The following is a 144,179-nucleotide window of genomic DNA, read 5'->3' on the forward strand; positions in this document are numbered from 1 at the left end:
CCAGCATTTAGTGAACAGGTGAGACGGGCGTACCTATATACAAGATCTTTTCATTGGATGACATTATCTATTGGCACTAACTGTATTATTTATCAGTCAGACAAGCAGAAAGGACGTAATCGAATTAGAAGCGGTGAATGTACAAAAAACGGTTCTGGGATGGAAGGAACCTTGAAAAACCGAGCTATGGAGAGGTACGGACGCACTCTTGAAATTCGCGTTGAAAGAAGACCCCCAGGCATCAGAAGCAGGGAACAAGTTCATAAGAATGAACGGTAAGCTTTGTTTTTGCTTTCTATTTGTTTATTTGCCTTTGCTTTGTTTTTGTAGCACCCGGAAGAGAAGTCAGTGCAGAGTAAACAACAGTGCTAAGCTTTTCGTTCCATCTGATACCGCGAGGAAAATTAAATACCTTCCGTGCTGCATTTCGAAACTGACCAATACTCTCAAACGTTTAGTGTTTCTGCGAGCCTGTGAGTGAGGAAAAGCGGGGTGAAGCCTAGAAATCTCATTGGAGCTCTAACAGGGTGAAAGGGTTTCTACATTTACATTGTGCTAGACCGCACAACGAGAACAACTTCACATCAAGTTTATTACAGTTCTGGGGTTTTACTTTAAGATTTTCGCCTAAATGTGCCGCCACGACGAGCACCGAATAATTTACTCTCGAGTTGTAAACTGCAATAGCCACTTCACTAGAAGAGCCACTGAAGAAACGACCTCAGAAAGAGAAATGGAGAGGGCTCGAACACTGAATGACAACAAAAGTGTTTCTTTCTACTGCCGCGAAGCTTCCGGCAATACTATATATCTGAGTTCCCAAGCACTGCGGTGGCATCGATGCTTACAACTGTTTTTTTTTCGTCGCAAAACAAGACAGCTATAAAAAGGGAGGCAAAGAAACAACAATATGCAGTTTCAGTGGCAGCACGGAGTGCGTGGGGTGCTGTGCGTGAATTCGAAAGAGGACCGCAAGCGACACTCCTAACAAGCGCTCCGGGGACACACAGCCATGTGCCTCTGACAACCGAGGACGTATTTTCTACATAGAAAGGGCGCGGTTTGGTCGACGCTCAAGGGAGAAATAGAAAATCCGGAATACGCCCGACACGAAACTTCTCCCAGGGACGGGGGAGGGGAGTTCCGGCACCATCAACGACAGAAACCAGCACCTAACAACGTTGGGGCGAAGGGAATGGGGTGAAACAGCGACGCCGGGTATTTTTACCGGCGGTAGGTTGTGGTAGGGCGTAGCCAGATGAGCAAGAGGAATGCATGCCAGGAGCAGCGCTTTCGGAGGAACATACGCTAGTCATTTCAAAACACACTCTGTGAGATCGGATGAACCAAGCTCCCTCAGGGTTAGTATTATCTTTATGTACTACGATGGTACGCATGTGCTGAAATGAACTGGGGAAGCCACCCATGTTTTTTGAACACGAAAGTGCTTTATGCAGGGGTACAAAAACCTCACCGACGTCATATCTGTCACGAAAATGAGGTCATCAGGAAAACGTTTGATTGGAGCGGCAACGCTAGGTTTCGAGCCCTCGATCACCCTAGTGCCAACCGGAGGTGTGAAATGCCATGGTGGAGAGAAAGCTTAGGAGAGGCCCCACGAAACACCGATGTATTGGGAGGACCGTTGAAGAAGTGACGCAATTTTTCCGCTGCCATTGTAGGCCGACGAAAACTGCTTCCTAGCAACGGCGCCAAATGGCTACCCCCCGAGGCCATATGTCACTGCGTGGCTAGGCCGGTAGCCAACGGTCTGGGGGCAAAGACGAAGCATACGACAGATGGAGCGAGCGAAGACGAAGGAGGTGGCACTTGTGCGCAACATAAAAGCAAAAAGGGCGGCCTTCAGAAAAGGCGTTTCCGGCTGCAGAAGTGATTTCAAGGCCTCTCGTAAGCTTTATTTCCTCCAAGTGATACGCTCTACCCACGGAGTGATGAAGTCATGCCCACAAAATTCTACGAACGGGCCTCATGTCCTTCCCTCTAACTTGTCTGTTGATATGGTGAAGTCGAAATTGTCTATTTAGATGGTGGTTCTGTCTCGTAGGTGTGAAGCGAAGTATTGCGTCATGACGCTAATGAACGCCGATAGTTGGCGTCTCGATAGGTAAGCGTGTAGCAGCGGAAGCTGCTGTGTTTATCCGTCGGCTGCCTATGTGGAACGCCACTCAGCTTTTGGAACGCCGCGGCGGCGCTTCACAAGCTTACCTCGTCGCAACGCAAGGGTCGGCCTGCATGCCACGGAGCAGGACCAATGTGGTCACAACTTTACCTAACGACCCGTCAGGAGGATGCCGGTCGCCAAGCATACCCGCAAGACTGCTGCTGACCCGCAAATTATGCTCCTCTCGCTGTAGCCTACCGTGACGTCACCAAACGATTCGCTGACAACCAGTGCGGCTTCGTTCACACCGTTTGCGAACGCGTGGGGTTTCAATTGGATGTACGCCATGCTCCGAGGCATGTAATCCAGTGTCTAATGTGGATGCGTCTAACGGTGCCATACCTACAAAATATAAATCGCGATGTGCAAGTTTATATTGATGCACAAAAAACATTTAAATGCTCCTGAAGAGGCACACTTCCCTTCAGTGTTTTACCGATTCCTATAAAACAAGGATCAACCACATTTTCCCCTTTCAGTACACAAAAAAGTTTTTCTCCTCCTACGGCAATGCAAAGGCGTCTCGTGTGATCTTCGAATAGCTCGATACCTTATCATGCAAATATATTCTTTTCCACGAGAGTTTCCCATCGCATCTCTCCATCAGGTATACTCCCTCCCTTTATTTCTCACATGGTCCCTTCCCGGTCATTCAATTCATCGGGACGTTGGCGTGTTGCCCGCTCTTCCCATTACAAGTACGGTGAATTCTCACATTCGTTCCCCATATATAATTTTCGACATGTTGAGAAGACTTACTGCTCTGATCACACAGAATATTTTTAAATGTCTAAGCTCTGCTACAGTACACTCCTTTTTTTTTTAAACGGGAAAGGCTTATTTGGTTCATTTTTGTGTCTGCCGTGTCCTCGCGCCATTCCCATTGGCCCTTACAGGAACTGCTGCCATCACAACAAAGCACGGCCGACGGCTGCAGCTTACATTTGCTAAGCTAAACATGAAGATATCGTAGTGACAAAAATGAAATTACAGACGAGGTATGTCAAAAAAGTGGCTGAACCGCTAATTTAGAAAAACGTCAGTCGACAGACAGCATTCGAGGTATTGGAAATGAGATCGAGATAGTGCCAAAAGAAAAAAAATTCTTGATCAACTTTATTTTTTGACTGCTTTGAGAGCGAAAACCTAGCGACTTCCCGAATTCCTTGCGGCTACATCGTGCCTGCGTCTCTATCTGGGCTTTCCTTCCGTCGTCTTTCCGTGCGAGTTACTTCCGCAGGCAGAGGGAGCGCACTTCACGCGTCAGCTTCCCTAGATTGGTGTCTGCGTTTAGAGCGGGCACTTGTTATGCACAAGTGGCGCCACGTGCAACAGTCAGGCGGCTCGTAACCAGGCTAACCCTTGTTCAATTCAAAGGGTGCCGAGTAAGAGTGGGGATAACGCACTAGCCTTCTGTAGTCGACAGTTTATTTGAAACACTGCACGACAAATTTCTTGTTCTTGTTGATCCAGCGTCGGACACTTTGGTAAAATCCATGTTGACCAAGGACAAGACTACGACGACGACGACGGTGGTGGCTTTTAGCGTGTGATAAGACATCCCGGGATGTCGTGCAGCTGTCATGCATCCCTAGCGTTGGCTTTTAAAATAAAAAAAATGGCGCAGGTTTAACATTTCTAAACATAACTATCACAAGCTTCTTGAAATTTTGCATTTTTTTTCGGATTTCGCAGACGGCAGTCTTGCAATATAAACTGAGTAATTAGGTTCTTTTTTAGCGTGAGCTGAGGCTCACGCCCAGACAGCCTAGTCTGCGCGTCATCAATGGCAAGACTACTTGATCAAGAGCCGGAGGAGGAGCTGATAAAGCCACGCCTAGTCAAGTGGTTCGCTTGCGCGGAGCCGCATGCACAGCGGGCTCATCCGGCGCTGGGTGATCAAGCGCAGTCGAAGCATTCGTTTACACCACCACTGAGTAACGCGGTACCACAGCAGCGAGGCTCGGAGCAAGCCAAGCCGTTTTAAAGATGCAGCTTTCCCGCCAGAGGCTTGAGGTGACTTGTGTTTCGAAGAATGAACTTGAAACACGTATCGTAGTGGAGCAACCGTTTTAAACGCATAAAACCGCCCGCCTTTACTTTCAACTTGAACCGTTTAAACACGTAACTGTGAACGTCGTTATGAGCTGCGCCACCTGGTTTCTGTACATGGCGCCAGCAGCACCATGGAGGGTAGATTGAACAGACAGAACAGAAACAGAAAAAACGGTAAATGTAGAACACTGCCGTTGCTATAGATTCTTCGTCGTACTAAGACAGCAGAATGGACGGAATGGAAGTGACACACTGAAGACCACGGACAACAAACAATTCAGAACAATAAATAGTGTAATGTTTAATCCACACTCCGAAACCCATGTTGCTGCGGCAATTTTTTCGCACTCCGATTTTAAGGCCCACAGGCGTAAATACTCTCGACAGTTTCGGCAAAACTGGACGCCACGTGCTCACCCTCACAGAAAAAAATATATATTTTTTCTTACGCACTCAGTCACGCTCACTTTTCGCCCTCACCACTTGCACCCACGTGCTCTACCTCACTACTCGCTGTGACCACTCGCACTACCACTCACGCTCCCGGAAAGAACACTTCAGTCCTTTGGCTGATAGGGACCTCGCACGTTGCAAGAGGTGGTCGATCCGCCTTAGCACATAGGCCATCGGATGCACTTCGGTTCTGGCATACCTTCCTTCAATACTCGCGTAAAAAAACATGGAGCTTGCAATTTTTTCGCAGAACCCTTATAGTGAGCACCCCATGTCCATAAAATGGACAGCGGGCCGCCTCCTCCACCACCATAAACTATCGCACTTTTGGCTCAATTGTTTAACTGGTTATGTGCCGAAATAAATATGTATAAAAAACTAACTTAATTTTCCCCTCGTACAGATCCTTAATCACAAAAATTAAAAAGAAAACAGACAAATGTTTTTTAAATATGGCAAACAACCCAATAAGGTGAATTCTACATAAATGATAAATGATACCTTCTTTGTTTGAAGCAAGTGCTATGAATTGAAAATGCGCCGCAGGTTGTCATATCTGTTAAATTTAGTTCCTGTGAGTTTTTACTGCTATTTTTAGTCGACTCTTTCCTGCAGCGCGCTCGCAAACAAAAACAATACAAAAAGCCACGCGTACGTGCTCCAAATGTGGCCTGATAGCTCTTCATTAGGTTATTTACTCGGGGAAATATAGTATTTCCCCGAAAACTACAAGGAAGGAAATGCAAAAAAATAGAAATAAAAAGAAATAAAACATTATTACGAGCCCTCGCGATAGCACCTGTCTGCTCCGATTCTGCCACTTTGTCCTTATTTCAGCGAGCGCCCGATTTCCGAGAAGGCATTCCGCCATCCGGCATCCATGGGCTTCTTCGTACTTTCTCCAGCGTCACCGATGACCTCACGGTTCATTGCGGGGCGCCATTGCGCAGTCTACCTTTCTTTCCGCGGAAAGAACTCGCAGCCTACCTTAGAACGTACGAGGGCACACAATGGTTAGGGCTCAAGGAGATGACATTGCCCCCCCCCCCCTATCTCCCCCACCAAAAAAACTGTCCAAGCAAACATAAAAATATTAAAAATATAAAAACATTCTGATGTGCCTTTTTTGTGTTTCCCGTTCTTCATCCTCATCACCACGGTGCCCGTCTTACCCCTGGTTTTATTGCACGAGCACCTTGACAAGTCCATCCCTTAGCCTTTTTTCTCCCCCATATCTTTTACGGTATTTTGTTGGCGTACCTTGCTCAGGTACTGCCCTTCGTTTCTTTTCTAGTCTAAGTTAAGTGGCCCCTCTTCCTTTGCAGCGGACAGCCAGGCCGCCTTTTGTTCTGTTAAGATTCCTTCACTTCTTTTTCTTTGCATCCCTGTTGCAATTCCTTCACTTACAATACTTTTCGCACCGCGCAAAAGGCTGCCCTGTCAGGGCTAATGAGAATGTGAGGCAGTTAATTGTGTCCCTGATGTCTCTAGCAATGCGGTCGGTTGTCGTCGGAGCATGGAGCCCCCGCTGCACGCCATCTATGGGCGATTAACTAAGCCGTTCTCAGATTCAGTACTTTGGGATAGGCGAGTGATGGAAAGAAAGAGAGCTGCGTCCTCGGAAGGATTAAGTTATCCCTGAAGAGCACGTGAGATCTCCGTTCTTTTGATAGATGGAGTTACGGGAATTGATTCGATAGCATTCCACACGGTTACTGCTTCATCAAGCGCGTGATCTTGCAGCTCCAAACGCTAGTGATTATTTCTGGACGGATTTATTTTGGACCCGTAGCTATACAGGGTCCAGTTTATATCTGGTAGTTTCATACTTCATGTAAAGATTTATTTGGTAAATTCACAATAAAGGTAAATATTATTAGGATACCTCCTTCAAATTGTGCAGAAAAAAATGCGATAATGCCTGACCCTGTCTTATGATGCAGTGATTGCGAAAGCAATTGTTTTGAAATTCCGAACTTGTTCGTTATTTATTTTCGTCGTCCTTTTTATTTTGAGTATGCTTTTTTGCACGTCGGCTACATGAACGAGCACCTTCCAGTGTTCCCAGCGCTACTTAAATACGACGTATTTCGGGAGCGGACACTTGTACTCTCCAAACGCTACTTCTGTAATAATTGAGCTCAAATTGCTCATGTAGGCTTCAGTACGCATGATGGACTTCCCTTTCTGACTCGAAGGCCACAACACTTGTGCTGGCTCCACCTTTAAGGAGCTACACGCTGCGAACGAGCTGCCAGGGTGTCGCTGATGTGCGTTCGTCTCGTGTTTCGGAGGCACCTGGTTCCAATGCCTGCCGGACTGCAGTGGGCCGCCGCTCCTCTTTGGAACTCGTGTATTTGATATGGAGGCACTCTTCTAAACGTTTTCATGCCATTTTGTGTGCTGTGCGCTTGCCAAGGAAGCTGCATGTTCGACCTAAAGAGTCAAGTGATGGCCTGAAAATAAATTACTTGGGGACATATTTGCCTGTTGTTATGTTCGCTTCAGTTCGGTTGAGGGCTGCCCCCTTGCAAGGGTGCGACGCGTAGCCGAGTGTACGATTTATTTGCCAGAGAAAAGTGGCTGGTGTTGCTACGACTGCCGCGTTAAAAGCAACGTTTGAGTGAGCGTTCGTGACATAGCATAAGCTATATTGCCTACACGGTAATGCGTCGAATATGTATGCACGCTGGCCTTAAGAAATGCGTGATGCGGAAGATGTAGGCACAATCTCTGCAGGGTGCACAAGGAAGGCCCTTCTGCAGAAATCAGCAAGGTATTGTTACGATGCCGATGCGGACTATTTCAACGCTGTGAATAAAAGCGATCTTTTCTCAAAGAATGAGGCGTATTGTCTAAAGCCGAGGACACCAGCGCAGCTAGAGCCACTCTGTCTCTGGGCAACCTCTTTGTTTTCGCTTAAGCTTGCCTTACGCGACACACTGATGCGGCACGTACACATAAAGGAAGCGTGCTATAGATTGACCACCAGGTGATCCAGTGAATTTCCACGTGAAATGTCAAGAGTGCCTTGACAAGAGCGCCGTAATGCAGCACAATGTTGGGAAACCTAGTGTGGTTGACTCCGCCTTCACCGCACGTCATCGGTAATAGCATCAGAGGTGAAACGCTTCGCCAAAATTGCATTCTAAACGCCCGCTGCCCAATATATCATTTTTCTCTCTGCGTTGTAGTCTATGAGAACCGCTGCAGATTGAGATTAAAAATTGCCCGCGTATCTGCTCCTTTCGTTGCAAATGTCGTCAAAAGACGATAGTCTTTGTCGACATTTGCCAAGCAAATGCCTCCCTTCGTTTTCCCGCTCACCTCATGTTGTTCCTCTTGCGTCGCGCTCCTCCCAAGGTAAAGACGCCAGAGGTTTGCTTAAATCCTTTTAAATTTACCGCGTTCCACTGCTCCAAGCCGGGTGTCTCAATGGCAATGCTGCGGTACGGCGAAGACGCGCGTGAATCGAGGCGCCATACTTCAACGTTTATAGAACCGCGTTTCCCTACTCCACGTGCGTTGCAAGCAGAACGTGGAACCTATCTAGTGGAACCTTTTGTAACTGTTGCGGTTGATTTTATAAAATGGCACCAGAAGCTATAATGGCGCGGGCGACAGCAGGCGACGGCAGAGTGAATTTTGTTTTCTGCAGTTGATGGATTATTTAATTTCGCAAAAGTCAAAGCATGTATGATTGCTTATAAACGAACACTGCAAATATCACTTCTGTATTAATTTGTTGTCTTATATTTGCGTATTATCTTGTTCTTCTTGAACAATGTTGACAACTATGAACATTACACCGGACATAAACACCGGACATAGACGCGTACATTTATCTGTGACTATATAGACTATATAAAACTATTGCGCAGGCATTGTTTTACTTTGCCCGGGTGGCTGAATCGAGTCACAGACAGACAGATGGACAGACAGACAGACAGACATACCGACAGACCAAAATTTCTGGGTTTAAGTAGCCCAAGAAAGTCTATCGTTTTTAATACTGTGTATTGTCTCTTCAGAGTTACCTGAGACTACGAAGACTGCAGAACAAGCGTTATTTTTCAACGTAACATTGAAATTCCTGCAACCCTTGGCCTAACTGAAGCAAATGAATGAAATACAGTATTCTCTATCCTACACATGTGGTCCCAAAAGCAATTTACGAATCTTCGAACTTTTTTCTAGCCGTTTACTAAATGCACCCCTCCACATTTGCACGCAGTCGCAGTTTATGCTTTTATTTTAACACCATCATCGGTGATGAATAGTACCTTTATTCGACCAGATTTAGGGGAAATCCCCAAGGTGGAGTAAGTTTCTGTGGAGGAAAGTTTGACATCCACCTAAATGCAGCCATAGGTGGATGTCAAACTTTCCTTCACAGTACCTTTATTTCTGAAACAAAAAAAAACGTTTAAATATGCATAGACAAGCAGCCTCCAGAAAATGATTGTAGCTAGCTAGCAGGTTTCTTAGGTGTTCTGATTAGTTTTATTTATTTCTTCAAAATTTGTTGAACTCTGAGTGCTGTTGCAGACGCTTACAAACCCATGCTACATGCAAGCCATGTGGCGCCTGAATCGGAATGGCTGCACATCAGGGTATTTACTTTTTGCCTCTATCTAAAAAAAAAGCAGCGGAGGCCTGTGTGGAACTTGCATGCTTGGGCTTACCAGCACAACGACTCAGCGCGGCGGATTCAGTAAAAAGTGTACATTGCTGTATTACTGTATTACCTTTGAAATGGGTGTATTCAAAGGTATATGGGTGTATTCAAGGGTATTACCCTTGAATTGCTGTATTACCCTTGAAATGGGGAAATCCATATAGGCGAGATAAATGACTTTATACGGGAATCGTTGTAGGTCAACGTTTTTCAAAGCGAAGCTTTTCTTGGTGGAGATTTTCATGGGACGGTCGGGGTAACGCAGCCTATGCGATGTGGCGAGGGCATAGCCTAGCGAGGGGCGAAGGAAACGCCGAGAACACGTGCAGAGTAGTTGACGGAGGGAGAGCGGGAGCCAGATACAGGAGGGCGGAGCCAAGGAGCTGTATAAGAGCAAGCGCCGAGCGCTGGTAGGCAGAGTCAAGGCGAGGAGGAAAGTGGTCATTTGGAGAGCGCGCTCGCAGTAAAGGGTTCGGAGGAGCGTGCATATGAAGACGAGTGTGCTGAGCGAATGTTCCTGAAACGCTCTGAAAATGGTTCAATTCGCGCGATCCCAGAAAGAAGATGCAGCCGCGCGGGAGCTCCCGCGAGCTTTGTCACGCGAACAGCCGCGGCGTTGTCGGTAGAATGCTGGATCCCGCCCGAGGGACACCGAAACTATGCGGAAGCGGATAGATCACCGCTTAGCCAGTGTTAACTCAAGAAATCATTATGTTGCATAATAGAAGTTCTATGAAATCTAGCCTTGGAACTAGGGAACGCCAGGGAGCTTTGCTCTTTAAATCAGCCTTTGCGACGTTAGTTCACTGATGCTGCGTTATTATTTTTCACACAAGACAAAAAGAAGCGTAGCAAATCTTAGTATTCGGTTATATGTCAGCATTTTCTGACACAACAGCGCGTGGGTGCCTTTTTTCCTCTCTACGTGTTTGTAAAAAACAAGACACATTAACAATGGCAAGACAGTGTAGACTCCACCCTCTTCCTCTGGAGTTCTTGTCTTGGATATTTTAATCGGATCTGGAATGCCTTTTTGGCATTCTCGTACATGTGAATATTTTATTTTTTATTCGTTTAATTCGCCATACTCTGAATCAGGAACAAAGACAGAAGTGTTGTGTGCGCCACTTTAATACGATAAACAGGAAATATTTTGAATTTTAACAGCGTTGTAAGGAATTGATGTCGGAATTGTAAATGTTTTACTGAAGGCGCGGTGGCTGCACGAGAGATAATGTCATGGTTTTTGTCGGGATTTACGGCAGAATGTGAGGCGAAAGCCCTAAATCTCTGTTTCATGGAGCGCGTTGTGAGGTGCAGAAAATCGGTGCTAATGAACATATGGCATGTTTTGTGTTGCGCGTACCGGGACAGATTGCGGGCAAACGCTTAAATTGACGAGTGGCCACGCTGCCCAGAACAGAGGGGACGGGTGTACCAATTCGAAAGCGGCGAAGACATCCCAGCCAGATTACGCTATCCATTGTGCGTAGTTCAACGCGCTGCGTCTGAACCCAATGAGTTTCCAGTAAGAACGTAAGGATACCAGGCGAGCAGCCGACTCGAGGATCATTGGAGGTACGGTGGTCCGCTCTGTACATAAGGGAAAGGTAGCTTGGCAATGGCAGCACGCTAAATGATTTTGTGTAAATTATTACAGTTTGGTCGAAGCAGGCACTTCATAATTTGCTCCAAGTTGCTCTGGCCCTTGCGAAACACATTTCTAGTTCATCTTCATTAAACTGGGCTACCATGATATGGAAAACCCGCATAACTTTACCAGCTATTTTGTGTAATGTATTTGTCATTCCCCAGTCAAAATATATTTCTGGCACGCCAGTTTACTCTCTCGGCCACCTAAGGTTAGGCGTCTTAGCACCAAAATGGGCCGTTACGACTGGATTTGATGCATTCAAAGCAAGTCGTTTGTTTCGGCTTATAAAATCCCGTGTAACGTTGATTGCGAAGACACCAAGGCCGTCATATGAAATAGTTTACTCACTTCATGAATGGGCACCCGAATCTACCTTGTCCGCGTTTCTAGTGGTGGTATTCAAAGGTTTAAGTTAGCATCATGCAAAGAATACTCTTTCGAGAGCGACATATCAGAATACCTCGTTATTTTCATAATGACGCGTGCCTCAATCAAGAATTTATCATTTGCAGATAGTTGCGGATCAATGTATTTTCGCCCCAAGAAGCCTAAACAGGTAATTGTATTCACGTTATTGCCACGTTTCACGGTTAACGAATGTTTGATGCACTATTGATAGAAGTTATGAAGCTAGAAAGCAATGTACAGGACACGCCGGTCAATAAATAAATGAGGCAGTTCCAATACAACACCCCACGAGGCTGTTGTAATGCAATTCCGTGTGGTATCATCAGATCTGGAGTCACCGTCAGCATACGCAGTCGCTTACAGGACTGAGGGCGAGAATAGTAGATAGCCAAATTTATTACCGAAGCCCGTCTCATGTAGTCATGATTTATCACAGTGGTGGTAAAAGGCTTTAATAACAGACTTCCCGTGCGCTCCGCTATCACGAATGAAGTATTACATGCAAGCGTTTGGGCTGCTGAGACATCTAGGAGTCTGTAGTGATAGGGATATCAGATATTTATTTGAATACCTCACAGCGGCTATACAAGCCTCACACTAGAGAGAGATCCGACTAGTTTCTGCTACGATGCATGTACGAACCGAATACAGAAAAAAGGCGTCTGTGTTTGGACGCTATGAATGTTGGAGCCGCCAATTCGGTCCTCACCTGCATCGTCTCCGCTCTAAGGGTTGTTAGTGTGTGGGCTTTAGTTCGACCTTCTTTAAAAGAGGTGCCGATGTTAAAAAATTGATGGCCAAGTTGTGGCACGCACGAATCGCACGGTTATAATTGAGCAGCAAATCACCTGTCACAAAGAAAAGGTTGAGAAGGGCGGCGGAACGCCTACTCAAAGGGAGTAGGCGGAGGCGGCGTGTGGTGTGACAAAGACAGAGCCGACATTGGGCCAAGGGTTAAGGTTCTTAGAACGGCAGACTGCAGTGCGGTCTTCTGTGGGCTGCGCTGTAGTAGGTAGGTTCACATAAAGTGTTGGGAGTCAACTGCGCTCCGCAATGAAGGCCATTGGTATTTGCATGTCTGAGGGAAATATTGAGATGAGTTCGGAGTGGGTTGTGCTTTCGAGAGAACTTCATTGCAGAGATAGGTAGGTTGGTGGATCAAGAAAACATAGAGAAGAATGTGAATTAGTGAGCCAAGGTTGTGGCTGCGAAAGTACAGACGGGGGTGCTAACTGCGGAAAGATTGGACGAGGTGGTGAGCATGGTGTTGTGGTGGAATTTCGCCTCAGCGACAATGTTTTAGGAAAGCGAGTGAAAAGCCCTGCTGTGACTGAACATCACAGGTGATTTCCGTAAGTGACAAGTATTGTATCCACGTTCCTACCCATTGAAACTGTATTTAAGACATTTTGCTACGATACTCATTAATCGAGAGAGCGTATGAAATGCAGTCTTTTTTTAAAAGCTACTCCTCATACCATCTGGTAAGGGCCTCTGTGTTCGTCTGTCAAATAATGTATTCGGTTTCAATTTAATTTTCTATGCAAGTTCTTCAAGCAAGATTTCTATTAAATTTTTCGTCTTGTTTTTCTCGCGGGAGTTAAGCAGTAACAATATATGTCCACGGCATATCAGTGCACTGTAATATGCTCGTGAATCTGGCAAGTGAATTTTTTGGAAATAGGTCGAACTGGCTGCAGCAATTGACTAAGCCATTTTATTCTAAACGAATGCGTGGTGTAGGCGGGCTGTTATGGGCTGTTTGTACTGCGGAAGAGCACAACAAGATAACGGTTGGGGGACGTGAGTTCGGCTTGCCCGTGGGGGTGAACGGAATCCGTGTTTTCTGTCTGTTTTACGGAAAGACATATCATAATTGCACAGCTAGAAAAGCATAAGTTAATCTAATCGTTTCAGACGCAAGGTTAAGTTGGCAATCTAAATATTGCTTTGATCAGGCAATCTTGAATAATTTCTTGTAAACTACCCAGACGCATTTATGGACAAACAGTTAATATCCTCTGCACTGAGTTCATGGGTGACATCAAGAATTTTCTTGAGAATGGGTCATCTCCCCAGACGATATAATAGATACAAGCCGGAACTATCGAGAGCTTCTTGTGTAATCCCGTGAATTTTCTAGGAATGACGCCATTAACAATTTTTAAGAGCAACATAAATAGCAATCTCTTGAAAACACAATGCGTAGCTATGCGCGTGTTCAAGTATGCTGTATTTAGTAGCATGGATTGGGCTAAGTGTAAGATTGGGTTGAACCCTTCTGGAGTGGCTGATCCGCTTACAACACAAAGGAAGCGTGGCGGCGGGAATCGATAATTTTGCTATAGGCGGCAGCAAAGGCCATGTGTAAATTGCCCAAACAACAAAGCATACATCGCGGTACCAAGAAGTCCTTGGTGGTGTCGTTATCACTGGCGACGGGTATTTAACGAAATTTCGACAATTTTACACAGCATATAGCTTATGAGATAAGAAAGCAATTTTTAACGAACAAGATTTTGGCATGAAGGCGACCGTAGGATGTAGCCACTAGTACGGCATGCCCAAAGAGTACAAGAGAGGAGTGTTTCCGTGAAAAGTTTATTTAAAACTCTTAAAATCTGCTTGACATATCTGCTTGAAAAACTGAACGTAAAGAAAGCGCTGAATGCTATCTTCGTGTCACTAGAAGAAAAATAAGAGCAAGTTTAAATTCCCAGCGCCGCATAAATCTAGTCAAAGGAGAGAGGAGAAGAAGAGAAGATGCATCCTCGGTACGTTAGTGGTATATGTAAAGTAGCTAAGGAAACACAGACCTATGTAAATACTTTCTCCTCTAACATTGATATAGCTAGCGGTTCCAAGCTGTGTGTGGAGCTTAAAGCCCCCCGCATATTACTCTAATACGGAGTTTCAGGTTCAGAATACTTCTCTGTAGGTGTTGTCGATTACAAAAATTAAAATAATGGCTTGAAGTTGGGGAACAAACTCGTGAAGATGATCTGTTTCCAATAAACAGAAGGTGCATTGTTGGCCACGTCTTGAACGGCGGGTAAAGGACTAAACGTTGACCGTCCGTTTAATCAGAAGGCTACCTCTAGAGCTTAAGGGAAAAAAACCGCAGACCAAGGGCCCGTTGGAGAAATGAACTAAAAAACTAGGGTGCGTAGAATGGACTGACGTGCTCACGACCGAAGGAGCTGGAAATCTCTGGAAGCAGTTGTTGTGAACAGGCTGATGATAATGTGTATGTTTGTATGCTTCGGTCTGTAGGCAACTGATGTGTCCATGATGATATTCGTAGAATAAAGCCAAATGGGGCGTCTTGCGACATCTTATGAACAGCATCAATCGCCTGCTTGAAGTATAGAGCATTTTTGTAAATGTGTGCATCGGCGAAGTACGGATATTTAGTTCAGAAATAAAAAGTTTTGATATATTCGAATACAGGGAATCTGCGCCAGATTGAGCACCAACATTTTGTCCGCCAAATTGGATTCGCATACACCTTTAAACTTTGTAGCTGCGTTATTTTTAGCATCCCCCATGGCTATCCAAATTTCCCAGTACCATTCGCAAGAGCTCCCCCGCAAACCAATTACCCAAGGGGATGGTTTGAAGAGCTTGAGCCATATGGTTCATGACGGGCCGACATTAACTTATAAATGCATCGGTAATTACAAGCGGTGCTCGGGTTCCTGACATGCATAGACTGATCCCTGCAAACCCCTCTCATCAAGTCTTAGTGTTAAGATGAATGGCACGTCTTTCTATCAAGGGTTGCAAAAAAACCGCGAACGTAGTTCTCAAGCCTCTTACGAGAAATTACATTTGAGGCATGAACAGTGGAGGCTGGCCCTGTGGTTACAAATTCACATTCATTGAATACATTACATTATGACTGAGAAACACCAGTGCATGTAAATCTGCAGTGTGATACTAAAGGGGGACCAAGGAGGTCGCGGCCCATCGCAAACATTTCGTTTTCGACGGATTGAGTACGGGTGGCAACCTGAGCACAGCATTTGCTCGTTATGCAATAAGAACAGCGAGCTATTTTTCGGAGGCAATGCACGCTGTAACTTTTCACGTATACTATGTCTGCGAATAACAAAATAGTCAGCAGTTTTGCAATACCACCTGCGAAAATCTAAAAGGCAAAACCAAATAGGCAATCGGAATATCTAATACAGAAGACCTTGGATATGTCAAACCTGGATATATCGAATTATTCCATATCTCAAACAGTAAGCTGGATTGTAAACTCTAGTCTACTGTTACATTACAATATGGAATGCCGCGCCGCAAGTGCCTCTCCAAGTGGGCTTTTCCCGGTGGAGTTGTGGGAATTATGAGTTCTCAGGCGTCGCGTCACATGGCGGGCCTTCACCACTGCTCGACTTCCTCGGTGCTCTAGCATGTGATGGCCTCATGAAAACGAGAACGCTGGGTGCGATTGGGGGCGAAGGGGGAAGGGGAAACTGACTGTAGGCCCTGTGACCAAGCGGCTGCTCTGCTGGCATCGACACCAGTCCAGCGTTCCACGTGTATGTTTTGCTCTCGGTGGCGTGCCTGCAGCAGGATCGTCGCAGAAAAAAAACAGAATTTGCATATAGCGTCGCAAGCGGACGCCATTACATGGGCGAAGGCCAGTGAAAAATCATCGTCGATTGAGTGGTACTTTCAATTCCAATTTTTTTCAGCCCGCTTGAGCCAGCAGCTGGTGAAGGCAGCCAAGACCGGCCCTTCTGGCGTGTGTCGTGTCCTTGTTCCCGAATCTGGGTAAGCAAAGCAGCTTCGATGCGGCTCCAGACGTGGGGTTTTTAATCACAAGACGACTTAGTTGAATGCCCCGAGAGTGAATTCGCGTTGTCAGCATTCCTATGCGCACTTCCGGGTGCCGCAACAGCCCTTTTGCAAGTGTTGACGACAACGCGCAGGGTGTGACGGATAGCAATATTTCGAAGATCGCGGCGGGGATCACCATTACCGAAGAAATAGACCTTATTAGCGACCCTGATGCCTTTTTGAAGCGGCAACGGCATGCGAGTGCCGTCTTCATAGAGCGTAATTCGTGGTCGTGGCGGAGCACTGGACGGCGCCCGGCTTCCTGATTTGAATGGTGTTAGTAAGCTTGAAGACAGTCTGGTGAATTTCAAGTTGGATAATACACAGCAAGCGAAGCTCATGAACGCTTTTGTTCTAAATAAAGTGCTGTGGTCGTTTCGCCATGTTTTTTTATTTTCCCGACTTTTGAGATCGAACCGGGAAGCTACCACTTGCCGAGAACTGGGAATACTCTCAGGGATGTAGGGAGTATTCTGGTAAGTTTCAGTTGGGCATATTTCATATATCAAGCTATCGGTACATCGAACTCTTGCGGTACATCGAACTCTTGCGCGATACTCTTGTAGCTTATTTATCCGTGATCGACTGCGGTGGAAAGCACCTGGTTGTTTTTTATTATTACTTTTTTTACGTTTCCGGAAAATTATCATTTTTCCAGGTGTCATTTACACTATATTATTTTTTTCTATTCCAGCTACCCCCGAAACTAAACCCTCCATAAGCAACTGGTGATCACTATCGGAGTCACAGTTTCAGTTTATTGGCGACGGATATTGGACTCTATATTGGAATTTAAGGGGTGCCCATTCGAGTCAGCACTGTAGTTCATTCAAATTAATTTTGTAGTCACCATTGTAGTCCACCGGTAAGGACAATTGCAGTCACCAGTAGATGAACGACATCTCACTACGAAGAAGGGGTTTGAAAAGACGTTCATCCGAGCCAAGGTGGGGCAGTATACAGCGATATGTTAAAAACTTCAAACATATAATTAAGTGGGGTAATATTCAAAGTTTGCAATAGTGAACCGTTATTTTGTTTATAACAGCAAACACGCACTGCCGTAATCTAATATATGCGTCCGGAGCTACAACTCATGTCACTAAAATACCTTCCGTGCAACCTGCTGAAAGAACTGAAGAGAAAATTGTTCTAGAATGCGCCGCTGCTAAGATCCCCATTTCACATAAGTTCCGAAAAAGCGCAACTTTGATCTGTCTTAATCACTGGGAGAAAAACTGCCGATCCTTCATATTCACTGGGTAGGGCTAGGTGTCGAAAGCTCCAAATTCCGGGGCCGTCTTTTGTCAAATGAGCACAAATGAAAACGCGATGATAAATCGCTTCTCTCTGGAGCAGGTCGAAAGAAAAGAACCAAAGAACGCGAAACCAAGAACATTTAACATATAGATGTTTCGTGAGGTGCTTACAGCGGTGACGAACGTATTCAAGAAATACATCAAACGTCTTGGAAGTGTCTATGGTACCTTAACGGAGCAGAAAAAATTTAAACGGGACTCGAACCTTTTGCTACGCTCGGTAAGTTGGGAGGCTGTTCTCGCTCTGGGAATTTTGACGGTGTAACGTGGTGACACATTTTGGGTGAGCTTTTTTTACTCGGGCGAAGTATTACGCGGACAACTGCCGTCAACATAACGTAACAAGAAATAACATGAAAGGTGCCTACACGAGATGCATCTTACATCTTGAAGCAGCGGAGCGTTTTTCGTCCACCATATATAGCAACCTCGGAACGCCCTTGAGGTGGAAAGGGAATACAATATTGTGTATCCCACGTAGAAATGAAGTAGACGAAGGACAAAACAATACAACGCAATTGGGAACGATATTTCTATAAAAGAGGCGTAGCCGAAATAGTAGAGACGTGCCGCATGAATTGTCGTTCGAATAGGGAGAAAGAGACGTGTTGTTGTTCTTGCCGCATCAGATACAGGACGCCGTAGTACAGCGGAATGTGAGTAGGTGGTCTTTTAGGACTGCTCTGCTGGAGCAGGCGTGAAGAATGGCGCCCAATGACCATCACTGAATGGCGGCACGCGCCCTGCGGGAAAATAGGGAGACTGACGCTTTTGGCCCGTAGGTCATGTCCCTATTTTTGTCCTTTTTTTTTCTGTACTACGGTCTCGATTCCCCGAGACCACTGGGACAACTGTCGACTACGCCGAGTTTGGAATCCCCTGGTGGAACTCGTTTTCCTTGCCTTCGTCGTGCAGTACGGGCTGGTGTACGTGTAAAGAGCGCAATCGTAGGAACGAAGCTTCCGTGAAAGGGAGTGTTTTTGGCAAAGTATGGTTGTCGTCGGTTCGATTGTGAAGATCCATATGCCATGGCAATGACTTTTACATATTTGTGGTTATATCCATGAGAGTATTTTTTGGGTAAAATAATGGTCTTTTACGTGCTCGGGGAAAACGATCCTGAGCTGTTTGCATCGTTTAAAAATCCGCCTGTGTGGAACGCCATAAAAAGGGTCACACGGGACAGCCAGTAAAAAAAAGAACAAATAAACGCAACGAACATGTCGATAGTTAAAAATCACGTCAAAATGTTAAAGTCTTGTGTTCCTTCCCGACGCCTGTACAGTTCGGTTTATATGGAACATAAACCTTTTTTTACGTTGAGGGGGGTATTTCAAAGTAAGTTTCCGTTGTTACCTGTTTTACCTTTTCAGTTCGGTTTATGCGACGCGCAAACCTTCATACGCATTGGAATGGTTTTTGTTGAAGGCAGCACACGTGTCATGACGGTTATTGCTTTTTTTGTTCCTTCGCTTGAACTTGAACTGCATGAAGAAGTTGGTCTATAGTATAGATAAAAAACGCTTGACGTCCATGAAAGCACATTTCTAAAAGAGCACGGATGGAAAGATGAACGGAATGAGGTAAGTTCGGAGGCCCTAACAAAAAGCCTACTGTACAGAGAAGCTAGACAGAAGTTTAACGTTGTGCACTTGCAGTCGAAACAGCTCCGTCTGTTTAGAGTAAAATGAGTTAGTCGCGTTACAGCAACAATTTGACGGCCTTTACACGTTCTTTAGAGCACGTTGCACTGCAGCGCTAAGATTGGCTATGTCTTGATTTTTTGTTAAAGATGGAAGGGGGATCAAAAAACAGTGATATTATCCTTTTCTCATTACTGAAAATCAATGGTTTCTTTAGCGATTCATGTTAGCTAACGTTAGTTGCGTGTTTCCTCTGATCTTCTTTTTGTATGCTCTTTGGATTTGTGTCTGGCAATAAATTCCACCCGTACCAATTCCAACGGCGCCGGGACATACTGAGAAATTGGGCACCGCATCTTAACGAAGGTGTGAGCGCAGCTTTGATGGCTGTGAATGCCACTGTATCAAGAATTGAAATAATAATGGTTATTTTCTACCTTCATTGAAGATAAAAGCAGTCTCCTCAATACCCCTGATTTTGGGCAGTAATCTTGCGGGCAGCATATCCAATGACGCTTTATAATGTATATGGAGTAATAAATGTGGAATACCGCTTTTTTGCGTCCTATCTAGGGGTAGTTATTCTTGATGTAATGATAATGCCGAGCAGCACCTTCAGAGGACCGTGAAAAAAATACCCCCCCCCCCCCCCCCCCAACCTCATCCGGCACGTCACCGTATCTGTAGTGTAAAGAGCAATAGTATGGCAGCGGCTCGAACTTGAATGGCAACATAAAATTTACATTCTTTCTCTGCGTCAACACCAAATAAGGCCCTGTATACTTCGTGTCACAAGTGCGTGGATTCGAGTCCGACACATTGCTAAAGAAGCGCATAACAGCATGGTTGGCGAAACAGTAGTTGATGATCCTACATCCGACTCCCATTCGAGATGCTACGAGCGTAACTATGTTTAGCTCTTCGTCATGATTAAAACACTTCGTTAACTTTAGCGCAGCAGCTAGGACAACCCCATGCGCCCTTGGGGGACGATCATTGTTAAATGTGTATAGGGGGTCAGCGGAAGAACATCATAACAACTACAACAAACCTGATCACCAAGAAAGTTAAATGACTGAGCGACCCCTGCTCGCGATGCAGGATAGAGTTGGAGCTTCCTTTGGTCATAGGTGACTGCATCGCATTACAGTTACTCTGGTTACCCCTGAGGTTCAATATACCAGTATTTCATTATTAGAATGTCATCGCCGTTATATAGGTATTAACACAATTTCTGGGCTTTGCGTAAGTACAGTCGTAGTACAAGTGAACAGTCGTAAGTAGTACAGTCGTAAGTACAAGTGAATTCTGACAAACAAGCCGAGAAAGGCAGTCACTGTGATTTGATTAGAGGAGGCACCGGGGGACTGCTTAATGCCTGTCATGGAAAACGTACCATAGCAAGCGGCGCCGGAATTTAAATGGGTGGCACAGATACGCCTCTTTTTGTTCAAACTCACGAAGGGCCTCCCTCGGCTTTGGCGAACGGATATGAGCGGGTAGGCTATAATAAAATGTGATTTTAAATGAGGTTCGTCCGAAATTTCTCCGTCACCATCACGGGCGCCGTCTTTTTTTTCACTCGGTAGCTTTTATCTGTTTGTATTCTCCGCTACCTTCACCGCGTTGTGGATAATGCCGCTAACTCCTCTTGTCCAAACTTTAGCCGCCAATCGAACTCCGCCTAGCCCGTCACTTACTTGTAAAGGTTTCCGCCCCAGGGAACAGATAATTGAAAGATGTACGAGTTTGTGACAGGTCCGCTTCTATGAGACAAAACAATCTATCGCCAGCTAAGTGTTGCGTGACAGCTGGAGAGCTCCACAATAACAACGCCAGCAGGGCATTCACAACTGGAGATTGCTAGGGGTCAATGATACAGCTTCAAAGCGCTCGGGATGTCGCTGGAACTGACATGCTGACAGTTCTTTTGCAAGAGACCGTTTATTGTAGCATTGAGAATAGCCCACCGAGGAAGAGGCACCCTTGATGACGTTGATGAGGGCAAGACACAAGGGAATTCTTTTGATGCCTAGGAAGGCCATGGATGAGATTGTAGCTTGATTGAATTGTCTGTGCCTCTGCACGAGCGAATAGTTAATTAAGCTTGGAGGTAGTGTCCTCCAAACAGAGGTAGGTATTGCTATGTAATTTTTTTCTGTAATTTTCAGTTGCTTCCAATTTAAATATAAATAGCAAACGGGAAAGACAGTGGTTATTCAATCCAGCGTTAAGCAGTATTTATTTATTGTAATCATTAAACCATTGCTTTCGGCCCATCTGAGAGATTAGGTGTCAGATGTTATGTGATATCTAGATTTCAACAGGACAAAAACAGTGACTTCACATGCAGTTTGTGGAAGTGACATCGCGACGACAATTTGGAGATCAAGCCTCCGGGTCTGTTCGAGGAGAAATGAATTAAAAGCGAGGTAAGAACACTACAACTGCCACAAAAACGTAGGGCAGGTATTTTTCGAGTCATTTCTGCTCGAAGATATTGTATACAAGAAACCTGCTTTTCTTTGTTGAGGTTTGTTTTGCTAAACAAAGCATAATCAACAATCGTCGTGTTTACATTACTAACGAGTCCATGATGAGTAAACAAGTCAATTTCTCCTAACCAAAAGGGACACGAGCATTCTGCACACTGAGGGAACACCCTCAGACCTCTGGCCGTGGTAACGTAAATACGGAAACTCAAGATGGGCACAAAAATTGGTGCACGCCGTTTGCCCGTCTTTCCAGCTTTACCTGCAAACAAAGGTGCTAGACATCTATGTTAGAAGATCAGATGTTGGATAAACACACCTAAACAATGTTACCCCGTTAAAGAATAGGCTAATTCGCTGTTGCTATTGGCAAATTGATGATTCAAGTTTTGAAGTTTAGATGGTAGTTTTTGTGTCAGTCAGTAGACTAAATCACTGAATGAAGTTTCTTGTGGATGAATCAACGCTTGTTTATAGCTCACAGAACTGAATTACTACTGTAACTCGCGCCGGTGGCTCATTGGGTAACGCTTTGTACTGTTGATCCCAATTACACTGATTCGATCTCGTCCGCCTGTGTTACTATTCGGATTGAAATGAAAAAAAAAATACAGGACCGCGTGTCGAGATTTCGGCGCACATTGCAGTTCCACAGATGGTCATCCCGTTCTGTTCACTACGGCGCTCTTCCTAGCCCATATATAGATTAGGTGGGGTAAACCCCACAAATAAATCGTTATAATTTCCTACTCCATGGCTTATAGGGGGTCATGATCAGTCATGGTAAGCTCGTTGGCGTAATAGCATATATGAAATGCACTCCCCGCCTTTATTACTGAAGGTTGTTTTTACGAAAGATGATACAGGCGCATCCGGTCGACACCTTTAAAATGTCCGAAAATTTCGTATATGCCTAATTTTTGGAGAGAACTTTTTCCCCACTCCTGAAAAAAATTCCGGCAGTCTGCTCGGCTCACATGGCGTTCACTCTAAACCTAAAACTGCTCGAGCTATCAGCCTAGTTCTTTTTATATGAAACTTCTTGTGCTCATAATATTGGAGTGCAGTGCGAGTTTTTTTTTAAAGAAATTCTCGAATTAAAAACAAGTTTTTCATATATTTCCAAGTGTGGGCCTTTTTCCTCTGATTCAAAACACGTTAGGTAGTTCACATTTTTGGATGTTATTCCTCTGTTTTTGTTTAATTTGCGCGCCAAAAAAAAAAGCACTCCCCGCCGGCTAGGAAACGCTATTTGGTATATTTTAGAAGCAAATTAAAAGTAAACCCCACCTTTTTTTTTGTTCAACCTTTCGCAAATTAAAGTCAAGGCTTCTCTGCTCCTCTATATCAAAAAAATGTGGTGCATGTTTTTGTTGTTCTGCATTAACAAAGTTCCAACTGACGCCTTGTTAGCAGTATTGGGCAGGGAAAATCAAGTGGTTTTTTAAGACGTTCATGACCGCAAACTAGGCAGAGAGATAGCAGTTACAGCGAGAAAATTTTACCTAAATATGTGGCTAGCATACTTGGTTGTAAGTATGCGTGACTATAGTACCAAGCATTTCGACAAATCATAGAGAAGCACCCCATGTGGATCGTTTCTGGTAGCGCACGCGATCTTATGAAGGCATTTCTTCATGCTGTGCTCACTGGATTTTTTGTGTGTGCGTTTTGTAGTCCGACTCGCGTTGTCAGAGATGGTTAGATGAGACCGAGAAATATCGGAAGCAAATAGGGAGCTAATACAACGCTGAGCTGAGGCTGGCATGCAGTGTCCGGGAAGCGTTCCGGCAGAAATAAATAAGTACCGACTGACAGCGGCTGAACTTCCTACCTAGTCTACCCTCCGCGGTGGCACAGTGGCTTAGGCGTTGTGCTGCTGAGCACGACGCGGGTTCAATTTCTGGGTGCGTCGAACGCTTTTCTGACGGAGGCGAAGGGTAAGAACGCCTGTGTGTACGAGATTTCGGCGCCTGTTATATAACCCCAAGTGGTAAAACTGAATCCGGAGCCATTCACAACGGCGGGCCTCATCACCAGCGTTGCGTCGGCGCGTGAAACCATGCAATCAATCAATCCTTAGATGTTTTCGGAAGTTATAAACTCAAGTATACAAGTAAAATTAGACGAATCAACCAAACATATAACTGACCTTAACCGCTGTTAGTGATAAAAGGAGGCGGCTTGAAGAAACCGCCCAAGCTAAGAACAGTTTCTGTGTGATCATCGCCTTCGGCGATTTACGGACATCTCCTAGCCCCTGTAGGCTCAATATCACAAGAGGTTTGACGAGCGTGTGTTAGTACTGATTGTGGAAGACATCAAAACTTCCCCGAAGAACTTCCGTCGCGTGTAAGATCTGGACACCAGAAAAAATGATCCTGTTCAGCCGAGTAATCAGCATGTGCATCCTGTCCTGTATTTATTATAAATAAATATACGGGTGCCGGCCTGGGGCTGTCAGTATCTGAAAGTATGGTTTCTACTAACCCCTCAATATGCCAATTGGATTGGCCTCAATGCACTCGGACGTCATGCTAAAAGGAACGGCTGTAAAGACGTACGGCCTCCTCGCTGCTTAGGGCTCTGCAGAAGCATTCGGTGCCACAGAGATTCCCGGGAAACAGTTAGTGTGGACTGAAATGTCCAGTAAACAGACATTTGCGTACAGTAGCTGACCCCGATGTTTGAAGAGAGCGCGAGTAATAGATAAAACAACTAGAACGCATATAGCTTCAACGAAAACATGATTGGCAATCTTTGTTCTGTACCCAAAATTTTGTATCACTCCGCGGCCTTATTGTGTTTCAAGGAAAATTTTAGGGCAATCATTTAAAGACGATACGTCTTCAAAAGGCCAGGTCTCGAAGTGCGCGGTGCAGACGCGACCATTAGATGATTATATACACGACCAAAGGTGCGCTGTTAAGCCGGAGCTTCAACACGAGATATAGGTTCAGTGTACTCTATGTACGGTAAATTTCAATGAAGCATGCTCACCGAAATGTTTATCTAACGATTTTGTGTTTGTAACTCCCATTTCGCACTCAACATTCTGGACATGAGATTCTTTCACACGAGTTCAGCATGAAACCACAATACTGCTAACAAAGCCATGTTTGGCGCTTTGTAGTTGCGAAACAACAAAAAAGGGCATCATGTTCTTAATGTAAGTGAGAGAGAGTTCCTTTGGATTTAATTTGTGAAAGCTAAAGGAAACCGCAGATGGACTTTTTTTTTTGGCCTTCAAAATTTACCAAAAGGCGTTACCTAGCTGTGGCAGAGTGCTAAGTTGACATTGAACCGTTTTGGCCACATAAACAAACATTGCCACAAACATTAAAGAGTAATAGAATATTACTAAAAATATTGAACTACCTATATTGTTATGAAGCACGGGACAACGGCCCCACATATGGGCAGTTTTAAGAGCGAATGCACTTCTTAAGCGAGCCTGAAGCGTCCGCCGCCGTCCGCATAGCAACAGCTGCGGGTGCGCGCGCTCCTCGTCTTCCTTGGCAACGGGGGGAGATGGGCGCGCGCTGCCTGGCCGCTGACATGGCACATACCCACGTGGGGGATTGGCCAGGAATCGGGCGTGATAAGGGCTAATGCACCCGCTTAAAGGAGTACTGACACGAAATTTCAAAGCTGAGATCCGCTCTAGCAATCAAGTACAACGACAACACAAATAGGTGTCTGTGCATGGCACATACCCACGTGGGGGATTGGCCAGGAATCGGGCGTGAGAAGGGCTAATGCACCCGCTTAAAGGAGTACTGACACGAAATTTCAAAGCTGAGAACCGCTCTAGCAATCAAGTACAACGACAACACAAATAGGTGTCTGTGAATAAATGCATCGTTCTTTCTTTGTAGTTGTGTGTGTGAGTGTGATCTCTCTTTCGCGAACATTACCGAACCGCACAAATTCAACTCGTGCATTCGCACTTTCACATTCTTCCCCTCGGGGAAATACGGGGAATTTTTTTTTTGAAAGAGTATCCAATCCGGGAATTTTCATGAATATTTCGCTCTGCAGGCAAAACACAAATAGGTTAATGCAATTGAGAGTATTCAAACTCTTCGCCTAAAATCACTATGGCAATAGCTGCAGTAGTTCTTTGTTTACAGTTGTAAAAGTTTCAAATTTTTCATTAGCGCATCATCGCCCAAGAAAACCGAGATGAATTTGAATTTTTTTTTTTGAGGTAGCGGAATTTCTTTGCATATTATCCTGAGATATGTTGTACCTTGTGCACAAGGAGCTGTATACTAATTGTCGTCAAATATAAATATGTCGATTAGATATGCCTGTACCAACTATCGTGAGAACACACTGCAAACCGTTTAGAAACGACATTAAAAAGAAGTTAAAATATCATTTATAGCGATTAGAAGAGGGAAGCTTTGTCTAGAATTCTGCAAAGCTTATAACCTTCATCTGCCTTGAAATTCCTACGTTAGCCTTCGGAATACCCTTCAAAATGAAATATCTGCTATTGTTGTTGTTTTTTCCAAAACAGTTTATTAAACCGCTTTCCTCTTGCCACCGTACAACCTTTCCTTGAAAGACGGATAAAAATTGCCTAGGATTGGGGGCGCAGTTTTTATTTTTCTGATAATAAAAAATCCGGATGTTTAAGATAAGGTAAGATATAAACCCTTGTAAAAGACCGGAATCAAACTAGATTAGAATTGCTAGCTACCTGATAAAGTGCCCGCAAACATAAGCAAATCAATCATATCATACTCGTTTTCCCCATGTGGATGCACTTGATTTATTTATATTTTCTTGGTCTTCAAACTCGTAATAAACGACAATCCCTGAATGTACAGAAAGTAGAGGTTTCGTGAAATTATTTCGTCTTAACCGTCTGAAGAAAAATTGCCCTGATGTTTTGCAGACGCGCCCTGAATTACTCCGGGCATCATCGCTGTCCCCCCAAAACGTAAGCTTTATCTTGTACCCAGTGGAGCATTGATCCGGTGGGCGGAACATCAGGATCTTGGCAATACAGGTGATAGGGCAGTTACTTAACCAGAAAAGCTGAAATTTCCAACGCTCAAACAGTATGAAAAAAAAATCAACTCAGTAAGACAAACTTTAAAAAGAATCGTGTGAGCTTTCATCTACAGTGGTTTACAGTATGTCACCATCATAAAAAACATGTTGTTCTGAAGCGTCGTTTTTGAAGTGATAACCAAAGGATTTGTATAATGTACACATATCCAATAAAACGCCAGGGGTCTTAAAACAATGGGCAAACACGCACGCGGTGATAATGCACGCCTTGAAAACAGGACTGAGTAGTAAGTTTTTAGGTTTCCGCTTTTCTCTGCATCTTGTTGCTACACCTTGAACGAGAGTGCACCGTTCAGTCTCTTCAGGAAAGTTTTTTCTCTTTCCAATAATTGAGAACGAGCCATTTACCTGATACTTATAGTCGTCGGCCACTCAATGAAAGGAGGCGTTATTTATTTCAAGACACCATGCCTCCGGCGTTTTGTTTTCGGGAACTGATTTGTATGGCCGGCCCCACTGCTGTCTTGCTCACTTTTCTGTCTGATGGGTTTAAAATGCTTTGGCACCAACTATTCAGAGTGCCATCCCTAGCTGGCATTGCTCAGTTGTTTTTCTGCACCCTGGCATGGCCGTACTACTTTATCGCAAGTGCACCCTAGTACCCGAAATATTTCGTCTTTTTCCTGACATCTCTAACTAAACAAGACATCGGCGCAGAGCAAAGCACAAGAGCTAATTTGCTAGGATGCGTGGCGATGCGATCTAGAAAGTGCCACCAACGTAAACACACTAGCATAAGGAATCGCGGAGCTTGTTTGGTAACTAGAGATTTTAAGGTAAGAGAAGCATTTGAGTGTTGGGGACGTTTACCTTTGGCGGAGGCATGAATTGGGTAAGCGGTGCAAATGATTTCTTCTGATTGGATTGTGCCAAAATGGGATACAACTGCACACAGAGGGAGAGCGAAGTGGGAGCAAAGAAACTACAGCAGAGCGCATGAAGTCACACGGCAAGCTCTTGTGACCAACCTTATCCGTCACCGCACAAGCGACGAACACCATTTCTTGCCTGTCTCTCAATGGACACCTGAGGGGCACTGTTCTCCTTACCGCCTTTATAACTGGCAGTGCATACCTTGTGTATTCCCGAAAACCGAATACCGAAAAAGTTTCGAAGTTTGCGTAGCAGCGATGCAAGTGAGGCCAGAAAGGCAACAGTTATCTGTGTGTTAATTGCATGGTACCGTGAAAGTGATACAATACCATGGAACCCAGGGTCGCACTACAACGTCCAGTCTTGTTTCCTGGCAGTCTTGTTTCCACAGCCGCCATTCAGAAGATTCTGTGACGTCCGGGCGAAGTCACATGAAAGAGGCTGTAGAGATCCCCTACTTCGCTTGTTTTCCTTAATATGCTCATTTTTATGCCTCCTATAAAATTGGTGTGACTGTTACCGAGACACAGGGAAGTCCTTTCAGTGAGTGAGACTTGAATTTGGCCTTCACAGTTTCTGTAGGTTTGCTGCTATGAATTTCAGAAATGTAGCGCTTGGTCGCCCGGAAGGATCCACAACCTTCGCTAAAGAATCCTCCAGTTACACTCTCTGGCACAACGGCACGGGCATGGCGCTTTGAAAAGAGTGGACCTAAACTGTCCACGCTAGCAATCTACCGAGCGCGCCTTCTGATGCGAGATCCTTGCCGCGTTGTTTGTGCCCATTGGTTTCTTATTTTGTAAGAAGTGACTACGGAACCAACCAATCGTTTCAATTTACCACAGCGGTTACGCTCGGGTGCAAGCTAAAACGTCTCTCAATGGAAGTACGTGGGCACAGTGACACACCTTCACTTTAATGGACCTCCTTTGTCGTGGCGTCCGTGTGGTAATGATGCCGTTGTTGCGCTGCTGAGCACGAGGTCGCGGCTTCGATCCCCTGCCGCGGCGGATGCTTTTCTGATTGAGGCGAAAAGCAAAAACGCCCGTGGGTTCGAGACTTGGGCGCAAGTTAAAGATCCCCAGGTGGTCAAAATTTATCCGGAGCCCACCACTACGGCGCGCCTCATCGCCTGCGTTGCGTGGGCGCGTTAAACACCACGGTCAGTCAGTCAGTCACTTAAAGGGACCCTGCAACAGATTTTCTAACTTGCTTTCTAAGTCCTAAGTACTTGCAGAACGTGGTCAACCAACACATCCAGCCCATGTAATAGGGAGTCGCAAGTACCTCAGCAAAAAGCATGACTGTATGCCCGCCAGAAAAATTACAAACGTACTAAAATAAATTTTTCCCATATAGGCGTTTTTAGAGTGCTGGAATTACCTTATTACAGCCGTGTAACGGCTATTGGGCGGCTCTCCATCAGTAGAACTTAGGAACGAATTCGATAGACACTATCAAAATATCACCACAGGACCAATTTGGTCACAAAATGCGTACCTGCTGTGAGAAGGAAATCACACAGCGCCGTGCCGTGTGGGATGTAATATAGCTTTTCAAGCGCTTCCAGACGCGAACAGAATAGTGAAAGCGTTTATCAGAAGTGTTTCAGAGGATCCATACATAAAGTCTTTAGTGACTCTAGAAGTATGGTGGGGTTCGACATGGACAATAGCATGCTTGCAAAACGTCGGCACACGGTGACAGCAGGTACAAACAATGAGCAGGTATTAAAAAGTATGTGTACCTGATAAGGCGCGGGCCATCACTTCAGACTATTTCTTCCGGAGAGTGGGGACACTGCGCTGCATCGTACGGCAACAAGGGAGGTGTCTCACGATTCTTTTTTTTAACAAACGTGTTGTTTCCTATCTGCAAGGTTTCAACAGTTTTCGAGTCATTTTTAAATCCGCAGGATTCAATTTATCGTCCGCAAAAGCAGTTGCTCCACCTGTAAACGACTTCTCCACTCCATTCCTCCTTTGTAAGCTGCACACGATGAAGTGAATGAAGAGAGGAATAAAAAAATATATACACTGCAACGGTAAAGTGCTCGGCTCTGTAAACAGAAAGCAAGACCTGCTGGGATCGATTTCAGTTTAACGGCAGCCGCGCTTGTCTGGCCAAGCCCATCTCGGGCTGTTTTTCTCTTCGCTAATTCATTTGTCAATGCGGGCAAAAACGTTTGGCCATGTCTTGACAAGCTTTTACTTTCCTTTTTTCTTCGGCTTGCAACCAGCTTTATCCAGGTTTTCCGCCAGTGGAGCTTTTCTTCTGGTCGGGGCGGGGAACTGCTTTTACTCTTCCGCATCCTTCTGGCTTCTCGTGTTTTTCTTTCTTGCGCCGACACTGCTCTCACCATTTTACCACATAACATCGCCTCTGCCCTCTGCGGGCCAGTAGGGCCTTTAAAAAATCGTGGCATCGAACAGCATCAGGAAGCAGCGCGTCCTCTGGACACAATGCCAGGCACAGTATTGATTTTCCAGCGTGTGTCATCTCTTATCTCGCCCAGTTGCAACCGGTACGCGGGGTTTTCCGCGTTTATTAAGAGAATAAATTGATTTTTTGGGTTCTTTTGTAGATTGAAGACATCTCCACCAAGAAAAATAAATATTATGTGAACCATACGGAAGCCATCGCGACACCGCAGGAGAGGCAGTCATGTCTTTGCATCTTTTGACGCAGGTCGTACTGCTCGGATTCTTCCCGTTTCCCCGAGACGACAACTTCGCCAACGAGGCGTCGACTTCGCTGTTTCTCCGTGACGGTCGCCTAAACCTTACCGGCTGCGACGAAGCAACCTTCCACACCCTGGCCGATCATCCGAGCGCGCGACCTTCCCAACACGAGCTTCTGCCCGCCACGACCGGTTGCCCCTTCCTGCTCCCCCGAGGAAATACCGGCTCTGGACATCCATGCCTACTTAAAGAGCCTCCGCACCGGACAAAGACGGGGCACGACACCGCATGACAGGCAGTCATGCCTTTTCATCTTCTCACGCAGGTCGTACTGCTCGGATTCTTCCCGGTTCCCCGAGACGTCAACTTCGCCAACGAGGCGTCGACTTCGCTGTTTCTCCGTGACGGTCGCCTAAACCTTACCGGCTGCGACGAAGCAACCTTCCACACCCTGGCCGATCATCCGAGCGCGCGACCTTCCCAACACCAGCTTCTGCCCGCCGCGACCGGTTGCCCCTTCCTGCTCCCCCGAGCATTTACCGCCTCTGGACATCCTTGCCTACTTGAGGAGCCTCCGCACCGGACCAAGACGGGGCACGACACCGCAGGACAGGCAGTCATGCCTTTGCATCTTTTGACGCAGGCTAGTTACCTCCGCTATTCAACTCAGTACCGAAGTGATAACCCCTTTCTTGTTGCGGTGTCGTGCCCCTACGACCCAGACTGGCGGCGTGCTATTCGCGTGTGTACAGATGCCATTGCGTTTGACTTACTGTGTCACTTGTTGCTGATTCTGTCTGGTGACGTAGACCTAAACCCTGGTCCTACCACAGAAATTCTGGCTGCCATAAGTAAGCTTCAAGAATGCCAAAATGCTATTCAAACTGAGCTAAAAGATCTGAAGACCACACAGTTATCACGAGAAAAAACGATCACAGATATCACTAACAGGCTTGCCGCACTGGAAATAACGCAACCGACCAATAATTTCATCCCAGTTGTGCACGGGGCAAATGCAATCAAACGTTAAATCGCAGTGCTTCAAGCGGCTCACACAGATACTAACAACCGAATGCGGAGGAACAATCTTCTGTTCCTGGGTATCGATTACGCAGAAAAAGAGACGTGGCAGGAAGCTGAAAAAAAAAATAGTAGAATTTTGCTCTGCCACCTTGACGCTGCAATTGCACGACAACGATATCGAACGTGCCCACCGCTTAGGCGAATTTAGTAACAACAAAAGAGACCCATAATTGTAAAGTTAAGCCACTTCAACACTAAACAAAATATCCTTGCTTGAGGCCGCCAACTGAAGGGAACTGTTTACGCCATCCGAGAAGGTTTCGCTCCCGCTACTCGATACGCGCGCTCCAAATTAATAAAATTCATACGACCTCAAAAGTGTGCCTTCAAACTCTCCGTTGATAAACTGCACGTAGGAAGTAAATCTTATTCTTACGACGCGCCAACCGATACCGTTTTAGAGTGCGAAAACTTCCCTGCGTTTGCGCCGTTTCCCCCTAAGCATCATCTCAGTGACGAAGCATGTGGTAACTGACGCAGAGCAAACAACCAAGGTCATTCAAACAACCGTCTATCCTCTTCTGTAGATATCAACATTGCTTTCACCAACATTAGAAGTGTAGTCCCGAAACGAGATCAGTTACACAGTTTTATCACAGACATTGACGCCGACGGAATTCTTCTCACCGAGACATGGCTGAATAACAACATTAAAGATTGTGAAGTTTTGCCCTTCAACCTAAATTACACACTATACCGCCATGATAGAAAAGACAAGAGAGGAGGTGGCGTTCTCGTAGGAGTTAAAAGTAGCCTGTCATCCTCACTCGTCAGCCGCGATGACAACCTTGAGCTCACATGGGTGTGTGTGCACAATTCATCGGTTAAATTAGTGTTCGGCGTTTGTTATCGACCACCAGACAGTAATCCGCTTTTTTGTGACCACCTTCGCAACTCCCTCACAAACGTCAAAGATAGATTCCCCGAAGCTCCAATTTTCCTTTTTGGAGACTTCAACTACCCTCACATCAATAGGTCCCTTCTCGCGGTGGCTAACCAGTCGCCCTCGAATGAACCCAAACAGTTTCTAGACTTGGTACTAGACTTTAACCTTCACCAAACAATAACGACGCCTACTAGAGGTGACAACGTACTTGATCTTTTGCTCACCAACTGCCCTGATGATGTATCAAGTGTAACAGTACTGCCCGGACTTAGCGACCACGAACTTCTTCTTGTAGCCCTCTCTATGCCAATAAAAAGACGGTCACCTACGAAGACATTAATCACAGACTATAACAGAGCAAACTTTGAATTAATCAATAAAGAACCTACTCACTACTATGAAAATTTTGAAACGTCGTACGAGGCTCGTTCAGTAAACACCAACTGGGAACTCTATAAAAACATGTTGCTCAGCTTAAAAAAGAAATATACCTACAATCACTGTAAAATCAGACTCGAATAACCCATGGTTCAACAAACACTTTAAATCATTGCTAAACCAGAAAAAGCGCCTGTATAGAACCGCAAAAAGCAAAAACAGTCCAGAAGCATGGGAGCGACACCGCCGCTGTGAGGCTGAATACATCAAAGCATTAAATGACGCCAAAGACAACTATTTCCAAGTTGACTTGATTTCAATACTCCGCACAAACCCAAATAAATTCTGGCGCACCATTTCCACCAAACCACAAACTAACCAGATAAACCTTGTCGATGCAAGTGAGGAACCCATAGGCGTCAGTGATTCCGCAGCAGCCCTAAACGAATTCTTTACATCGGTCTTCCACGATTTTAATTCTTGCCCTATAGAACCCTTGCCCAACTTCTCCCCCAAAACAATGCCTGAAATAGAAATAACCCTGGATGGCATAACCAACTTAATCCGCTCTCTTAAAATATCATCATCAGCAGGCTGCGATGGCATCAAGCAAAATTACTTAAAAGTACTATACATATCTCTAGTAAATTTCTATACCTTATATTCAAACAGTCCTTAAGCACAGGAACCTTGCCTGAAGATTGGAAAAAAGCGAAAATAGTCCCCATTTTTAAAGAAGGCAGGCGTGATGCACCTTCCAATTACCGCCCGATTTCTCTTACCAGTGTCTCGTGTAAGCTCCTCGAGCACATCATAGCATCTAACCTAATGTTTTACTTAGAATCAATCAATTTTTTTTACCCCTTCCAACACGGCTTTCGTAAATCACTGTCTTGCGAAACTCAATTAGCCGAATTCACACATGACCTGCTGCAACACATGGACGGCAATCTTCAAATTGAAGCAATATTCTTGGATTTTTCGAAGGCCTTCGACCGCGTTTCTCACAAACATCTGCTTGCAAAACTATCTCCCCTTGGTATCAGTCCAAACATTATAAAATGGCGGGAACAGTTTTTAACTGGACGCGTCCAGTTTACCTGCGCCAACAATTTCCAGTCAGCTCTAACCTATGTAACCTCAGGTGTTCCCCAGGGCGGAGGCTTATCTCCACTCTTGTTTTTGATTTACGTAAACGACCTCCCTACCAACATAACATCAAAATTGCGCCTTTTCGCGGACGATTGCGTCCTGTATAACCCCCTTCTTTCACCTAATGACGCTATCGCCCTACAACATGATCTCGACACCATCGCTTCCTGGTGCGAAAAATGGCATATGTCTTTACACCTCATTAAATGCAAAGTAATGTCTTTCACGCGCAAACACACCACCATGAATAACATTTCTTGCATTAGTCCGTTCCTATTGACCACACCAGTGGTTACAAGTATCTAGGAATTCATATGACGCCACCTCTATCATGGGTGACACATATTCAAACAATCCGCTGTGAAGCTTCACGCACACTTGGGTACTTGCGACGCAACTTAAAATCCGCATCTTCCGAAATAAAAAAAACTTGCATATTTAACATACCTTCGACCAAAACGTGAGTACGCATCATCCATTTGGCACCGATCCCAAGCTTATCTCAGCGATGACTTAGAAGCCGTGCAAAACCGCGCTGCTCGTTTCATTGCTTCAGAATATTCAAGACGAACCAGCATAACCGCCTTAAAACAAACTCTGTCTCTTCAACCGCTTGTTTCGCGGCGCTTAATTTCTCGCCTCTGCCTCCTGCACACCTTTTACTTCACACGGTCAGGACACGCCCTCCTAAAACGCCCGTTTCGGACACCGTCCCGTATATCTCACACTCTCCCCTTGGCAGCGATAAAGGGCCGCACGACGGCGATGAGCAGGTCATTCTTTCCCCACACCGTCACGCTTTGGAACGCGCTGCCGGATAACATTGCTTCGTGCAACGATCGCACAAAATTTCGCGAAAAACTAACGTATATCAGCAACCCAAACGATGCTACCTAAACACCCCACCTGCCTTCTTCGTATCTCTTTTTTACTCTTCTTTCTTTGTCTGTTATTACACTCCTGTAAAATTTATTCTTAGTCTTGCAGTTGTCACTTGAGTGTTCATTTCTGCTTTTATTTCCTTCTAGTGTTGTTTCTAGTTACTATGTGTGCCCATTGTCGCTTTTTTATGTGTGTGACCATTGTCGCTTTTTTATATGTTACAACCTAGACGTACGCCTTGTCACTTGAGCGTTAATTTCCTTCCTTTTTATTTCCTCTTTTGTAGTCCCTTGTTAACATGTGATCATTTTTACTTTTTTACGAAGTTGTTGAAACCCCGATGTACGCCATCACTTAAGTGCTGATGTTTGTCTTTTTATTTCCTTTTTTTGTAATTCCTTGTTACATTTTTGCGAAGATGTTACAACCTTGATGTACGCTCCCCCTTATGTAATGCCTCCTGGCTCTTAAGGACGAATAAATGAAATGAAATGAAATGAAATATCTCACGTGCCGGCAGAGAAAAAACAAAGAAAAACACCCGCAAAAGTTGATCTTTCATAATTTAGACTTTCGGGGTTTCAGTTTTATTCAGCGCCTAGTAGCAATTTCCCGGTGATCAAATACCACAAAACCAACCCGAGCCCTCCTTGTTGATGCTGTTGAAGTTCCTTCTATCAGAGAACGAATGCAGGAAGCCGTCTGGGGGAAGCGAAAGCAGTAGTGTACAATGCTTACGCCCGCCCTCAAATTCACATCATCCTACATTCCTATTCCATCGTATTCTGGTCTCCGTTTCTATGATTGAGAGCATTGGGCATACTCACTTGCAAGCATACATCTAGGGCGAACGTTACATAGCCATAACGATAGGCTTCACGACCAGTCAAAAACGCAAAAAAGTACCGCAACAAACGATTGCAGCTTACAAACGATTGCAGCTGGTCGACCTTATGGAAGTCCAAGCCAATTTCGACAAGAATTTTGTTTTCCTCATCCACAATAGATAAGAGACAGAAATTATGGTGTTGGATAATGATGACGATCTGCTTTTTTGAAGCTTCACGGAGCATGTTTTTCCGCTTGGTTTTCAGGGGCGCTGACATTTGAGAAGTCGCTCGCTCCAGTGGAGAAAAATTGTCCGCCTGGTGGGATCCGAACCCACGACCTCTAGAATACAGGTCTGGTGCGATGACCATTACTCTACCGGCTGGACTTTTTTCCCCTCCTCCAAGCAAATTTCGGCAAGAATTTTGTTTTCCTCATCCACAATAGATAAGAGACAGAAATTATGGTCTTGGATAATGATGACGATCTGCTTTTTTGAAGCTTCACGGAGCATGTTTTTCCAACTTGGTTTTCAGGGGCGCTGACATTTGAGAAGTCGCTCGCTCCAGTGGAGAAAAAATGCCCGCCTGCTGGGATCCGAACAAACGACCTCCACAATACGGGTCTGGTGCGATGACCCCTACGCTACAGGCGGGGCTGTTTTCCCCTCCACTTTCTCGAGTATTTAGGTTTAAGAATTTTTGTCTGCGCTTTGGGGTGGTAGCCAGCTCCACTCGGACTGCTCGGACTTGCACTGGGTTCGGATCCCACCCGGCGGGCATTTGTTCTCCACTTTCTTCCTTTCTTCCAAAAATTCTTTATCTGTTTCAATGGCCTGCTTCATTCTCCTTTTGCTTTGCTTGGCATTCTTGGCTGTCAATCCTTACTTCTGTATTATTTCAACCCGCCCCTCATTCGCATTCTGATTCGCAACACACACACACCACACACACACACAAATATATATATATATATATATATATATATATATATATATATATATATATACATACATAGAGAGAGAGAGAAGGGAAAGATAGAGGGGAAGAGATACTCTTCGAAGAAACGGACAATAAAAGCCTCAAAGTATAGTGGATTTCATATTTGCGTTGTTCTCTGAACCTATTACGAGAATATTATGCTGTGACCGCAACTCAGACGGGATGTCCCACAGGCGCGTTAAACAAAAAAAGGTAGATGATGGGAGTAGAGGCACAAATTTTGTAAACCTAAAAAGTGGCGAAGGGAGAAATAGTTCTTTGGAACCAGTTAGGCGGGTTTTGGTGCCGCATTTCTTGGTGTACGTGTCGCAACGAAAGTTTCCGTTGCCCGTTCTGAAATTCAGACTGCCGTGTTGATGGACTCTTTGTTACTGCCCGCTGCAGCGAGATATTAAGTACAAGTTTCCAACAATAACGCGATATAAAAGAGGGCCAAATTGCCTCTCAAAAACTATTGTAATATGTAAGAAGAACTAGTTGTTTTATGTGTGATTTAGGAATGAGCGAATCTTTCGTATTTCAAAATGGTATAAATGTGCACGGACAGCGCCGGCAAAGAGCAGCAAAAACTCCGAAGAACATGGATACTCATAATAGGACCATTGGAGGCGCCATAAAAGTAGCGAAAAATGGAATCCTGATACAGTAACACTGACATTGTCATAAAGGTATTCGATTGTGTTTCTTTGTGCAGCGCGAAGCATTATGCCAAGACCAGACACAAAAGAACTAATGCTCAAGACTGCTCAGTCTTGAGGCTCTCTCGAACGCGACATCATTGCCCTCCGGTGAAGCGCATGCCCTATCAAATCATTGTTTCCTCTTTCCAGGACGTTAACAGTTCAGCGGAGCAGCATTTGTAATTTTGCCATCTACCGACCGCAATGTATCTGTCTCTTTTGTACGACAAAAACACAGCAGACAAAAGTGACATTTTCGACATTTTGGACATTTTGCGGTGCACCTCGAGTCTGTGAACTGTCCAAATGTGAGCAGGCAGTCCTCACAGCAATCATCGAAGAATGGTGGCCCAGTTCAAAGTCTCCAGCCGAAGTTTTCGTTCCATCTTTCATCGACCAAATCCCCTCGTTTGACGATTTGTAACCCTGTAGTACGATATTCCCACTTTTGTAGATTTACAGGCGGTGACGCGTGTTTACTGAAGAAATCCACTTTATTGGCCACTTGCGGTACTCACGATTAAGGAGGAAACCTGTGGTAGGGCTTCGTAGGTCAGACGACCTGGAAATACGTCCGATGCCTTAGGATGGTGTTCTACACTGACGAACACGTGGTTCCAAACCAGAATAAACTGCCCCGAATAATTAGGGAGCTTTAGCAAAGCGGGAAGCGTACGCTACGCTGCGATTGGCCGGTGCGTATACCCGACTGAACAGGTGCGCATTCGTTCGGCAAATATCGAGAGTGCCACGTCGCCGAGCGCTTGCATTCGCTCCTGAGAGGTGTGGCCCTCGTGGTCGTGCCTGTCTGCGCTTGTGTTGTCGTGTCCCGGTATTTGGCGGACTCAGGGTAGCGTACACCAGCTGCCATGCTAAGCACTTTATTACAAAGGGTGAAGGCTATAATAAGTTTCACAACACGAGGGGACACGCGAAGTCACAAAGCACGAGCACCACTGAGACGTTCTGCTGATGAAACTCGTATCGACGTACCCCTGGGTATGGAAAGTGTTAGTAAACAGCAGACATTGTTTCCAAGAAACACTGATAAGAGCAAGAGGTTCTTTTTGTTCTCTATTCCGTAATACTGCGTCACACCATTGTCAGTGTGTCTGTGAGCGTTACTCATGAAGGCTGGAACAAGTGCGTACATAATACTGGAACAAGTGCGTACAATCCACGCAATACGAATACCTGCCTGTACATTGCTTTTTAAAGTAAGGCAATAACGATATGTATCAGCAGTTCTATGAGAAAGGGGGCTAACCTTGTTTTGCGGCTACGTGTTTCTTAGGGGTGTATCTAAAGAGCACGCATTCTTATACAGATTGAAGGCGGGCCAGTTGGTACATAACTAACTTATAAAACAGCGCCCTGTCTGTGTGCCCTTTCTGTAGTCCTGTTTCTAGCGCTGTTTTATAACGCATTCTTATCCCGCGGTGTTTTTCTTTCGCGTATTTGTGGCCACTTGTTCTCGTCGCATACTGATGAATCTTGTTTACTGATTTGGTGAACGTAGAGTGGGAACCGTGACACGAAGACTTTGTCGATATCTCCCGCTGTATGTTCGGATAAAACGAGGTTCAGCACGGGAGCGTTCAAAATCAATTTGAAATGATTTAGTGAAATTCAATATGAAGCTTCAAAATATGTACGTTACCCAAGGACAAAATAAATCGCGCTCATACATCTATAGCGTATGTTTTTTTACAAACACACGCGTACACACACACACACCACACACACACGCACACACACACAAACCCACGTACAGAAACACGCACACACAAACACACGCACACACGTCTGTGTGTGGTACGCGCTTGTTTCTGTCTGTGTAAGATTGCGTTCGCTCGCGAATACATAACATAGGTCTGCCTCTTTTTCACAATTGCTTGCCACCTTGCGGCCCTTTCATAATTTCATCGTCGCCTGCGTGTTCACGTAGATATGCCGTCATAAGTGATTAAAGCAAGCATTTGTGAAAATCGCAAAATATCTGTCTTACTGCGTTTATCGCCGCCTGTCGAAGATCCGAGGTGAGTACCGCGGGGCGTGAGTGATTCTTTTTAATTGCGGATGGACACTACAATAATGGTGATAGTTGAGGGCAGCTGCTAATAGCCACCTCTTCCTCTTCTAATAATTTTAACATCCTCCCAGCCGGCCGATAAGTGGAAGGAGGTTAACCTAATAGGGGGAGTTAACATTTGAGCTGTAGCCAACGCAAAAAACACCATTGTTCATGTTCAATAAACAGTCTGTTGTGATCAGAAACGATGTCAGGTCCGTGTTAGCCGCACAATATTTGTTCATTCTTCTGCTTCCATATATGTTTCGATCTGCTGTGGAACACGCGTTTTGTTGACTTGGGCCAAGGCACGCGGCTTGCCTTGACCATCGTCTTTCCTGGATGAGCTGGCAGTGTTCGTGCATGCTTGGTGTGGCATGGGCGTAGCATCGTTTTTCGTGTCGAGGAATTGACGTACTGCCCCACTTTTTCTATGTGTAGAACGATCCTTCTTCGTGATGCTTCTCTTTTATTTTTTGTTTAATCGATCATTCGTCCTTTTGTCACCTGCTTTTGTGAATCCGCGTTTGGGGAATATTTGCCGGCACATCGTAGGTAATTTCGGTTATGCCGTCTGCGCGGCCTCTGTTTGGCGTAGGGGTTTTAGGATGTTTCTTATGTTCTACCTTGGTAAACGAAATTCCCTCTGAAAACGTGCTGCTGTGATAGCATCTATTAGGCGTTTTCGCGGGTGAGCAAGAGTTTCTTTTGTAGCGTCGATAACTCTGTTGTGCTTCTGCTTTAACCTCTGGTTTTGCTGGTCTTTCATTACATCTTTCCATGCGCCTTGACCTTATTTTCGTACGGCTACAACCTTGCACACAAGACGGCTCTGCAGGTTCCTGCAATGCGTTCTTATTGATCGGGTTATTCGTGCTTGCTGTTGTCGGTAATAGAGAAATTTCATCTTTAGAGTTGCAGTCGTCTGAGCGAGCAACACGAACTGGTGACTCCACTTCGTTCTTCCATAAATTAATTTCTGGTTTGAAGGAAACAACTTCTTCACATACGTCTGGCTCATGATGAGGTTCTTTCAGAGGCGTCGTCAAATTGTTGTTTTTGTTTAGGAGATGACTGTTTTCCAAAGCCGTTTCGTTGACGATTATGATACCATCCTGCTTTTTCAGGGCTTTTGTAACAATGTCATCGGTAGAATACTTTTCCAATTCCGGGAACAATCACTCCATTCTAAATTTTGTCAATAGGATAACATCTTCGAATTCATAGGTGGCTTCATATTCTTTTTCTAAATCATCCAGTTCGACATGCTCCTCAATTGCACTGTCCAGTTTCTTTAGTATTTCATATTTTTCCATCAGCCTCTTCTTGAGGAAAATTACCTTACCGATTGATGGTGCTTGGGCATTCATCCGTGATTTTATGTCGTCGATCAGTGTGGTGGCATCGTTCCGGATTCGGCTTCTTCGTTCGCATAGGGCCTCCATGTCGATGCTCGGCGTCGTTAATATCTGTAGGTCGCCGAGAAGAGTCATGGTAGGCGAGAAACCGAAGCCGTTGATTCCGGTGGTTCCCGGAGGCATCCGTTCTTTAGCGTTGGCGAGGGTGCCTGGTCGTTAGTTGCTTGGTTATCCCTCAATTGATCCTTGGGTAGTCACGTCCGCCTGCGGCCCGTGGTCAGCGGTCACCGTTCAGTCCCATCGCAACCGTGTCACTCGCGTCATCGTTGATGGCGGTCCGCACACTTCGTTCTCCAACTCTGTAGATATTCCCATCCTGGTCACAGCACCAATTCTGTTGAAAACCGAGGAGCGTGTGACGTAGAGAGAGGACCACTTTATTGTGCCAGCGGCCAGAATCATTCCAAAAAACGTAATCATTCCACCTCGTTCACCGCATTGCCTCAGTGCATGCCAGGTTCATCGTCCTTTTCTTGTCCCTGTCGCTTTCAATATGTAACACAGCCATTACCGGTGTGAAGGAAACTTTTTCTATTAGGGACGACACCTTTAAACGCACAACAATGAAGTCAGGCACTTTACACAACATCGCAATTACTCTACATTTACGAGACGGTGTTCCAATTACTTTTTACGGCCCCTGTATGCATGTGCTCCCATGCACACAAGATGTATTTTTTTCTATTTCTTTTCACATCCAGTGAGTAAAACGGCCAAGCTTGCGCCGTGATGCCAAGAAGATACTGTACCGCTAGTTGAGGATGAAACAAATATTTGGCTGTTCCAGCAAAGGTTCATTAGTTGATAACACCCCGAAGGTGCGCCCGGGCAAACGTTCGAAGAACCACACTAAAACGCGCACTACTTGCTCGCGCAAAGCAGGCGCTCATTAGGCCGCCGTCGCTGCTTAGCTCGTATTGCCGGTCGAGATAAAAATTAACAATTGAGTAGAGGTTCATTTCATTCCCGTCTTCTCAGTATGTACTAGAGCGTAATTTATTCCACACGTTTCGGGTTAGCTGGAGGGAAATTTATGGCTGCGTTGACGTCGAAACCGGGAAATTAATGAACACATGAGACGCATTAAGTCATCTTTCGGGGGTTACAACATAAATTTGCCGGCTTCGTATTGCGGCGGTTTGGATTGTTACTGTAAAAAAAAAACTGTCCTGCTTTTGTGTTCATCTGTTCTTTGCCGATGCTCTAATTGCGCACCAACCCGATTCAGTTCATTTTACTCGTTTATTCATTACAACTGCTTTCTGCAAAAGTATTGTTACTTTGGCTCCGTTGATATTCAACACAAACGCCGTCTTCGATCAATACGCTTTTTCTCTGAGCAGTGCTGGAACTTCTTCCGAAAATGGGATATTGTGTAAAGACCCCTGTTCATTATACTAGATAAACAGACAGGGTTGCTTTGTGTACTTCTTAGATATAGTTCGCTGCCCTTTAAGGAAAGAAGCTTCTATCAGGCGGTCTTTGTAGAAGCCGCGTGGTGATTTTCTCAGAACTTTCTTGAAACAACCTGAATTCCAAGAACAGCGATTTTCAATGGCTCCATTTCCTTTCCTTTTTCAAAGGTTTTCCTTATAAAAAGCAGATGGCGAAGAATCGCGGGTTCAGAGCAGTGGCCTAAATTAAAGACGCCAAATTTCGTGAAGTTTTTTTTTAGCTTCTTTCTTGAAAAGCGTCTCATAAATTACTTACCTTTCCTTCGAACCCCATTGTTACATGCCATATCAGATCTTCGTAAGGAATTTTTTTCGTCAACCTTCTCTTATATATCCCTCTTATATCCCTCTTATATCCCTCTTGTGTACTTTTGAATTTATTCTGCTTGAAGAACAAAATAACCTGCAGTTTGTGTAGCATGTGTTTCTAACTTTTTTTTCCAGTTTTTCACTTTGTGCATGATAGTGAATTTTTTATACTGAATATGTGTTTTGCGCGGGCGAATGCGTTCGAAGTTTTTTGTTTTCTCTAATGGAGTTTCTTTTGTGTGTACTCCAAACTACAGCCACTGATGGGTGCGTGTCTCGTCCGCGTATTTGGCTACGGTTGGTTGTTGCCTCTTTTGCCTACTGCCTTGATTGTTTTCGTTATCATTTCTATTTCTTGTGTGTAGATTCAGTGTGTGCACAATGGGACTGACTTATCTTAATTCTTATTCTCGTGTTACGACTGAAATTCGTATTGCAAACCTCTTCGTCGTTAGTTGTTCTGCTGGGTTTTGTTTCTTGCAAACTTAGGCTTCAGGATATGTAACACCTGACTTTGTTACTCACCTTACTCAATGTGGCAAAAAGGGGTCTCTAACATATTTTAAATCAATCATTTCAAACTTTAATTGTCCTGTCATCTATGCACGTTGTCATGACGGCGCCGTTTTTGTGTTTACCAGTAGCGGAGTAAAATTCTGGTCAAGGTTAGAGACAACCAATATTAGTTTCGACATACGTGGATTTTTCACACACATTAAGACTGAGGAGCTATAGGAATACAAATTCATATTGAGCACACAGGGCACCTTAAAATTTCAGTTAACCGAATGAATAGGGTATAGCCTGATGATGTTTTTTCTACGCGAGGTACGCGTAAATAAAAAAATCAAGGTTGGTTCAATTACAAATATGTGCCTGTTTATTAAATTTGCGAGAAGTATCACAAACCGCAGGGAGATAGTAATGTTGCGTAAATACTGATTAATCGGCTGTGAGCTTCCGAATGGCAGCTCTGATGATCAGTGACTGATACCCCACAGTGCATGTATGTGAGGAACACGGGTAGGAGTGTTTACGGAACAGCCTAATTATTAAACACGAATCGGTCGTTAGTTGCTACGGTAGTGATAATCGCCACTCCCCAACCAATTGAGCTGTCATGTGAGAAAATGGTCAGGTCTGTAATAATCGTTAGCCTTAATTATTTTCAACGTTTAAACAACGCACGCTCCAAGCAACGCCAGCGTACTTGTACATGAAGGTGCTGGCATCCACAGACAGTGCGCCCTCGCGTCTTCCCACACCCAACAGGGAAAACACGGCTCTTTATGCTTAGTGCTACATTTCAGCCACGTCTCTTTCTAGGCTTCCTTTTTGTCGGTATCATTGGGTACCAGTGTGAAGGCCATTCGGAACTCGGTACTCGAACGTCGCGCATTTGCATTTCATGGCTGCAGAGAACTAGGATGACGCACGCGATGAAGAACTACATTTTTGGGAGGGAAGAAGTAATCATTACAAACTCTAATCATGTCATTCGCTATACCTGTATCTCCATGATCGGGGCTATTTGAGGTGTAGGATTGGAGCAGCGGTTGAGGGGTCCTGCTGATGAAATGTGTTTGGTTTAGGTGAAATGTTTTCTATTTTGTAGGGCCCTCAGCGCTTGTCCGGAAGAAAGTGATGCTGTATTGACTGAGAAATCATTCAATTTCAGTTAAAATTTCAATTCTCCCGCCAAATCGTCTGTTTCTCTGACGTACGCAGTGACGTCGTAGGAACACGTAATCAAGTGAATCTTAGTATGCCATAAGGTTCTGCAAAAAAGGGTGGAGCCTTGATTACCCTCTATCCTCAAGAATGGTGCCACCATACTGCGCCGGGCGGATTTCTAACTTTGCTTTGTTTCTGAGCGCATTTGCGCCATGCTTGCTTTAGTTGAGGTAAAAAAAAAAGCGTTTCGTAAATAATCGCGTTCTCTCGACAAATATGGTCGCGCAAAATACCGTGGCTTACGCCCCTCGGTCAGTGTTTTTTGAGACAACCCGAAAGCGTTACACTGCTGTGCAGCTAGAGCAAGCTTAGTTCGTGCAGTACCAACAGCAGTACCCATCGGTGCTTCCTCGTTTACATGTACTTTCGTAACTAATAATGTTTACCCCACTATTCCTAACGCTTCAAAGAATGTGCCCTTTATTTTAGCTCACATAAACTCGTTCGGCTAGCTCATATACCCTGCCAAAGTAGCTTTTGCTTTTGCCGGCCTTAGCCAATCGCTCAGCTGCGAATATGACGTCATCGGTTCTGTTGCCGGAAATGTGCTACAAGGTCGCATACCCATTGTATTTTTTATTATTATCTAGCTCATTTGATCTACGTTTTCGTTAAAAATGGTGTCAGTATAATTGCAACGAGGCAGTCTTTCGAATGAGCCAATTTTGTGTTTTGTCGGCCTGGCCTCTCTAAGTCACATGCATGTCGCCCTGCATCCTTGGATTTGATTCCTGTTCTTTGCCGAGTTGCCTTTGATCATATATCACTCGCCAATGGCGTCTTTGGCACAAGTACATCTAACCAAACAAAAGTGCAAACTATATGCGCGTGCGCAAATCAGGCGCTCATGATTTCCCGCCGCTGCGTAGCGTTTATCTCCGGTGGATGTGAAAAGTAGCCATTTAGAAGTATGTTTGGTTTCACCTCTTTCAGTAGTTACTGTGTCCTTATTGTTGTGTACGAGATACCGTCATTGGATAAACTGAACCTGTGTAGCCGCGTACCAGGACTTCAGAAAACTAAGCGCGTACTTTCCCCAGCGCTATAGGGGTGACGCCACGTCCCCAGCCGGCACCTTGTGCGAGCCAATCACGTGACGGTGTTTGATCGCAAATACCCTCGGCAGGTCTCCATCTTGTACTACAAGTTAACTATGCTAGAGGGAATGAAGTCATCCCCAGCAGTCAACATAGTACTTAATCTTGGCGAAGATGGACAAAACCTGCGACAGGGCAGCCACAGTGTAGTGTAAGTCATTGCTTGCACCAGCATGATATTTAATAACGTATGGAAGAGTTCACAGCTTCCAACTTGGCCTCGTGGTTCGCCAGACTAAAATTCTTTTCCGATGCCAATGATGTGACCAACCCTGTCAAGCAACCAGCTCATTTGCTTACACTTTGCGGTGCTCAAATTCCCGACGTCATTTGTGCGCTATTTGCGACGATTACCACAGCCCAAAAGAGCTATTCCGATATCATGGCTCCAATTCAGCAATTCAGGCTCGGTGCAACACCCGCCCACCCGAAATCTTCAGTCGTCCACATTCTAAAGGAGAGATAAGCTGTCAGATGAATTGGTGAATGAATACCTTACGGCACTACGAAAATTGGCTAGGAGCTGCAACTTCGGCGTACGGCCTACGGCAACGGCATCTTCACCCGCAGAAGCTGGTGTAGCGGCATCAACCCTTCAGAGAGCTACGCGCTTTAACATAGTGCTTTTGCCTTTAGATATGGCGTTGCGGGATCACTTCATGTGTGGTCTCCGAGGAATATCAACCCCCGGAAAAATCCTTGATGATTTCTGCAACTTGCAACATAGCTTCGTGAGACAATTATCATTCAAACAGTACAAACCGTTCGGCGACATCATTAGGCAGTCCTTAAAACAGTCAGGTCAGCTTGCATGCTCTTTATGAGAAAGTTGCATATCTTAAAAAATGGCTCCATTTCACGCTGTGAAGGTGGTTGAAAAGCAAAGCTTTAAACGACATCTATAACAATTGCCCATGCGACATCACTTTAATTCACACACGTGGCTATACAAATAGTGAAACCAGAGATTCTACCAGCCGTTACCTGGAATTCGCGGAGCGGCTTTCCGAACGGTGCAGCAGCATCGGCGACGGCCGGGAGAGAGAAAACGCAGAGGAGCGTCTTTCGAAGGGTGAGACCGCGGAACGTAGCCATCGTGGTCTGCTAGCTTGGGGCTACACCACCCCGCCACACAAGTGCAAACACCGAAACATTTGGCATGTGGGCTTAGTTATACAATTTATGCAGATTTAAACAAGAATTGCGAGAAAGCGGAAGGAACGTTTATAATTCCTGTTTATCGGAACCTGTTGCAACATTCGCCTTTTGTAATACCTCTTAACAGCTTAGAAAGCGGAGCCCCTTTTCGTGGCAAACACTGCACAAAAGGTAGCGGTTATCTAGCGACCAGGTGTCCGTAGGGGGTTCGTGCATAATCCTTACCTGATGTTTGCCCTACGACCACTTAGTTCCGCCGTGTCCGGGTTACCCAGGAGGTGCTGTCGAACAAGTTAAGACGTGCGAAGGCAGCATGCAATGGACGTGAAGCTGCACCAAAACAGGCCCTGAACAACCGCCACTGTAACAGACGACAAAATCTTACAGCGGACACCGCCGCCACCGAGCAGGCATTCCCACACGGAAAACGCTGGGTAAATTCGCGGCGCCAGCCTCTAGTGTGCTCCGTGAGTGAAACACTCCGCCCTCCTTCTTCCCCCCTCCCGGCGCCGCCTTCGACGAGTTGAGTTTGTTGCCCCGCACGCTACGAAAAAACCGTTCGCTGGTACAGCTAGAAAGCTTTACTGTAAAATTGTCTGGTCAACGTCAAGATATTCATGGCAGCTGTAATCAGCACTGGCCAATTTCCATGAGTGAGTACTCAATAATTACAATTAGGTCTGTTCCCGGCCGATCCCAAAGGCCATGAGGGAATCGGTCATGCGTTAGGGATTGCAGTGGCCATCGTCTAATGCCAAACCCTAGAGCATGTGTGTGAGCACGGGTTTAGCCGTATACTCAGGCTTAACATTGCTGAATATAATGTCTAGCCTGTAGATGTGTCAAGAAACGCCGAAGTGATTGCAAATGTAGGTCTGGCAAACCGGTGGCTACATATTTTTGTAAAGCCTAACATTAAGAATATCATCTGGCACGTCGAAACGTAATGGGGACCCCATGCCGCCACGTGCTTACAGCTACATTGTGTTCATGACTTTTTTAGGCTTTTCATTCTTTTTTTATTTGTTTTCAGTTGAAAATCCACAAGAAACGCGTTTCTTAAGAAGTGAAACCCTGTATCACGGTGGCACCTTGAACTTGCGTGACGTGTAAGATGTAGCCAGCGCAAGATATACTGCATAGAAATTCGAAGTTCAAATCATCAAATCATCAAAATCAAATCATCAGCTAATCAGCTTCTCGAGTCCCAGCCGTGAAGTAGTGAATTTATTTACCGCTCACCGCGCATTATTGGTTTCGCCTCTTTCCGCGGTGGCACGTTACGGACTCTAACGGTGGGTGAAAATTTTGTGTCCAGCCCTGCTCACAACGTCTGGTTTTAGATGCGAAGCAGCTTATGGTCGCGCCTGTTACCACCACCGTTGTGCTTCCGTCGTTGTGCAGCATCCACATACCCTCTCCGCATGCGCATTCTCCTGCCCCTTCTCTCCTCTCCTTGTCTCTTCTCTCCTCTCCGGCATTCCTGCTCTCCTCTTCGGCGCTCCTCTCATCTCCAGGATTGCACAACGAATGGCAACACCTGCGGCTCCGCACGCCTTAATGCGTACCCGCCTAGGGTTAGAGGCGAGACGGTACACGTTGCATACTCCGCTGGGGGCGCCACTGCAGGTCCGCGGTATAAATGACGTGCGCGCGCGCTCCGCTCCCCTTAGTCTCCTCCCGCTACGCCGCGATGAGTGCCACGGGCAACGCTGCCAGTAACGCCACTATAACGGTAGCTACCAACCTCAACTTCACAGAAACGACGAACTGAAAACTAATGGGAACTTGTGTCGACCCCATGGCTGCTTCGCATACTACTCAAGGTTCCCTACAAGGAGATGGTGAAATTTTCTTTTTTAGGCAAAGCCTTCTATGCCTCACTGATCCTGTTGACATTCGATTAAAAAACCCTCTAAAAAGAGTAAACTTTAAGTACAAACATCGACAAGCAACTTGACAAAGTGATTTTCATAAAAGGTACACAAAACTAACACCAAAAACAAAATGATGGGTTGTACTTTCACACCGAAGGAACCTGTCGTCATACGAAAAATGTAGCTTGGCAGTCCACATAATTAGCCACGGTGATGATATTGATTTTCTACATTATATAACCTAGGGTCGACTTTCGATTTGCTTTAGAAGTAGAAGCTGAAGTATACGTCGGCATTGCACTTTAGCAAGTTGATATTCAAGTTTCGGGGAGTACATTTTCGGCGTTGGCTTGGACTCAGGTTGCATGGAAGAAAGCTTTGCGAATGAACCATCTTTCTTTTAAAAAAGGGGTTTTGATTGTTCGCTTCCCTATTACTACCAGCGACATTACTTTCCCAGAATAACGTGTTTTTACCGAGGATTACCTAGTTTATTATATTTGCATGAAGTTGATGTGGACCCATTGGCTTAAATAATTCGTATCAGGGTGCAGTGCGGCGCTTTATTCACTGAGCCTTCTTGTGTGGGTGTTGCCGTGGCCCGTAAGGCACCCTTCTCTGTGACCTCCATTCCGTATGCGTGGCAAACGACTGCTCTGATCTCGTTTATCTCTATCCCGCTTGCCTTCACCTCCCATCTTGATTCCGAAGTGTCTTCCAGGTTTGTACATATTTAACAACGCCTTGCCGTCCACTTTCCCAATCTTTGCTACCCGAACTTGCTACGTGTTAAAGAAACATGGAAAGAAGACATCGCGATCCCAGCGACTGCGGTGCCCTTAGAAACTTCAAAATTCCCCTACAGACGTACCGAGCCAATCCGTAGCCGTGAATAATGAAGGACGTCTCTCTATTGGTGAGGTGAGCGTATTCACTGCTAAATGTGTAATGAGGATTGCTGTGATGGAAGGTTTATCTCCTCTGAATAGGAGCGAGAGCGCGCTCCTGCAAAAGATAACTGGATGGTAGCCAACGAGAGGTAGAGTATTTCAGCAATAAAGAGCTACCTACCTTACAAGAGAATATACTGCAATAGCGGTACGAGCATCCGAAAGTGAATGAGAATCTCACTGTTGTTCTTGTGAATTCAAAATGTCCGAAATGACTGTTTCAACGCCAAAGGCGTTTAATGAAACGGCGTTTTGTGGAGACTTTTTCCCATTTTTCTTTAAAATGAATATAAAAATGTACACTCCTATGTGAACCTCATACAGGGATTTTTTTCTGACGGAACAATTATATGACGACGCTATTTCATTTGGTTTGAGGCTTTGTGGATGCAGACGTGTTAGATGATAACTTTCCCTCGGCTAATGCATAAATCTTGGTGCTCCAGTTCTCAAACTGCTCGTTAAGCCTACTCGCATAACAGAAAAAACACGTTCCCTATCATAAAATGCACTGACGTCTGGCGCCAACGCGTTAGATTAAGGCCTTGTGGCCAAAAATTAGGTAAAATCTATTAGCTGCGTCGCCCTGTGTGTTTTTATCTTTTTAAAACGAAAGTGTTTTATTCCCGGATACACGCAGATTTCGCTGATGTCACATCCATGACGGAAGTGACGCCAGTACTACGAAGCACGCGGCCTGTAAAGGGTGCACCCGTGCACACAGGGGCTTCTTGCGGAGAAGCAAGCCTTTAGTACTAAAGATTACGTTATACATATGGTTATTCTTTTTCTGTTTTATATTTTAATACGAAGTGTTTTATACCGTGGTACTCCAAGATTTTACTGTCGTCATATGCCGAAGCGACCCCCCAGCAGGACGTCGCTCAGGAAGCATATCCACAAGACAGGCGCCGACCGGCAAATCATGCTCAGCTCCAGATTTCACTGCACATTTCACTTTCGTGCTTTACTGATACCTATGACCAAGGAATGAACCACAGTTTTTTTGTAAGTGTTTTGAGTCACACATGCCACGTGGCATTCTGATGCAGATGTGTGTCACGAAGATTGAAAGCACGGCTGACTAGCAAAGTCATTCCGTATGTCTACTGCGTGGACTCGTATAACCAAATCTGTCTAAAGCAGCTTTTCCCTTATGACCGGGCCCTCCACTTTAATTATGAGTTGGCTTGCTGCCTTTTTCATTATAAACCTTTTTCAACATCAAACAGCGATGCTCTGTGAACATTTCTAGACGATATAATTTGCCAAAATGCGGCATGTGCAGTACGACATACAAGTATTTTTGAACCGATGATCTTTTCTGGGATAAATGAACGCGAAAATTTTGGTCTTCCTGTCTGTCTGCCTGTCTGTTGCTCGATTCGGTCTTCTATTATAAAGTTGCACTAATTGCTGAAAAGGAGTATATACAGGCAAACGTGTATTACGCAATTTAACAATTGCTAGCTTTGGTCATACATGCCTCCATTACTTACCCTAAAAAACCTCCAGCACATTTAAACAATAAATCAGCTCTTTACAGGAACTTCGTGCGTGTTTTTAGTTTAGGACATCTATCGGCTGGTTTTAACACTGCAGCTATTTAAACCGAGCAAAACGTTTGTTCGGTGCACCAAAAAACATTTATGTATGAAGGAAAGGGGCGACGAGGCAGAAAGCCCACAACCAGGTGTTTGAAGGGCCCGCCTCATACAAAACAAAACGTGGTTAGAGATGTCCCGGGAATCAAAACCGGGGCTTTTACACCGTAGAACCGGCAACCTAATCGGTGGGCAACAGCGTAGGACCGAGGGTCATGTGGTTCGAAGCGACGGCGAACTATAGCATGGGCAGGAAATGGGCCAAAAAGATGCTGCCCTTGGTAGGAATCGAACCGATTTCTTCGCGTTATGAAATTGGCGTCTATCTGATAGGGCTATCACCACCTTATTTTAATTACATGGGAGAATACGCTGTAATGTGACAGTAAGTGGACTACAAAGTGTACTAAAAAAGCAATACACTAAAGTTAATAAAAGCATATACACACCAAAATTCTAGCAAACACACACAAAAGTTCTAATGCGGGCACCATTCAGACGGTTGGTCAAGTGAATATACACACCTTGTACAAACGCCACAGTTTCTCGGAAATACGACTTTGTTGATTGTGCTGAGGCAGTATGCCTATCAATTAACACAAACATGACATAGGGTGGCTCACCAGCTCAGCCGAAGGGCAAAACTCGGTCTGAGAAACGCGTAATATGCATGTATTTTAACATGTATTTTAAGAGCGTTCGCTTCAAAATGTTCTAAAAAAAGACCGCATCTTTGCAATCTACTAAACGGTGATCAAGCTATCTGGTCGAGAACAGAGCCGAAAGTCACCCCAAGCCAGTTTTTCATCGACGTTTAAACCGGGAGCGTGACAGTGTGTACTTTAAAGAAAAATGTTTCGCCTACTGGCGGAAAACATATTTTCCACCCGGTAGTGAGCACATCCTGGTACGGACACTGGAGGTATGGAACATGATATAAAGCCATGGAAAAAAGCCCAGGAGCCAGCGCATTAAACTATAATCGTGCGAAGCCGGAAATATGTACTCAAGGCTAAACTGAGCAATAAAGAAGCTAAAAGTGACAACCACTTTTTTTGGAGAAATCTTATTTCGGGCCACCAGTATTTCCGTCGGGTTAGTAGCATCCAAACCAGCACTCAAGGAGAACGTTCAGCGAAAAGGTCGGAAAAATCCCGGGACATCTTCCCTAACGTGAAACCTGGGGACGGGCGAAGCATGCAGGCTAGTATTACTGTATTCTTTGCGCCTTGGCTATTTTTCCCACGGATATGAAATCGTTGGAGGGTAGAGTTCTGCAGCTTTGCTGTAAAAGTCTCGTGTATTTAGAGCACAAACCGCTTGAGCGCGGGACGTGGGAAAAGGGGTGTCCCGGTGTGTTTTTAGTACGCGTTAAGAAACGTTCCTACGCGAGGCGTAAACAAGTGTCCATGTTGTTTTTAGTACGCGTTACATTCTGGCGCGAGGCGAAACGAGTGTACCGGCATGTTTGAAGTGTGCGTTTCGTTCTAGCGAGGCGTAAACGGGTGTCTGTATGAAACGACGGTTACCACGACAACATGAGACGTCAACAGCCTGAGCACATAAGGTACTTCGCCCCTAAAAATGTGAGGTGCAACAGGCGGGGCTCCTTGAAGGGAGATGAACCACCAGCGCTGCTGTTTTTGTAGTCTTGCACCATTAGTGAAAGCTGTGCCAATTTGGTTTAAATTCACAAGTGTAAAAAAAAACAACGCGTTAAAAATTAGTTTTAAAGGCTCCCGCGCAGGCGACGTAACAGCAAGCACAAACAGTACACAGCTCCTGCTTTTGCTCTTCCAGGCACAACGAATAACAAAAATCCCGGACCATGTCCACTAACGTAAACCTTAGAAGTGGTGAATAATTCAGTGTATAAATCTATTCTTCGCGCGTTGGCGTTTTTGCCAACTTAGATGAAACTGTTGGGGGTGAAGGTATACAGATTTCCTGTAAAAGTCTCTTCTCTTCGAAGCAAGAAGGTCCCTAGCGCGAGGCGTAAACAAGTTTCCCGGTGTTTTTTTTACGTTCTAGTGTTAGGCGTAAACGAGTTTCTCAGTATTTTACTACCCTGACCATATAATACCATGCTTACGACGACTACATGAGACGCCGAGATCCCGATACACTAAGGGGCTTCGCTCTTTAGAATATGCGTGGCACCTCAAAAAATGCCACGCGAGCAGTGCGAGAAAGCGTAAATTGAATGGCATTGATCAAAGCTCTATTGTAGTCAGCGTTAGAGGGGCCATCGTGGACATGTCGAGAGAGACGGGTGGAGCGGGAGGCGGCGATGGAGTTACGGGGACGGGGCAGCAGAAGGCTATCGTCTTTCGATGACGTTTTCGGTGAAGCCAACAAACTACAGTGTGAAAAATTTATCTGGTTTAGCAAACGTAATGTGTTGCCATGCAGTTTCCGTAATATCGAAACCGGGCAGTGTTTAACATGAAGTCATTGACCCCCATTTTGGAACTTCCACGGAAGCTAAAATGTGAAGTGTCCGTTTTCTGCTAACAGAAATTCTGTCAACTGCAATTTTACGGAAAGCACCTGTTCTGTCCAAACAGCGATTCCGTTACTCAAATGTAAGGTGTCCTTTCTCGGGTAAGAATTTCGTAACCGGCATGTATAAATCGCGGTTGCGCAGACGCTTGAGTGACAAGGTGTCGACAACATGCAGGCGTTCCATGAGAGCCAAGTTTTTTTTTATCATGCGCTTTCACCATATGTATGCACGCAGGCAGAGCCTGTAGCCTTGTCTGAAAACGTTTCTGACACTGTTTGATTAAACACAAATACATACATTTTTTTCTACAAACTGAACCCTCTGCTTTGTTCTGTGCCCTCGCCTAAAAAAGAGAAAGAAGGAAAACACAAGAAACATTCGGCACTCCAAACATATTTAAATTTAAACCTCAATATATTTGTGGCACAACATTCTCTGCTCCATAAATACAGACAAAAAACAGTGACGGAAAAGAGCTCTAGTTGACACCTTAACAAGGCCGGAGCCCCTTTCTACTCAACAGCAGCCTCGTGACAAAGCGTCCACAAATATAACAAAGACAACCAGAAAAAAAAAACAATAAAGAGCATCCAGTAATACATTTCTTCGCATCACACGTAATTCCCGTTATCTACAAAGGCAGCGCAAAGGTAAGCAAAGAAGAAAGACAGAAAAAAACAGAAAAAAGGACACCCCCACATTTTGCTACACATAGCACGTAGTTGATGCTTTGGACATGTGTACACATCAACATCAGCACACTCCGACGTATTTAAAGGAGAAGCCAGAGTATTAAGTAACCTCGCTTTACCAGTATTCAAACGAGCCGTAAAGGCCACCCAAGGTTTTTCATTCCTTAATAGGTAGTTTTTTTTTCTCGAAGCTGAGCCAAATTAGGCATATGGTTTGCTTTAGTGTTTTACTTTTAATTAGTCATGAAGGTAGACTGCAAGTTTTGGTTGATTTAAATGCCTAGTTAGAATAACGCTGACTATTGCACAAACTTCACGCACATAAGCTACATAAGTAGGAAAAAAGACAATGGTTATTTGACCCACCAGCTCATTTCCTGCACTAGAACATATGGCGTATTTTGGGAAGCTGTGCGATTGGCTGAGGCAACCAAAAGCGAACACAATTTAAAGTAAGGCCACGCTTACAAGATTGGAAAATAAGTTAATACACCTAAATTAAATGCATATTGTCTTTATAGCAGCAAGAATGGCATGGCTAAACAACGAAAGTTAAAAAACAACGGTGTCCGCAGTCGCTCTGTTTATGAGTATATTTGCATTTTTATTGTTGTTGCAGTTAACAGAATCGCTTCGTAAAGCATTGGCTATGCTGGAGAAACAGGGTCAAGTAAGAAAATGTCGCTTATGCCATTTATTCAGTGTTATGTGAGAAACACAAAAGTGTCGGACTGCGCTCTGCAGTTGTAACAAGCATAATCCGCACAGTACGCACTGGTGCTTCTAGTACCAGTAAACATAAAAGCACCAGTCTGTACTGCATGCACTATGCTTGTTATAGCTGCACAACGGAGTGACGTTGTCTTACGTGACCCTGTTTGCCGAGCCTACCCAATGTTTCACCAAACAATTACTGTCAGCGTAACAAAAATAAACCAGGTGCAAATCTGGTCAAAAACAGAGCGAGTGTGGACAGTTACCCTGAGTGGTATTATGGTGCAACCTACAAGGACTGGCAGTGAACAAGGCTTTCCGCTGTACATTGCAGCCCTTCTCCGCCTACTGCTGTTTACCTAAAGATTTGCCCTGGATACATCATCTGAGACGTCACGAAACATACGATTCATGAGGAGAACCAACATTTGATGTGAAAGGGGCCCTGAAGAGAAAATGCATTTTTTTGCTTAATTTTCTCTGCTTAACACACCTACTAGGAACATAAATTCCAAATATTTCCACAATTCATTGCTTCTGGAATTTAGGAGTGGTCTTTGAAGTTCTGTTTTTGAGGCGCATCGCAAGCGACCATGCGCGCATCTTCGGTCGGCAGCACAACCACCAGTGATGTTACAGTGAGAAGTTAAACAACCTTTGTATATATTGTTCTGTACAAGTGAAAACACAATATTTTAAAAATAATGCATCCCTTATTCGTTGCCATAAACATTTTTCTATTGACGTGACCGGCGTCGCGACCGCTTCAGTTGACTTGCAACCATTGTAGCAGACCTCAGATATACGGGCCGTTTGAACGATTTCTAGCCAGTTTCCCTGCTATAGTTCACGTTGTTTTGACGAATTCTTTTTGGAATCATAGCTTTTTTGTATCACATCTATCTATCCCGAAAGCCACAACGTATTCCCTTTGTGTCCCTTGTGTTTACTGAAGACAAAACTCAGATTGTTTAAGACCCACGTTCGAAGAAAATACTGCCTTCGCTTTTATTCTGTGAGCATTGCCGCATATTTTTGGGACAATATTCAGGGCATGATGATGCAGAAAAACCCTTCGTCGATTAATGAGGCGTACAATCCGTCCACGTTAAAACAACATTCGTTTGTGTACTCTTACTTAAAACACAAAGCCCAGCTGCAACGTGGCAGAAAATCAATCGCACTAACATAAGCTCCGGGGCCATGTCCCCAGCTTGCCTCTGAAACTGGCTCCACGATCGCTGCAATTTATATCCACGTTCACCAAAGGTAGCAGGTGGCTTAATAAATGGTGTATCTAGGAGATGCCCTAGTCTGAGGGAGTTCTGAGTAGGTTAGTATGAAACAGTGCGGTGAAAAAGCGCTGCGAAATTGCGGAAATTTTAGTTGTTTAATTGCGGGAGTCACCGATTTAGCAGAAGTGCTCCACGCAGTTTTTGCTTGTAAAGATATACCCGTTGTCTCTAAACAGAGACAACCATAAAAAGCTACATTTAGAGTTCGGTCCCAAAGTTAAGTAATGCACCTTCAGAGTGAGGCGGTGCAGAACTGCTGGTGTGGCCCTTCCAAGACAGGGCGGAAATATCACGCATGGCAATGTGCATATTTGCATAATAATCTATTCGTGGAATGCAGTTATGCTTGAATTATAAACAATAAAACCTGGAAAAGACGCTTTGCTATAGTTTTTCGCATAGTCACGGCGTATAAAGCCATAACGCTATAGATGCAGTAGCGCTTCTTCAGAGTCTCAAAAACAACTGTAACGGCATGTACTTACTTGATAACATCGACATGCCTAGTTAAAACAAAGCGCCTGTTATAGCAATAACGATGTCTCGAGCGGCCTCTTTGTGGGATAGAAAGGGAAGCCAAAGAAATATTCTTTCCAGCCGTGTATACCGTCCCACGCGCCGAAGCGAACATAGTGGGGCTGGTAGGTTCACTTGCACAATCGAGAATAATTTATTCTTTGCCCTTATGCGCGTAAATAAGTGAGCGTTCGGTGCTAGCAATTATTTTATTATATGTTTTCTTTATGTGCGCCTGCTTTTCTGAGTACACATGACTCTGTAAGTTCCCAATAATGAATTCGCCGCCTTTTCGCTGCTCAGCAGGATAAAGTAGCCAGTATGTTGTCTCTTTCTGCTCCGCCTCATCCTTTGTCAGGTACTATAAACTCATATTCATTTAGCCGCACCGAACGGCGTCATCAATGGCAGCGAGAGACTGCAACGATCAAGGGCAACAAATCTTCACATAATTCATGGCGCAGAGCTATCACCCACTCAAACACCGTGTTTCCGCCGCTCCAGATAAACTTACGTACGTGCCATCTCGTGCATGGTTGTGATGTTATTATGCATATGCTGCGCATTACTGAGCTTTATACGATATACCTGTACCGGAAATTTCTGGTCAATACAATTCGAGCACGCATGCCATGGTGGCCGAGTGGCTAAGACGTTTCCCTTATGGCTAAGGAGGCGGATTCCATCCCGGCCGTAGTGTCCCCTTATATGATGGAATCGAACAGAGAAAAACGCATGTGGGGTGCGCTTTTGGCGCACGTTAAAGAGCGCCAGGTGGTAAAAATTATTCCTGAACTTCAAACCCAACGTGGAGCTTCGGCGCGTTAAACCTCACAATCACTAAATCCATCAGTAGGAGCAACGCTGGCACGGATATATCCTGTAAGAAAAAGAAAAAAGCAAATACTGAAATAACGCAAAATAAAAACATCGAAGATTTATATTGCTCCCCGAACGCATTTCTTTTTTTTCTGATTTTTTTCTAACGCAACCCTTTCAATATACCTAACTGGCTGCCCCTTCCCTTATCAAGCAAGCATCGTCAAAAAGTATGACTTGCAGAAAACACTGCGAAATGGATGCCTACTTTCTGCGTAACATTGTATTTTCGGTGATCCCTTTGTTTTTTGGCCTTGCAGAGATACTTTTGTCGGATTAATGATTCAAAGGCGGTGCCTGTCTGGGACGAACCTAGCTGTGTCGCTGATAATGTTTATTATGAATACGAAAATCGCGCTGCCTATTTAAGGACAAAATAGGCTGGAGCCAGTTCATCAAAGCGTGGACAACCAAAACAACTTCGGCCGACAATACGACCCTCATTGCATCAAAACACTGACGGTGCACTTGGTCCCTCAGAAATACTTGCGGCTTCTTAAGTACCCGTAAATATTTTCTGCATACAAACCGCCTACTTATCTTATTCTTGACTTCATTTTACAGTTCCCGGTCCTAGCTTTCGAGAGTACATTTATGACTCCTTATTACGTTTTTTATTCAAGTATATGCGGAGGCTCGTATTTGAATTGCGAGCTACGTTGCCATTTTATGGGCCTTGAATGGCTCACTGAAAGGCGGCGTTCAACGACTGCCCGGCTTAGTTTCTTCCATTCTTTATACATGTTTGAGTAATAAATGAGGCAATTTGCATTAATGACTGCATTATTATAATCCTTGACGTCCATCCGTTTTCTTTTCAACAGTGCTCATCGCCTAGCTTCTTTAGTACCCGCGTTTTTTCCCCCGTAAGATAAGTCCCCTGCATTTCGGAACTTGCGTCTCGTCCGTCGAACTAGCTCCCACCCAAAATTTACACCAGAAATGATCCAACCCAAGCACCCTTGTACGAGCTTGGGGTTTCAAAAGAGTGGATATAGGAAATGGTTAAAAATAACCGAGCGATCCCCGCCACTGCTTTTAGAAGTGAAGGAAAAAATTAACACAACTGATTTTGAAATCTCATTTTGGAGTAAAGGACAGCGGGTTAAGTTCACTACTCCAACTATTCGTTTCAAGAGCTACACCGGGCTTGAATAAAGAAGCCCCATTGATTTCAGTGCAAGGTAGACTTTTCTCCGAGCGCCTTCAATCGTCTTTCCCACCGTTCGCGTGACGACGACGTGCGAACATTTTTTTGTCTTCTAACCGTTCCCCTATCCCCAGCCGTATTTAAAATTCTCTCGTTGAGCAATACCATCCGTGCTGTTGGCGGTGAAGAACAAATTCCACCGTTCCTCTGAAGGCACACGCTCTTTTAGTTTTGGCTCTCCCTCCTTCTTACTCTTTTCATTCGGCTTAAACTTTGCGGCTGATGCAACGGCTGAGCAGTGACAAATGAATTCGCCTGTATCGGTTACCATATCCAAATCAAGTAAAAAGGAACAGAGAAAAGAAAACAGGCGACACATACCATCAGGCATAAAAAACAGAAACGGCACCTTTTCCTTCGGAAATGGACGTTTTCGCGTTCCTCCTCCGACGCATTTCATCTCAAGCTTCTTACGCCAGATGAAAGCCTAACGAGAATCTCTTGTGCAACCAGGCATTGAAACTGTCAAAGGTTGTTGGGATATATTACTGACAGTGAGAGGGAGCGAAATAAAACAAAGACAGAGTCACGGCGCTTTCAACCGACCACAGTCGAAACAGCCCAGGCGTCTGAGTAGTGACGTCCGAGGGAAATCACGTATGGAACTCCCGAGTACACATAATTTAACTGCCGAATTCAAGCGTGCTCGCGCGTTGCCGCGGATAAACATTCACGCGCACTCGTAAAAAGACGATTCATGAATGCTCCCAATACCCCGATGCAGGTGGGAGCTATATATGGTAGGGAGTTTGTTTGTCTTCTGTTGCGGTGGAGGCAGCGCCATCTGTCTGTATAGGAGTCTCTATCTACTACTCGCTACCCCCGTTTTTTGCCACTCTCTTGGAGGTACACATACACGCAGGGCACACGGCTTGCTTTAGGCGACCAAAGTTGGGCAAGGCTGAAATGAAATCTGCAGACCGGGAAAAGAAACAACGGACGAACGCATGAATATATGGATGTGGGCGGCACGGGTGGAGGGTGGTGCGAAGAACTTCGCATGCCGAGAAAGAAGCAAAGATGGGAAGAGCAGAAAAGTTTCCATGGTGCCTATGAAGCACGGCCACGAAGCTTTAATGATAACATGCATCTCGCCTGAAGAAGCACGGCGTATGTATTCTTCAGTGGGATGGTCCCCTGAATGGTGGCCTTTTTAGCAGCAATCTCTTTCCCCATCTAGAGGTACTAAAAGAAGCCCTTCTTTTCAAGCTTTCAATGGCGCATGTAGAAGCATTTGTTGGTACAAAAGAAAAATAGAGTGGGCAAATGAATGAATGAATGTCGTATTTATGTGGTTAGAGGCACTTCATAGAGTAGATACAAAGAAAAATAATAACATTCCGTAGCGCACTCCGTTATAAAGGTACAGTGGAACCCCGATAATACGAATTTCAAGCGACTGGGAGAAGGCGTCTCATGACCGGGGTGTCGTACAAACGGGGCGCCGGAAGATGCCGGCCTAATAGACGGTCTCACGCGACAGGTGGGCTACGGGCCTATTGAAACTACTATATTTAGTGCGTTCTCGCTTGATTTGCAAATGTTTAGCTGAAATCCCAAGTAAAGAAAGAAACGCCTATGTTGTGCCCCCTCCCTCCACGGTGTCCGAGCTATTCCCCCAGTTATGTGCCGCGCACGACGCCACACCCGTAGCCAGCGAGATAAGGCCGACGTGGTCGAACAAATTGAGAGGGGTATAAGCGAGTGTGAAATTGCCAAGGCTAAGCAAAACGAAGAATAGTACAAGGTGGAGATGAAAAAAACGGCTTTGCTGTGCAGGGCGGAAACACTCTTTGACCGGTCCTCTGCCATCGCTATTCGGTCAAAGGGCTAAACACATAGCAGTTTTCACTTCCCACAAAACCCAGCAAGGTGAAAGAGATAAGTTGATTCAAGACACCTTGAAAAACAGTGCAAAAAACATGGACGTAGAGAGGTTACACAGACACGAAAGCTGTAGAGCAACTGATGAAATTTTATTAAAGTTGGCAATTATTAGAAGAAAAGAAAGCAATCATACGCCAGTACAAACAAGATAAATAAACAGCTTAAAAGCGGCGTCGGGAGGAAAAGTTGATGAAACACACACACATTTCTTTTTATCCGGCCAGATAAGCAATCTCGCGCTCAAAGAGTGGTACGGAAGGCGAACTCACGCAATCCTCCCTCTTAGTGGCTATGGCTGAAGCCTCAAGCGTGAGTTCGCCTTCCGTGGCACTCTTTGAACGCTAGATTGCTTATCTGGCCGGATAAAAAGAAATTTGCGTGTGTTTTATCAACTTTTCTCCCGACGCCGCTTTTAAGCTGTTTATTTATCTCGTTTGTACTGGCGTATGATTGCTTTCTTTTCTTCTATTTATTGCCAACTTTAATAAAATTTCACCACCAGTTGCTCTTCAGCGCTTGTGTCTGTGTAACCTCTCTACGTCCCTGTTTTTTGCGCTGTTTTTCAAGGTGTCATGCATACCCAACTAGCCCAAAGTCAAGCTTTATTAAGTTGATTGAAACTTCGCAGTAAACTCTGCTACGGAGGAAATTATAGCGCCGTCTTGCTACAGTGACTTGCTGTGGTGCCCAGCGAGTGACCCAAATCGCCTTGCTAAAGTATACGTGTCTACACCTTTGGGGAGGACGCGCGAGCATCAAGGCACTCCAGCAAAGAAAGGAGTGGAGTGACAATGCAACTTTAAGACACTGATAAGCAGAGTGCAGAGATATGGGGAGAGAGAGCGTCGTGAAAGGAAGAACTTTGAATCGAGCGGGCGCAGAAAGCGGGTGTTTGGTCATGGCCCTGCGCTAGATGCGAGATTCAAATTCACGGTCCGCCTGCCGCCTGAACTTGACTGGCGCGTCGGCGTACTGTTGCTGCGTAGGGTTGTCGAAGGTTAACTCTCGCTCACGAGTACCCGCCTGCTTGCTTGAGTATGATCAGCAAGAAGTCTGGCCGGCATGCGTACCTTTGCACATCAAGCCGCTTCAAACGGTGTTCCGAATAAGCAAAGGTCCGGTCAAGAGGGCGAACCGGTTTAAAATGTGAAAGAAACGCCGGAATATTCACGTCAGGGTCCGTCGTATGAAGCGGACCACGTGCACCCGGCCGTCATATAATCGGGGTTTTTAATGCGTTGTTTCTACAGGGAGTTTGGCAGGGCCGAAGTGATCCGTTGTAAGACGCGTGTCATCGTAAGTCCGGTGCACGCATTAGCGGGGCTCCACTGTAATGCATAAGGAAACTTATAAAATGAGCCGCACTGCCTAGGATGCCTGCACAAAAGATAGTCTGCAGTTTCTTGGCGCCCACCAAATACGTATCAATTAGGGCCACAAGTGCTTACTACACTCGTACATTTGCATTTGCAACAAACGTTTCCGCTGTCTGCAGTTTCTTGAACCCTGACATTGGTTCTGAAGGAGGCTAGTGTCTGTGTCTCAGTGCAGTTTGCCCTTCCAGCTGGGCAGCATTAGATCCGTAGTGCGATCCGTATTACGTAGTTGGACGCGCTGCGACGGTATCAGGAGTATATATCGGAAAATAAGGAAAGAATTAAAGGCGGACAGCGGACGGGAAGGTCATTGGCGATAAACATGCCGCTTACTCCGGTCATTTGTGAAAGAGGTTCACCTAGTTCTGCGCGGCAAATTCGTGTGAAGTAACATAATTACGTTAGGTCGAAGCAGGCAGGACAAGAAAATGGTCACCGCAAGTTGAAGTATTTTTTTGTGAAGGTTAAACAAGACAGGCTAAACCAGACAGGCCCAACCATGCTGGGAAGGCTCTTTCGTATGCATATTGCGCTCCCTCACCAGATAAAGATCTGACCAGCCCAGTATAGTGGTTCATCACAACCTCCAAATAATTGCCAAAGAAAGTTTCGACCCTTAGTCCCCAGCAGCTTCAGAACACCTGACCATTGCGCAGGTCAGGCCAGCGCTACAGCAGAGGGTGCTAAGAATATCTAGATCTGGACAGGCCGCCTTAGAACTTGACCGCGGCAAGGTTAAGCACATCAACCTTGCCTAGTGAGGGAACTCAGTTGTATTACTAATGGAGCTCTTGGACATTAAGTTGTATATAAACGGGTTAAGAGAAGTTAAAAGAACACAGAGGGCTTCCTGGAGCTGTAGAGGAAACGACGGGTTTCACGGCAGTAGAGGAAACGGCGTATTTTACTCCATTTTATCTCGTGCGTGACCTACACGTCAACACAGTGCTCGACACAAAGTTGTCTTACCTGCCGAGCCAGTCTAGTCACGAAGATGCGGGTATGATATGCTAGTGCGCTGAGGGAGCCTGAAAACTGGTGTTGCTCGGGATTCAACAACAACAATCTGTCTACGTTAGTCACTACAAACTCCTTTGTCGTGAAGTACACTTCACCCTGGGAACAGAATTTGGAAGTGAGCACCCGTACGGAGCCATGGTCTTAGCGAGAAGCAATTGAAGCGCTACCTCGTCCCGTATGAGGTACTTCGCCGCTTCGGTCACCTTAACTACGAAGTCATCCTCGACACAGTGCGCCCACCATCCTGTTGAATCTCAAGGTCACAGGTGGTCCACTTCGCTCATCTCAATTCCTACCATAACCGTTATTTCACGGATCACCCTAAACCCGCCCAGCCAACCGCCTTGCCATCGTCTGCGGCATCAAAACTATGCCTCCTAAGGAAGAGTGTAAGGACACTATCATCATCATCAGGAAGAGAAGCGGCAGAAAACTCAAATTCACCTGCTTGGCAAGAGACACTAGCAGGGCTGCAACCACTGGTTTGCAGCCATTACTCTTTTTTACTGGGCAGTTTCTGAGGCTGATGGTTTCATTCGTGACAATATGAACAACCATTTGTTAAATTATTATTTGAAGCTCGCCTTGACACATGTTGCCTCGCTAACCACATTAGCAATGCTGTCATAAAATCATGTAACTTGTGTGGATACACTATGCTTACTGTGTAGTTTTTAAATGCAGAGCATTTCTTTAACTCACGATGTCACCCGTTCTAGTTGTCTCTCGTATCCAGCACCCCTCCCCATACACTATATATATAAAAAAAAACTTACCGACGCCTGGTTTCGATGCCACGACCCTGCGGGCGGAAGGCAAGGTACATGGTGCTTTACCAACTGCGCCACAAAGCCGACACAGAATGGAGGGCTACGAACGCGCCTTATATCCTTGACTCATTCAAACTACGTCAAGAAGCTGCTCATACAACGCATTCCCTACCTGTGGGCGGAACGCGAGGTACATGGTGCTCTTCCCACTGCGCCACAATTATCATACCCACCTGTTAATAAATGATGTCACGTAATTACGTCTCCTCATTGATTACAATACAAGAACCAACAGAATCAAGTGCAACAACATTAACGTAACGCAACCTAGTTAACGTCGTGCGCCCCCGGAAATGCTCTGCATTTGATCGTGCCCCTCGCGAGGGGGATGTTTAGTTTCCTACCGCAGCAAGAACCAGACGGCCTCCTGCACAGTTTGTGGCGCATGCCCACTTGTGGGATTTTTAAAAAAGATTTTCCACTCATGCGCTACACCAATACAACTCAAACATCCACCGTTTATCAGGCGTCATGCAGTAATAAAGACTGTGGTTAAGTGCATTTCACTTCTCTCTGGTGTCACTGTTCGCAGAGCGACGTGAGTGAAGTTAAGTGAAGTCGCATGGGTAATCGTTGTGGGTGCTATTTACAGCTTTGCTTTCCAAACACAATCACAGGGTAGATTGAATTGCACACACAAATTCCGACATGGTGTGAGCAAGCTGAGACGTGGGCACTAAACACGCAGCTAAACCACTAAACACGCCTTTAGACACTAAACAACTAAATCCGCATCGAAACCACAGGATAGATGATAAGGCAACTGTGAACAAAGGCACCCGCGTATGTCTTTTTGGGAAAGACTAGGTTCGCAGCTGCTCGCGAAAGTGCGAGTGGACGTCAAAGCGGGAGTTGACGGCATGCGTCAGGCTCTTTCGTAGCCTCCCGCATCAGCGTGTGTAGTGCTTTACAAAATATTCGCTGGACAACGACTTTCGCAGGTCTGGATGGTGGCACATTATAAACAGCTTAGCTGTTCTAGCCGCCATATTGTGTGGCACGGAACGTGTTAAAAACACAAAGAAAAAGCCGAGAACTCGTCAGCGGACTTCTCGCGGCTACTGTCGAGCGTCCGTGGCCCGCGCAGTTGTTTAGCGAAAAAATTGGGCCCATCTCCCCGCGAGGGGGACTCGAATAAATGCGTCGCATAGGGGGTGGGGGTATGGCGTTAACGTTTAGTGTTTGGGCAGTTGGTGGTAGTGAATGCGTTGTATCAGCAGCTCCTTGACGTAGTTTGAATGAGTCAAGGATATAAGGCGCGTTCGTAGCCTCCCATTCTGTGTCGGCTTTGTGGCGCAGTGGGTAGAGCACCATGTACATTGCGTTCCGCCCGCAGGGTCGAGGGATCGAAACCAGGCGCCGGTTTGTATTTTTTTATATATAGTGTAGGGGGAGGGGTGCGGACTCCGACTACGGACGTCAACGCGGGTGACATCGTGAGTTACTGAAATGCTGTGCATTTAAAAGAAAAGTGGCGAAAACAACAAGAAGCGAGAAAACCCGTGTTCTCATGAGCGCGTACCTCACGAGTGTTATAGCAAGAAAAACGGCTTTGGCAAATAAAAAAAAAACTATGGAAACCGTGCGGAGCAGTTCGCGTTCCCTAGCACCCAACACCAAAGCTGCGCAACACCTGCTCCACCCAATCTTCGCGCGACTCCAGAAACGCTGCGCATGTGTCGTACACGAACGCGCCGACACTGCGCCCCATCTGTCTTCCAGCGCTACCGCCGCGAAATGCTTGGCATCACTAACACGGCGATATCGATACATATGACGTAAACGGCAACTATCAAACAAATGGCGGAATGTGTGAATAAACAATTTCAATCTTGTGCATATTCGTGGGGAGTTGTTCGTCAGTGCTCACTTAGAAAGAAATCTGCCAGCTTCCCTATGGTTCAAGCCTTGTCGACTTAGTGCATGCTTCGCCTGCTTTTATTTTTTTCAACTGCTGGTGTCATAAGATTTTCGACGGATCCTCCCAGTCTCCATCTTTTAAAACAAGATTCTGGTGCCGTCGCTTCCAAAAAAATGCAGGGTAACTTTCATCACAGGCCCTTCGACTAGGCGTTCTGTTTTGTCAGCGAATTGCACCTTTAAACCAGTGTTCGGGATATCATCCATAGCGGGCTAAACATGGAGATGCGTTAGAACACATTGGTTGTGCAGATTTACCAGTAAGTAATAGCAATGAGAAAGAGCGATTGTAAAAACGTAGTGAAGTACCAATTTCGCGTGATAATTTCATACGTCCGAGTATACGAAATCACACCTTTTCTATTCTTGAATGGCCATTTCTGGGTTGAAACTCGCGCCGTCTCTATGGCCACGAAACACTTTATCCTTCTGTTTTAGCTAAACCGAGCCGCGGGTAAAAATTGCACCGGTTTAATCACGTGCTTTGGCAATAGTAACTCACAAATTGTTTTCTCTGCAATGCTGCATTTACACATAAGTTATGCTTTATGTGTGAACATTCAAAAGGCGTCAAGGACCTCTCTTGTTAAGGACCACATCTTTTAAATCCAACCGATGCTTACCTACGCTCATGGCCAATACATTAAAACCTACTACACCTAATGTCATAGGTACACTGCTTCTGGAAGATTATACTGCCGGTTACCGTAACTCATCGCGTAGATCTCCTGGCTCGTTTCTAAAAAGTGAGGATCATGTCGTCATATTACATTTCGGAAAACTTCGCGCAACACAAGGTTAATAACAGTCTTTTCTCTCTCAGAGTAAGAAGAAAGAAGAAAATCAAGATCCCGCCAAAGTAACACGGGTATATTTGCGGAATTGCCTTTGCTTATTTTAATAGTGCCAAAGTTATTTGGCTTTCGTGGCCTCTAACAGCGTGAGACCACAGCGTTTTTCGTTGTATTTGTCTCCCACAAGTTTAGCCCAAAACCGTCACCGCAGCAAAAAATTGTTATTGCCTTCCACCCAATGAGCGACCACGAAACATCATTCGTTTGCTGATGGCGTATTTTACTTTCTGTATTTTTCCTCAGGGTAGAAAACCTGGAAATCGTTTTCATCCACAGGTCAATTTTCCGGCTTGTGTTCACGCCGTTGCTTCTTTTATTTCTCTTTACTTCCCCGTGAGGTTTTTTATCGACCTTTTACACTCCAGGGGCCCGGCGTGAAAATAAGCCCAACATCCCCAGTAAAAAGAGCCAGAGTATAAACATAAACACCACTTGAGGGAACAGCGGTTGTATTTGCCCTGCACATCCCCACACTCAGCGTCTCTTCGCTAATACGATGTCTTGCCTTTGCAGCGTAGAGTTCCGGCACGAACTGAGAGGCCTCGGAAAGAGGGGCTTCTCACTGATGTTCCGAAAGCATCTAAAGATGTCAAGGTGCCGAGAAGGAGCACTGAGCGATGTAATGCTTCAAAAGTGGTGGGTGAACTGCTTTACAAAGGTTTCCAGAGAAGTCTCTCACTGAGGCGGAAAATTGCAGAAAATGGAGCGCAAACTTCGGAACAAAACCAGGATTCTTCGGAGGCCGAAAACCGACGCGGAAGCCAGATCTATAGGTCATTCTTTTGATAGTGCAAACTTCGAATTGTCCTGTTGTCTATAACTGCCAATTTTACATGGCACGTCAGTGAAGTTAATCCTGTTTAAGTGCGGGTACCCTACATGGTACAAGATTTCTTTTTCGGCTTTGTACCTGTTTTTACACAATTGTGCCAGGCCCGCAGAAAAAGACACCAGTATATTTGGTATTACCCTTGCTTCGCTTGGTTTGTTTTGTTGATATCCATGAAAGAAAAACACTTTATGACTTTAGGGGAATAACCTTCTTGATTAGTGTTTTCCTTGGCTACCACACGCGCGTTTTTATATTCTGGTGCCGTGGAGGAGTTTTCTGGTTGCTAAATTGTATATTATATTGATCTTCAATGAGACACTGAAAATACACAAGAAATGTTAAGGAGAAAAGATATTTTGCCTTCATTATTTTTTAAGAACTAACAATGGAAATGCAGCATTTTTGTAAATTGACTACTGCTTATGGTTAGAAACGTAGGTAAAAAAACTGCTAAGGCAAAATCATTTGGTTCCAGCATGCACGTAAATTGTAGGCATAGAAGAATACAATTTTCTTTTTATGTGTTAAAAGCGCATGTTTCAACAGAAAAAAGCTGAAGTCCGAAATAAAGAAACCTTCCAACCCAAAATGAGGGTTGGCTCTAACACGCATCGGTTCCGAGAAAATCTGCTCTCCACAACAGTCAAGTTGCACGTTTTGTTCCTCGCATGTGTCCAATAACTCGCTCAGCACAAAATACAATGTGGGATCTGTGAGCGTGTGGACGGGAAACCTTTAAAGGAGGTAGAAAAACAACACTGATCTTTAATCACAACGAATAGCCCAACGGAATACAGATTTTAAGCCAAAACAATGACACCATGAAGAGATAACCGCTTAACTTTCTTGCGAGGTTGAGACCAGAAAAACTGTGCAGCACACAGTGTATCGGTAACGCTACGATCCGATAAACAGAACTCGCACTTACATAGAACCCTAGAATATTTTATGGCTTTCTTACAGCAATCTTGTGAATTCAGTCATTTTAGTAGGGAAACAATTAACTATTAACAGTTGGTATGGTAATAATTGTGCTGGGCAGTTATTAAGCCGAAATCCTTGGTCTACACTCACGGCCTACATCGAATTTCACTTGATTTTCGCTTCATGGTGGTGTGCGCACGGATGGACGCGGATGGACATTAGGATGTCACAAGGTACTCCGCACCGTTACAGGCGACGGAGTAAGTCGTTTGACTCTTGGGTACTAACTCACGGTCGTAACCCAATGGGTAAAACAACACACTAACCCTGTCTGATCGCCCAGACACAGGCTCGAAGCCTACCGGTGCCTCTGTGATTCTTTTGCGATTGTAAATGCTTTGCGCACGGACGCGGACGGACACTGTGTGGTCCCAATGTACTCTGCTCCTAAACACACGCGTGTGATACGCTGAGATCTGAACACGGGTGTGACCATAAACTACCTGATGCTCTACTGCCACCACGTTGCGAACAGTAGAACATAAGGTAATGTCCTTGGTTGTTCCTGTCTTCACAATACATGGCCACTTCGGCGATTTGCCCGGAATCGGGTGCGTCGAGAGGTTGTACTTTAAGAAACTGTGGATTGGAAGAATGAATGTTGCAGAATACTGCATGGTATGTGACATCTGAAGGAGATTGCACGTGAGTAGAACAGGTGTAAAAAAGAAGCGGAAGCTTTGGCGTTAATTTAAAAATATCAAGAAATAAACCCCGCTCGAAACGCCCCGCCCGACCTAGGCGCAGTGGATTTAGCAAGAATTACCATGCGCACGTGAGTGTGCCCTTCCTAAAGAGCGCCTGGATTTGTTCAGGCTTGCTCTTTGGCTTGTGCCAGGTAAGGAGCTTCCGTCTTCGTCGTAGTTGCCTTCGCCACGGCGGAGCCCCAATGTGACGGTCGCTGCAGGGCTTGCCCACGTAACATCGGAGCCCGTTGCTTTGCCCACGTCTCGTTTTTGTTCGGTTAAGATTGATAATATCCCGGCTGGGCACGGAGATTGGGAAGACCTGGGTGGGTCCGAGTTGGCGATGCTAGCAGGCTTGGCTCGGTAGGCAGAGACGACGACTTGGCGGCTGGAACTGCCCGGGGGCTACAGTTTTGGGTTGCCGCTCAGCGTACGATAAAACCGGTATAGGCTTGCTCTCTTTCCTACCTCCGGCCTGGCATTCGCAATCAGTGTAGAAACTAGGTCAGCCCCCCAGCTCTGGCGTTTCTCCAGACTTGCATCATTGTTGCAAGCTGCGCCATTTTTTATTTAAGCAATGCAAACGTGCTTCCGTAAGAACGAGTTTGGAGGAAAGAGGGAGAAAACAATTGTGCAACCATTCTGCTTATATGCTCTTAAGCAGGATTCATGGCAACATTTAATCACGTGCACCGTTTACCGCGATATTCTTAGTCCAGCTGTACTATTCGTTCGTGTACCTTACACAAACGTATTCAAACGATAATTAAGCGTCAGCGCTTTTATATCATTTCACGTATTGACTGTGTCAGCACGATGTCGGTGTCGCAGCGCGATATCGATGTCAAACGAAACATATCAAATTGTCACCATATTTCACCTTTATTATATGAAGTCCCCTTGTTTCCTTCAATGCACAACACTCCTAATCTAACTCACATCAATCTACTTAACCATATTTAATGTAATCTATCTTGATCCTCTTCGCTAGTCAGCCCATGTACCAAAATATATCTAACGCTCTCTACAACTGTCATCATCATTGGCATAGCCACCATAATTATAAGTCTTTTCATGGCCACTGCAGCACAAAAGCATCACTCGAACGTTTGCGGCCACACGGTCTGAGAGTTTGCCCCATCCAAGCTTTTTTATGATTTTTTTTAGTTCATATCCGATCGAATGTTTAGTCTTCCGTGTTTTGTTTACTATATTTTGGCAAGAATTCTGTTGTACGGCTTCTCCCCCTGTTGACCCTCATTCCCATGTTATGACTTGCCCCCCTCTTTGATAAATTCAACCTTGATATTTTGTACAAGGAAACGTTCTAATATCTATGCTCCTGTGTCTTAACTCTGGAAATGGCACCAACAGTTTTTTTCCCATGGCTCGTTAGCCCGATCTCAGTTTGCCCTGAAGAATCTAGTAAGACCACGGCGTTCCACCGCGTATGCTATCAGGAGAACTACTAAGTGGTTGGTTCCCGCTGGCTTCACTAATAACGGCAAGTTGCGTCCGAAAATTTCTGCAGTCTTAACAAAACAGCCAATCCCGTGTTATTCTTGGGCAATCCTTATGCAAATGAGTATATAAAAAGTTCTTCGATCACGGTACTCCGGCGTCACACGCAAAAAAATGTCCAAGCTTGCACTGATGAACACATGGCTTGAACCATTGCAAAGCTGGAGGACTCCTTTCTTTGTAAGCACTCAATCACACACGACCAGTCAAGTCATTAGGTTTTAAAATTTTTATTTACGTATTTCGTCGTTGCTTTGCACTACGGTAAAAGTAGTCATCATCACATCCATCTACGTGACCTAACCGTAATGCCGACAGGCTTTCCCATTTCTCGGAAATTGGAGCGTGTCAGCACATGCTACAACCAGCGCCAAGCGGGTCGCGTACTGTACGTCTGTAGAAAGAGCTTTTGGGTTTCTCGCTCTTTTAGGCGCGGACGCAGTGAACTGTTTTCGGGGAATTTTTATGGCAGCCCGCGCCCGCCAGGATGATGCCTGGCGTTCCTCGAGACGCGCGTGCTCAAGTGCGTTGTAAACTGGAGGAGCAAAAATTGCCCGGACATTCCTGATAACGCAGCTAACATTCCTGATGACAGCCAGCAAAAACAGTTACGCTGGCAAAAATAGGCCGCTCATAAATCAGCATTTCACGCTTGCTTTATCCAACCTAATTCATCGTAATCTGCGCGAATTTATATTATTCACCTCAGTTCTTCCTTAGATGACTAATATTATTCACGGACCATTCATAGGTTAGATAAAATAAAGTTAAATGTTCAGCTGAGATCAAGAAGTTTGCGGCGACAAATGGCTCGCAGTTAGCACAGGACCGAGATAACCGCAGATTAATGGGAAAAGTCTTTGCCCTGCAGTGGGCGTAGACAGGCTGGTGATGATGATGATGATAAAGATGATGACATTTTTCAAATCGGCACAATGACATTTACCGACCTAAACTTCCGTCGCCTTGTAACTCTTAAGCAACAAAAACTGCGAACATAAAAATTTAACCAAATCGCGTGAGCCAGCCAAATGTTGTAGCAACCATCCCAAGATCCGAACAAGTGTAAGGGTTATTGCCTACTGTGTTAAATGGGCACAAGCCTTTTTGGTTGTAATCACCTCAGCACGCTCCCCGAGGCTTAGAAGCCCCGCCTATCCTACACAATTACGTATGGGAAGGATGCAAGAGAACCACAGGAAGGAAGGGGGGGGGGGGGGGGGGTTGACATGCTTATTAAGCAAGGTACCGACTGGCAGAGAGTGCACGAAAGCTGTAAAGAGCATCTATGGGTTATAGGCGCCATAGCGGGTATAATTACAGGGTTAGGAGTTGTGTATCTGTGGACCAAAATCAGAGCTATAAAGAAAAATGAGGAAATAGTAAACTGATTCAAAAAATATATAAACTAGATTGGTCTGAAATAATCTTAGTTGGAGATATGAATGCCCAGATAGACCATTTGGGTGGACACACAGATCACAAGGATTCTCTAGTGATGTATCTACGTCAGGAAGAGTGGCTTGTAACAGTAAACACAGAAAACAAGTGTGACGGGGAAATAACGTGTGAAAGCGGTAACAGACAGTCCAGACTAGACGATAGTCTAGTCTCCGAGACAGTACACGAGAAGCTGTGGGAAATGAGGATATATGAAAACGGAAAGACAGCTTAGGAAGCGACCACAAGAGGCATACCCAGCACTTTGGGGGCGCAACCTGGAGAAATTTACAAATCGGTACCGCCGGGAGAACTAATGTCAACAATGAACAGCTAAACATCATCGTTGATATGATGGAATACGAAATCAACAAGTACAAAGACAAAGATTGGGACTACCATTATATACCGCGTTGATAAAGCATATGGTGAATTAAGCCAAGCAAAGACAACGATGCAAGGGGGAGAGAATGGCGATAAGTAGGGGGAACAAGGAAATAAAAGGAAATGTTTAACAGCGAAAATAAGGAAAAACTATTAGAGGCAAGAAGAACTGGTGTGTAACGGGAGGTATTGAAGAAAAAATGGGATATCCACCGCGAAAATAACTACAAGTTGAGAAAAGGGTGCAACCAAAAATCAAGCTGAAAAGCGAGCAATGGGTGGCAGAAATATGGCAGAAGTGCAAATACGCATCCAACAAGTTTTGGAAACATGTAAAAAATCTAAGCTCCAAGAACGATAACCATGAAAAATACTTGATTGATGATGAGGAGACACATTTAGAAGGAGCGCACGCGTTGGCGCCCATACATCGAGTGATTAGTGAGAAGTCTAGTAAATAGAGGTAGCGGTAAGCGCCATAGAAGACTGCGGAAAAAGAAATAGGTTTGATCAACCTGTATTGGAAAAAAGCAGAGAAAAAGGCTTCCCCGAAAACAGTAGAGGGCAGGACGGAATAACAATGCAGCCAAAAAATCTGCTTGAGCGGAGAGTGATGACTTAGGAGCGCATGGTAAAACAACTAACAAATCAGTAGTGCGAGACATGGGCTGGGCGTCGTTTGATGTTCGAAAAGCGCAGATTTGAAAATGTTTGGAGAGAAGTTTGAGAGCTATGGATGAACGTAGGTGGACCGCTAAAGTGTTTACGTACCTATGCATGAAAAGCGTGGACACGCAGTGGCTAAGGCAGACTAGAAGGCAAACGATGACATACGAAAAAAAACAGGGGAGAATCAAGGATAGTCAAGGTAACAAAAAAAAAAGAGGCAAGGAAGATAGAAACGAATAAATGGAGAGAAAAATGAATGCTAAAACGTCGTTACAGATGAACATGTCTGAGAAATCTGACATCAGAAATGAACATTTTTACAATAATTGCAAGGGCAGTGCTTCGCTTTTTGAGGCTGTATTTTGAACCTGTAACACAAAAAAATATTTTTTTCCAAAACACTTTTTTTGCCTTCCCTAAGAGCGACGCGAGAACTAAACGAAGAGTGTAAAACAGAAGTTTAGTAGTTTCTTTTCGTAAGATGACAAATCATTGCCCCGCTACAAAGAGGAAACCCCTAGCAATCATCATCAGGTCCAGGTTACTGACCTTCATTTTTGTTTTTCTCCAGCACTCCAATAAATTTGCTGACTAATGTGAAGATTCTTCTCTTTGAGCCAAAATTTCAGCTTAAAAGTCTCCATATGAACCGTTCGAGAGATTTTATTATACACATTTGAGATAAATCCCAGTGGTGCTCCAAAATGCAGCTATATATTGCAATTGCCCAGTGGAATATGTTTATTTGAAATACAAATTACGAACGAACATGAAAAAGTTTGGCTCTGGTTTTTGCTGTACGAAAGATTTTGCTGCAAGAACACGTAATCCCGAAAATATATAGTGCAGAATGACCAAAAACCGGCCTAACCCAGTTTCCACTACGTCGATTAAAATGCATGAGGCCTTCAACATCAATCTCTACCGTCCTAAAGTATTCAAAGGCCTTTAAAATATGCAGGGCCCAAGTTTCTATCTCATGTAAAAAGCGGAAATTATTCCAGCGAATATTGTTCAGTTAAGGAAGGAGCCTGGTCTGGCAGTCGCGTACTGGTTTCTTATGAAAGTTGTGATAGATGCAGAGGAGGGGTACTCAGCCTATACACACAAGCGCGCCGGGAATAATTGGACCAATGGACGCAAACAGCAGCGTTCGCCACAATGTTGGCTTACAGTGATCATCTCAGATGGCTCCAAAAATGCACATACACGGTCATGAATACCGAGCTTAGCGGGAGCAATCCATCACGGGATGGAAATAGCACAGTTCATTCCTGTTTGTGTGCTTTTTCACTAGCTTCCGCAATGCTGAAGTATGTGTCTATTTTTCCCGTATGAAAGTGAAGCAGTTCAAGAGCATGCAATCGACCTTTGATGCCACAAAGCGCAAGCCCTAAAGGCAAGTAAAAAGGAAGAGGTCGCGCGATTTATAAGTAAAGCAACGAACAGGGCTATGCTTGTGAAAAGGTATTGACCTTTGCTGTGTAGCCTTCCATATCGTCAGCTGCAGTCCTCCACCGTACACAAACGTAGTAGAGCAGACACGTGAGCACATGCAAAATAGCATCGATCGCATTAAGGACTCGTGCAGAAACAATATTATTGGCCACAGCTACAGAAACCGGAATTTTAGTTTTTTTGTGGTGGTTGAATGTAAAATCATATTTGATCAATTTTAAATTGGGGGAGGTATATGAGCGAAATCTCGCGGTGAGTAGAAGCAAATGAGTCCACATGAATGGCTAGTTAGCGCATTCATGAATCTGTACTGGAATCTTCATTACTAGAACTAGTCATCGATAATTGAAACTTTACTGACAACATAAAATACTGTCCCTTTCCCAAATATTGCGGCTGAAATTTCTTTTCAGGGATCACATTTCCCTAGGCGTTTCGTAAATATCCGACGTTCCTTTTATCAGGCAAAAAAATACGATACATGATTTATGGTCAAGATTTTCAGATACGTGATGCGGTTGCCACCGCGGTGTACGGTGCATCAGGAATCCGAGCATCGCAGTGGCCGTTCATATGTCTGGGCTTCAGTTTCGGTTTCAGTTTCAGTTATTTCTCGTATCGAAATGCTACATCTATATTATTTCTGTAAATATCTATAAGCTTACTTTTCCCGCACCACAAGATATGTTACAGGCGATGCCTTATATTGACTCGTACAGAAGAAGAAAATGTTAATTTGTAGTAATTGCCAAGCAGTCGCTGCACGCTCTCCCGCCGCCTTTTCAGGAAAGTTTGAGGAGTTACCCTGTTGCTAAAACACCAAATTCCTAGCCTCTCGTTCCTTTACCAATGATTTAACTATAACTCAAATTTTGCACGCGGGCTCCTGCCTCTATACCTTGTGAGATTCTCCTCAAAATGTGCAACAAGAACTGGGCGGGATTTCCAACAAAAACAATGGCACTCACTGACTGACACCAAAAAGGTGGGTAGCCAATTAACAGGGTAGGCAATACTCGTTTATACCTGGTTCGGGTCTTTCGTGGCAATGAATTATTCGTTAGAGATCTCGAAGCCGTCATTGAAGAGTAGAGCAACCTTGTACCGCCCTTCAAGGGAACGAATTGTGTTTTCGAAGCGCTGAATGCTTGTGTCCTGCTGGGAATGCTCTTCCATCGATTCCAATATTCGCGTTCTCTCAAGCCCCCAGAGTGAGCTGACAACTACGTCCGACTTGATTACTTCAGTTCTTAGCACGTAAACGATCATGCGCAAGGTTCTGCTGCTTGTTAAAGCGTATGTGGTGCCTTGTAAGCTTTATTAAAACTCAGAATAATTCCGATGAGGCTTTCATTTTCTTCAGATGTCGAGACCTCTCTACTTAGCGTAGTCCACATCTGGTCTGAACCTAATAACACGCTTATCCCAGCTGTAGTTACGGTCGTCGGCCGCATAAGTTCGTCGGCAAAGTGTTTCCCAGAGTACTTAAGGGTAGGCACGAAGGATGATTCCATGCAGGTCATCTCAATGTCGTGACCAATTTGCGGTGTCAAAAGTGCACGCAACACAACTTACTGTCTGTGAACTGGCTACGCAGCCGAATTTTTACGACGCAACATTTCGTACGTGGTCGGGGCCTCACGTCGCCGAATATATCCAGCGTAATCCCGGTGAAACCAACGTTCCTCTGCCACAGACGTGCGCACAGTTGTTCCGTCACCAAGGTGCGCTGGCTGCTGCCATCGAATACTCCGCTGACGTATATGCAGGCACCGTCCCTCACGGACCAGGCTCTGTGTGCTTGAAGAAGAACACAGCTCCGCCGTTCATCGACCACTCATTTGCCACATTGAAAGGACGCGCACAACATGATACTTGCAACGGGTCCACCGGTATCCCTCATGCTTGTGTACGGGTTCGTTCGGAATCACACATACTCGAAGCATCACGACCGGCGAACTTGTCCTTGCGGCCTTTTCGTGTGCAGCGGAAACGTCTTCTTCTGGACCAGAAGTTGTTTTTTTGTTGCAAAGAAATATCTTCCCTGCGTATTTCCGCCAGCTTTTGCGTGGACTTTCAAAAGGCGCAGCGCTCGGCCGTCTTGTTGGCATTGCTGTGCCACGGCCCATCGATCAAGATCACCTTACGTGTGCCGGATCGAGGGGATTCGGTTGTGCAATACGGACGATGTGGTTTTGTGGGCATCGAAATGGAAGCACTTGCCTTCCATATGGCCTGGTATATGCTGCTGGCCCTTGCTGGTCATAAAATTGCTCTTCTCCAGGCTTTCCAACTCAATGCCAAGAAACATCAGCAGGCGGTCGAAGTCCGTCTCTTCGTGAGAGGCGTATGTGCGTTGAGAAGATACTTGACCGCCATACGTGCGGTGATACTGGACGGTAATACGATGGAAGAGAGCCACAAAAGAATGACGCGAACCAACTATGACAAGGATAACTTCGTTACACACAGAGTCTCGATGTCTCGTATATTGACGATCATGTTGCTCTTTTAAAAAACTTGCTGCATGACACCTGGCACACTGCGTAGAAGGATGCGTTTGAACTGTCATACAACACACAAACTGCGGCCGCGATTTCCAGCGTAAACGCGCATATTTCTCTAGAAGGAGACACGATTTTCAACTCTTCGTAATGTGCACGTCGACTGTGTGAATTGCGGCATACAATATTTTTTCGTCGTCTTCTGGGCGCTCTGCGGAGGATGGAGAGAGAAGGCGGCTCTTTCATCGGCTGCGCCACGCCTTTTCGCCCGCGAACGGCCACCGACGAGAACCGCGAACCCGGCCGCGAAATGCACCGCCAGTGAGTCAAAGATTGCGAGCGCGATACGCCGAGACTGGCGGAAACCGGAGGGAGAACGAGAGACACGACTCACTGCCACAACAACGAGAAACGCACTCCTCCCTTGTTTCTTGTGATCTTTTCCGGTCGACCGCATGACCCTGTCAAACAGAAGCTTGAAAGAGATCTACGCTTCGCACTAATGCGGCGTCCCGATGTCAATAGGAAGACCTAACCAATACGCTAAAAACGTGGTTGTTCCGAAAATAGTTCTAAAACAATTAATGAGCAGACATCAGTAAATATTTCGCTTACCTGGATGTTCCAAGTGACCGTGCACGACACCGGTGTAAAAACTCCACCCGGCAAGAAAAATGGAGTTCGCCATGTATTCCCGGCAGTCGGCACTCGGTGTTCTCGTACCTATCGCACCGCACACCACTCGGGGCAGTCGATGTCAAGTAACTGATCAGGGACTTCCTTCGCCAATTTTCCGCAAGAAAGCGACAGATACAGACTAACACATTACCCACTGAGCATCTCACACATCGCTTTCAAAATTTACCCGGCACTCCTACTTGCGTGTTCTGCGGAGGCTACCCAGTCATATTCCACACAATATGGGCCTCTGATCGACAACGGAAGTTGACCTGCATCACGAATTCAACTCTGGCATCCTGGGAGGCAAGTCTGGCTGAACCCAGCGGAGCGACACAGCTCCTGCTGACGTTCAGAGCGTAGGAAGCCATGGCCACAGCTTCCCAAGACGGTGCCCTGGACTAAGGGTGCTTAGCACAACAGTTTGCTTCCTTCCTTCCTTCTTCCTTCCTACGGCCCTAACTCTGTTTTTCCCCAAAAATCACTGACGTGAGCGTCACCTTTCAATGCCTTCACGCTAAAAAAAAAAAAAAAACAGCCGCATGCAGCAACACGTCCCACGGCACCATTGGGGATATTTATCCGGGTATGTATATGCGGGATGAATTGAGGCGCGATCAACGGCGCGGGGTTTTCTTAAGCGTGGGTTTTCCGGTTCAAACGCATACAATCCTCCATCACGCGTAAAAGAAAGGGAATGTGTGTTTTCTCGGCCCGCTTCACGCTTGGAAAGAAGAGAACAACGCGTATTTTGAGTCACTTGGTGCTCAAAAAGAAGTTTGCGATGCCAAGCAGGCTGTTTCACGCTTACAGCGCGTGACCAATTTTAAAGTGTACTTTCCGCCTTCACTGTCTACTGCCCAAAAGAGCGGTGATTTTCGTTTTCACTTTCTTTTTGGCGGAGACATCTTTAGCACTACTTGAAGTACATGTCCTCAATATCGAAGCAATATTGGCTGCCTGTATGTGATCCGAAGTGAATCTCGTGCGTCGAAAACAGTTACGGAAGGTGTCGGGCGTCACGTCACTCCATGCGAGTCTCAATATCCCAATCACCGCTCCGAGGCCCCATGCATGTCGATGGCAATTGTAGGCGCGCCCAGTTCGATATATCTGATGTAAACTTCGTTGTAGGAATAAGTTTAGCATGCATTTTCGTAACAGATTTAGGTTTGTTCGATATATAGCATAATTCGTTCTATCCATTTTTGTTATAATCGGGTTAGACCGTAAACCGCTGAGAGCTGAGGCAGCCTCTCCCTTAACAAAGAGGCGAAGATTAATAAATATCTCTGGGAAAGTAAGACCGCGGTTTTGGTTGATCATCTAATCGCCTGCTTCGAGAATTCGTTCCACTTGTACAAATAATCGTAGAAGAGAACGATTGTTGGATTCGGAACTCTTACTCCTTTTCTATGTGGAGCGGCGACTTTTGCTTGCGAGTTCACATGCGGTCATTCCCCTTACCTTCGAAAACAGTGACAGGCGAACGTTCCTGCAATGCAATTCGGAAAGAATGCGTGTCGCGTGGTCTTGATACTCGATAGCGCTGTTGTACCCAGCTTGTAATGCGCCGTCCTCGATGTAGCTTTCGAGTTCGTTTTTGAGCTTGTTAGGTTCTGGTATAAAGTCTGCAGTTGGTCTACCAAAGCACAGCTTTCCATCCGAATGGCATTTGCCTAGTTGATGAGCTTGGATTTCTCTACACACGTTGATGCTCGCTTGCACCTGAATTTCTCCATCATGCTCGGTCTCTTTGAAGCACACCGCAGGTTCCGGCCATTGTCCCGGGCTGTTGGTACCAAAACTGTTGAGCCAGGAGTGTGCAAAAGCGACACTCAAGGCACAAAAAACTATTTATTGGCGATGCTACCAGCTTCCGAACCGTGTCCTGCCAAAATCGATGCTCGAGCTCGCGTTTCTTACTACTGCTTCGTCGTCTTCGTGGTCAGGGGAGGCAGCGGGCGAGAGACTGAACATACTCCGGGCACCGGCAAAATTAACTGGGGACAAGTTCAAATGGGTACAGTCTCCGGATAGCTTTTGGGGTGACAAGCCCAACAAGTTAAAAGCTTCAAGAAATATTTTTCTCCGTGGCCTTGCACATTAAACCCACGTCTATATATATTCTTCATTAAAGAAACAGGGCGAGTATAACTGCCGTGGTTTTGTTTTAGTTCACATATCTCTGATGTGTTTTTTGCTGGACATTTGTTGACTAGTATGGTGTGCGGTAACAGATTTAGTAGCCAGGAGATATGGTGCTTAAGTGAACCTCTTGTTGAAGAGTCTTTCAACTTCTTACTGAGTGGTTGAATCGGGACACAGTGGGTTGTTCATTTGTAGAAAGTTCACATTATGCACATAAAGCAATTTGCGGCGAATCTTGTCCAAAATTTACAGCTGCAGTTGCTATTCGGTTGCAATAGAAAAGTCTCGTTATCACAAACTCTCAGGCCAAACGTTTCGCGGCTATGTAGCCCAAGAAAATCCACCGTGTTTAGAACCGGCGGTAAAGATACGCAACCGCCTGTGTTCCGCGCGCTTCGAACATTGCGCAACCGTCTCCATCGCCACCGCCGTCGGCCGCAATACGGGAAAAACCCAAAAAGGAAAACCTGCGAGCACTCAAAAGAAGCAACTAAAGTAAGGCCCGGCCTCAAGAAAGGGACAGGACAGTGGAGCAACGCGTCGTTTTGTTTATTTCAGGAAAGAGCCCGCGTAAAACCTACAGTTGTCGGACTGTGACCACCCTATTTTGTATGCGCTCATGTTGTGTGGGTGTGGGTGGGAGAGGGGGTAACACCGGTAGGGGAACGACAACCTCAGGAATTGCGGGTAATCATTAACTCCCTCAATACACGGCGGCATAAACGAGCCCCGGCGATACAAATGGGAGGCAATTCAAAGCCCTACGAAAAGGAAGTGCTCCTCAAGCCGCACCTTGGCAGAGCCCTTCGACAATGCGAGGCGAAACAAGCAGCGCAGGCGTTCTGCTTGGAAATATGCTTTCAGATAGACAACCCACACGCGGGCTTAAGTGTACTCGCATGTTTGATATTTATTGCACAGGGAAATTTCACTGCGAGGCTGCACGGCGACGCCATGCGTTCACTTCGAAACGGCACGGCACGAGATCACTGTCCTTGCGTATATCAGCAACATGCTTAACAATGGGAGAATAGTAAGACCTGATGGCCGCACGTACACCAGCAAAATTATAGTTTCAATACGCACAGCGGAACAGCGCGAATAACATCAGTGGCATATTGGGGAACTGCGGGAACTAACGGGGACACAAATATGAAAAAAGTGAACAGGACATGCGCTGACTTTCAACTCGATTTATTGGAAAAACCATCACTACTCATACATACACGGACTCATCCTCCCCCACGCTACGTCCCACACCAGCCAATGACATACTAACGCGACCAAAACAATCCACTGTTGACAACGCACCATTCTTAACCCTGGAACACCTTATCGCAAAGACCGCTTCAATTAGACAAATTCTTTTCATGCCGGACAACTGATGGTTCACTGATGCAACCACTGACCCATTTTTTGATGTAGTATGATTCCAGCAACTCTCTAGTTCGCCTGTCTTTGTGCTTGTACAGGATATCGGTCTCGCGGAAAAGCGGATAGCAACTGGACTCACACGTGTGACAATGCTCGGCCAGACGTGCGTACTCCGCTTATCCGCTTCCGCTTTTTCGCTTTTCCGCGAGACTGATGTCCTGTACAAGCGCAAAGACAGGCGCACTTGAGAGTCAGTGCTTGTCAGTGCTGACTTGAAAGTCAGTGCATGTCTTCTGCACTTCTTTCTTATTTGTGTCCCTGTTAGTTCGCGCTGTTCTCCAAGATGCAAGTAAACCAACTAGGCAAACTCGCCAGCCTGCTACAATTTCAGTGGCACAATACAAGCAGCCGATTTGCCTCAAACTACGTAATTAATCGCGAAGATTTAGACGACCGGTTCGGCTCACAAAAAAACACACCGCTACGCGTGTCTGCGAACACTGCTAAAGACCCAGAAAGAGCGGCTTCAGCGCGAATAGGGCATGCAATTTTAGCAGCCAACCCCGCCTTTCCCGTCTAACACTTTGGACGGAGAAACCACAACGCGGCCGCCCATGCTTTCCCGGGCTGCGTATTTGTAAACAAAAATAACGGCCGCAATAAACACATGCTCAAATAAAGACGCGTTGCCCGGCCGGCAGGCACACCCTCATATGTTTAGCTCTGACACCGTCGCGAGCGACCGCCAACATACGGTAACACAGCTTAAGTGTGCGCAGGGTATTAAGATTTAAAAGACAATGCGCGGGGATCGCGGAAGTTTCCTTCGTCTGATTTTTCCGTCCTTGAGAGTGAAACGGCGCGGCACCGCCGCTTAGTGTATGGGACCTTACTTCTGTGTCCCAACTCCAGTTCGTGATCAAAACTGTTTTCACTATAGTACGAGCAATGCGGCACTCACGAGTGCAGACATTCGCGAGCTTTGTACTTACGAGCGGTACTCACGACTAATGTACTGGCGAGTCCATACTCACCGGGGCTATACTCACGAGTAATGTGCTCGCGAGGGCTGTAACCACGAGTGATGTTCTGACGAGTAATGTACTCGCCTGTGCCTTACTCGCGAGTTCTGTACTCACGAGTAATGTACTCGCAAGTTCAGTATTCGTGAGTACAGCACTCATTAGTACATTACTCGCAAGCGCATCCCTCACAAGTTTAGTACTTATGATTACTGTACTGACAAGCATGTTTACTCACGACTATTCTACTGATCAGTACGATACCCCTGCCTGTGCTCATTTCCCATCATACTCACTTGATTAACAGGGGTCCGTATTCACTTATGATTGTACCCACTCCGGTGTTTAAGTAGGAATGAGTACAAATGAGTCTATTCACAAATGAGTACGTCGACGTATGATGTCAGGAAACACATGGAATGAAACTTTCGGAGCACCCTGTGTCCTGCCAGCACGAAGTGCCCATTAGATCGAGGCGTTCCACAAGCAGGTGGTGTAACTCGGCAGTAGCTATGTGTGGCCGTCAAGGCTTATAAAACACCGAAATGTTAAAGGAGTACTCACACGATATTTTCCCCTTGCGTGTCTACCAGCCTACCAATCATACGATGACACATAAGACGGTCGTGCGCAGCGAATACATTATATTACGGCATCGTTTATTCGTGCCCGTTTCGGTTTATACAAGACGAACGCCGAGCTGCCGCCATGACAGGAGGTATCACGTGACGTCACCATTCTTACCGTACCGCTGCCTCTCTGGACGCGCACGTGAGCGAGCCCGCGCGCGCACCCAGATTGGCCGAGGTCTTCACCGTCCCCACGCGCCCGGGTACCATGACCTCAATCTCAAAACCATGGCGTATACTCACGCCGGAGCAGCGTGCTCCAACCACAGCCAGCGCGTCGGATTCGTCACAGGATCCCCTACGTCCGCAGTTTGCGGCAAGTAGCACATGATGCCATGTCGGCCCGCTCTCGTCTTTCTCCTGTGGGTGAAGATTAAATTGATTTAAAATATGTTACGCCGAACTGTTGCTTTGAAACTTGCTGGGAGATATCTCCTGATAAAAAGGAGCCATTTTACATAGCTACCTAAGCTTTGAAATTTCATGTCAATACTCCTTTAAGGCAGTTGATGGACGCAGCTAAGCAGCGAAAAGAATGGCCTCGAAATCCACGATCTTCATCACGCTCCATGCATGGCGGTAGGAATGAGAGCCGGCGATATGAACGGAGCGCGGGTCGAAACCACTCGAAAGCATTACACGCAAGAGCACTGGGAGAAGTCGCAAGGGTAGGAAACGTTTCGAGAACGCCCGATGGTGTAAAAGTGCTAGAAGACCTTATTTACACTTTATTAGTTTGGCATTCATGATCATCACGACGAGTTTAGATGGCCCCGTACTTGCCTCGCTCCATGGGTTCGTTTACGTGAGTCTACATTAGTCGTTGTAAGCCGTAGTTGTAATGGGGAACAGTGTCGGAAACTGGGCAGCGGGTTACATTATAATGGAAGAACAGGGTACAAGCGGATATACTGTGAGCGTTTAGCATCGTCAAGTTTGCGGTGTCCATTCCTTTCAAATCCAACGTATTTGTCTGCCGGCCGGAATTACGAAGTTGAAGCGTGTCTTGTCGTGATAACATTTCGCTTGCCATCCCACACATGTCCAGCCCAACCGAGCGCCAGGTGGTGTATGTGCGTAAATTTGACACGGTCGAAGAAAATGTGTGCAGTTTTGGGGATGCTGATCAGTATATATCAGTGTAAGCCGTCGAGAAAACCCTAAATGACTACGACGAACGAATCGAATGAAGGCATCACAAATTTTGTTAATACCATCTCTATCCCTTTTGCGCGTCATTACCTTAGAAGTGCTGAATTGTCTTAAACGTTTTCAATACTGAAAATGCGGGTCTTGAAGCATGGTTGGTTTTTTAATGTGTGCACGGCACCCTCGACAAGAAGAAGCGAAAGGCTCAATTGCTCTCGATTCATGGCGAACAAAGGTATCCGCCATCAATGTCAGGTATACCATAGTATGCGCATAATGAAAAACATTTTACAGGTCACATCACAAAAGTTCTATGAGGAATGAACAAAACATTATTAAAAAACACTTGGTTAATAAAGGATACAAAAAAGCTGGAATTTGTTCATAATTTTGGCAATTATTTTCCCTACACAATTTTTGTGATAACCTGGAAAACAAAGGCGTTTATTTTTGCATTTTTCTGTTTTGATAATAGTGGTAGAGGTTTTTTCTGAAGGAACTCAAAATTGTTTAGTGGTTTAAAATGCTCAATGTTTCACGCAGATAGGAAGTGTAAATTTGCCCAGGAGGTGTAATTTTCACTGTACAAAAGGTTCGATTGTAATGTTCTGAATAGCGCGGAATAATGGCGGCAAAAGGAAGCGGTCGGTCTTACCTTTTCCCCAAACGTACAAACCACTTCTGCTCACTATCTACGGATAGCCTCTGTTTTTTATATATAGTGCCTGTAGTCCATCAGTGAGCTGAAGCGGTTTGGTCGTTTAGTTAAAAGTGGTTCTGGCTAATTAGTAAGCTGAAGCAGTTTGGCCGGTGCGGGTAAAAGGAAGGCAGACTGCACCCATCGCCGCCTCATGAAGCACTGTTCACACTTTTGCCTCCTTCAGCAAACTTTTATAGGCCGGGCGTAGAAAAAAAACTAAATACCAAACATGTCTCATAACCACTGAATACGTCGCTAGAGGTGCACGCCTCGTAACTTAACAAACATGCGCGCTACATTCATCCTAGGAATATACAGGACACAATAAAATAGAATATTCAAAACATTTATACTTTATCCAGATGGAACTGCAGTAAGGCATTTAAAAGAAAAAAAATGGCACATCTTGCACTTGTGCTGTAGGATGGGGAAACAGAAAAAAATGGTGGCTCCTCTCCCTTCATCGGATATGCGGCTTCTACACTTGATGTTTATTTTCGAACTAGCCACTGAAAGTGGTACATAACTGGCTGGTTCGGAACGTTTCCTCCGCAGGCTTACACCCCTCTCGCGAAGTGGACCCCGCCAGTACGCGCTAGAACGCGCGTCCAAGACCATTTCCAGCCGCCGCGTTACTAATCCAAAAAAAAGTCTCCGCGCCCGTAATGCGCCGATAACTCATTCGGATAGACGCCGGTTTTATCGTGCTAGGGAACCAGGTTCAATTTTTACCGTGGCAACTAATCTTTTCCCAGATGGCAGCACATGTTATTGTTTCCCGCCGCTGCTAACTCCGCAGCAGTGGGGCCTTTGGTTGTGACAAAGTTGGCAGCTTGACAGTTTCACGAGCTAACGTTCCCGCTTTCTATTCCCAGGATTTCCCTAACCACATTACGGCGTGCACTTCCCAGCCCGGCTCGTGAGCTCCTTGCTGCTTGCTTCTTTGCCTTGCACTTCGAGGTTTCTTGTTGTGACGAACGGATACGACTCGGCGTCATCAGCTCCGCTGTTAAAAAATATACCGTCATCGAGGAAAACAATTTTAAACTAGTAACTTTGGTATCCAAGCGTCCATAGAAGCTCCGCAAGAACACCAATCAATATTTAAAAACTACACAAGTACAACAAACATGTTACGGAATTCGCGACATTGCACGTGAGCTCATATTTGCAGGCATATTGTGAAAGCATAGAGATACATTAAAACAGGCACCACCTCACCACAGATATTATGAATGACCCCCTGCCCTCTACCCTCCAAATGCACCCTCCAAAATCCTGGGCCCTAATATTTTGAAACAGATTTTTATGCAAAGTATATTTCGTAGCGTTAGTTTATATAGTTTTAATCAGGAAAAAATGTTTGTAATTATAATTTGCCCGTAGGTGTTTCTAGAACGTCTTTAAGGTTCTGTATGGTGATGTTAAACGTGGGTTTATGAAGTTCAGTTGGATGTGAAGCGGTAAAGGTCTTATCAGGTCAGTGAACGTTGAGGTCGAATTTGAAATTTGTGCCGCCGTAATTGTATTTTCTTCAGGAGAAGTTGTGAAGATATGCGTTTTACAAAGAAGCATAAATGTTTGGCGGCCTCTATCAGGAGCAGAGAAAGTTTTCTTTCTCAATGTTTATTCCCCACAATCAACGCAACTATGGGAACGACAGATTTCTTTCTCTTTATCACAAATGCCCTTCGAGGCAAACAAAGTGCTCGTTGTGGCGTTGCTCGGAAAATATTTTTTACCACACACTTTTCTCTGCTGAGCGGAGCACATTTCACAGCTTCGCGTAGGATCTGCACGACACACACTACGTTCTTTCAGCATAAAATGCAACGTCCTAAATTCCTACCATGCACGCGATTTCGAAGTCTTTCCCACGCACGGCAGGTATTCCGTGTACCCGCATGTGCTTTGCGCACGGAAAACCGCGATTTGCAAATAAAAAAACTTTCACCTTGTCCTCGCCTCAGCATGCAATCTGTGAAAACCATCATTCTACTTTTCTGGTTGAAGTATCGAACTTAGCGGCAAGAGTTTGCTGATGGTAAGAAGGGTCCACTACCATTGCCTCCCAAAGAATTTCTGAGATAAAATCGGTGATATATTTTGTAGTTTCCCATTGCATGGAACAAGCAACTTAGTTGGGGAGTTCGAACTTGGTGTTGACTTCGGGTTATCGTTTATATTAGCGGGCATTTCGGTTTACGATCAACCCCAAGTTAAAATCTATTCATTTAGAGGGCCTCAAAACACCTGATAAAGTGGAGCTTACAGCCCTAAGGGAACATTGTCAAAAAGGCTTAGTGGCTGCACAACTGCGCATAGTTTTGCCTTGATTGAATTTGATGACGATTTTACGGTTTAACGCGCCGTCGCAACGCAGCCAATGAGCCGCGCCGTAGTGGAGGGCTCCGGATTAATTTTGACCACCTGGGGATCTTTAACTTGCGCCTAAATCTCGAACACATGGGCGTTTTTGCTTTTCGCCTCCATCAGAAAAGCGGCCGCAGCGGCCGGGAATCGAACCCGCGACCTTGTGCTCAGCAGCACAACGCCTTAGCCACTAAGTCACCGCGGCAGGTGCCTTGATGAAATTTGAGGGGCAGGAAGGAAAAACGTAAGGTTCTGCTTCGCACCCACCGTTAATTACATGAGCCCGACGCGTCCTTGAACACAGAGATTAAGGAGCCTGTTAATCAGTACAGTCAACGATGTTTCGATTGCGTCGCGCCCGTGTGTCCGCTCTTCACTTCTTCCGTATTTCCCCTTACTTATTATTATATTTTTGCTATGGCGTTTCGTTTGCAGCGTTTAGATGTAAGGTTGTCTCAATATTCACACTATGGTCAGTATGTACTGACCAGTGCGTACTGACCACCCGGTCAGTACGTGGTACACGTTTTAAGGGGAATCTCGCAGGGTGGGACCGGAGCCCGGATTCAAGATTTGAAATATTGTTAAATCATTCGCCAACTGACGAGAGAAAAAGATTAAGGTGTTCTTAAGAAAGGTTATCTCCTAAAAAAATCTGGAAAAAGACAGCGCAAGAGAGGACAGTGACTGCTGGGTTCTCACTGCAAATTAACACTTTATTTTTTTATAAGCGCCAATATAAGGCATCATCAGCACCCCATATTTTGTAGAGCGCGAAAGATAAGTTTATACACACTCACAGAAATTATGATACACAATAAAACCCAGTAATATGCGCTGTAGCTTGGATGCGCGTATGCAGATCCATCATATGTCCTTCAAGCTACCGCATCACCTTATATAAAAATATCACTAAAATTCATGCCTGCAACTTTGCCTGACTGGGAAAATAAGCATGGATAAGTAAGAAACGACTAAACTATGAACGCGAAAAATATTTTAGCAGCATTGCGGTAGCTTGTCAAAGAGCACAAAAAAGAAACCAACTCTGGCACCTCAACACATTAAGGATTGCTCCCTATAAGCCGGGTATTGAATCCTGCGTACGTGTATTTTCAGAGCAATGAGAGATAGATCAGTGAGGGCCAACATTGTCGATTGTTGCTTTCTGTCTTCTTTTTTCTCATTCTTCCCCGCGTTCTTGTGTATGTAAGCTGATTCTCCCTCATATGTATCAACTGCAGATTTCTGAAGAAATCAGTACACGGCTGCCAGCCCAGACACCTTCGTTCTGTGAAGAATCTTTTTCCTAAACCATTGACGGCTTTGAAGGGAAAGAGAAACTCGGGCCGCTTGTATGTGAGGGAGCTGGAATACTTTTTTGATAAAAAAAGATTGATGTTTAAGATGTTACCCTTTTATACGACGGATTGGAAACTGTATTAGATAGTTTTTTGGTGCATTGCGCGCTATATTTGTTGGTGATTAGGTATTCTGCCAACGTTTACGGCAGCAAAAACCAGAGCAAAATGTTTTTTCGCAGCTTTCTACAGAACTTCCGTTTAAAATAAACCAACTCCAAAAGGCAATTGAAATATATAGGCAAATTGCCGAGCACCACTGGGACCTATCACAAATGTACACAATGAAAGCATTATAACAGTTCATTTGGGGGGTTTCGGATGCAGTTTTAAGTATAAACAAGTATAGTACCTTGAACAAAGTCAGGCTTTTTATTGGAGTGCTGCAGTAAAAACGAAAACTAATTTCCGTAAAGTGAACCTGCCAACAGTAATTACTTCTTTTACTTTGCCAATGATAATTCCACCGTCGCATTTATGTTAAAATATTACCAGACGCGCTGCCGCACACATAAAGCATCCAAACGCCCTTTTCTAATTTTTCAGTTAATAAAACAGGGCGTAACCTGGAGGAAAGCATATTCCAGGAGCAAGAACTAGCAAGTGTTAAGCGGCGCCTGCTGAAGGGCTAAAGCCTGTTTGCATCTATTCCTCCGCAACACATAAGCAAGTAGTACCTCGGGTCAACCTTAGTCTGGCTGCTGTAAACAAGCGATGGCGCTGACCTACAATTCCATCAGTTACTCAATCATGTTCTTCCCTTTAAACGTGATAGACTTTCTTTGGCTCTTTTGACGCACAAATTTTTGTTTGTCTGTACGTCCGTCAGTAGGTCAGTGACTGGATTCAGCTCGCAGCCAAAGTGAAAAGGAAGCTGCGAAAGAGTCTCGTATACCCACAGTCAAACCTAAATGTCTAAGCCCGGTGTCAATGTACAGACTTTAGTTATTAATTAATTAATTAATTAATTAAATTATTTATTTATTTATTTATTTATTTATTTATTTATTTATTTATTTATTTATTTATTTATTTATTTATTTATTTATTTATTTATTTATTTATTTATTTATTTATTTATTTATTTATTTATTTATTTATTTATTTATTTATTTATTTATTTGTACCTCAAGCGCCCTTTTTGGGCCAGTACATTACGGGTTGGGCAGAAAAAAAAGGCATGCAAAGTACAGCGGAAAGGTGTAACAAAAAGAGTTACGGATCAACACACAATTCTTCTGTCGCACACCTAAAACGAGTCATATCACTAATAACTGCATTGCTGACAGGAATACTGTTGCAGTCGTTTGCTGTATGAACGAAAAATGAAAGCTGAAAAGTTGTAGTGTGCTAGTGTGAGCGCGTGGCGGGTAAATATCATTACAATGACTATGGCGTGAGGCTCTATGAGCGGGTACGATTAACTGAATGTTTCGAGGCTAGGAATAAAAGAACCGGTGATAAAAAGACAAGCGTGCTATCAGTCGACCGAAGGAGAGAGGAGTTAGGCGAAGTTGCAATTTTATTACCGGAACGCTTGAGTTATACGAATACTCTGAAATGATGAACCTGGCTGCAGCATTTTGGAGGGATTCCATGGCGTTACACAGGTACGTTTGGTGTGGTTCGTAGATAATGTTGCGTTAATCAACCATTGAAAGAACGAGTGTTTTGTATGCAAGTAGTTCAACCGAGGCTGGTGCCAAGGAAAGAATCCGGCGCATATACCCCCCCCCCCCCCCACACGATTTTCTGCTTTAGTGACATGTCCAGGACAAATCGTGAATAATGGAGATGACTAAGTACTTGTCGGACGTAGAGGCGGATACTGCGGAATAGTTTAGGTATTACCTGCAGGGGCATCGTTAGAACGACGGTGAAATAATGTTAAAGATGTTTTGCTGACATTAAGTGACATGAGCCATTTCTTGCTCCACTCTTGAACAGCAAGGAGATCGTTTCGGAGGGCAGTTCTGTTTGATGAATCTATTATGGATTGGTAAACAACACAATCATCCAGGAAGAGTCGGATACTGTAAGAAAACACATAGGCAAAATTATTAATATGTACTAAGAAAATACGCAGCCCCAAAACGGTGCCTTGGGCCACACCCGAAAGAACTTAGGACAGGGAGGACGAGTGGGAGTTGGCATAAACAAACTGTTCATGTTGTGCAAGAAAACTTCGAATCCAGTTTAATGTATACGTTTTAACTTGAGGCGAGGTACCTTAAGTATTAGTCGACAATGGGGAACTTTGTGGAAGGCTTTCTTGAAATTTAAAAAAATCGCGTCAATTTAAAAGATGCGGTCAATATGCGAATGCAGGTCGTGAAGGAATAGAGCAAGTTGGGTGTCACAAGTGGTCTTTGCGGAAACCGGGTTAGTTTGGATTGAAAATGTTTCCCGGCGATATAAAACATGCGAATAAAGGACATGTTCTATGATTCTAGAGCACACGCAAGTGATAGAGAATGCACAGTAATTAAGAGGGCATGATCGATTTTCCTTTTTGGAAATAGTGGTGGTTTTGTCATTTAGCCAGTCTAATGGAACAGTTCCTGCGTCAAGGAATTGTTGAAATAGGAGAGACGAGATGATTGACGAGACGAGACAAGATTTTGAGCACTTTGGCCTAATTCCATTCTTTCCAGTGGAGGAAGAGTTACGATCACCTTAAGTGTACCAGAAGGACTGAAAGTAATGGTAGTATCAGAAGGATGTCGAAAATACGGCATATATAGAAGATCGCAAGTTCGCTCCTGTGAGAATACTGAACATAAAGAATCATTTAAAATATCGGATACCTCTGCATCGGGAACCGGGCAACCGCAGCTATGCTGCAAAGAGATAAGGCGAGATTGTTCAGGGTTTATTCTCATCCAGAATGGTTTAGGGTCGGTGTTTAGCATTAAAGGCAATGTGATAGAGAAGCAATGTGATAGAGAAGAACGTCTGTTTATTTTCGACATTTAGCATGCCATATTCTCTGCAAGCAGCGTAGTATTTTTGCAAGGCAGAACTCAGTCTAGTAGATTTTTCAGAACGGAGCAGGCGCTTTTTGTGTAGTTAAGGCGTTTTAAAGCGACGTTAAACCAAGGACACCGGAGACATTCAGTGGTTGTGGTAGTTGTATGTAATGGTTTGTTAAGCGGTTCATTTGTTCCTTGAATATTTCCGAGTTGGATACGACAGAGCTCGTGGGAAAACTGGTCGCGAAGCTGTAAGCAAACGCCTAAAGGTCCCGGTCCATGATCATATAATCACCATGGTTACCATGGTGATTTTATGACCATGGTGATCATATATCATGGTGATTATATACCATGGTTACCATGGTGAGTATATACCACCATGGCTAGGGGCGAGGTGTTACCAGATAATTGAAGGAAAATTGAAATCGCCGAAAAGTACAATGAGGGAGTTCTGATACGTTGATTTTATTGCGAACAGGGCCTCATAAAACAAACCCTCCAAAGAGCTGTCGCTGTTAGGAGGGCGGTAGCACACGCCAATCAGCACAGGGGAAAAACAGGCAGTGAAACAAATGCAGGCCTTTTCGAGTGATGTTTGTACGTACTCTGATGTTTGTGCGTTAACTGCTCTGCATCGTAATTTGCGATTAGTTGCTGTTAACACCGCGCTAATTATTTGTTCCATCCTTGCGGTGTATGTCAAAAGCTGAGAGAGCGGAAGTGTTTCGGTGTCAAGTACAGACGGGCTTAGTCAAGTTTCGGTGAGTATGACAGGGTCACAGGAAGATGAAATTTATAGTTCACATAAGGAATCACGCTTCGGGATCAGGCTACGTATGTTAGCCAACAGGAATGCTAGCAAAGAATAAGCGGGTTTGGAAGACACGTTTCTATGTTTACCTGGTAGCTGTGACGTCAGTTCTATGACCGTTCCGTTAGTATAATCAAAAACGAAGGGTTTCCATCACAAGTAAACTTCTCGAATTTGAGTTTAAACTGCATATTGCGAGCCTTTCCGTAATGAATCAAGTTCCTCCAAGCAAGGCGAACCTTCGGTGACAATCTTCCGCTATGGTTAAATCTGTATCTTTAAGTACACCGCGCAATGAGAGAACACTGTTTATCTTTAAATTGCGAAATTTTTATAATTACCGGACGAGGATGATCCTGGCGAAAGGAACCCAGCCTGACGGCGCGCTCGATATGACGCGGTGAATCGATCAGGTTAAGATGCTCGGCGCAAATTTCAAGGACAAGTTTTCAGGATGGCCCCCAAGTTTCATTTTTTTGCGTCCTTTAGCCATAAAAGATCAGGTAGGAATGCCTTGATCTATTGTCAGCGTCATCTACACGTGCGGACGAACCAGAAAACTTGGAAACACACGTTTGCCTTGTCGACTCAATGAATTCAATTCGTGGTTTAACTGATGCAATGGAAGCGCATTCAGACTCCATTTTTCCAATCGAGATTTCAACCACGAAACGTTTTTTTTTTGTTCAGGGTTTGCCGACGTAGTGAAAATTAACTCAAGTTGCTGAAAATTTGCTTTCTGCCCTAACTGCAGGTCTTTTATTGCAGTGAGCACGTCGGAAGAGGGAGGGACATGTTTTGGAGGACAGGGGTTTGACTCCACCTTACCGGCAAGCCAAAGAATTAGCCTAGGCGCCGTGAAACTACAATCACACAAGATCTCTAGAACGCACCGTCGGCCCGGCAGCACAAGCAGAGCAGGACAATTGGTACACATTGCAAAAATACTGTAAAAGTTGGTTACCAGCACAAAAAAAAAAAAAACGGAGGATCGTTAGCGCGACACATCGATGCTGTACTGCCAAGCCCAGTGAAGAGCGCGCGATCCTGTGCCGGCCTTTAGTAGGGTCTTTGAACAGGAGAGCGCCGTCCAGGGGTGCTATTCCAGAAGGCCCGAGGTTTAGTGAATCTCGAGCAATGCGAGCTGCGGTGATAATATTCCGGGGCAGGGTTAAAACGCTTTAAAAATGCGATTCATGCTATTTTATGATAATTGAGGTGACGTAACCGGTACAGGGCAGCACACTCCAAAGATGCGTGACTATGGCGTGCAAATCCTTCAGTGCTTTTTCTCTTTCTACGGCTGCATTGGTAGCTACGGGGGGCATGCAAATCTAACGACTTAATTTTATGGTACTTTTACTTTATTAATCTGTATTCTACTACAAAGTTCATTTTATTTTTTATTCGAGGCGTTCATATGACCTCTTATTTGAAATTTTTGGCCCTAAAAAGTCGTTTCTGCCGTCGGTGGAAGACAGTGCAATCGCGTGAATATGGCCGACTGGCAAAAAAAGAAAGCGGGTGAAAGGAGCGCGCCACATTCAAAACAGTTGCTGCTAGAATTACGTTATCAAAACCCTCCGCTATTCGACACAAAAATTTCCTCGATGCGGTGCAGTCTGCCTACGTACGTGCTTTTAGGGCGAACGCCCGGCGATTCGTATTAGCAGTTTCTTTACTAATAGATTCTACTTGCGCCTTCCCCCCTCGCTTTTGTTTCTTTGTCTTTCGGCACGGAACTATTTAAACTGTTTCTTTTCTGTTATTACGCGTTTGCGTCAGCTCCTTCTGTTTCACTTGTTCGTCTTATTTTTCAAGCAGACTCGAACACACCACAGCATTCCTAGAATCGGGGTTTTCAGAGGGTGGTGTGCACATGTGCTACTCCGGTAACATAACGTCAGGCTTCACGGCACGCACATACACTTATCTACAACCGTTACTTTTCAAATTCACAGAGTTATGAATTTTTCCAAATGGGCGCGTTAGTTCCTCAATGCTACCAATTTCGGGACAATCCCCCAAGTGGCCATGTGTTACGAAGGAAGGAAAACAACATGTACAGAAACTTTTCTGATGTTTTTTTTGTTTATGTTATTTTGCTCTTCACGGCTTTTATTCGAAGATCTCCACAGTCATTTTGTTTTTCCATAGAGTTCCATACCCTCATACCCCTCTCTTTTTGGCGCCCTTCCCACTCCCGCATACTGTCCCTCTGGCGTCACGCGGTTACTTCAATTCTTAGCTCTTTCCTTTACTCGCTGTCTATGCTCTGCTTCTTGCTTTACGACGTTGACGCTGAACAACACCCGTTGAAATGTGTAAAGATCGCCTCTGACAAGAGGTACGCGCCGTTGATTGTAAGTTACCTAGGATAATGAACAGATGCAACAGGCCATCAAGATATCCAGGTATGCGTCGTACCAGCAACAACCATGTGCAAGAGGAAGGTAGGATTATGTCCTATACATACGTGAGGATATGCGCCAAAGACGCGTCAGGGGAAGAAGATGAACCCCATAAGGTGCACGCGCGAGATGCGTGCTGGGTTATCTCAACGCTCGGACCTCCCTTCCTATCTGCTTCCCCAATTCTAATAATTATACCACTTTGACCGGCTACTGGTGCCCCGATAGTTCCTTCACAGTATGTGTATTAGGTATAGCTGTCTAGCCAGTGAACTTTTTCACAAGAAATGCCCGTCACGCAACCCATCCAGAACTTTATAAGGGTAATGTCCTGGGCACGTTGGTACTCCATTGTTAAAGAAATGATTGCGCTAAAAAGGGGGACACGGATGGAGTGATGACAGACACACACGGGGCAAACTTCAAACTATTTTTTATTGCAACTGTGTCAACTTTATACACTTTGCAAAGGACAATCGCGAATGCGCAAGCAAAAAGATAGATTAAACGTTCACTGATGTGGCGGCCAAGACAACCAACTTTTTTTCGGTAAGAGCCACGAGGGCTTGCTAACACACTTATCACATAGTCTTGCTATCACCTCAGCCTCAGTGATTTCTCGCAAAAGTTGCGTACGACCACGAGATAAAATTGCAAACTTCTCAAAAATAGGCTTTGTTGGCAGTGCGACCCGGGTACTGTGCAGCCTCCCGCTCAAATGTAAGAGGCAGTACATTTGGCAGACCGGGCATTGCCTGAATGATGGGTTTCGAGAGCACTGCAATAATATAAAATCTGGCGCTGGTGGATTCTTGGCGGCACATTGTTTGCGATGCGACTGTAAGCCTATCTTTGAGAATTGTGCAATTTTATCTCGTGGGCATACGCAAATTTTGCTAGAAATCACTGAGACTGAGGTGATAGCAAGACTCGGTGATAAGTGTGTTAGCAAGCCCTCGCTGGCTCTTAGCGGAAAGAAATTGGTTTTCTTAGCCGCCGCATCACCGAACGTTTATTCTATCTTTTTTCTTGCGTATGCGCGATCGTCCTTTGCAAAGTGTATAAAGTTGACACAGCGGCAATAAAAAGTAGTTCGAAGTTTGCGCCGTGTGTGTCTGTCCTCACTCCGTCCTTGTACCCCTTTTTAGCGCTATCATTTTATTTAACCAACGAGGGAGTTTGTCTGCTGCGAGTCATGCAAAAGTTCGTTCGAAACTGTTTTGCGAGGAGACGATAATTGAAGTGCACGCTCCGGCTGCAGACGGATAGTCGCGCGGTAGGAACCTGCGGGAGCCATGTCCACCGAATCATATGAAAGAAAGGCGAGGTCTTGGGAACACGTCTCCACTGATCATATTGCGCACACACGGGTTGACGGTCGACTTGCGGCGGTCGATGGTGTGGTCGCCACCAACGCTTCTGTAGAAGCTGCCGGTCGCACACTAAATTTGTTTACACCCTTTCAGCCAAAAAGAGTGTTGTAACATAACTGGAAAACGGTGTTCGGAGTACTTTACACCCTTTTTCTTGAATCTCAAACAATTATTTTTGCTCTACATCCTTTTTGTATAAAAAAAGTGTGTTGATCAACTTCAACACCCTTGTGTTTTCGTAGGGTGTTGAAAGGGTGTGGAAAAGGTGTTCCGCTGTTCATTGAATAAGGCCATGCTTGGATGCATAATATCACTGTAAAGAAGAAGACAGCCCCTGATGTACTCCTCTACTCGCACGAAATTGTCAAACGCCAAAAAATAATTTATCGTATGCAATGATCGGTCGTTTCCACAGGCAGTGCACCACATGACCCAAGTTTAGCTTTGGCACGTGAAACGCCAATTTGAACCTTCAAAATAAAAAAGACGGTACTCCTTTTACGAAAAGGGTGTTTACCGACTGCAACACGCTTGGCTTTCTTTAGGTTCTTGAAACGGTGTGAAATAGGTGTTCAGTTGCAAAAAAGAAGAGCGGAGATTGTGGTCGACCATGTATCTTTCTGTGTCGCTAAGTTTTGTTATGTTTGCTAAGCTTGCAATGTTCTTGCTAAGCCAGGATGACCGCTGAGGGGTGAGGGCAAGTTTCAGCGGATTTTACAAGGCTGTTCCAGTGTGTGTGTTCCCCCCCCCCCCCTGCCAGGGGATTCAATGGTGAAACAAGCTAGGTCAGCCCCCAGCTATGCTGTTTCTCCAGCCAGGCACCACTATTGCAAGCTGCGCCAATTTTTGTTGCCTTTTCGAATCCAGAAACGACTAGTACCTTCGAAATGGTATAGCAAGAGGTGCGTACCGCATACGCCTCTTGTGCTTACTCTCTAACAAGCTCGAAAACCAACTTCACTTTTATAATACCCTATCTGCGGTGGTGCACACTTTACAGGTGCCGGAGTTCTTTTTCTTTGTATTTTTACCAACTAGGTCAAGCTTAAAGGGCTTCACTGGTAATAAATTATGGCCATTTATATTGCTTTAAACATCCTGAGGTTCAAAACAGCCCCCCTTGTAGAACATGGTCGTCCACCCGTGTAAACAGGTATAAAAGTCCTTCAAAGTTGCAGGTCGCTTCACCTTTGTTCGTAGTTGGCGGTCTTTTATTACACCCTTATTCTTACAGCCTTTTCCTATACGCCCTTTGTCTTAGTTTCGAACACCCTAATTTGTAGCTTTACACCCTTCTGGGAAAAAGGGTACTGAAATAATGAACACCCTTTTTGAAGGGTATTGAGGTGGCTGGAAGACGTGTTTAGTATTTAATAAAATTCCATAAGTTATGAAACGCAAAAACTACCTCGTGATTAAAAAGTTTTGGCAAATCCGCCGGTTGACTTGTATATTTTTATAGTAAAATCCCTACTTCCAAAATTAGCGCTAAAGTATCTGTTTTTTGCAAAAAGCCCACCGACTCGATCGGGGGGCTTTTCTATGCTGGATATAAAAGCAAGAACAGCACAGGTATTAATAAGTAAGTGTGCACTCCCTGTACCGCTTGCATCGCGTCGGTTTTCCTGCTCAATTCATTTGTGTTCCAAGTGTAACTTGTCCGTATTGACTGTTGGTGTTGAATGCTGCGCGCTCCGCCGATTCACATTGCCACTGCGCACGCCATCAGCTTAAAAAAAGGTGTGAAAATCAACACCCTCGTTTTAAGGTGTTGAGCTTCCTCAACACCCATTTTTAAGGGTGTAAAGCTGAACACCCTATTTTCACCTGTACACCCTTTTTTGCCAAAACACTTTTTAAAGGTGTTAGCCGTGGGACAAGATGTGTACACCCTTTTCAGCGAAAAAGGGCGTAAAAAAGTTTAGTGTGCGCGCAAAACCACAGCGTACACTATGATTGCTCCTCGAGTGTCATGGAGCGAAAACCGCCTCTAAGTCGTTGCAAGCGGGGGCCTGTCCCCAAACCACTGCACAACCAATGCGAAGCCCTTTTGGAGAGCTAAAAACGACCTCGAAATTTCTCCTTAGTTTAAATGTTCTGTCGCGTAGAAATATGCCTTCTACAGGGACCATAAAAACAAACCACGCTGCTGCAGCTGCACCACGGACACCCCGAGTTCAGCTTGGCCGTGCAAAATCAAGGCTAAGTTTCCTTCGAGTTTAATGTCAGCCAAACACACCCAGCCTATTAGTGGGCGCGACGTAACAACCGAATCCAGACCCGCCCATGACATGCAATTGGTGTGGGCGTAGCGTTGTTGTCACGAAATCGTATTTTAATGCCCGCTAGTAGCGTAGCGACAAGAACTAACCACAAAACAAAAAAATGAAGTCCCCAGGCCACCGTCAGCCAATAGTGCCACAGTCGCGGGGGCGTTCGGTCGGAACTGGAGTTCACGACTGTACGAGCCGATAGGAGAGGCCAATACGACACGATTTTACCACGGGAGCCTTCTTTACACACCATGAAAACACAGTGGATCAGAAATGACATAACTTCAACGTCTAAAACGCACTCGCCAATGCTCAGACACGCTCTTGACACGGGACGATTTTTGATAAGCGCCCACCGTGGACACTGAAGAAAGCCGTAAAGAAATGCTTATTTGATGGTCGGGAGCAGAGCGCGTTCCGTTCCCAACTCTGGGCCCCTTTGATGACTTGGTTTTTTGCTTGCGCAGAGCTGTACTGGGCCTACCCTGAAGCCAAGTACCAAACATATTTCAGTGGAAGAACAGAACACCGAGAAAAACGGACAGCCCTGCGCCGGGCGTGGCCAACAGCTAGGCTGGAGATTTCACAGTAGCAGCGGGGTTACCTCGGGTATGCTATGGAATGAGTATTGCAGATGGGTTTCAGATGGTGCTGCATGCGGAAGACAGCACACGACGTACTTTATCAACGTAAGCGGCCCGAATACAGCTCGCGAATGTGCCAGGCGTGCTGCGCGCGATTCCGGTTGTTTCGCTCGACGTGTATTGAATGCTCCACTATCTCCAAATTCATAACCCAGGCAGCAGGAAACTGGGTCGTAGGCTGAACTCGGGCCTTCTGAAATAGCGCCCCAGATGGCCCAGATTTCCGAGAAACACGGGCAAGCCGGAGCTGTGGTGATTATAATAAGCTCACGAAAATATTTTGGGGCACGACTAAAAAGCTTTAAAATGCTATTAATGCTGCTTGCTGATTGTTATGGTGACGTACTCAGTCCAGGGAAGCGCGTTGCAAGAATGGGCGACAAGGCCGTGGCACATCTTTCAATGCGTTTTCTCGTTCCACTGCTTCACTGGTGGCTATTGGGGCAAGCAAATGCAACCACCTTATTTTGTTGTACTTTTACTTTTTAATGTGTATTTCACTACAAAGGTTATTTTATTTTTTATTCCAGGCGTTCATAAGAGCTTTTTGCTTGAAGTTTTTCGTGCTACGAATTAGTTTCTGCGATCGGTGGCAGACAGTTTGATCACGTGACTATGGCCATCTGGCCAAAAAAAAAAAGCGGGTGATAAAAGGGCGCCACATTTAAAATAGTTGCTGCTCGTATCACATTATTGAAACCCTCCACGGTTCGAGACAAAGTTTCCTCGGCACGGTGCAGTCGGCCTACGTGCTGTTAAGGCGAAAGCATGGCGATACGCATTAGCAACTTCTTATCTAATACATTGTATTTGCGCTTTTTCCTCGTTTTGTGTTTTGTCTTTTGGCACGGAATAATTTAAAGGGCTTCTTTCCTGCTAATACGTGTTTGCGCCAGTTTGTGCTATTTAATTTGTTCGTCTTAGTGTGCAAGCAGACTCCAGCACGCAGGAGCCTCCCTGGAATCGGGGTACTGAGAGGGTGGTGCGCCCGTGCCCTACTCTAGTCACATCAAGTTCAGGCGTCACGCGGCAGGTGCTATTCTAGAACTGTTTCTTTTCAAATTCACAGTGTTACGAATGTTGCGAACCGGACACGTTAGTTCCTCAGAACTCCCAATTGCGGGCCAATCCCGTGTTACGAAGGAAGGTGTAGCAACAAGGACAACAACTTTTCGATTTGCTTGCCCTTCACCGCTTTTGTTCGAAGATGCTCTCCACAGCCGCTTTTTTTTTCATAGAGTTCCATCCCCTTAAAACCCTCTCTTCTTTCTCAGACTTCCCACTCCCGCTGAATGTGTTTTTACCTTGACAGGAATGGCGTTCATAGTTGTCATAGCGCCGAGGCATATAAAGCCGAGGCGGTGGTAAAACAAGTGCTCAAGCGTATTTAAACTTTTAGCCCTGATTTTATTGGTTCTACCACAACAAAGTTTTCTTTGCGTTTTTGTATATTTTATGGCCCCAGAAGCGCGCACAAAAATAATTGCAAAAAAACTTGGACCTTTCTTTTTTTAGCCTCAATGTCAAAATTCACTGCTTCACCGGACCTTCTTCTTTGCAGCGTCAAGTTCCGCACAAATGCAACGATGGTTACGTATAACGCAATAGGCACCATTTAAGACCAATGCCACAAGAAGTAGCAGTTTGGGTTTTGTCCTGTTCGCACGACAGGAACGTTTATGTGATGGCGTCAATGCAGTATGCTAGGGCTTAAGAAGTGGCCGGTCATTTTTTTTCTTTTTTAGCATTTCACACCGCTGTGGGATCATTTCAGAGGAACTAAATGGGACAGGACCGTGTTAGGTACAGTGGGCGTTTTTTGTTGTTGTTGTTGCTGTTTTTGTGGTAGTGATTCTAGAAACAGCTGGAACGAAGAAATTTGCCCTTTGCTTCGCAGTTTCTTACTATCCTCATTACTTAGCATTGGGCGTATTAAAGTTTGGAGCTCGTAATGACATTTGAAACGGTTTACAATGCTCACTCAGGAAGCTGCAGTTCTAATGTAGGACGGCGGCAAAATATGCCAAAACAAATCACTGGAACGTGGGCAGCTTTGCCTTGTACAGAGCTCAGTTTAAGTGGTCTGCTGTCTCAAGTATGAATATTTTTGTAAACGTTTCTGCACCTATGGTGTGTAAAAATTGGAGAAGCAAGAAATCGTACATAGCTGTGAAATTACGTTTCCGCTTAACATAGAAACTGTACCGACCTCTGCGGATCATGAGCTTTGGTGCTGGCTGCTGAGCAGATGTGCGGATTCCATTCAAGGCCTTGGCGGCAGCAGCTTTTCTATATGTAGGCGTAAAGCAAGAAACCCTTGTATGTGCGCGATTTCGGCTTATGTAAGGTTCCCAGGTGTTCAAAATTAATCCGGAACCTTCCACTACGGCGCGTATCATTGCCTGTGCAGCATCGTGGCCTAAACCATAACATCAACATAGAAACGGAATACTGGTTATTTCATAGGTCATTTTGCTAGGTGTTATGCCAACCATTTTTTCCGAAAAGCACTGATCGTGGGCACGGAATTGTCTCTTTTAGAGTCACGACTGACCATGGGCTATGCGCAATATGCAACGTTCGACATCTCAGGGAGCCGTGAAGAGCTTGTTATCTCAAGAGCAGCCCAAATTGCCTAGACGACCAGGCAATGGGCTGCTTCATCCAGCGTCCAAGATTGCAGCTTCGATTCTTGAGCTCGCTAACATTCCTTACATCTTTGAGTTCGGTGCTTGTAATTGTCTCTGCGCTCACCTTGAATGATCCTGAAAAATAAACCATAAACGCAGCAACTATGTTCAGAAACATTACCTTGGAGTCCACGTAACATAGAAATGTAATACCAGTAGCAATGTAGCGTGGAAAGAGAAGTTAGGTTTACATGGTGCGTGAAAAAATTATACTTTTCCTAAACTACATGTAATAAGCCCATTGCAGTGGTGACCATGGGCACTGTGAGCCTTCATTTGCTTAGTATTGCACGAGCTTTTTCGGTATGGTCTGGGTTACATGTGAAGCCGTTGTTTCATCCTTGGAACTCTATTTAGCCGCGGGTGTTGAAAAAAGTGAAAGACTGACTCACCGAACGACCTTCCAAACCATAGACATAAAGACAGACAGACTGGCAGAAAGACGATAGGCGGACATGCGGCAGACAGGTGGTTTATCGGGTTTGCCCGCAACCATAGAGTTTCATACAATAACAACTAGAGAGGAATCTGGCGCTGCGATCGTGGCATCAATGGGCGTGTAGAGTAGTTCTGGATTCGGATTGGCGCTCGAAGGCTTGTGGAACTTGCTATGAATTGCAGGCAGTTTCGTTTTCGTTTTGGATTTACATGAACGCATTTGCCTACGCGGGGAGTTGGAAGAAGCTATCAAAAATACGTTTCTCCTTGAACTGTATGCCGCGCCCGCACTGACACCACCCTGAGTGGAATGTTATAAGCACAGTTACGAATTGGGTGGGTTATCAGTTCATTGCCGGCACAGTGAGCACCAACGTTGGTGAGCACAACAGAAATGACGGCGCTCTGTGGGGCGAAGTTGTCTGCGAATTAGGAGTTGCGGCGCTGCTTATTCGGCAAAGCGATGTATTGTCGAAGCGGAAGACGGTTTAGAATCAATTGGAACAGCTACACTTTCAGTGCGAATGCCGCCTTCGACGGCGTAGAACAGCAGCACCGGCGGCGGATAGCAATGCAGCTTGATGAATGTCACAAATTCAGGCAAGAATAACTTCTCCTAAGCTAATCGGTTTCTTTTTTTATGAGCACAAAACTTTTCTCGTCCCATTACAAAACCACCAGCGCCGAAACATTTACAAGTAGTTTTTAAAGAAGGCCGAGTCCTGCTGTAGTTGGCGGCAAATGGCAAACCTGCTCTACAAACCTCCTCGACTCCGTGTCTGCTGTTGATTTAAACACGCGGTTTTATTTCGTACAAAACCAGTTCTTGGTCCCTAACTTTCTTGTTCTTTATGTAATTTACAAACGAAGAACCGGGAAACAAGAGTTTTTTTTTGTCAAAAAAACACCATTTGCGCAGCCATAAGCTCGTTTCGATCGTACGCAATCCGGTTCCAGAACTACCCATCATTCCCACTGAAGTGTAAGCGCCGCTGCCATGTTTGCGTTGACACTAGCGCCAGTTTCTTCTCTGATTATTTGTATGAATCTCTATGCCCGCAACATGGGGAGTTTATTTTTCATGCCAGAAATTTGACGTCATCCACGTGTTAAATTCACTTTCCCTCCGAAAGGAACGTATGATGGCTGGAAAATTTAGCGCCCTACAACTAACTTCCTGCTTAACATTCGTATCGTTACTTTGGTGTGTATCCAATGCACCTGTCAGGAGTCGTTGAAACGCCAACTCTCACAGCATGAAGACGGCTAAAATATTTGAAAAGTACACTAAGCCAGCAGATGATATGAGAGGATGTGTTTTTCTGTATAAGTTCTTTTAGTGTGAACGGGCAACTGGCCCTTCATGGATAATTGGGAGGTTGCTGTACCAAGGAAATCGCGAAGTCAAACAAAAAAACAAGAATGAATTTGTTTGTTTTACCTATAACTTACTTTTAGACAGCGGTATCTTTAAAACCAGTGTTTTCAGGTATCTAGAAGTCACCGCCGAATTACACAATATGATATCGTTATATAACGTTATACAATCTGTTTATATCACACAGTCTGATATCCTTATATAGCAGGTCCTCCTTCAGGCAGTGACATCAGGGCGACCTGCTGTATATAAACACAGTATGTTGTTTTTTTCTGTAAACAATAAAGTACATTCGAATCGATCATACAACTCCCTGACACCAGGGTTGTATATATTTGAATACGCAGATCCGCATCAGTTAACCCAAAAAGAATCTTATCAGAAAAATTCATTGCTTGCTCATGCAATGCAATACAAAATGGAAACTTTACAAGAAGCAGTTCCTTCAATATAACATCAAGCATCGTGTACACGCCACATGCCCGCCTATGCATTTCCCTTCTTTTCCATCCGATACTTGCCTCCGGAAAAATACAAGTCCAAATTGCGAGAACAAGAATCAACAAAGAGAAAGAACAGCCGAAGAGACCGCTCTTGCTTTCTATACGCCACACATCAGGCCCATATATATGCCGGTCCTTCACTGTCGCAGATTGTGACAGCTGTGCCGCAAGGAACACGAAACGCGTTGCATCATGAACGCCACTTGTGTGCTACCTTTTTTCCTCGGCCTGCGGCACTAAGGGTCAGCAAATGATGGTTTCATGACATGCCACGAAAGCTGCAGTGCCGGTGCATTCTGCAATGTATATATATGAGTTTTGCTTCGTCTCTTTATGTCCATGCTATATTGTGTACACTTCTCGCTAGTTTTCTCAGAGGCACAGCTGTTATGTCTTTAATCAATGTTATTGCCCTACATCTCCCCGGGATACCCTCCTTCGACGTTTTCTCCCGCCGCAGCAGATACCTTAATAAAGAAATGAAACGATACATATGACGCCCGCCCTCGTAATAATAATACCATTCGGTATTAATCTGTACCCGCGCCTGAAAGCGACACGAGAGATTTGCTACTCTTAAACTCCTTACTGAGCTGCGTATCTCTGGCACCTGATTATGAAGAGGGCCGTCTTTTTCGTACGAATGATCAAATAAAACCCTGTGTATCAGCCATGGGTTGGTGACGCTACATGAGAAGGAATTTCTTTTCCTCTCAAAAGGTTGTTGTGGGCGTGTAGCTTCTGGCTTGTTGGCTTGGCTTAAGTAGCGTTTTTAAAGCAAACCTTTACCAACCTTAATAATTGGTTTCACCATCTCGGTAAATTTGGCGTTTAGTTCAACACACCAGCGGCTTATCGTTAGCGGCGCATCACGTGACTATCGGAGCCCAGCTCCATCGAGGCCGGCGTTCGCTAGGTTCCCAATGCCCGCGTTCGCTACCGGCTTCGCGCATGCGCTCTCCGCAGCTGGCTTGAGTATGACAATGCTATTTGTCGTCGTGCACAAGCGAGCTCGGCAATGTTTGAGAGCGAGGCCGGTTGTTGTTCCCTTGGCGTTGCGTGAGAGCCATACGCTTTTAACCGTCGTCGGCAAGAGGCGTTTGACGAACCTGCGGATATGACCCGGCGAGCAATTCGGCTTTGCAAATGACGGATGCGGGACCACAACCATATAAAAACTCATGCTTTGAAAGAATAGTGTAATAATCACAGCTCAATCAAATGTCATTAACAATAAACCAGACTGTACCATGATAAAAAAAACTTACCCTTTCCGTATCCAGGTTTAGCTGAGCTCATCAATTTTTCGTGTTTTTCTTTATGTGACCTCCAGCACATTGCAATTTAATAGGCCCTAGGTACTTGTTTGTTGGGATGGTATATCATTGTGTTTATGCTTGATAAAAAAATGTTGAGTGTAAGCACCGTCGTATTGCTACTCCTCTATCGTCCTTTTCCGCAACCGCTGTTTAAGGATGTACAGGTGCCGTCAGGAGAACTTGGAACACGCTCTTATAAATTTAACGAAATTTCTTCTTTCGGAAACTGCCTGGCTATGCTGGTGTGCGTTTAAAGGAGTAAACCCTAATCGAAAAATTTTCCTGTAAATAGGTAATGGCTGTCATATAGGTAGCAAGACAAATATTAATTATTCACCAATTCTTCTTAAAATTACTTAAGACAGCAACTGAACAAAATCCAACTAGCCTGCCGATTATGCTAACAAAGCCTCGCCAGGATGTTTCCCCGCCCCTTTTACACCTGGCTAGAAAACACCGGACGCCATGAGGGTAACTGTCATCGGTAAACTACGAAACTGTTCGCCAGCGACGAACCTTGATTTTTTTGTGCTTGTGCGTTGTATAATATACAGAGATCTTTCTTTCTCATTTCTGGCATTTTCCCTAACAAATCCTCTTGGTTATTACGAAGAATCGCTGAGAACCAAGAATCTTTGCCAAAGAACAGCGTGCCAGCAATTCCTTGTGTTCGCAGATTGTCAACGATCGCCACAACGCTGTTGTGCTACGACTTATCGCAGACTTGCTACGTAATAGGGCTTGGGAAATAAAATACTCGGCAAAAATACTCGGCATTCTGAAGCAAGCTCAATGATCGCGGCTTCTGCCTCGTATGTAGTCTGAATCGTGCGCTCGCACTTTTGCGCGCACACACTACACACGCCCAGAAACAGCTAGCCAACACACTCAGAGATCCACAACGACATATATGTTTTATAACTCAGTTATGTACCAACTGGCGCGCCTTCAATACATGAAGAACAACATTATTTTTTAGGCTTCCTACATCCAGAAGTTTTGGTCCGTCTGTTTCAATGTGTGTCTGTTTGCCAGCTTGGTTGCCTGTCGTCTTTCTGCCCGTCTCTCTGTCTTTATTTCTATCGTTCGTACGGTCGTTCGGTCAGTCAGACTGTCAGGTTTTTCAACACCCAGGGTTAAGTACAGGTACAAGGATGCGAGGACACTTTCACATGTAACCCCGACCGTACCATAGAAGCTCGTGCAATACCGAGCATGTAAAAACTCACACTTTCAACACTAACCGCTACAAAGCTCGCATCACACGTAGTTTGGGGAAAATATAAATTTTCCTCCCTTTGTTTAAAACTAATAATTAGTTGCAGATTACATGGGTATGGGTATTACATTTGTGCGTTACTTGAACTCACAGGGAACGCTTTATAACATAGTTGCTGGTTTTATGATCCAGTCATCACGATCATTCAAGGTGATTGAAGAGACAAGTACAAGCACCTAACTCGAAGACGTCAGAAATATTGACCAGCTCAAAGAGCGAACCTGAAATCTAGGACGCTCGATGCAGCAACGAGGTCGCGGGTTCGATTCCCGGCCGCGGCGGCCGCTTTTCTGATGGAGGCGAAAAGCAAAAACGCCCGTGTGTACGAGATTTCGGCGCACGTTAAAGATCCCCAGGTGGTCAAAATTAAACCGGAGCCCTCCACTACGGCGCGCCTCATCGCCTGCGTTGCGTCGGCGCGTTAAACCCTACAATCAATCAATCAATCAATCGATGCAGCAGCCTCTTCCCTTGCCCTCTCGGCAGTTCCGGCTGCTGTTGAGATAACGAGCTCTTCAGAGCTGCTTGCCATTCCTCCATAAAGGGCAATATGTAATGTTAGAGTCCTCCCTTGCATTTATCCTTGTACATGGCGAGGTTACTTTGGAGAGGCGGGTGTTCCCCGATTTTAGAAGAGTTTTAAGTTAATCTTAGCGGTTTCCCAACGAACACCTTCGTCCACCTAAAGTTCTAGATATTTGTGTGCGTTTATCATCTACAAAGTTGCAAACATTGCGACTCTTCGGTATTAAAACACTTTTCTGGCACGATTGAGGATCGTGTTCATAGGCGTATAATGAGAAAACGTTCTTGAAGTGAGTCCGATTAGTTGTGGTAAAAAGGAAAAGCACGGTATAATATTTCACGTGCGGCTCGGTCAGTGCCTCGAACTCTGTCCGATTCGTCTGTGCAGTTGTCCAAGAGACAGTAATCTTATTCATTGTGGATGTTCCCGCAGCATTTAGGATTTGTGACTGCAGCGCTTGAAATCTGTAAAGATGTGTGCGTTTCTATTACATACATCCGAAAGTCGCCTTGATATTAGGATGGCTCCAACTTACACTTCTTCGTCCCTATATGAAGGAAGGGCATGCAGTGAAACAGATGGCTGGCGTCGTCAACTACTTCATTTGCTTCCGCGTACTTTCGTGCAACCCGTCTGTGTATTCTCATTATTTTGGAACTTTTCTAGAATTACCTTGATCCTGCCATATCACCTGTTTTTGCGTTGGTTTGGGTTCAGACTCTTCTTGAGGACAGCGTTTATGCTGAGTAGCTTGACCAGTGGCATGTGCGTCATGACCTTCAGTCATTTTTATCGGGGTTGCCTGTCTTCCATGCCACGTGCCGAAAGAGTTTTTGTTTTCTCAGCCACTCTCACGGCGAAATGAAAGTGTTTCTCTTATTTCTCCAAAGGCGTTAAAAAGACCCCATTTGAGGACATTTTCACCATAATGTTAATCAACAGCTTTTTTTATGTGCACTGCAGGACGAAGGTCTCTCCCATTCACCTTCACCCGCTCCTGCTCTGCGCTTCCCGACTCCGCTGTTTCCCTCTGAAGTTTCTGATTTGATGACACATCGAGTTAATGGCTTCTAGGACCCACCTCAGGCTTTTCATTCTGATACCCCGGTGTTCTACCGTTTGTCAGTTCTTTTTACGATCAAAATTTTGAGGTTGAGGACTAAATTATGATCTATCCTGATGATGGTGTTGCTTGGTTCTCTTCGGTGCGTGTAAACGTTTGACACGGCAGCCTCGGAAACATCTAGCTCATGATCAGTGGCTCAATGAGTCTTGCGTCCTCTTTTTCTCTTCCTGCTCTCCTCCTTGTTGCGCTATCTCTAATGCGGGCAACTGTTTGAAAGTTTATTTTCGCGATTGTGAGTTTGTCTGTGCCGCGCGACTCTGGAGGCATTACGAGCCTTATTAGGTGTGTGTTCTCTGGGAGTCCATCAGTACCAATTTGAGATGGATTTCGAACTTCGCATTACCCCGCCCACGCTCGTTTGCCGATCCGTGCTTTCAGCGGAGACACGGCAACGTGAATATCGAAAACTAGCTTGATTGATTATGTGATTATGCCCCCTGTAATCGTGTGCGTAGATCCTCGTTTCATTGAGTCCTTCTGACCATAGTATATTTACAATCCTCGGGAGCAGAAAAGGGTGGAGGGGGAGTAAAAAATTACAGCATCTTCCCACGTGGGATCTCTGAGGGGATGCAAAGCCCTGGAGCAGTAGCGTGTTAATTAGTTGTTAGAGTAAAGATACGTGTAGTAGCGTATTAAATGTCTTTATTTATTGAGTAGAGGGGAACGTTTTGTGGCTTCTCATTCTCGAAGCGAGGAATCGGCTGTTCGACGCTGGCGTTTCGAAGCGTTATCACGTTGCTGAACGCCATCTGGATCAGCTACTCGCCTCTGGTGTTTCAAAGCAGATTCTCTTTCTCGAAGCGACGAATACGCTCCTTCACGCTGCCGTTTACGTTCGGCGTCGCGAGCTCTCCTCTGTGCAGCCTTGTCTTCGAGGTGCACACGGTTCTGACAGTGTGCTGGCTGGCGCTAGTTGAAGGTGTGCCAGCCAGTTCGCTGACGGAATCGTTGGCGTATATTTCCAGTCACCGGATGGCAAGTACCGAAGAAGCAACTGAGCGGAGCGTGGACGAGTTTATTTGGAGAGCAGAGGGAGTGGAGAGGAGGAGCTGCGTGCATGCGCTTAATTGGACAGGTGGTGTGGGGAGCCGGAGGGAAGAGAAAGAGCGGCGTTATCAGAGCTGTTTTCGGGAGAAGCCGAAGTGCGGACGTCGGACGACGGAGGGTCGACTAAGAGATGCTTTGCATCTAAAAGAAGAAGTTTGGGGGAATAGGTGCCCTCATGTAGCACTCGATAAACGCGGCTGGACACCGTTTAGGAGAGGTCTTCATCCTGCATTGGGCATAATCAGTATAAACATGATGCTGATGACGATGACTACGTTTTTATTTGTTTTGTTTCAGCTCGTAATAAATTTGACTGGCACTAGCCATTTGTCCCCTATTTTAATTAGGTGACACGATGTTTGTTTTGGCATCAGTTTAGGTAAAAAACAGGTGTTGCGCTGCTGTTACCAAGTGCGTAGTTTTAATTTCCGGCAGTAGCGGCAGTTTTCTTGGTGGAACCAGGGAACTGAAACGCCCGTTTGTCAGGATTTCGGCACCAGGTAAAGATTCCGGTGTGGGTAAAATTTTTTCCGACCTACCACAACGACGCGCCTTGTAGCCAAGGTGTAGCTTCGGCACGGAAATTACCGGAAATATATATTTTGTAACTTCCGGTAGAAAGAGGCTTTGGGGACCTATTCTCAACTGCACACTTTCATAGTTAACTGTGAATTTACCGGAAGTCTTTTCTGATTGGCGTTGCATTTTAATCCCGCGCTTCCGGTTGACAAAGCAGTTGTGTGTGCTTTTGTCATTCTGAGGATTCGTGATGTTTACTGGCCCCAGTTCTAAAGTTGGCCTTATTTTTCTTTACTGAATGCGCATAATTATTGGCCGTCAATGAAAAACTAGACCAAATGCAGCGAACATGACAACGTAGGCCTGTCTTTGCTATTCAACAACAATACGGCTTGTATGTCACGCCCTGTGTGTGATTGGCTGAGAAGGCGTGATGTAATTTAATCAGTTGGCGGGAACGAACACATCACAATTTGGCAACTTAAGTCTGCGTTAAAGTGTCGTAATGCAACGTAACAGCTTGAAAATGGCGGCACTTGTCGCTGTGAAATATCGCAAAAATTTCACTCACCTTCGTCGCCTGGAAATCCCCGTGAATTTGCAGCCGGCGCGGCTTTGCATGACGCGCGCTTTAAAGGTGATTTCTACCGCAACAAACAATAGTTTGAATTGCTTCCAAGACAATGATCACGGAGCATGTAAATAACGTGACGTATTTTGGTTTTGTGTGTGGCAATAACCGAAAAAAATGTTTGTTTGGAGAATTCGCTGCTAATCCGAACTACAAGCCGTGTGAGCAAGCCTGATAACGTATTTTGCTATACCATGTATACGTGAAACTGTTTTATAAACTCCATTGTCCTGGTACATCTTTGGCAGCCAATGTGACAAACGAGCAAATAAGCAACCACAAAACAGCGAAGGTTTCTTGTCGACGTTATTCCTTCAACGCTGTTTTGGGGCCTTCTTTGGTGGGTAATTTCTTCAACCTGATATCAGCATACGTTCGGAAAGACAGGAAAGAAGAGGCGTGACGTATTTTGGCGTCTCTTTGCTTTGAAGGGCATCCTACTCAATCGCTCACAAGCCGGGTATGCGTGCGCTAATAATGGCAACGTGTCTGTGTTAGCTATTGCTTCCAGGCTTACACCAGAATTGATGTACTACAAGGAGGGAGGAAACAAGAGGGGCGAGAAACAACCCACGATGATCGCTCACGTCGACGGTACAGCACCGCCAACGGGACAAGTCTGTCCCAACGCGGGATTGCATCCCTGATGGTAGGTTGACACGATCCAATCGATTGAGACTGCTTCTTTTCGTAGGAGTCAATGGGCAGGCACAACGTCAGTGCCTGTGGAATGGGACATTGTTGTGTCTAAGGAAGTGAAGTTTTTCTCACTGGAGCGGCTCGGTTCTGTGGCTCGGTTGAAGCCAGATTCTTTACTGAAACTTTGCAGCTACACAACGTGTCATGCTTGTTTTAAATGAAAAACCATAACCAATACAATAATGCGTTTTGCTAGTTATGATTCTTCGTATCCGCTCCTAGTCGGTGCGGCCCTGGACGGGCAAAACATCTTCTCCTCCCACTGTTTTTCTCTCTCTGCTGCTCCCCGGCGCGATTAAAGGCGCGCATGAGCAACAACGGTCACTTCTGCTGCAAAAGCACCAGCAAAAGGCAAGCAGGAAGGCTGATCCGCGCGTTTTTCGGCACTAGTATAAATCTCGTGTCAGCGTTCTGGGGATTGCTAGCAAGAGGTCGCCTCGTACACAGGGATGAATGTCTGCAACACTTCTTTGCGTTTCCCTTTGACAATAAGTGACATAGTTTTTCGTATATTGTGAGGTAAAGCCGAATAACGGTATATGCGGTGCCAAGAACTATATAATTACATGGACTGTGTTTGATGTCAACTGTTGCTGCTTCGAATAGTACGTCAGTCTCGCTTGAAGTAGTGTTGGCGCACAGCAGCATTATCGTGACAAAAATAAAAGTGAGTCCGATTTTGGCTATTGTCTATTTCAGGATTTGGCATTCTTTCGAGGTGGAGGGCCCACTAGCAATACCCCGACACGGCGCGGGACCGACAGCAAACGGGGGGGAGGGCGTTTTTCTGGACCTCTCTAAAATATGACGGGAAGATGTTATCTGACTGAGAGAGACGATGGTGGGAAATGCCAACCGGAAGTGGTTTGCCTTTTTACTGCCTAACCCCATTTGGGTGGTAGTCTTCAGCTAAATAGGAAGTGACAAAGGGAGGCTGTTCTGACCTCGTGCCAGGAGCCGCGTAAATTCCCCGCGGGCCACAGGTTGTGCACCCCTGGTCTATACAGTACACATGTCGTAAGACCTGCAAGGTTGTGCACCAGTCTCGACGAGACAAGAAGTTCTAGGGACGTACTCGGCAGGGATAAGCGAGGGGGCGACAGCATCACCTCCTTCTCTGCCCCCTGCTGCGTCTCCTCCCGTTGTTACCACAAAAATCACAACGGATCCACGCTCAACACTGCTGCGGAGTTGGCATGGTAATTGAAGGTAATTTGCGCCTGTTATCATCACAGAGACGGACACAGGAAAAAAGAACATGGAAAAAAAAAGACGGACACAGACGAGAAGACTGCGCTGTCTTCTCTTGAAAGTGTACGACTTTTTTTTCGGTGTGCGTCTTTGTGATCATAAGAAATGCAACTTACCTTCAAGAGCATGTTATACCAACTAAGCCAACATTAAGCTTTACTTAACTCCATGGCAGTTACAACTTATTTATGCCCGTCCATAGCCGCTGGGAAAAGATTTGGAGCTAGAAACAGAAATAACGGCAACGCTTGGTTGAAGGCTAACGAGCCTCCTGCCACAGCTATCACATCCTGCAAAACACCGTGTTGCTCTTGTCCGTTCAAAAGTAATAGCACGCACTGCAAACAGTAAATAAAAAAGTGTGTTTTATATAGGAGGATTTCCCCCCGGTTTTCCTTAGAAGCAGAGCAATGCACCACTACTGTTTTATTTGAGCGGGTCCCCAGCGTTAGAATAAAAGGTGTTCATGTTTTGGCTTCTATTGTTACACATATGGTGCCGATACCAAGCGGTAACGAGCGGATCCCAATGACGTGGTCAACGCGCGACAGTGGGGACGAGTTTCTCCTGGAAACGGTAGCCAAAGTTACTTCATCCTCCTCGGAGCCGCACTAATGGAGACAACGTGTGGAACTGTCTAACTGATTAACGCAAGGATGAACTGGCTGAAAGCGAAACATGCTGCTTCGCGATCCCCAGTAAGAAAAATCATGACCGATGTGACGACGATTATCGAAAGTGGCGGAGCTGATGGAACGGTCATCAGGAAAGTGATGGACAAGCTCGTAGTTAGCCGCGACGAGCTTCACAACATCAACGCTCAGGCCGAGTAAGCGATTCTTGAAGAGGAGCTGGAAAGCGAGTAGGATTCAGAGCCGCGCTACAACGACTATACACTCGAGGATCTGACTTGTCTGCACTCCCGGCTCGAGGAGCTCAGCATCTACAGCACTGAGCAGTCTCCCCCAGGCGCCGATAAATACGGCACTTGCCTCAACGACGACTCCATTTCTGATCTGCGGAACTCGCCTGCTAATGCTCAACATCAAGCCCTTTATTGCGGCTGTGTCAATGTACGTCGATGTGGGAACAGTTTCACCGAGCTGTCCACATGAACTCCACTCTCAGTACAACTCACAAGTTTCAGTATCTCCTCAACTACCTAGAATGTGAAGCCGGAGCTGCCATTGCCGGATTCCCAAGAACAGAGGTGGGCTACGAGTGTCATGCAGCTTCTTTAGGAGAGGTTCGAGGACAAGATACGGATCATACAGCGACACTTCCGGATGCTCCACGAGCTGCGGCACCTGACTTCTTTATAGGACACGAAAGAGTTGCACAGACTTTACGACAGTGTCCAGTTTAGTTTCCGCTGCCTCCATGTTCTGGACGTTCCAACGAGCACGTTGTCCGCAATGTTACGCCACATGGTCCTCCAGGGTTTCCCGGAAGAGATTGCCTTGGCGTTGCACCGACATGTCCGCCTCCAGGAAAAATCGACAGCCACGGCATCATCGTCTTCTGGGAAAGAAAGCGTAGAGGCTGGCCAGCAAGTTGCGCAACTCTTAGTGTACGCGCAGATCGAGATCGAGGCAAGAAAGCCATGTGCTCCAGTCAGGACTTCTACTGAATCGATCGACCCATTTAAGCGTAACGGCCATTTCATTCTTTTTCTTTTTTCAAATCGCCAAAGAACGCTCCGAGCCATGCCACGTTTCTCTGAGCGTTCCTGAAACGAAGAAGCGGCTGGCGAAAGCTATGCGGTGCTATGTTTTCCCCAGGAGACGTTTGCGAGATAACAAATCTTTTGCCCATCTGTTCTGTAGCCGGCAGCATGTAGCGAATTGTAGAAGGTTAAGCTCGTTGCAGATACCGCCACTACTATCATTGTCGTAAAATCACTCTGTCATCGCAAATAAAGAGAGGTTCCATCAGGGTGAAACTGTCTTCACCATTAAAGAGTCGTCCCGTCACGGTGTCTGACGGCTCCGTTCTGTGGCTGCTTCACAAAAACGAGTTGGTCGCTCCGCGACGCTTCCTTGGGGCATTGCCTGGAAATCGGCAGCTTTCAGCGGCTGATGTGCAGGTGTTGCGAAATTTTATCATCAGCCTACTCTGCTCCACTGCGGGAGAAAGGCCTCTCCTGTGGCCCTATAAGTTGAAGAACTGTGCGTGCTTCGGGAAAACTTCTCTTTAATGCCCGAGAGCAAAATAAAACACATCACCCCTTCAGAACCGGCATTCTGTGGAGGAATTGGCGCGTGCCAGTCTACTTGCTTACGTAATCCTCTCGGTAGGTGCGGAAACGGAAGAAAAAGAATCATGCATCACTGCGGGCGCGGCCATCCCGTGTTTCAGTCACAGAATATTATGCTATCGGCAAGCATGAGGCCGACATGCTAACCTTGGCGTCAATCGACGCCCTCCGAGTTAAAGAACATGCTCAACTGTGCTCGTGGACAGCAAGCACGAATCGAATACGTTTCAAGCGGGCCATTGGCTCTTGAAAAGATCACACAGACTAACATCCATCTGCTTCCTCAAATTGATAAGTGGCGGTATTGCTGGTAGTTGGTCTGCTACTTCTTTTGTTATATGGTCTTGGGCTGACGCATAATTACCAACGGCTGGGTTTATATAACCTCGGTAACCTTTATATGACTTTTTATATTTATATAAAATGTACTTAAAATTACAGACGGTTGTCGATTCAATGGGCCAGCAATACTCAAACGGTCGAATAAAAACGCTTTTCGTAGTTCAAAGAGACGCGTGATTCGTTAACTAGGTTACATTTGCTTAGTTTCGTAGGACTTACGAAAAACTTCAAGCGACTTTTCAAAGTACTAACATGTGTTACTTCGGCTCCCTTCAAACTGCGCCATAAGAGGCGGGATGCAGGATGAGTGGTGAGATTAAACTCGAGTGCCTGAAAGCGCATTATTACAATCCTACTGTTACGTTGTGTATTAATCAAACATACAAATCTCAGACCTGCGGAAAATACTCAATCAAACCTCCAGGCAAATAAAAAAAATTAGCACCTGTATGATGTGGATTCCAGCACAATTTTCGATCACATTGAGAAGTAGTGCTATTGCTGTTATGCGTCATTACAAGCTTTATTGCTGCAGAAAAATGACAGGGATTTCTTGGAGTAAGCACTATTTCGGTGGTGGGTGTCTGCAGGAAAAACCACATGCAGGCTCGTGAGCACAGGTAAATGGAAAAGGTTGGCGAAATTTTCGTTTTCACAAATCACGACCGCTACAATTATATTATAGTGCAGTGAGGCGAGATGTCGTCCTCCCCAAACCATCAAATTTCAAAGGGCGTGATGCAGGAACAGCCAAACCGTAGTGCCTAGCTACGGGAAAACACGATTTTCAGCATACTAGTAACTTCGCCAATTCGTGTTTTAAATTACTAAAATAAAAACCTTGGCATAAAAGTCGTGTAAGTAAGAATAGCGCATTCACTTCTAGTCAGTCCAAGCTCTCGTAGGTGCCAATGAAACGTTCTCCCACACGATATGACGTGCACACTGGGCAGCAGTTTTTGTGTTGGCCTTGTATTGCGAACGAAAGAGGCGCGCCAGCAGACATTTTTCAAAAGATTGTGCTTTCGCTTTGCTATGTTTAAATAAATTACCCTTGCTTTTAAGTCGCTTAATGTACCTAGAGTTCTTTTTCACGTTGAAGCGTTTCTGTCACCATTTTATAAAGACCTTTCGAGTCTCTACGAGCGTGTTAGAGTTCCCCATTTTCTTAGACGTCGCCCCTTGAGTAAAGCATGTGAAAAAGCACCAATACCGTTTCTTAAGAGACAGATGGTTAAAAATACAACCATTCTCACTGCAAGACTGTGATAAAAAAGTCCACAATCCACACCCCTATAGTCTAAAATTCAAACTGCCGAACTGCGAAGACAAAGTCGACGTCAACACAGCCAAACTCCAAAGCCAACACACTTTCTACAAGTCTAAAGCATTGGCTGAGGACTCTGGATACGGGCACTCGGTTTTCCAGCCTGCGGTGCGTAATACGTGTCGAATTTTCGATCTCCGCTGCTTCAGCGGAACACCAAACCGCCCGGCTTCTATTTCTGTCGGTTGCTCCCCAGAGGCAGCGCTTTCAAGATCCCTGGCTCAGCACCCACGACGGAACTCGTCAAAGAAAAAAGAAGGGCACTCGAGTGCGCTCGACCCTGTCCGGAAGTTGTTAAAACAATTTCCATTCCCGCCAGTGCCGTGGGAAAACAAATAGACATCTCAAAATCCGATCCCATTCGCGGTGATCTAGCTTAGATTAAGCTTCGCAGCACTCATTATAAACACTTGATGTTCCCAGCAGAAACAGATAAAACCGCACTGATGGCGTTCGGGAACTGGCCTGCACTTCACTGCAGTACAAAAGACAAACCGGCGGCGTGATGATGTGATCGAAAGAGTTCTATGGCCTTCATTTTTGATACGATTGATTTGATTGATTGATTGTGGGGTTTAACGCGCCGACGGAACGCAGGCGATGAGGCGCGTCGTAGTGGAGGGCTCCAGATTAATTTTGACCACCTGGGGATCTTTAACGTGCGCCGAAATCTCGAACACACGGGCGTTTTTGCTTTTCGCCTCCATCAGAAAAGCGGCTGCCGCGGCCGGGAGTCGAACCCGCTACCTCGTGCTCAGCAGCGCAATGCCTTAGCCACTGAGCCACCGCGGCGGGTATTTTTTTTTAATACGAAGTTATTGTCAAACCTTCCGTTTGCCTTTCGGTGGTTACGGTCTTGCTTCTAAAAAAGAAACTGCCGTGCCCAGCCTTCGGATATCTAGTCTATGTATAGGGGCTACGTATATGTGTTGATTTCTAGCCTTACGGTCTAACGTGGCGATGAATCAAGGTCTATGCGTTCAATGATAGTCACCAAAATTCGAGATTTTTTTTTTCTCGAACTTTATTATCAGTGTTTGATTTGTACCCGTGCCTTTGTATTCATGTACACTATAATTGCTACTGTTAACCATATGGTCGCCAGAAAGCTCTATCATCTAAGAACAGGAGCGCTGTGGTTCCGTCGATCACCAACGCGGCATCTGGACTAGTGGACACTGGGGTACCAGGAGCGGCGGCTTGTTTATACAGACATTTTAAGGGCAGTTTGTGTTCGGCTGGGCAGGATTTGCATTTCTCTACGCTTCTTTTCGGCCGTCCTGTATGTATAGCAAAACTCATTTCTTTCTCGGATGACTGTCCTATCATTATGAGCCTTCGTAAGTGGTCGCAGTAATTTCAGACCACAAGGGGCTCTCAAGAAGCTTAATTTGTCTTTTTTACGGGATCAGGGCTTTTGTGGACGTGTGTGGTCAACATTGCACGGTGGCCTTCGCTGCACTTGCCTTTACTTGCGACATGTGAGCTGTGCAACCAAAGAGTGCGGCGCAAAGCGATGGTTTGTGGTTTTATTTTTTGCTTTTTCCAAGCATTGCCAGGAAAAATCATTTCTTAATGGCCTGTATGAGTTCAACTAAATTCGAAAGGAAATGCCTGGTAATTGTGTAAAAAGTTGCTTCGGTAAAATGTCAGCATCGGAATTTCGATGCTCGCCGATATTGGCTTGCACGTGACATTCCCAGATCATTAGGTTTATGGAGTGTGCGAACCCTACACGGCAGGCTTTTTTGACGAGCGCCACCTCGCTGGCACTAAGGTCATCCAGGAAATTCAACTGTTGGTTTGTTATGTAGCACAGAAGAGATTATATGTGAATTTGAAAATTAACACTATAATATAAAAAAATATTCGAGGTGCCTCTGATGCCATTGATAGCGACATTTGGAAGCATTTTGTCTCGCAAGAAAAGCCAATCACCGATAACGATAGTTTTAATATAAAAGACCTATTATACTAGAGGAGGTGGAGGCGGCAGTCAACTTTCGGTCTCCGAAACCCATGGCCTCTATTGACTGTCAAGAGAGTTTTATATGGCTTTTAATTCTTGTTTTGTCCAGTTAAGTTTGGAATTTTGTGTTGTGTTCTGGATGTAAATTCTTTTATCCGTCAGTCGCCGGAAGCCATACAGTGCGGATTCCAAACACCAAAGACCGGGAAAAATTGCTACGCAGTGGCAGCTAGGCACGAGTAACTATGACAAATGTTGACTACAAACTATCCCCAAGGATATTATCTGAGCTTATAATGGACTACACCTTACGTTTTCTTGCGGAAAGGTGCAACGGTATCATATATTTAATAGAGAAAGGAGTGACAGAGTTTAATATTGTAGTCGGCGCCTTGTCATGGATACTATACATAAAATTAGATCACTTGCGGGAGCTAGCAAGAACTATGCAAGATTTCATTGGCAGACTTATATGTAAAAGAAGTAAAAAATCTTAAAAGACAACATTTATTGAAACTTTCATAGAAATTTTGTAATGATGTTGTCACTAAGCAAGAGGAGTAAAAATGAAAAATTCTCTGAAATCTACAAATTGTTTGCGCACCAGTCCTGTATATTACAGGAACGTTTCAATGCCCTAGCGCAAAACGTATTTGAGTTACACTTTTTTCTTTCCTGCCCAGTAGAAATTGCCTTGTTCGACCGGGTGGCACAGTATTATCTTCTCATTGAAGTTTGCCATCGCATAAACACGGTAAATATGAGCAAAAGGAGAAAAAAATGTGCTATTGAACTATACATATATGGACAATTTCCGCCGCATTGTGGCTCAAGAAAAAAGAAGACCCCGCGCCGGCGACGGTGCCCGTGGAGGACGCAGACGCGGCCGCGGAGACGCCAGCGCCATCTCTCGCCCCCGCCGCGGATCGTCCGCGGCGAAGTGCGAGGAGGTGGCGCCGCTCGTAGGCACCCCAGCAATAAAAGAACTGAAACTAAAGCGTGGCAAACTGTTCGAATGGCGACGCAGTGAAACATCCCCTTCGCGAGGGGCACGATCAAATGCAGAGCATTTCCGGGGGCGCACGACGTTAAGTAGCTTGCGTTACGTTAATGTTGTTCCACTTGTGTCAACTGCTGACGAGAGAGCGCACGTCAGCAGTAATTTGAATGAGTCCACGATATAATGCGCGTTCGTAGCGTCCCATTCTGTGTCGGCTTTGTGGCGCAGTGGGTAGAGCACCATGTACATTGCGTTCCGCCCGCAGGGTCGAGGGATCGAAACCTTGCGCCGGATAGTATTTTCTTTTATATAGTGTAGGGGGAGGGGTGCGGACAACGATGGTGCGGACTACGACGGGACAACGCGGGTGACATCGTGAGTTACTGAAATGCTCTGCATTTAAAAACCAGGATGCCCGTATATGTTGTTGTTAAGAATGCAGGTTTATTAAAAAACACGGAACAAATTGAACAAATGACCGTCAAGATTCCAAAATAGGATTTAGTAATAGGTACACAAAATAAAACACCCTACTTTGTAACCAACCAGATTTACGCATATGTATGTACATTAAATCTATATAATAAATATATAATAATAATATAAGTGCAATCGGAAGGTGTAGCAACAAACAAATCTTGGCCATCTGCTCTAAGGTGAAAGCTAGTTTGCGGTGAAGCATGCAGTGTGCGTTATGTTTCCTACTGCAAAATCGCTGCTAATGGGCCTGTCCTGCCACACGTCGGCATTGCCACTCGCGGAAAAACGCGGGTTATTCCGGGTTTGCAAGCTTGGAGTTCAGAGTCCATCGCAGAAAAGAGCATTTCTGGAGCCAACGCGCACCCTTGCCCCTCTCTTGCTACACTGCTCGCGCTCGTCGGGCACCGGAGAAGCCCGGGTAGGAAGAGCAGTCACGCAATTGCCGACACGGTTGCGCACTCTCTTTAGGTGCACCGTTGCGGCTGTAAATAAGAGACAAATTGGGCGTAAGTTGCCTTTTTGTCACACGCCGCAGCATGCTGTAATTATTCTTTACAAGAGAAAACAGGGCGTTGCAATCCGACTACGAGACGAAATTAATGAGTTTCTTTTCTTCATGCAATAAATCAGGAATATTCCGATATTTTAAATGATTCTAAATCATGTTTGTTTAGTTTCTATTGGTTCATTGTATTATACTCTTGTTTTCTCCCGACCGTATGAGGACATGACAGGAGACTACGTCGACAGGAGACCCAGACAGCCCTATCCCCAAGCTGCTTCATTCGGAAATTAATAAACTACCCTAAGAGAAATGTGGATGCGAAAGAAAAAATATCAATTTGATAATTCATAAAAAATGATTCACAGGAATGCTTGAACATTCATGCACTTGTTTGTGCTTTAATAAAAGGAGGTAGCTTGTTCTAAATATTAATGGAAGTAAAACGGAACGCTTGTTACCAAATTTTGTGCGTATCATTTGAAGAAAAAGGTATTTAGCGATGCTAAATGGGTTTCGTTGGTGTTTTATAGTTTAGAACTACCGATAATGTAGAGTAGGTCCGGTTCTTTGAAAAGGCGAAAAGGTCTTGCGCTAACGTTAGGTGTTAGAGTTTCAATAACCGTAAGAACTTCAAGATCAAGAAAAAGCGAGGGCAACGGCAGCATCAGAACGATTGCAGGTGGTCATCCGCACTACCAGATTTTCAAGTTGCTGTAGCAGTGTTTTGTCTGAGTTGTGACGCCCCGTAACCCGATACAGTAGTTAATATGAGTGTGGATGAAAGCATAGTACAAAGTGAGGAGGTTCTGTTTCTAGAAATAAGGGCGCGCTTTTGTGAGCATCCCAACACCATATACTACTTTCTTTCTGATTAGATTAATGTGTACATCAAATTTCGGAAAGCAGTGGAGTTCCATTCCTAAAAATATGCATTCATCAGTAGGCATAAAGGCATGACTAATATTGCATGCCGGGTTGAGGTCATAACGAAACTCTCTGGTTGTGCTACAGCCGAAGATTTTTGTCTTACGCGGGTTAATTACCCGCTGATTTTTGACACGAGTAAAGCATGATTGCAGGTCATGCTTAAGCTGTGAAATTAAATTGGCAATTTTTATGCTAGGTTAAGATCGTGATGTCGTCCGCGTAAAAATGCAGCAGGTCACTGATGTCATACTAGTCAGAAAGTGGGTAATATAAATCAGAAATAATAAATGTCGAGGAATAAATCCTTGGGGCACACGTTTATTACAGTTTGCGTTTCACAAAGAGCACCTGATATGTTTACTGTTCGCGGAAAAAAATATGTAAATAGCTTCGGAGGAGATGTAGTGAGGTACCATTTCTGCTTATAACAATGCATCTAAAAAATGTTCGTGATGGTTATTACACTTATAGGCCTTCGCATAACCCAGAAACACGGACCGAACGTACTTCTCTTTATTGATTTCGGTTTTTAGTTTTCCTCTTTGTGCAATTAAGGCAAGGTAATTCATAGAACATGGCGGAACCCGAACTCCTTTGGTGTCAGGGAGCATAATTTCTGCAGGAAGTTTGAAAGCTGCTTTTTGATTACATCTGCGATCACTTTGCTGGGGAAGGAACCACCAGGCCTGCTCGGTAATTACAGCTATGGCCTTGTTTCCTTTTTAAATAATTGATTCATTTAACTTTACTTCGGTTCGTGAGGGAATGCGGCAACTGTGAACATAAGGTTCCCTATGTTAGCAAAAGAATGGGAAATTGTATCGCCAATTTATTTGATACACGACGCATGAATATTTTTGAGGCCAGGGCTAATTGTTTTAAAATTGGCTATCATGGAACTAACTGCATTTTGTGTAGCAGTACAGAAAAAGAACGGTTCTGATGCATGATGGAGACTGTCATAATAAATTGTATCTGGTGGGCTTGGTTAATCGCGCTAAAGTATGAGGTGAAAGCATTCGCAGTATCTTTAGGGATTCCGGATGTTTCGTCGCCTAGGCTTGTTTTGATTTCCCGCAGGGGTGCGGTTTAGGGGATTGTTTAGTATGGGCCAGGGCTTAAAGCACTGCCACTCGTGTCTAGTAACTATTTTAATAAGTAGTTCATTCTGGTTTGTTTCACGAAAGAGTTCAGTTTAGTGCAGCCTTTTTTGTCATGCTTCTTGAGGTGGGTTAAACAGTGGTTTCTTAAATGAGCACTGAAGCGAATTTCTCAAGCTCCTATTTTTATTCGCAATGCACAAAATAGCTCAAGTAAACACACTTTTCGTCCTTTATGCAAGCGATAAGTCGGTATATACTGTATAAAGCTTGAAAGAAGAAAAACTACAATGTCAGGTTTGCGGCGGCCGCAATTACTAACTCCAGGGACGTCAATAGAAGGAGCTGCGTTATTCGGCGATGTATAGGATTACAATTAACCAGCTTCGGTTTTGGTTCGCTAGAGCAGCATACTTGGCATCCAACGTTATCCTTGGAATGACATATTCGATAGCTCAGTAATTGGCACAATACGCTTCTGCCATTTTTGTGGCTGTAGAATACGTCACATAACCCTACCAGTCCCGCTTGGAACGAGTAACAAACATTAGCCGAGGCCTACTATGCAGTGGATTAACTACCCCTGCGTCACCACAGACGCTCAAATGACGTGCGCTTTACCACCAGGCCAGGGATCGGCTATTTCAGGACTGTGCCCGCATGCAGTCGGTGCTTATGACAACAACGCAGCAACAAGAACTCGCCAGCGCGTCTGTGCCAGTCTGCACGCGTTCTTCACTTTCGCTCGTGGAAAAAATGGATGGTACAGCTCGAAGATGGTGAATTCAGTACAGAAACGAATGCCTGAACACCAATAAACAAACTTTACAAAAAAAGGCGCTATCGGGGATTTTACCTTCCGAAGTGCAAAACAATGCACGTAGTGCTTCAGGCCACTCGGCCCTAAGCCAGGGTTGCGATAGATGCGTAACTATGAAGTATATAATCTATAGCCAGTGTACGCTTTCATTTATTCTTAGCTTTCTAAGTAGCTTAGATAACTATTCCTTGTATAGCGCTCGTACAGTAGTGTCCTCTAAATTTCCACAAATGTCTCATATCTAGAGGCTGCTTTCTTTGGGCGGAAGAGCGTTCGCAGATGTGTGGTCGTGCCGCTCAACACAGTGCTAGTTCACCCAGCGCAAAAAGTGCTCCCCGCATTATAGTGTGACGCTTTACCATAAACGTTTCGGTTTTTTTTTTTATTTATTAGTACGTACGACATTTTTCTGACTCTTCTCCCGCCTTCAATTGGCCTCCGAGTTTTCTACTAGCGTATCGGTTAGCGTTGCCTCGCATGTGCGCTGGTTATGAGCGACTTGTCTTAGAGCGTAATACAGCATGCAAACTTACATATTGACTACACAATCTTCCTTCCACAAACGTGCCGTTATTTATTTTCAACTAAGCGGGTTTTGAGCGACTTGGACTTAGAGCGCAATAGAGCGTGGATACTAACATATTGAAGACACAATCTTCCTGGTACAAACGTGCCGTTACTTAGTTTCAACTGAGCAAAGGAATTGCGACGACCCGCGTGCCGCCGACCAACTTAAATGCTGGACCGACTGATTCTGTTGGAGGGTCTCCGAGCGTGCAGTTGCGCGGTCAAGCCATGCCATCTTCTTTTGACGTGATACCAAACATAACAAAAATGAGCGAGGATGATGCAGACGGGAGGACAGGATTTTCGAGTGGATTTCTCTACTGCGTAAGGTTGCGTAAACGGAACACGAGGGGTCGAAAGATAGCCTAGAGACTCCAGACACTACAATGTTCACTAGTTATCCCGCAATGTGTACAAATCACCTCAGCATCCTTTTATTTTATGAACAAGGCTTTCTTTATAGAAACAGTGTAATGCAGCGTTCTTCAAGAATGGCCAAACATTTTCGACAGAATCCTGTTGATGTGGAACATTTTATGCACATAACAAATATTGAAGCAAATTCAGTATAGCGACTTTGCGCATTCAAAGACATTTTACGCGTCTCGAATCAGCGCTTTTGTGTCCCATAGATAGTTCTAAGTAAAATACATTTTTATACTTCAATGGTTCTTCTGTAATCAGTACAGTTAAAACAAAGCAATACTCGATAGTGACCAGAAATACTTGTAAGAAGGATATAACCTTCAGGAGGACAAGATAAGTTCTTTAAAGCATGGACAATGGCGGTTCCGTAACAAGTTGGAAGGCAATGAATTATTATATACTATGACTCAATGACATACTATTGACAGCAATTGGTGTATTCGTAAGATGAGTCCTGGTCTAAGAGAATAATATTATTACAACCAAAATGCTGTTTTCGCGCGACAGCGTATAGCACCGGCTGCGGAATACTGTGCAAAAGTCTGGGCAGGGGGAAAGAGCTTGGTGACCTATATTGCATTCCACAAGCTACGTGCCACACTATGGAGCCTAAATTGTTGTCAACAGTCTGCGAGCTCAAAGCGCCTAACAAACCGTGAAGGTGACGCCGGGGCCTTGTGGTCCCACCTACTAAGAGGGTAGAGAAAAACGTCTTGTGTGCTTCCTTCATGGTGCGTTAGGCATTCTGAGTGGGCTTGTGATGACAACAGTGCAGCCTCCACATTGCTGCACGTAGCTTTCGGAATGAACTATGCATATGCTGCGTACAATTAGGTTTTTATTACCAGCACCGAATCATGAAATATGACTTTAAATCCACACCGAATTCACAGTCCCATACGTCGAACTTAGCGAAGAGTCGTCGCTTATGCCTAATGCATTATAAAACAAAAATAGCGACATTACTTTAAGTTGCTGATTGAAGGTACAAAATAAACAAGTATACGACAAAAAACTGCAACTATTCTAATCTCACTCGTTGAGCCAAGTTATTGATGCGGAAATAACCTCAGATAGGATGAGAAATTGATCATAATAATGCTTGAAACTCGTCTTCATGCTGACTGCGCATGATGTCGGTAGAACTGCGAATATTAAATACAAGTATTTTTACGGCAGAGGCACATGGAACTTTTCTGGTTTTACGTCACATAAATCAACATCATATTCCTAAATACATCATCTATACAGATTCGCTTACCGTTGTCAGTTCATTGTCATCCGGAAAGTCATCGAAAACCAATGTCGTTAATCTTGTCTTCAAATCGATTATGCTAGCTTATTCTTCAAACCTTGGGGTGACTGTGTGTTTGGTGCCAGACCACTTTGGCATTGGCGAAATGAACTGGCGGATAAAATGGCCGCCAATGCAACACTCCCAACCACAGTTAACTAACAACTCTACCTTACACAGACCTCGTACCACACATAAGATAGCAACTCTGAAAGACTTGGCAAGTAGACTGGAGCGAACAGACAAGGAACAAACTACGCGTAATAAAAGCACACTTTGGATAATACACTACTGAATCGCACAGAAGGCACATTCAAGTTACATTACTTAGGTTACGGATAGGCCATACACATGTAACGCACTCGCACCAGCTCACGGGATATCCAACACCCCTGTGTAGCAGGTTTGGGGAGGGCCTATCCGTGGTACACATCCTTATTCAATTCAAGGCACTCCACTTTGCACGACGCAAACACTTCAGAGAACTCTACAGACAACATATTCCATTACATCCCTCATACTTTTAGGAGACGATGCCAACGTTTTCTGTTCAGCGCACGCTTACGTTTCTCTCTGAAGTTCACTTCTTACAGCTCATCTCACACCACCCATAGTTTTACCCCTGGTCCTATACATCAGCCCCCTCATTTACCTTTTAACTACTCTTGGTCTTTATCCTCGTCCTGTACACCAGTCGTGCTCGTAGTGTCTAATTAATTTTATTCGTGTTCAGTCTAGCCAATATTAGTTGTCCCCTGTTCATCACAACACTTTCTTGGCTCTCTTTGCCCTAGTTGGCTTTGTGGCATTAACATTCAAACATCATCGTCATCATTGCTTTTTGAGCAAGAATTCTTTAGATGTGGTTTCAAATTTCAAAGTTGGTTTCTCCTGTTGGCTTCGCTTTTTTCCGTTGATGTTCCGGATATATTTTATTCTATTTCGCACCATGACCTGTTAATCGCGGTTAAAAAGTGTGTTCATTATAGCGATGTTATATCGCTCGAGAACTCGTGCGGCATCTCCTTAGGTGACTTCACGACCCTTCTGGAATTTCATCTTCAGTCTACGTTTGTTTTGTTTCAGGATAAATTTTATGTGCAACGTAGGGTGTGTGTATCGGCTCATGCGTTGCACCAGTTTTCTGTGAAATGCATTTGGCCCACATCGATAGACATCTGGATCATGATCTGGGAAGAGAAGTTCTGACAGTTTTTATGTATGTTGACGACTTCGTGATTGTTTTAACGCTCCATCGATGTGACCTTCACGATGTTGTTTCCATCAACACTGTCAATGTTAAGGAGATTTTAGATGTGTTAAAATGGGTTGGGAAAGGCCTCTCTTTTACCCATGAACTTCCAAGCGATGATTGCCTGCATTTTTTAAATATGAAGGTCATGTTTTTATCGTATTAGTGTTGGTTTTACACGCCGAGTGTACTCAACGGTTTGTTGCCCTATGAGTCTGCACACTCAAAGACTGTCAAAAGAGCGGTTGCCATGACCTCTCTCTAAGGAGCGCTTATGAAGTCCTGCCACCACGGGGTTCAGGTAAGTTTAGTCGTAAGTTGTCTAGGTTGATGACTGCTAGCTTCCCTTTGACGGTCTTCATAGCAGTGGCTGAGTCGTTACTGCAAATAGTGAAGTCCAGCGGAATCCATTAGGGTAACGCCCCTAAGCGCAAAAACCAAGTGGTATTATCATATTGCCACGACTTTATTATTGTGGGAGCAATCCCCGACCGGCTAACGGGGCTGTGGACGGAGGAGAAAGAAGTCTAAGCTCGCTTGCTCTAGCTTGCTTGTGGATCGCCAGTGTTTGCCGGCACACGTTCACCCTGTTATTAACGTTTTTACTCTCCTTACTGGAGCTCATCGCTACATAAGTGGTAGAGGAGCGAGGTACATGATACTTCATCCGTCAAGGACGCACAGCTCGGGGTCGCCAATTCAAGTAGAAGTTTCGCCCGTCCACGGGCGAACCAGCCGTCGTCTACTCGGACTTCCAGCGGAGTGCGGCCTGTTACCTGATCGCACGACCAGGATGACAGGACGGGACGCTGTCGCTGTGAGCACGACTCTGACGGGCAGCCCTGGTTCAGTAGCAGCGGCAACCAAAAGTCTTTTACAGAGAGCCTTATGAAGACGAGGAAGATTGGCTTGACCACTTCGAGCGCGTGGCAACGTTTAACGGCTGGGACAACAGATTCAAGCTGCGAAATGTGTACTTTTCGCTTGAAGAAAACGGCCGAACCTGGTATAAAAATAATGAATCCACGATGTCGTCTTGGGAGGAGTTTTTCCAACGGTTACTAGCGACCTACCCAAACAGTGACCGCAAGGAGAAGGCTGAGGCTTCCCTTCAAACCCGAAACCAGCGTCCGAACAAGAGCGTCGCCATGTACGCCGAACACATGGCTCATCTTTTTAAGCGCGCTGACCCCTCAATGACCGACGACACGATGGTTCGACACCTCATGCGCGGCGTCAAGCAAGACATCTTTGCCGGGCTGATGCGGAGTCCCCCCACAATGGCTTCCGAGTTCGTCCGCGAGGCTACCACGATTGAAAGGGCGCTCCACCAAAGGGCGCGGCACTGCAGTCGCAACGAACCAGCCCTGCCCATCGTATCCGGGATGAACAGCCTCGGTCTCCGGGAGCTCGTGAGACAGATTGTTTTGCGAAGAGCTTCAAAGGCTGCAGCAGGGCAGGTTCCACCGGCTCCGCTGCCCATAGCAGAACTAGTTAGGGAGGAGGTAAGGCAGGCTGTTCAGGTACCAGAACAAGTGGACGTGTTCCGGCAGGATGAACCCGCTCCTCATATTCAGCAGTCTTGCGTCAGCCCGTCTATGGTGCTCATCCTGTCTTTGCCTAGGTCGCGCCGCAACGTACCCTGGAGCTGACGCAGCGTACACCCTACTCGACGGAAACGGGTCGCCGGAAAAGTGACCTGTGGCGCACCCCTGACAACACGCCCCTCTGCTTCTACTTCGGGGAAGCAGGGTATATTTACCGCACCTGCCCCTATCGCCGAGCTGGTCTGCGTGGATTTCCGCCGAATGCACCACGGCCGCAAAACGGACAGAGACCCCCCGAAATCGTGGACTACATCGCCGGACGCCGTAACGTTTATTCGCCGCAACGCCCTTAGTCTAGGTCCCCGTCCCGGATTCGACGCAGGTCCTCTAGCCCTCGATTTTCCTCGGACCCTGGCAGTCGGCCCTCTGGTAGCCCAGAAGGCCGGGGAAACTGAGGCCAGCGACTTCCGGAGGTGAGGCCGCTGATGTCACAAACTGCCAATATCCTCCACTGCAACAACCGCTACGACGAGACGACGAGCAGCCAGTACCTGAAACTTGTGTAACTCGACCGATTGCCAGCGAAGTGCTGGTAGATATCGGCGGCTGTACGACGACTGCATTGGCCGATACCGGTACTGATCGTTCAGTGATCAGTGAAACTATGGCTTCTACGCTAAGGAAAGTCATCACACCCTGGACTGGCCTGCACGTTCGCACTGCTGCAAACAATTTGATCACCACGGTGCGTAGGTGTACTGCGCACATAAAAATTCACGGTTTCGCCTACCTTAACGACTTTATTGTGCTTCCTGATTGCTCGAGGGACTTATTTCTGGGCATGGACTTTCTGCAGACAAATTGGGCAGTTATCGACCTGCAAGAATCGAAAATTTGCTTCTCGACAAAGGGAGCTATAGCAAGCAACATCGAAGACAAGCGCGACGGAGCACTACGCATTGTTGACGATGACGTTACACTGCCTCCCCGTTCTAGCCTCTTTGTAATGGTCAAAAATGACAAATTCGCGGATTGTGAAGGCATAGCTGAAGGCAACATTCAGTTATTGTTGGATTGCGGTATTTATTTAGCTAGAGAATTTGTCAACTTGCACGACGGATGCACTGAAGTTTTGGTCACCAATTTTTCCAACGAACGTCGACATCTTGCGAAAGGCATTTTAACGGAAGAACGACGGAGGCGAGACCGAAGCCATGGCTGCCCTTAGCGGGGATGATAACATTACTGACACGGGAAAATACACATGATGATGATGATGATGGTTACTAGCGCATACCCATCGCGAGATTCAACACACTCCCGCGCGCGCAACGTTAATGCCTGCTATTAAGAGAAACCAGCAGCGTCCTTCAATGTTCGCGCACAAGCATTGCAGCGCAAACGAATGCCTTCCTGCGTCCTGTAACACGTTCTTTACGGTCGATGCTTGCGCAACGAGATCCCTAGGTCGTTCGATAGCTCTTGCGACTGCTTGGACACCTTGTTGCGTTACGATCTAATGCGTCGCTCCTGGTGCGTTTCAGACGTGCCCACGCTGCGTTGCGGTTTGATCTTGAGTGCGCGGATCATTTACGCGTCGTTCTAACCACGTTAGCCATTTTCCTGCTCGAGCGAATTGCGATGGCGTTCGTTTTCTTGGCGGAATGCTCCCTCTGCTCAGGTTTCTTGCGAGTGGAATGAGACAGTGGGATGATAAAGCCCGCTAGGGTTTCATCAGTCATCAGGCACGGGCACCGTAATCTGGTGTTACACTGCTGACACGACTTACCACATCTCTCACCTCCATCCGCGAGAGAAATGGTGCGACGACGATTATGTCCACAATCCGAAAGCTTGCTTTTCGATCCAGTTCAATACAGAGAAAGCTGTTGGAAAACTCTATTCTCTTCCATTTCCAGCGGTGCTTGCGCTGTCTTGACGCTTTCAGAACCGCCAAGGGCCCCCAAGTTGAAGCGGTCGCCAACGAAACTGCGCTACAAGCTCCTTGAAACTTCTGCAGTCCTTCAGTGATGCACCTATGTCGCTGAAGGTTATATGCAACTCTGGAACTTTCCCTTTTGCGGTATCCATTGTGCAGCGAGTCTAGCGGGGCTCAAAGGCCGGTCTTGTGCCGACTGCGGGTTTCCAAATCTTCAAGTAATGGCTCTCCGTTGATGAACTCTGCAACGAAGATATACTCGAACACGTACGGTGTGGCTCCTACGTTTTCTTTCACGTCATTTACCTGACGTTTTTCGTCGCCTGCTTGGGCGGAAGCAGCCCAGTCATCCGTGTCTGCGGCAGGCGTTGCCTCACTTTCTTCAAACCCGTCTTGTGTTGGGACGGTCGATGCTACCTTGAAGAAGGTCTGCTCTTGCAAGTTCTTGGGTTCAGCCAAATCTTCAGCCTTTTGGTCCGAACAATCTTGCGCTGCAACGACGGCTTGCTCCTGTACAAGGACTTTCGGGGCGTTACTAGACAAATTGTTCTTAATCGCCTGATCCTGTTCGGTTTGAGGTATGCAGCCTGTTTGAGGTAGGCAGCCCTTCTATGCGTTGTACAGAATGGGTTTTTGCATCGCCATAGAGCAGAAGTTCGCAAGAGAAGTTTCTGGCCTCACGCTACCCTGAGTCAAAGTTGCGGACGTCATGGTGGGGGCAAAGCGGTCGCATCTGCCTTTGTTTCTTTCGCTCGCCAGGGACGTGAATGTCAAGACATCTGTCAGCTGCGCCGGCAAGCTGAGCTCCACACGGTTTACAGTGCTCACGCTGCCGAAATCGAGAAGGTTCGGGTGACTGTCGGCCGTAGTCTCCAAATGGTCCTCAATCCGCGTGGACCCACGTGACTCACCGTCAAAAGCAGAAACTTGTATCCTCGGCAAGACAGCTGCCCAGGTCGATGTGTGTGAGCCGCGTTGAGGACGGTCATCTGGATGGGCGTAATAGCTGTCGGTCTTATGTCTGAGGCCAGCAGCCTTCGTAGACTTCAAGGCAGAGCGGAGCTTGTTGAGGGCGCGACATATATACCCTCGGTACGCCAATGCGTCGAAGTAGGCACGTTCCACATCCTCAGGGTCAAGAAGATAGATGATTCCCTGCTCCACCTCATAAAGTGCGCTGTCCTTACTTTGGAGAAGGTCAATGGCCTCTTGAAGGTCGTGAGGAGTCGCTGAGACGGCTTCCAGAAGATCGTTTGCTGCCTTTAGCAGTCGGGTACTTGCGTCACGAAGGAAACGTTGATGCCGGCGCAGCTTATCGACCGCACGCATTCGGTCGGTCGTCACTACAAGGTTAGGGCCAGCCATGCTGACCTCCGGCTGAGGGCGGGGCTAAGCAGCTTAGTAGCAGTCAAAGGAGTGGGGTTCTACGAACCTCAAGCCGGAGGGGACGTCGGTGGTCTCCTTCGCCGCACGTGTTCATTCTCCTGGGTTTCGGCACCAAATTTTAACGGAAGAACGACTGAGACGAGACCGAAGCCATGGCTGCACTTAGGGGGGATGATAACATTACTGACACGGGAAAATACACATGATGATGATGATGATGATGATGATAGTTACTAGCGCATACCCATCGCGAGATTCAACGGGCACTAAAATCGCGTTTATTGAGGAAGTCGCTGACGTTAGGCCCGTGGGCGTGCTCAGGACGCTGTCTCTTGATTCGCTCACAGGTGACACCGACATACAAGTTTAAATAAACAACGACCTCCCGACCGCTCAGAGAGAAGCCCTAAAACGGCTAGTGCACGAATTCGCCGTCTGTTTCGCCACGTCCTCCAAAGTGCGCCGTACTCCCATCGCGAAGCATCGCATCGTGAATGATGAATCGACTAGACCTATGCGTCAACAACCCTACCGTGTGTCGCCTAAAGAGAGGGAGGCCACCAAAACGCAGGTCAAAGAGATGCTCGCCGACAACGTTATCCAACCATCCAAGAGTCCGTGGGCCTCCCCAGTTGTACTTGTAAAGAAAAAGAACAACACGCTTCGCTTTTGCGTAGACTATCGCAAGCTAAACAGTATCACTAAACGCGAAGTTTATCCACTTCCCCGAATAGATGATACGTTGGACTGTTTGCATAACGCTAAATTCTTCTCGTCTCTGGACTTTAAATCTGGTTATTGGCAAATAGAAGTTGATGAAAGGGACCGTGAGAAAACAGCGTTCGTTACACCCGATGGCCTATACGAATTGAAAGTCCTCCTATTTGGCCTCTATTCTGCCCCTGCAACGTTCCAGCGTATGATGGATACCATACTTGCTGGATTGAAATGGCAGACTTTCCTTGTTTACTTGGACGATGTAGTCGTGTTTTCTAGTTCTTTAGAAGAGCATCTAACACGACTGAGAAGCGTTTTGGAAGCAATCCGCTCTGCCGAGCCTAATATTAGGCCTCAAAAATGCCACCTTGGGTTCCAGCAGCTGAAATTTCTTGGACACATAGTGCTCAAGGCGTCCGCCCAGATCCGGAAAAAAAATGGCCGTGAGCTCTTTTCCAGTGCCAACCGACAAAAAAGCTGTCAGACGCTTCCTAGGTCTCTGTGCCTATTACAAATGCTTTGAGAATTGCCCCCCGACATTCACACAATTTGCACTAATGCTGCAAGACAGGAAACACAGATGAGCTGAGGTCAACATATCTAATGGCCGTTTTGCTAAGTTTTGCGAGGTTTTGCTATGTTTTGATAAATTTTGTGATGCTCTTTCTATGCTAAGCTCAGTATTGAGGGGTTGTGTGTTGATGATAAGTATTGACAAAAACATGCCCGCTGGGTGGTACCCGAAACCACGACCTCCAGGAAACGCGTGTGGGGCGATTACCACTACTCTACCGGCGGGCTTTCCTGCCCCTGCCCTACCCTTTCGTGAGTATTCATGTCAATTTAATTATTTTCTGTGCTTGGGGGTGGTAGCGAGCGCCACTCCGACTATTTGGGTGAAGGGGACCTTCTTATTGTAACCGCCCTGCTTTGATAGAGCGTCAACGACATGTCGGGAGCGGTCGATCAGTGTTGAACCCGGTTAAACTACCCATGGGGCCAGAACTGCCAGAGCAGAGAACCTCTGACTACCAGAACAAAGTTATAAATATATGTTATCCCCAATGCCTGTAAATACCCGTTAATATTTTTTCATGTTATTTTCACGGCGTAAAGCGTTTCTCTGCAGTAATAAATGAGAAATTCCGAAAGCAGGCACCGTTAAGAAAGTTTGTTGTTCAGAGAATGTAATTCCAGGAAATACTTTACGAGCAAATTTATTATTTGCCTGCACTAAGAATCCCAACGCCCTGGCCGTCTACATAGCTTAAACACCCTGGCCGCCTACATAGCTGAAATATTTCTTATACCAACCCCCCCCCCCCCTCCCAACACAGACAGGCACATTACTACCATCGCTTAAACCAAAATGTCGCAATGTGGAAATCAGCTCAAAAGCGCAGTATCCCGGATAGTGTACGCCCCGGGTCTGAGAAATGCAACCAATTTCCGTCATTGTGAACTCGATAAGTGGTATATTGGCTCGCCTCTAAGTGACGTCGGGAGTACAGTGCGATATTGTAGCGGCGAACTGACACGTTGAGGGTTTGTACCAGATGAAAAGAGTGCCTTTATTCAAAAGAGCCGAACTTGCCCCCGACAGCAAGCGAGGCAAAGTCAGCTTTGACTCTTCTTTCTCGTATTTTTGTCTCTACCTCCGGGCGGCCCGAAACATTCCTCCTCTTCTTTGAGTGCATTATCAAAATCCCATCTAATAGGATTCCGCTGAGAGCAGAATCAAGCTTGCAGTCGTGCCAATATTATACTATTTTTTCTTCAATAGCATAGGAAACACCATGTTTATTTGTTGCCGCACTTACGTATCAGCTCCAGCGGACCATAGATGTTTCCTAGCAGAGCACACCTAATTACAATGGAATGAATGTAGTCACCAAAAATACTGGACAAGTCGGACGCAATGGGTTAAAAATGACCTCCACATAGCCTCCCTATATTCCTGTAAGCGCGCCTTGATGGGCCATACCAAAAAATAGATAACTGATTTAAAATTAGGTACTGACTTTACCGTTCTCTACCCATGCTTCACTCTTTTGGTTATTCATATGCCATCTTCCACAAATTTCTTTATGTGACGACACCGTAAGTGGAAGCGCCATTTGTGCATGTCTTCCATCAAACAACGACCACTATCTCGCCGTGTACTAATCACCTCAGCTACCTCCACCGCGAAAACCGTCATTTGACGTCGAGGGAGCGTCGCTCCGCATGCGCATTCGTTTACTCGCCTAATACTCATAGCTGCCGTGTGCTCGTGGCCTGGTTCTGAAGAATTTCCGCTCGACGTTACGTTCTTCGTTTTTGTTTATAACAATCTAACCAGCACTCGACGTAACCGCACTCCCAGAGGACGACGCCAAACCTAGTTTCCTCATCACCGTGACATTTATCCTTTGTTATTCTGCTACCAAAAAAGTTCGCATTGCGTGCCGCTAGAGCTCATCAGCAACGCGTACCGTAGCCCCGCCGCCGTTACCTCCACACCGTCGGTTTTATCTGCGCGCGCCGTAAATAGCCCACAAAGCGCTTCATGTACTGGCGCCTCGATAACTACAAAAAGGTGAACAACAAACAGAAAGTTACGCACACACATTTAAACTTCCATAATGGACGCGGAATACCCTGTTTCCATGCAGGCGAAGCGGAAGAAATGTAGTGTACCAACTATGTCACTATCACTCCATCTCACTGACGTGAACCTTCGCTGTGGCCCTACTGCGTCATATGAAGATAAAAGATCTAAGAACAAAACAATTCCCCAAATCAGCAATGGAAGCAGGCTGTGACCATACAACATTTTGAGCTTTGGTTCCTGTGTTTTATGAATATAGTGTAGGATTACACTCATAGAATGGAATTTAGACACTTTTACAAAGGAGTTCTCCTAATAAACTGTTTTTTTTTGTTATGAAGGAAGTGATACGTGCCCCTATTAAAAACGCCAGTCATATTTTATTTTTCACTAGGAAGGTTTTAGAATACAGTTCTAGCAAATTAGGAGCCCCGATTGTGCGAGGAAAATATTAGCAAAACATTAAGCGTGGTGCGACAACAAATGAAGGCACAAAAAATCGGCTGGCGATTGCGATACTCCGTAATACAATATTCGGGCGCAGCTATTTAGCTGTTTTGACTCTGCAAAATATGTTGAGGCAAAGAAATTTACATGGACATATTTATAAGTTTACAGAAAACTTGTATTTGCGGGGGCTGAGGAAGCACCTGCACCAGTTGCCTTGCTCATTCTTCAGACCTCATTCGGGTTTCTGGCATCGGCGGTGCTGAGTCTCCGCTATGAGAGCTCGTTTAGCAGCACTGGCAGACGACACACTTTCACCAGTTGCGTCATTCATTGCTCAGTAACCTCTGCCGGAGAGCGTATGTGCCTGTTCCACAAAAACGCTGCCGAGGCGGACGACCGATTTCGTAACCCGTAGTTCAGCACTCATTTCTGATGCTGCAGTGCGCTGATGCAGCACTCACTCATGGGTTCTCTACAATAAGGCTAGGTGAGCCTCTGCATCGGCTGCGCGAAGTGCGACTCAGGAAAGAACCGCGACCCGAGTCTGAGGAAGCGAACGCACCTCATCGTAACGGCCACCCCCCTTACGGTTTCGCAAAGCGTCTCGCAGTCGAGCGTCTCCTGCGGGCACAGCATACCTCCTCCTCTCCCCCGCACACTTTCGGAGAAGCTTCTCACACCGCCACGGCGAGTTACCCTCCCATCCCAATTTCTGGATACTTTCCTTCTCTGATTTTTTTCACTATTCGGACTTGCCATCGTTCATGTGATGACACTGACGGCGACGCCCCAAACCTACGAGCGGGCGTAAAAGGGCTGCGCCTTAAAAACCCATTGGCGATATTGACTACGTGAGGGTGATTTTCTTTGCGGTGGAGCACAGGAAAATTGCATACTCGAGTAGATAAAACGTTATCGTTACACGTCAGAATTTCAAAGACTACTGCCTGTAGAAACGGCTGTTGATCATACCGAGCTTGTCGTTGGTGCGCCGACATTATGCGAGGCGCACACTTCTCACTCACCAGATATTTCTTTGTTCCAGTTTGGTGCTCCCTTACGTAACTTGCCCAGAAAACGCATACAATGCTGTATGTTAACCCTAGTTCGGTTATGCGTGCCACACACCTTTGAAAAATCTAGCAAAGATATATTATTTTCCATTTTCGTCTTCAAAACAATGTGCTTTAAATTGAACTATTTGTTGACTTCGCTTTCTGCCAACGAATCTGGAATGAACTGTTTGTCCTTCTCCCATGATTTGGCGGAGCGATACATTGTGGTGTTCGAGTTTCTTATACCCGTTTTATCCGAAGTATTGTGTACGTTTTTGCGTCCGAAAATAAGAAATTACCAAATTTTTTTAGAAATTGTGCTGCTGCTCATAGACTCTATTTAATTTACTAAACTGGTGGATTCATATGTTACAGACGCCAGAAGTCTTCATTACCTATTGTAATAATGCAAATGCCCAGCGAGAGTTCATGTTTTCGGAGTCTTGGAGCGCAGTTTTGAAAGTTCCCCGATCTTCGAATATTCACCACAGTCTCCAGACATCCCAACCGTCATAGAAACATTAGGAAGGAATTTCTTGAAATCGGGATCCAATTGGGTACTCCTTCTACCAGCAGTTATCGTTGAACACCCGAAAAGAGACTGTAATAAGAAAAATGGCTGCACCATTTAGCTACAAATATATCCATAAATCCTTGGATGCATCTCTACAAGTTTTCAGCTTCAGTTCACGGACAAGGAGTGTGTTTTTGTGCTTTATGGACATTCCTAAATTACTGTCAGGAATCTAGAAACTCATTTACATATGGACTGATGTGAACGCGTTCGAGACACTCGTCGTCCTGCTCGGAAGTCCTTAACGCCGAAGGTTCTCCAAAAGAATATTTTTTGGGGGTTGCTTGCTCCGGCGCTGTCCTTATCATCTTCACTCATCAAATTGGTACCGCAAATGCTTTCTTTGGAATCCTAATTGGTGTATGTTGGACAAAGAGGAATCATTCTACGTACAGTTAATCGGTAATTTACTGGAACATTTTCTTCTACCAGACTCATTTTATTGAGACAGTCTGCATTGTTCCCCTAGAATATTCCAGAATGTACAATATCACCGCGAACATGAAGCCATCATAAACACTAAATATATTTCCTACATAAGTACTACTATAAATTGTGTGGCCAATAGTTTCAATGTTAATGAGATTTGCTACAATACAGGTAGCGTGTTAGAACCCATTTGGGAATATTTGGAGGCTAGTGTAATAAAAATTTAAGCCCTACTATGCATGCCGGTTCAAAGTACTTTCAACGGGGATTGGGTATATGGTATTCTACGTTTGGTTTTCGGTGAAAAAAAAACGTAGAAACTGCATTGTAAATATTTTTGACACTTACTGCACAGCGATGAATTTGCCGTCTTGTGCAGGTACTTCACTGTAACAGTTGATAAAAATGCCAAGAAGTATTAGCAAAAACTCAAAAACTTTTGCCCTTGTTTGGAAGTTAATTTTGCGTTCGTTCTCAGTGCTGTCTGTAATGCTGTTCGCTTCGTGGTGGAAAAAACTCCGAATGGGTCAGTGATTTGGTTACAAGTGATAATGTGACCTGCTGACTTGAAAAAAAAAGTACAAATGTGATTTCGATCTCGTTCGTTTTCATACCTTTCCCCAGTTCCTAATACCTATGCCCGTCCAGGTTCTTATAACCTTATTAAATGAACGGTAATCAGTTATGCACGATTCTCGTACTCTTATAAAGGCTATTAAAACAAACACCAAAGGCGTTCCACTCGGTGTGAAAGCTGTCGGAATAATCCCCTTACTATGCTATCGCCCATTACGCCCTTCGACGCCGTCTTTCCCTCCTGTCCTGAATACGCAGTTGAAATTTCCCGCCTTAGCAGTGCTCACGCGCCCCCTGCATGAAACTGCGCCAGCGGAAGTTCTGTTGTTTTCGTGCTTACGTATGATGAAGTGGTTTTGCATCATTTCGAACGCGCCATTTTTTCCTTGCGCGGTTGAAGCCTTTCTGCAGCATTTCGAAAGCGCCATCTTTTACTTCCGCGGATGGAGCGTTTCCGCGTCATTTCGAATGAGCAATGTTCTTCCTGTCCTTTTTTTGCTTACTATCGTAAAAAAAACCCAACGAGCGTTCCTAACAAAATGAAGGCGGGGGCAGCCGGTTATATAGGCATATTTTGCCTTAAATGTACCTACAGTTTTCTTTGCGCTAAACAACGGGGAGATGTATGAGAAGCGCCAGCAGTTCACCACGTTTGAACAGTTATGACTATTTTAACCAAATGGTTTTCGAAGCCTTAGCGTGACACCCCGACGTAGGTGCACCGGTCTCTAGTTGGGTCCGTTATGTCGCTGCGCCGCCTTATTCAGGCAGTCGGTTGGCATCAACCGTTAGCGAGCTACGACAACAAGAATAGCCCATAAAGTGATCTACACTTAAAAAATGCATAAAGGCGTCTTAATCTAACCGCGGTTCCAGAAGTGCTCCCTAGACAATACCACGGACATCCAGCGCGCAGTCACGGCGCGTGCGGCGCGGCACGCCGCAGAATACCACCCCACACATATGCGCCGATAAACTATTAGAGCTGCGTGGGTCAGCTTGGAGGACATACACCGCGGCGACGGGGGTTGTGAGATACCTTCGCGTTTGGGCAGGTAGCCGCCGTCGCGCCAAAGTCAATTCCGCTGTTGCGGTCACTTGCACAGGCGTGACACTGTGTTTATTTTTTTTTCTTTTCAAACGCAGATGAAAATAAGCACACCCCCGGAATTTATCCATGTTCCCTGCTTATAGGCTGAGGTGACGCGCCGGTACACAAGACAAAACAGTGGGATGAAACGGTCTGTGTTATCGGCCATTTCATAGAGAGGAATACATTTTTTTAGAAATCAGGAAAATGGTAAAAAATATAACCGACAGTCAGTCCTATTGGCGGTGAGTTTTTTGCAACCCCTTTATAATGTAAGAAATTAGCGGCTAGGTGGCGGGAAAATTAACTTTATCTGTTTTGTTTGTTGTCGGGCCTAATAACTTGCAGTTGTCTTGAATATTGCACAACTGTTACAGTGAGAAGCCTCCATTTTGAATGCACCAGAATTTTAATTTCCTTAATAGTAGCTCTCAAACAGAACACATTATTCTCGAGATTTGTTTTTCGTTTATTCATAAGGCACGGCAGCTCACCCGGCATGCGCAGCCTGAACCCGTTTGTTTACTTCTTGCAGTTGGCCGCTCAACACCTCTTCATACAAGCAGGGAACAATTGCGCCGGTTCTGCAGTATCGAAGAAACACAATGGACCTTCGCAGACATCAGGATTTCCACGGACCGAGTGCGCAGCTGATCGCAAGAAATTGTGATTGGATCCTGGACCGTCATGCCTCGATGACCCTCCGTCTTCCGGCGGAAGTACAGGACGCAACGGCGGCGCGGCGGACACCTTCGGAACCTATAAAGCCTGGCAGCAGAAACCGACACGGCATACGGCACGGCAGCCAGACCGGCATGCGCAGCCTGATCCGTTTGTTTACTTCTTGCAGGTGAGCAAACGTTACGGCAAATGTATTCGATCAAACAACCTTTGTTTAGATTTCTGCCGTTCCCTCGGCTACTTTGTCCAATGTTGTGTGATGTGTGTATCTATGTCAAGGAATTACTTATACTATCTGGGGATGTTGAGACCAACCCGGCGCCCGATCTCGACGAACTTTTTAGGTTAGGCAGCTTCAAATATTCACAGGGGACCTAAAGGAAATCAAAGAACAGCGATTAACAGCCATCGACAATAAACTGGAATGGTTAACGTCCCTAGATAACGAAGTTTCTTCTTGCATGGCTCAGGTAGTCGAGCTACAGAAAACAGAACCAGCCTTAGAAATGAACCTGGACGACTTGGAAAATCGCTCAAGGAGGCCGAACCTTCTGGTTTATGGCGTGCATGAGGAAGCAGAAGAAAATGCTGACACATTAGAAAAAGCTGTAAATCAAAAAATTGTTAAAGAAAATTTGAAAGTTGAGCCGGTTGACACCGAACGCATTCACAGAATTGGAAAACCTAACGGAAAAAAAGTAAGACCAGTTATCCTTAAACTACTGGACTTCCGAGACAGGAATCTCATCCTAAAGAACTGCAAGCAGCCAAAAGGAACAAATTTCTTGATTGGAGAGGATTTTTCCACTAGGGTACGCGATATCCGGAAAAAGTTGTGGAAAGTTTGAAAACCGCGAAAAAAATGTGGAGATAAAGTATCCTTGCTTTACGATAAACTACGGGTAAATGACGAATTATACCGGTGGGACGAAGAAACAAATGAAGCTGTGCTAGTCAGCAAGAGGCCCCGAGCATCTCAAGAGAGAAAAAACGAGGAACAGCCACGGGATCCCAACGTCCACGTCGCGCACCACCGCGAATGAAATACCTTTTGTAAATGTGAACACCCGTAGTGAACACCGTAGTGTAAATGTGAACACCCAATTAACATAGTTAGAATCTTTGGCGCTAAGCATCGAGCCCGACTTTTTAGCGCTCACTGAAACTTGGCTAACAAAGGATATCAAATATTTTGTGGTTGCGCTTCCTAACTATGCAACAGTACGCGAAGATCGACCGTCCCGAGGTGGTGGTGTGGCCATTCTAATAAAACCAGATATCCCCTTTGTAGCCCTGCCAGAAGTGATTTTAGTCGAGGCAGTGTTCTGTAAGCTACTTTATTTCCCTCGCCCAATTTTTGTTGGCTGTGTTTATCGCAGTTCCTTATCCGAATGTGATACCCTGCAATCTCTTTCTGACTATATGCACCTGCACGTTCTAGGGGCCAAACTTGTGCTAATTGGTGATTTTATTCTAGCTGATATAAATTGGTAGAACATGCAGCATCACTACACGTGTTCCGATATACTTATCGACACGATGTTAACGTTTAATCTTTCCAAAATGGTCACTCAACCTACCCGCGTACAAAAAAGCTGTTCAAACATCCTTGATCTGGTATTTTTAAGGGAACATTTTCCATCGGACAAAGTTAAAGTTGACATTTTGGATGGGATGTCAGATAACAGTAATATTTTTTGTGCACTGTTCCTACGTCAGACACCCGTACCCAACTCAAATCTATTGTTACTTATCCCAATTTTAACAATGTTGACGACATCAGTGTAACAGACCATCTTTCTTTTGAGCTTGCTTCGTTTGAAGACCTAGGCAACGACATAAACACAGATATAGAAACACTCTGGGAAACATTTAGGGCTATCGTATCACATTGCATTGCTAACTATGTGCCACCTGAAAAGAAGCAAACTCAAAAGCTCAATCCATGGATAACACGAGACAGTATTCATGCGAACCGCAACCTGAAGAGGCTTAGAAAACAGCTGAAGGGGAAACGTGACCCTGAACTTAGAAACAATCTTAGCTTAGCTTGAACGAATATGAAAACAAAATAAAATTAGCCAAATACATGTATTTTAGCCATGCGCTCCCTATGTTTTTGAAAATATCTCACCAAAAATTTTGGAATTACCTCAACCCTAAAAGACGTTACTGCAACATCGCTCCCCCTGATGGTAATAAAATGAAAGCCAACTTGTTTAATGACCATTTCAAGTCAGTCTTTACAGAAGATAACGGAATCTGTCGTGACATAAGCATTCATTGGAACCAGCAACTTCTCCCACTTACAGTGTCCGAAGCCCGTGTTCTCAACCTTTTGTTAATGCTTGATACTAAAAATAGAGCTGGACCCGACAATATACCGAATGTATTTCTCAATAGATACTCTGAAAGGATGGCCAAGCATTTGTGCATAATTTTTACCAAATCTTTGTCAACTAGCTCGCTACCCGCCGAATGGAAAATGGCAAAAGTAATCCCCGTACACAAAATCGGCAGCGAAGCAGATGCCTGCAGCTTCAAACCAGTTTCCCTGACAAGCACCGCATGTAAATTACTTGAACATATTACCCTGAAACACATAACAACGTTTCTTTCCCATGAGCACCTTTTATCACCATATCAGCATGGTTTTCGTCAAGGTATGTCAACCATCACCCAACTTCGTGAATTGATTCATGACCTCTCCTTAAGTGTACACCACCAGAAACAAACGGACATAATAATGCTTGATTTCTCGAAAGTATTCCACCGGGTACCTAACACAAAACTATAAAGAAACTAGAAGCAACAATAGGAAAAGGCTCAATCAGTGACTGGATTAAAGACTACTTGTCTAAGTGATCACAATACGTTCAAATTCATCAAGAAAAGTCATCCACAGTCAAAGTCACATCGGGTGTACCCCAAGGTAGTGTTTTGGCACCTATCTTATTTTAAATTTTCATCAATTACTTACCTAAAAATATTAGAGTTAACATTAGGCTATTTGCGGATGATTGTATTATTTACCAAGAAATCAATACCCCCCAAGACCATCTATTGCTTAACAGTGCTTTACAAACAGTGTCCGATTGGTGCTCCGACTGGCAGATGACCCTGAACACAACAAAATCAGCTATTTTAGGAATAACCAGAAAACATCAGATATCAATGAATTGCTACAACTTTAATAACACTCCCTTGACAGCCGTGAATCAACATAAATATCTGGGAGTTACTTTAACACGTGAACTTAGATTGGACTCGCATGTCGCCAATGTTACATCAGCTGCCTTACTCCGACTCTTTTCTCTGAGAAGACGACTAAAGCAGGCCCCACCAAAAACAAAACTACTCGCTTATAATAAATTTGTAAAACCAACTTTGGAATACGCTAACGTCACCTGGTTTCCTTACACTAACACACTTATACAAAGACTTCAAATGGTGCAGAGGAAGGCTATTAGGTTTATTTGTAACAAATACAGGACAACTGATTCGCCCACAGAACTTCGAAAAATAGCAGGAATAATAACTCTTAAACAGCGAGCAAAACTTGCGCGGCAGAAGATGTTGTACCAATTAGTAAACAAGCAGTTAAACATAGATGGCTTCATGTATATATCAAAAACAGAAACCAGATCAACACGACACACGCATCCACTAACACTACGAGAATACCAATGCCGCACCGACTGTTTTAAGTTCTTCTCTCAACTCGCCATACATAAATGGAGCAACTTGCCTTCCTGCGTAACAAGCACTTCTACTTATGAAACCTTTTCGTCGTTGCTGGAAAATCACCTGGGCGCATCGATGTAATTCAGTCATAGTAGCTTCGACTTATACCGCGTCAGGTTGTTTTTTGTTTCTTGTTTATTTCATTTTTATTTGTATTGTATTTCGCATCTCAGGCGCTGCTTGCAGCTGCATGATTGTTTTGATGTACTAATATTGAACTGTTACACACATAAGTGCACAAACCGATAACGTCTTCTTGAAATTTTGTATAGTGTTGTACAAGTAAATGCTGTATCTTTGTACTATGTTAAAGGTTGTATTATTTTGCCTTTCCTGCAATAATCCCTCGTGGTGTTGGCAGTATAAATAAATAAATAAATAAAATATATTTTATTGATCCGGTTCGCGAACAGGTTCGCATGATTAGGACCCGCGCGAGAACAGGTTTGAAACGTTATTTACTCCAACAGAAAGTGAACCGCACAAACTGTTTTAAATGAAATCTGATCATAACGGAACCAAAATTCTATTTTGTTTGACCCCGTGGTTTGAATAACTGTCTTTCCATTTCCTCCCGTGTTTGTTTGTTCTATGGGCGCAGTCCCTGTGTAAAATGTTTGTCTGTTCACTACGTACAGTTTCAGAAATAATTATGCGGTTGCAGTGCAATAAAAATCAAAATATAAAACTCA

This window comes from Haemaphysalis longicornis, unplaced genomic scaffold, assembly GCF_048455015.1.
Source record: "Haemaphysalis longicornis isolate Haplotype H1 unplaced genomic scaffold, Haemaphysalis longicornis Haplotype H1 scaffold_36, whole genome shotgun sequence".
Lineage (NCBI taxonomy): Eukaryota > Metazoa > Arthropoda > Arachnida > Ixodida > Ixodidae > Haemaphysalis > Haemaphysalis longicornis.